General features: G+C 41.0%; 4 protein-coding genes and 2 non-coding genes across 13 annotated transcripts; 3 read left to right on the top strand and 3 right to left on the bottom strand.

Moving 5' to 3' along the window:
- The first annotated feature begins 9232 nt into the window (after nucleotides 1-9232).
- On the top strand, nucleotides 9233-16280 carry Slc25a3 (solute carrier family 25 member 3). Of its 6 annotated transcripts, none has more exons than XM_021626887.2 (8): nucleotides 9233-9369; nucleotides 9562-9710; nucleotides 10914-11038; nucleotides 13337-13516; nucleotides 14276-14457; nucleotides 14930-15102; nucleotides 15756-15866; nucleotides 15945-16280. In XM_021626887.2, the coding sequence occupies exons 2-8, from the start codon at nucleotides 9566-9568 to the stop codon at nucleotides 16103-16105; spliced, it is 1077 nt and encodes a 358-aa protein (XP_021482562.1). In that variant the 5' UTR covers nucleotides 9233-9369; nucleotides 9562-9565; the 3' UTR covers nucleotides 16106-16280. The 6 variants fall into 6 exon arrangements, with proteins under 6 accessions (XP_021482562.1, XP_060233901.1, XP_021482561.1 ...); XM_021626886.2 differs by having other exon boundaries at nucleotides 9236-9373; XM_021626888.2 differs by lacking the exon at nucleotides 10914-11038 and adding an exon at nucleotides 11207-11328 and having other exon boundaries at nucleotides 9267-9373.
- On the top strand, nucleotides 14616-14861 carry LOC132652665 (small nucleolar RNA SNORA53). Its single transcript, XR_009590243.1, has one exon. It is a non-coding gene; the product is annotated as a small nucleolar RNA SNORA53 (small nucleolar RNA).
- Nucleotides 16281-29616: 13336 nt separating the features above from the next.
- On the bottom strand, nucleotides 29617-50025 carry Ikbip (IKBKB interacting protein). Of its 2 annotated transcripts, none has more exons than XM_060377916.1 (3): nucleotides 49722-50023; nucleotides 40777-40894; nucleotides 29617-30479 (listed from the first exon to the last, which is right to left on the bottom strand). In XM_060377916.1, exons 1-3 carry the CDS (start codon nucleotides 49889-49891, stop codon nucleotides 29730-29732), a joined length of 1038 nt encoding a protein of 345 aa, XP_060233899.1. In that variant the 5' UTR covers nucleotides 49892-50023; the 3' UTR covers nucleotides 29617-29729. The 2 variants fall into 2 exon arrangements, with proteins under 2 accessions (XP_060233899.1, XP_021482559.2); XM_021626884.2 differs by lacking the exon at nucleotides 29617-30479 and adding an exon at nucleotides 35959-38187 and having other exon boundaries at nucleotides 49722-50025.
- Nucleotides 50026-50225: 200 nt separating this feature from the next.
- On the top strand, nucleotides 50226-131994 carry Apaf1 (apoptotic peptidase activating factor 1). Of its 2 annotated transcripts, XM_060377914.1 has the most exons (27): nucleotides 50230-50800; nucleotides 52525-52703; nucleotides 52832-53021; nucleotides 54159-54356; nucleotides 63612-63795; nucleotides 70816-70928; nucleotides 71056-71187; nucleotides 72672-72910; nucleotides 73221-73388; nucleotides 74329-74460; nucleotides 76246-76359; nucleotides 78503-78687; nucleotides 82717-82843; nucleotides 83948-84073; nucleotides 91033-91161; nucleotides 93737-93862; nucleotides 98569-98730; nucleotides 103694-103822; nucleotides 106748-106873; nucleotides 108547-108666; nucleotides 113774-113890; nucleotides 116099-116224; nucleotides 120798-120917; nucleotides 122102-122227; nucleotides 124274-124399; nucleotides 126180-126326; nucleotides 129743-131994. In XM_060377914.1, the coding sequence occupies exons 2-27, from the start codon at nucleotides 52566-52568 to the stop codon at nucleotides 129887-129889; spliced, it is 3747 nt and encodes a 1248-aa protein (XP_060233897.1). In that variant the 5' UTR covers nucleotides 50230-50800; nucleotides 52525-52565; the 3' UTR covers nucleotides 129890-131994. The 2 variants fall into 2 exon arrangements, with proteins under 2 accessions (XP_060233898.1, XP_060233897.1); XM_060377915.1 differs by lacking the exons at nucleotides 103694-103822; nucleotides 106748-106873; nucleotides 108547-108666; ... (5 more) ...; nucleotides 126180-126326; nucleotides 129743-131994 and adding an exon at nucleotides 103456-103650 and having other exon boundaries at nucleotides 50226-50800.
- On the bottom strand, nucleotides 76850-78336 carry LOC110541244 (ribosomal protein eL42-like). Its single transcript, XM_021628030.1, has 3 exons — nucleotides 78258-78336; nucleotides 77297-77382; nucleotides 76850-77074 (listed from the first exon to the last, which is right to left on the bottom strand). Exons 1-3 carry the CDS (start codon nucleotides 78334-78336, stop codon nucleotides 76850-76852), a joined length of 390 nt encoding a protein of 129 aa, XP_021483705.1.
- On the bottom strand, nucleotides 119264-119366 carry LOC132652547 (U6 spliceosomal RNA). The gene has a single exon (XR_009590157.1). It is a non-coding gene; the product is annotated as a U6 spliceosomal RNA (small nuclear RNA).
- Nucleotides 131995-142725: the final 10731 nt, after the last annotated feature.

The following is a 142725-nucleotide window of genomic DNA, read 5'->3' as shown; positions in this document are numbered from 1 at the left end:
TGGTTGGTAATCATGATCATGCTTAGTTCTCTCAGAGATGAGAAGAGGGTGTCAGATCCCTTGGAACTGGAGTTACAGATGGTTGTGAACCTCCATGTGGGTTCTGGGTCTCAAACCCAGATTCTCTGGGAAAAGCAGCCAGGGCTGTTAACCGCTGAGCCATTTCTCCAGCCCCTAAAAATTCCTAATAGTTAAGGCTGAGGCTTAGCCATCTACTCGGAAGGAGATTCACTTCTGTAATGGAGCATGAAAACACTAATACATAAAGACAGTACAGGCTGTACACAAGTTGCAAGAAACGGCTTTGTTCAAATGTCAGTATCAAAATTCGTACAAGTAATGCCACAGTTGTACAAGGACAGGGAATAATGAATCTGGGACTCCATCACTAGCTTTGGTCAGCTTGACACCAACTGGAGTCACCTGGCAAGAGGAGACCGGAACAGAAGAACTGCCTCCATTAGATCAGTCTGTAGGCATGTCTGTGGGGCATTTTCTTCATTAATTAGGACGGTCAAGGCTACACAGAGAAACACTGTCACAAAACAAAAAAAAAAGAGAGCAAGATGAGCCAGCCGGTAGGCAGCGCCTCTTCATGGCCTCTGCTTCAGTTCCTGCCTGGGCTGCTTCTCCCTTGATGATAAACTGTAAGCCAAATAACCCTTTCCAAACCCAAGCTGATTTTGGTTATCGTGTCTTTTAGTCACATTCTGTCGCTGTGATAAAATGCCATGATGCCATGACCAAGGAAGGGTTTATTTGGGCTTATGGTTCCAGAGGAATAAGTTTATCACAGTCGTGGTGGGGAGGCATGGAAGCAGGCTGAGAGCTCACAGCAAAGGGGGAAAGAACAGGAAATGGCACAAATCTTTAGAGTCTCAAGGCCTGCCTCAGTGACACACTTCCAGGCCAAACCTCCTGGACCTCCCCAGACAGCACCATCAAACGGGACCAAGGGGTCAAATACACAAGTGTATGGGGCACGTTCTCATTTAAGCTACCACATAGTGTTTATGGCAGCAACAGGGGAAGTAACTAGGACATCAAGGATTTTATAGCAACTTAGACCAGCCTGAGAGTAAATTATGTCTATGTCTTTCAGATGTTCAGCACACACATGCACACACACACACACACACACACACACACATTTTTATATTTTATTTGCAGCAGTGGGGATAAAACCCAGGACCCTACTCTTGCTCAGCAGATACTCTACCACAAAAACACATTCCCATACCTTTATTTTATTTTTGGATAGAGTCTAACTAGGTTGCCTAGGCAGTCCTCGAACTTGCAATCCTCATGCCTTAAACTCTGAGAGATCTAGGATTACAAGATGTCTCCATCAGGCCTGACTGATCATATTTTCTTAGAAATAGTAAGTTGGACTCCAGTATTTGGGAGGCCATCCTGGTCTCAAAAACAAACAAATAAATAATAAAATAGACAATTCATCCCTAAGTTTTGGCTGTACTATTTAAGTAATAAATCTAATACAACTTTGTTGATTTAATCCTGTGTCCAATCTGATCATTCTGACATGGAAAAATAAATTATCCAAATGTACAACTGGTCATGTTTATATATGTTGGATAACTGGTCTCCTTTGGTCTTTATGTTCCCCTATTTTGTAATTTAAATGAGTAATAATTTTGGTATTTTTTAAAATCTGAAATTCTCGAAATTAAACGGGAAAATACTGGAGATTTCTTCCCCCATAGTGTTTCAAAGCAGCACAAATTGTGGACGGTTAAGTAATTGCTGGTGGCATATAGGTTAATTGTAATTGTGCAACTGCCAGCAACATTCAGTTTCTCTCAAGAGTATAAAGCCTGTCAGTTCATTCAATAACATTTGAAGCCACTGTTCTCAAAAGAATATTTGGATTCTCTGAAGCTGGTCCACCCCAAATGCCTGCCTCCCAAGTACATTGACACAACAGCCATGGGAAGGGATTTCTCTCGAGGTTCTGTCATGTTGCAAATGGCTGGCTGCCACGGCTGGCTGCCACTATGGTGCATGCATCTTTAGGCAGATCCCTTAGAGTCGACAACAAAATGGCATCGTAAGTGGTCATGGCTTCAAATTATGACAAAAGAACGATATGTTTCATAGTGGCCAAGCTCATAAGTAGGTGTGAGCCTACCCTGCCCGCTGTGCCTATAGATGAACAACTATGTCTACTCTCGGGACAACTTTAATGCCTTATGTTATGTTCAGTATTCAACATTTTCTTCTATTTTTGCAAATTAAAAAAATGTGACTGTGACTAGAGACATGGCTCTGAGATTAAAAGCACTGGCTGCTCTTCCAGAGGACCCTAGATGAAGTCCCAGCACTTACATGACGGGTCACAGCTATCTGTCATTCCAGTGTCATGGGATCTGGCACCTTCGGTTCTCAGGCACCAGACATACATGCACGAAAAGCACTTATATACAAAGGTATCCAAAATTTTAGTGTGTGTTTGTGGGAGGAGGCATTCATGACAGTCAGAGGACAACTTTCAGAAGGCTTGTGCAGTAAGTGCTTTTACCCACGGAACCATCTTGCAAATGCAAATGCTGCCATTTTTCTACAAATAACCTCAAGGTTTTTCCCCAAGATTTCCTGTGTCCTACCAAATTTGTGTCTGCACCTATCCTGAAGCAGCTTGTCCAGCCTGTCCTCTTTACACCTTATTTACATGTCAAGGAGTTGCTGCAGTCTGTGTGGCGTACTGCGTAGCGTACACTGTAGCTGGCAAAACATTCATTGGAAACAGGGCTCCCTTTTTTGTTTTGTTTGTTTGTTTGCTTGCTTCTGAGGTGCTGGAGTTGGAACCCAGGGTGACTTCAAGCATGACAGGCAAATACTCTGCCATTTGTGCTGCATTCCAGCCCCAGGGACCTGGTTTTGGTAATTGAGTAATCTGGGATTACTCATTTGTAGAAGCTCAGGTCAGCTTCGACCCTAGGCCTTGCCTCTCATGCCAGTCTCCAGTCCCTGAAATGATCAGGTCCCAGGCACAGCTGATAATAAGAATTTCCAAGCTGGGCATGATGGTACATGCCTGTGATCCCAGCACTCAGCACTCGGGGAGGCAGAGGCAGGTGGATCTCTGTAAATTCATGCTCAGCCTGGTCTACAAACAGAGTCCAGGACAGCCCAGACTAACACAGAGAAACCTTGTCTCCAAACCTCTCCCACCACCTCCCAAAACAAGAATTTCTTTGGATCCTTTTTTTTTTTTTTAAAGATTTATTTGTATCGATGCTTTGTGAGAGAGTGTATGCACACTGTAGGTACCCAAATCCAAATCCAGAGGAAGCCATCAGCTCCCCTCGAGCTGGGTGAAAGCAGCTGTGAGCTACCTCACATGGGTGCTGGGAGCCAAATGCCAGTCTTCTGGAAGAGCAGCAAGTGCTCATAACCACTGAATTATCTTCCAGATCCTTATTAAAAAATATTTCAGATTAAAAAAATATTTGTGTGTGTGTGTGTGTGTGTGTGTGTGTGTGTGCCACATGTATGCAGTTGCCTGTGGAGGTCAGTAGAAGATGTCTGATGCCCTGGTGCTGGAGTTACAGGTGTTTGTGATCTGGCTGATGTAAGTTCATTATTTATTTATTTATTTATTCAATTTTTTTGTGGTTGGGGCATGGGGGAACACTCTTTTAATTCCAGCACTCCTAGAGGTAGAGACAGGTGAATCTCTGAGTTTGAGGCCAGCCTGGTCTACAGAGTAAATTCCAGGACAGCCAGGACTACACAGAGAAGCTCTGTCTCAAAAAATAAACAACAAAACAAAGGTCTTTAGAAATATGGCTCTGTGCTTAAGGGACATCTTCCAGAGGTCCTGAGTTGGATTCCCAGCAACCACATGGCAGCACACAACCACCTATAATGTGATCTGATGGCCCTTTCTCCAGATAGAGCACTCGTATACATTAAATACACAAATAAATCTTTTAAGAGATTGTGTGTGTGTCTCTGTGTGTATTTATATGTAAGAATGCAGGTATACCAGAAGGGTCAGATTCTGTGGAACTGGACTTCAAGCAGCTGCATTCTACTTCAGGCTTATGGAAGAGAGAGCTCTGAATTGGTACATTCCAGCACTCCTCATGAGAATAGCTGAGTTTTCTCAGGTGCTTTAGTACTAAGCCAGAAAGCCATGCTTTCAAAATGGCATCTTCTGGCAGAGCAATAAAGGCAAACAGGACAATGTAACCACCCCAAACCCTTTTACTAAGACACTGAATCTATTTCTGAGTCCTGCTCATTATACACGTGGATCAAAGATTAGAGGGCACCCAGTGAGATTTCCAGGTTCTTGTCCTAGAACAAAGGATTGGCTCGGGGCATGTGGGTAGTGACAGATAGAGATCATTTATTAAGAAAGAGAAAAAGACTCTCCTGAGAATGGAAGTGGGTCAGACAGCTCGGATGCTTAGAAGCTCAAATGTGCTGAGTCACAAGAGCTATGAGACCCTTCGTCTTAGTGAAGGCTTCCATGGCTGGGAAGAGACATCATGACAAGGCAACCCTTAAAAGGAAAATATTTAATTGGGGCTGGATTACAGTCTGAGGTTTAGTCCATTATCATCATGGCAGGAAGCAGGCAGACATGGTGCTGGAGGAGCCAAGAGTTCTACATCTTGATCTACTGGCAGCAGAAGGAGACTGGGTGCCACATTGGGTAGACCTCAAAGCCCACCCCCACAGTGTCACACTTCCTTCCACAAGGCCACACCTACTCCATCAGAGCCACACCTCTTAATCCCTCTCAAGTAGTTCCACTCCATAATGACCAAGCATTTAAATATATGAGCCTATGGGGGTCCTTCCTATTCAAAGCCCCACAGGTCTCCCTCTCCCCACCCCCACTCTGGCTTTTTGAGACAGAGTTTACTTGGCTGTCCTGGAACTCACTCTATAGAACAGGCTGGCCTCAAATTCACAAATTCCCACCTGCCTCCGCCTCCACAGTGCTGAGATTAAAGGCCATTTGAAAGACCATTGCCCAGCCCAGGTCTCCACTTCTTTCATTTACTAGTTTAGCTATGCAATGTAGAAGAGGGAAAAACAAACAAACAAACCTGCAAACATATTATTGGATGCTATCTCTGAACTGACATAAATTCCTAGAGACCCGAAACACCATGTAGATCTCGAGCAGAAAGGGAAAGTTGGCAAGTCTGGAAATCGGGAGTGTGTGGATGAAACCTGTCTCACTGGGTCTCACTCCAGTAACCTTGTGGTATTTCTCCAGTTTTGAAATGTGCATTTGGAATGTATGAGCTCAGCATTGGCAGAGTCCTCGCACTTGACCTCTGGTCTGTGAGATGAGATGAGGGCTGTTATCAAAGAAGGGTCAAGAAGAAGTTACTAGAAGTCCCAAAGTATTACCAAAGGAGTGCTGCATTCAGTTACTAAGACTGATGCCATGATCAAGGATGTTATAATTTATTTCACAATCAAGGATGTTATAATTTATGTATTTATTTCTGAAACAGAATTTCTCTGTGTTGCCTAGCTGTCCTGGAACTTGCTCTGTAGACCAGGCTGGCCTTGAACTCAAGAGATACTCCTTCCTCTGCCTCCCGAGTGCTGGGATCAAAGATGTGCACCACCACGCCAGGCAGATTTATTTATTTGTATTTTGTTTGTATAAGTGCTTCGCATACATGTATGTAAGTACACTTCATGCATGTCTGCTGCTCCCAAAGGCCAGAAGAGGGCAAGACCGTGGGAACTGAAGTTACAGGTGGTTGAAATGCCCCATGAGGGTGCTGGGAGCTGAACCCAGGCCCTTGCAAGAGCAGCAAGTGATTTTAACCACTGAGTGATCTCATCTGCCCACATCAGGGACTTTAAAGAAGCAGGGATAGCCAGGCACAGTGACACATGCCTTAACTCCCAGCATCCTAGGGGGAGAGGCAGGCAGATGAATCTCTGTTCAGGACCGCCTGGTCTACATAGTGAGTTCCAGGATACCCAATGCTACATAGTAAGGCCTTGTGTCAAAACGGAAAGCGAACAAACAGCAAAGATATGGGGATGGTGACTCCTAATGTCCTGATTCAGCTGGACTGTGTGGCCTGTGAATCATATTAATGTTAATAAGGGGACAAATTCTTTGGTTCCTGTTTGCAGATAGTGAAGTGGTGAATGACCTTTAAAAATGCTGTACTTTCACCTAGTAAAGCTAGCCATGCTTTATCACCATCTCTCCTCTGAGTAATCAGCTCTCCACCTCCATATCATAGTCCTCAGTGACCTTGATTGCCTCCTTGCGGTTGTGTGTGTGCACGTGTGATGTGATTGTGTGTGTGATGTGTGTGATTGTGTGTGTAAGACGCGTGTCTGTTTGTGATATGTGTGTGATGTGTATGTGTGGTTGTGTGTGTGTGTGTTTGAGTTTTTGTGTATGTGTGTGATGTGTGTGTATGATGTATGTGTGTTTGTGATGTGTGGATGACTTTGTAGAGCTGTTTCTTTCCTCCCATCTTTATGCGCGTTGTGGGAACTGAACTCAGGCTTGCACAGTAAACACCTTTACCTGCAGAGACACCTCACTAGCCCTGTGACTTCTTTCCTCATTGGTAAAGCTGCAATTGTATTTCCCAGAATTCCTTTCCCTACATGGTTTTGAGTTGAGGTTATGTATTAGAAAAATCTGTATAATACTTGGGAAGCAGGAGTGAAAAACAGCAGCCTTTACGGAATGAAGGTCACCTTGTTGAAGGACAGACGAGCACACAGTGCTTTCAGCTAGCCCTGGATCTCGTCCACCAGCTTCAGGGCCAGAGGCTTATGTAGCGCTGTGGTGAAGGGCGCCAGCTTTTTCCAACTGTAACAGTGTTATCTGGTGTTGGGGGACGGAGGTAGAGGCAGGAGTACTCATTACACTCTAAGAATCACTGTGTAAATGTTCAAGGCCTCCTTGTCTATACGAGATCAAATTATGCAAATGAACCAGTCAAGTGGCGGCCCCAAGGCAAACAGCTGTTTGGGTACTTTTACCATATCTATCACTCCTTTCCTTCCTGTACCCTCTACTCCTGAATCCGTCCTGAGACTTTTGCCAGTAGAGAAGGGAGTGTAATGGGGCGAGGGCGGGACAACGTTGCTGAGAGACAGCAGTGACACTGTGACTTTCTTTGGCCAACACAAGGTGCTTGTCTGTTAATTAACTCCATCTTCGTGGAAAGCCAGCTCTCACCATACACTTTCTGAATGTCTAAGTCCTGCCTGTGTGTCAGAACTTCGGTCAGGTTGCAGTCACGTCTGCAGAGGGCCTGAAGTCGCACTTCTGTTGGTGGGGGAAGGCTGCTGACAAGCAGTCCCCCACTCTCGAGGAGATAATTTCTTTCAGTGTTCCTCTGAGACCCTGTTAATAAGTAAATGAGCATTTCATCGGTGTCTTCCTAAGTTATCGTCCTCATTCTTGTGATTTTTGTATATGGTGTTGGGCTTTACTATACAAGGACGAACTTTCCCTTTATGTATACCTGCCTATAATATTTAGGTGGTGGCATGTTAAAGTAAAAGTATTTGCCTTTGACCAAGCTTTACAAACCTAAGTTTTATCCCCAGGATCCGAATGGTAAAAGGAGAAAACTAAGCAGAAATTGTTTGTTAAGCAGTATGTGTACACATGAGTACACATGCGTACACACACACTGATAATAAGTACAGTTTCAAGAAATGGGAGTTTTAATATCCTGCCTAGATAATAATTTGGAGTGGTGGAGGGAATGTTAGGTTTCCAGGCAGGATTTCTCTGTGTAGCCCTGGCTGTCCTAGAACTCACTCTGGTAGACCAGGCTGGCCTTGGACTCAGAGATCAGCCTGCCTCTGCCTCCTGAGTGCTGGGACTAAAGGCATGTGCCACTACACCAGGGCCCAGCTAGGTTGCACTTTTAAAATGTATTTTAAAACTTTATTTTGTTTCTGTGTGTATGTACATGTGAGCCATGACACTTGTGTAGAAGTCAGAGGACAACTTTTGGGAGTCTGTGGGTCTGGGGGAGCCAATCTGGCTTGTTAGGCTTCATGCACGCACCCATCTCTGAGCTATCAGGATACTCACCTCCTTTACATTTTGGGGGCTGGGACTGGAATTCATGGCCTCTTGAACCACTGGGCTGTGTCTCTAGCCCTGGTTGGTTTGTATGAGGAATGTCCCCCATAGTTAGTCTTTGGCACTTGGTCCCTTGGTAGCTCTGTTTTGGGAGGTTTACCAGCCTGGCTGGAAGCATTATGTACCTGGGGTGGGCTGTGAGATTAAAAAGCCTTGGCTGGGCAGTAATGGCACAGCTTTTGATCTTAGCACTGGGAGGCAGAGGCAGGAGGATCTCTGTGAGTTCGAGGCCAGCCTGGTCTAGAGAGTGAGTTCTAGGACAGCCAAAGCTACACAGAGAAACTGTCTCAAAAAACAAAAACAAAAATCCAAGAAGTCTTTCTCTGTGTAGCCTTGGTTGTCCTGGACTGACCTCAAACTCGCAGCGATCCGCCTGCCTGAGTGTTGGGATTACAGACATGCACCACTGTGCCCTGATAAATTCTAAGAAGCCTAACAGGTTTGATCTACTAAAGTCTCCCGCATGGATCTAGGCCCTGGCTTGTTGATTTGAAAGTAACGGTGATCTTCTAAATGTCTTAAGCACACACAACCTGTCAGTTATTTTCATTCCAGCGCATCCCCATGCCTCCAGGAAAGAAGCATTTATTGTTTTCATGTGGCATGGACGGTACTAGGATAGAGGCATTTTTATGTATCATATGAGTTCTTCCTGCACGTTTCCACCAGAACTTGGTGGAAAATTTAGACATGCCTATGTCTAAAGTCAGTGAGTGGAATTTTTTATGAAAAGTATGATGGCGGGAATTGCGACCTAAGATCTTGTAGTGATATACTAGCTTCAGTACCTAAATAACGTATCCCTTAAGCATTCCTGCTTTAAAAAGTTTATACCGGTCAATTAAAGGCATGTAAAAATTCCTGGTACCAAGAAGACACACCTGAAGGTGAAGGGACATAGTGGTCTCCTGCCAAGGCTAAGGCCAAGGCCAAGATTACACATTAAGAAAAAGGTGGGGGAAGCGGCCCTGGGAATGCGCGCCTGCGCACTACGAACACTCCTGCGCACTAGCCGGGCCGGAAGAGCCGGGGCGGGGGCGGGAATAAGGTTGCTAGGAGTACGGAATGACGCTCGGGCTCCGCGTTCTTCTCCGCCAATGGGCAGCGCGTGGCGCGGTGACGTAGCACGTGCGTCACGGTGACGCCGCGCGAAGGGCACGATCTTCGGGCGGGGAGGACATTCGGTCTCTGTGAGCCACAGCCTTGCCCAGCGAGCGGTTGGGTGTTCGCCATCTTAGGCAAGTGAGTGCGTCCTGGCCTTGCCGCGGAGGGTGCGGGGCGCGGAACCCCGAAGTCCCTTGTGGCTGCCGCCCTGGCCGTGGGCCCGGCCCGGCTCAGCGTCCCTGGGGGAGAAGCTGTGACCTCCTCAAGGGCGCGGAGCCCGGCGTGCCCGGCGCCGGGTCTCACTCCGTGCTCTGTCCCCCCCGCAGGAGGATGTTCTCGTCCGTGGCGCACCTGGCGCGGGCGAACCCCTTCAACGCGCCGCACCTGCAGCTGGTGCACGATGGCCTGTCGGGTCCCCGCAGCCCCCCGGGCCCGCCCCGGCGTTCCCGCCACCTGGCCGCCGCGGCCGTGGAAGGTGAGGTCACACCCTGCCCCTGTGCGAGCCCTGGTTCCATGGTCCCCCCTGCCCTGCCTCCGTGGCTTGGGCAGGGTCTGGAGGTCGGGGAAGGACGCGCCAGCCCTGGACCTGAGCACCGGTCTCTCTCTGGCCCTGGGACGTCAGCTCTGACGCCCTAGGCCGCTGTCGGATACTTGGCCCTCCCTCAAGGGCGTGGAAGGGCCCAGGTCCAGCGCCACTCAAGTGACCTCCGTGTCCCCGAGGGAGTAGAGGCAGAGAGGCGGTGACCCCTCTCTTTATCTTCCCCAGGAGCCCGCTTGGTCAGCCAAGTCTGTTGGGTAAAGGCTCATTTTCAACGACTAGCCAGCCACAGTTGCAGCTCCATAACCCTTTATTTGATTTGCCTCTCTTAAGTATTTTGATCATCTTTTTATTTGATCGTATATGAGGTAATGCGGTTGGGAGTCTGTTGCTATTGGTGCTACAGGTGGAAGAGGTGACTTGCAGATTATAAGGTGTGTGTACGCATCCATTTGAGTTTATAATTTTGGGTTCAAGGTGGTTTTCTGTAGCTTAGTTGTGGGTTTTACCTTGAAAACCGAGTTATAGGACTCCAGAATTAGCCACACTGAGAGAGTAAAACAATTGCCTCCCTTCCCCCAGTCATTCCTGTGCTTCTGTTGTGTGAATGGAAAAGCCCGTTCACTTTCCTATTTCCTATCATTGTCCTCTGATTTAAAAAGCTAAAGCAAATGTTTGTATATTTAATGTTTCTGACTGCAGGAATTAGGCATATGTGATTTCATAAGAGTTTATAAGTGGGTAGTTGGTTAATGGCTGGAGTAAACGTTAAAGTTAACAAGCTTTGTACCCATCAAGTGCTCGTTCTCAGTATGATTTTGTTCTTGGAAGGTGCTCTCTTAGTAGCTGCTTTGAGTTGATGTTACCAACGCAGGAAATTTTAGAAAACAGTCAAAATAAGTTTCAGTTGGTATCTCCCAGATACACATCCTAATAATTTTAAGGGATCTGCTTTGACAGTGACTTTCTTATAATTTACGCGGTAGGGAACTCATCTTTTTAAAATTAATTGTAGCCGGTGGCTAACACTGCATAGTAGTCATAGTACTATTTCAGAAAGAAATAGAATTTTCTTTAATTCCCCTGGACTTTCTCAGTCTCTGAAGAAATAATTGGTTTTTTTTTTCTTCAATCAAACAGAGCAGTATAGCTGTGAATATGGATCTGGCAGATTCTTTATCCTCTGTGGAGTTGGAGGGATTATTAGCTGTGGCACAACACATACAGCATTGGTTCCTCTAGATCTGGTTAAATGCAGAATGCAGGTTTGTTTTGCATGCTGGACTAAAACATTGTTGAAATGTGTTTCCTAAGTTGTGAGATACAGACTGCTACTAACAAGCTGTCTGGAAACCTAACTACCCAGGAGGTAAGTTGATGAGCACTAATACGAATTTATATTAAAATGCACGGTGTGTCTTGTCTTATTACAGAGTACAGTTGTGAATTTGGCACCATGAAGTATTATGCACTATGTGGCTTTGGTGGGGTCTTAAGTTGTGGGCTGACACACACTGCTGTTGTCCCCCTGGATTTAGTAAAATGCCGCATGCAGGTTTGTATTGGCATGAGTGTTATGTTATTATTTGCTGTATTTTATGGATGGGTGGGTGGGTGTGGAGGTAAGGGCCTGGGTTCTCTGCTGGAGCCACATGGAACTTAGGTTGTCATTGGGGGGCAGGTTTGGCAGGCAAGCACAGGCTCTTAAGTGTGTGTGCTAGGAGCAGCCTCTACCACTGAGCTACATTTCCAGCTTAGTCTATTTTTTTAAAACTATTTTTACTTTATGTGTATGGGTTACCTGCATGTATGTTTGTGTACCATATGTTTGCCTGGTGCCCTGGGTGGCCAGAAGATGGCATCTGATTCCCTGGAACGTGAGTTAATGGGTGGTTGTGAACCAGCATATAGGTGCTGGGACTTAAACCCAGATCCTCTGGAAGAGCAGCCTGACTTTAAAGAGCTTCACAAATGAGAAGTGAAAGTATCCGAACTGCTATAGAGTTCAGCAGAAATCAGTCCCAGCTCCAGTTATTTATTTGTAGCTATTTTTATTTTTTTTAAGTACGTGGGCATCCAGGGAAGCCAAAAGAGGGCCTCAGGTCACCTGGAGCTGTACAGGTGGTTGTGAGCTATACCACCTGGGTGCTGGGAGCTGAGCTCTTCTGGAGAGTACTGTGTCCTCTTCCACCAGCCTCTCCAGCTTTCTTCTAAGGTGCCTCTCACTGTGGGTAGATAGATGTTAGTTGTTCCTGCCCTTAATGTAAGTGCATCTTCAGTGCTACTGTTCAGTTCTGGCTAGTGGTGTTGTTTTTTTTTTTTCTTTTTCTTTTTTTTTTCTTCAAAGCTTAGTTCAAGATCCCAAGTAGTCATTGCAGCAGTATTTTACATATCAGAATGGGTGGTCAGTCTTCATGTGTTATGTGAAGTAAATTCCTGTCCCTAAATATTGAGGCAATGGACATGCTTATTTCTCAAAGAAGCTCTTATTGTCTTCATAGGAAAATATTGTGAGCATTGCTTCTTCTATTTTTCTCATAATTTGAGTTTTATAATTATTGAAACAAAAGTAATCAAACATTAAAAATTTATTTGTTTTAAACAGGGTTAGAGGTCTCTTTACCTAAAAGAGAAAGGAAGGTGAAATTTTAGGGAGAGAGGGGCAGGTGATGTATACCAACTCTTCTAGTACTGGCAGAAATACTGAGATAAGCACTCTTACTCCCATTGGTTATTAAATGATAGATACAGAGCAGAACTTCTGAAACATGCATGTCTCTTGGAGTGAACGTAATTCCCGAAATAGAAGAGACTGTAGATGCTGTACCTCTTAGAGTTGTGCTTAGTTTGGTTATCTAATGTTTACAGTGGTTCATGGCATAGTATGATCTACTTAGAGGGCTCTAATAGCAGTACTAGTATCTGAAGAACAATTTTATTTTTTACTTTTTGTTAACATTTTAGAGTTTCAACTATCCAAGTGATAAGTAAAACTTAACAGAAGCTAGACTTCGATGTAGATGTTGTTTATAAAAACAATCCTAAATAGAGCCTGAAAGTGGTGGCTCATTCCTGTCGTCCAGCACTTAGGAGGCAGAGGTTTGCTGAATTTGAGGCCAGCCTGGGATAGAGACCCTGTTTTGGCCACTTAGGTGATATCTCTAAGCACTTTAGTAAAATGTTGAACGTGATCACACACAGCGATAATCCCAGCGCTAGCAAGAAGGATAGAGGAGGATCCCTGAAGTTCCCTGGCCAGGAGAAGCTCCCACCATTGACCTCTGGCCTCCACACACATGCACACAGAAGCCCATATACATGATCACACCATACAAAAATTTAAAAAGGTGTTTAGCTTATATTAAGCTAAGAACTTGCATATACCTTTTTTTTTTTTTTAGTTACTTAAAATTTAAAAGCACAGTAGTAAAGTGTGACAGTGTTAGATATCTTTAAATTTTGTTTTCACAAAACTCATGGTAAAGAACTTGGCAAATAAAGAAACACCACACAGCTAAATTAACATAGCTCTTTGCATTTTATTAACATTTCCCTTTTTAAAGGTGGACCCTCAGAAGTACAAAGGAATATTTAATGGCTTCTCCATCACACTGAAAGAAGATGGTGTTCGTGGTTTGGCTAAAGGATGGGCCCCAACTTTCATTGGCTATTCCATGCAAGGGCTCTGCAAATTCGGCTTTTATGAAGTCTTCAAAGTCTTATACAGCAACATGCTTGGTGAGGTATGTGATTTAACTTTGACAGTAGAAGTTCCAAGTATTTGAGATTGAAAAGGATCTTATAGCCTGTAATCCCAGTGCTCAGGGAGGCAGGTAGGTTGAGTTGAGTTTAAGGCCAGCCTGGTCTACAAAGCTGAGTCCAAGACAGCCACGGCTACAGAGAGAAACCCTGTCTTGAAAAAAGAAAAAGAAAAAGGATCTTGTGCTTTTCTTGACTTTTCTTGCTTTGTGGCTAAAGAAATGGCTCCAGAAATAGTGAGCTTCGTGTCTCAAATCATAACAGATAGGATGAAAAACAAAGTATTCCATAAGATTTTTGTGCTTCTCTTAATGTAAGTATGGTTGGTGTGTGTTAGTGTAAGAGTCTGGGGTTCCTTTGTGTAGCATAGGATTACTTATATGTGCCCCATAGGTGTTCAGAACATGGACATCGTGTGGTAGTTAAACATTTGGTTCATGAGGCTGAGAGGCTGTACATTCATTCTGATACTGTGTGTGATTCATGGGCTGTAATAAGTTCAGACAAATCAGGCAGAGTCGTGTACATCTGTTAGCCTAGCATTCAGGAGGCAGAGGTATATTGTGACTTTGAAGCCAGCCTGTCCTATAAGGAAGGCTAAAATTGTATAGACTGAAGTTTGGTCTTAAGCCAAAAAAGGGAAGAGGAATATTTTAATAATATCTGCAGTTGCAGCATGTCATAGAAAGTTAGATTGAAACAGCTGGTGCAACAGCAATTCATGTCTGTGTTTTGATTTTTAGGAAAACACCTATCTGTGGCGCACATCACTGTACTTAGCTGCTTCTGCCAGTGCTGAATTCTTTGCCGACATTGCCCTGGCTCCTATGGAAGCTGCTAAAGTTCGAATTCAAACCCAGCCTGGCTATGCCAACACATTGAGGGAAGCTGTTCCCAAAATGTATAAAGAAGAAGGCTTAAATGCGTAAGTGAGCATTTTCCTAAAAGTACCATTGGGGAAAAAGTCAAGTCTGTCAGTCTGAAAATGATCTGATACTTGTCAACATATCTCTTGACTTGGGTGGGGAGGGCTTGTTAGGATATTCCTAATATATTTGTAGTTAGTTTGTATGTTAATGTGCCAACATGCTTCCTTAGATCCACCTTTGTGGATGAATCTTGAATTGAGTTCTACTTGTAAACATCTTGTTTCTTGTAGTTCCAGTCCAAGAAACATCCAGCAACTTTGTTGGTTGTATAGTCGAAGGTGCTTGAGTCATTGGCATGTGAGATTAATATACCTGCACGTTAGTCATAAGGTTCTGATGGAAATGACGTGCGTTATGCTGTCGTGTGTTACTGTCAGGACTCGACTGGCGTGCGGACACTTCTGTGGCTGATGAAACTCGGCTATATTAACTTAGGCACCTATGTAAGTTAGTGTTCTAACTTCCTAGGTTCTACAAGGGTGTTGCGCCTCTGTGGATGAGACAGATCCCATACACCATGATGAAGTTCGCCTGCTTTGAACGTACTGTTGAAGCTTTGTACAAATTTGTGGTTCCCAAGCCTCGAAGTGAATGTTCAAAGCCAGAGCAGCTGGTTGTGACATTTGTGGCAGGTTACATAGGTATGGTTTTGTCTGTGCCTGTCTGTCTGTCTGTCTGTCTGTCTGTCTGTCTGTCTTATCTATGTATCTATGTCACTATATGACCCTAGCTGCCCTGGAACTTACTATGTAGATCAGAGATCCATCTGCCTCTAACTCCTAAGTGCTGGGATTGAAGGTATGCACTACCATACCCTGGCTGGTATGAATTATTTAGAACATACTTGTTCATGAAATTAGGGACAATTTTTATCACTTCCATTATTGTTCCTTTGTGAAGAAGAGTGCCAAGGCTAAGAAACAGTTCTATACTTCTGTTTTTATGCTCTGTTGGTTCTCAATTCTGAAGAGTCTTGTTCTGTAGTTACCATTATTACTATGACATTCCGTTGTTATGTGCTTGAAAATGCATCTGTAACTCCATCTCCAGAGATACCCTTTTCTGATCTTTGTGGGCATACCAGACATGCATGTGGTACACACACACACACACACACATATAATGTACATACATACAGGGAAAACAGTCATACATATAAAATGAGTAAGTCTAACATTAAAAGATTTAAATAATAAAACTATGGAAGCCCAAGTGGTGACACCCTCCTGAAATCCTAGTACTTTGGAGGCAGAGGCAGGAATATTAGTTTGAGTTTATCTGTTTTCTCCCCCAGCTGGAGTCTTCTGTGCAATTGTTTCTCACCCTGCTGATTCTGTGGTCTCTGTGCTGAATAAAGAGAAAGGCAGCACTGCGTCTCAGGTCCTGCAGAGACTTGGCTTTAGAGGTAAGAAAGGCTCCCCCCTAAAGAAGGAGCACCACTTGGGTAGATGGTTCTCCCATTCACATTTCCTCTCTGAACCAGGTGTGTGGAAGGGCCTCTTTGCCAGAATCATCATGATTGGCACTCTGACTGCACTACAGTGGTTCATCTATGACTCCGTGAAGGTCTACTTCCGGCTCCCTCGCCCTCCTCCTCCCGAGATGCCAGAGTCCCTGAAGAAGAAGCTTGGCCTAACTGAATAGACGTCAGAGTCACACGGACTGAATCTGCTTGCTGATCAGTGTTGAAGAAAGTGCAAAGGAACTTTTATATATTTGAAAGTATAGGAAGTTGTCTGTTCCTGATATAATTACTGTAGTACCCTTGCTTAAAGCAAGAGTTTCAAACTTACTGCTAAATAAACCCATCTATTCGTGATGTTTTTGAGTTTGTTATTTTAAAAAATAGTGTTAAAAAAGATTTAGCTCAAAAATAGAATTAAAGATATACCTAGGAAAAAATGTAAACTTAACAATTGGTGCTATTCATAAATTGTCCCCTCAAGGAGGTCCTGGAATAGGAAGTAGTCTTAAGTTTTCAAAAACATGGTTCATTAAATATGGAAAAAACTGACTTGTGGTTTTATTTTGACCACCTAATTTTAGCAAAGCAGATTTGTCTCATGTTCAGTTTTTAATGCTAGTGAGTTTTGATCCTTATTTGTAAAAGGGTGTCCAAATTAGGCTATTCGTAGAATGATAGTTAAGGACCAAAACAAGATTGCTAAAAAAAAACCTCCTAAGGTAACCTGGTTTTCACAACCAGACTAAATTTACTGTCAGCTATTTCCAGTTTGATTTTTATGAGAAAGACTGCTAGACAATTGACTGAGGTGGATGAAGCTGGAGACACTCTTGAGGTTTGCCTAGAGGGGTCAGCCCACATGTTAATGCTACAGTGTGATGTGTTCTGAATCCAGTTTTCCACTTGTGTTATTAGAAATACACAGGCCCAATTTGTGTTCTCCTGATTTTTGCCTTGAAGTCCTTGGTTATTTGGAGAAGGCTGACAATCTAATAAAGTGTATATGATGTATGTGGTATACATATAGTAGAGGGGAGGGCCTCAGTCTGAGGATTTGTTTTGAGACCAGGTCTCGTTTGTATCCCTGGCCAGTCAAGTGACCCTCCTGCCTCAGCTTTCTGGGGTTACAAATAGCCACTATGGCTTGCTTCTGCAAGGATTCCAAGAGAGACAAAATATTAAAAAATATTAAATAACGAATATTAAAAAATTCATTACCAATCTGTTTTCTAAGAATATCGAACTAAATTTAGGAACTATGTGTCTAGTTAACTGTATGTTAAACTTAAACCCATACTGAAGAGAAAGGGAGGGTTATTAGGTGAGATGTGTGTGCTTACTGGGTCTAACCAGGTGGTTGCTGCGGTACTGAGCAGACGCAGTATGCATTTGTTACTGCTACATCACAAAACCTAAAAGTGGCTTTTTGAAGTATCTTTTGAGCTGTTCTGGCTCTGGGCCTTACAACTTTTCGGTTGCCTGGGCTAGAAAGGTTCCCTTCCAGAATGTTTTATTAGTGGCTGTCTTTAGTAAGGCAGCTCCAAGACAGCTGAGTCTGGGTGGCATACCAGTAAAAGGCTGACGCTGACTTAGGGCTTGACCATCAAAGTCTTCTAGAAAATGAGCACACTCTTCAAATAGCAGATACAGGGAAGAAGAAAATACTTATTTTTAGAGAGGTCCTCATAATGTAGTCTGTCTGGTCTTGAACTCAGAGATCTGTCTCCCTCCTAAGGGCTGTTCTTGAAGGTGTGCAAGAGCACACATTGCCAAAGACTTCTTGCTAGTTGCCAGAGTGTAGGAACAAGTGGGATTGGAAATAGATTGGTGCAGCCAACCGAAAATAGAGCAGGGACCTAAAACTATTCAGGGCACCTGTCACTGAGGCATTCTTACTGCCCAGTGCAGGATTCAAGTTTTGTTGTAGGTGTTGGTATGTTGTGCTTAAGCTGTTGAAAATTACTCTCAACAGGTAGAAAGTTCAAAGCAGTTTCTAAGTGCTGCACAGGCATTTGTTCCTCAAAATCCAAGTAAAATGTCCACTTAAAAATTTATTAATTTGGGGGCTGGAGAGATGGCTCAGAGGTTAAGAGCACTGGCTGTTCTTCAAAAGGCCCTGAGTTCAATTCCCAGCAACAACATGGTGGCTCACAGTCATCTATAATGTCCCATCTATAATGTGATCTCTTCTGGTATGTAGGCAGAATAATGTATAAATAATAAATATTAAAAAATTATTAATTCAGCCAGGCACATGCCTTTAATCCCAGCAGAGTCAGGTGGATTGCTGTGAGTTCGAAGCCAGCCTGGTCTACAAGCTGAGTCCAGGATAGCCAAGGCTATACAGAGAAATCCTGTCTCAGAAAAAAAAACAAAAAAACAAAAAAAAATAATTTATCCAGGAAGTGATAATGTACAGCTTTAATCCCAGCACTCAAGAGGAAGGACAGGTGGATCTCTTGAGATCCAGGCCAGCCTGGTCTACAGAGTGTGTTCCAGGGTATCTCTGTGAGTTCAAGGCAAGCCTGGTCTACAAAGTCAAGTGCAGAACAGCCCAGGCTACACAGAGAAACCCTGTCTTGGTGGGAGGGGACCAAAAAACTTTTTTTTCAATGGGTGTATGCCTGTAACCCCAGCACTTGTGAGATAAAGGCAGGAGGATTGCTAATGTGAGACCAGTCTGGACTACATAGAACTTCTGAGAGTTCACATGTACTAAGAAATAAATGTACTAATAAGTATTCAACTCTCATAGCTTAATACATATGTTGGTTTTTTTTTTTTTAAATTTTGACATTTAATTACATGTCTGATGTCAGGCAGAGCAGAACATCCATGAAAGAGGAGTAAATGAGATTGGCAGTGATACTACAGAAGGGTCCAAATTGTACTAATTAAGTCATGAAGTCTTTCTGTTAACTTGCGAGTTACACATTGTTTCCTTAGGAAAAGAAACTGTATAGTTTACACACAAACACACATTGGTCTTTTTGAGAAAGGGTTTCTCTGTGTAGCCTTGGCTGTTCTGCACTTGACTTTGTAGACCAGGCTGGCCTTGAACTCACAGAGATTGCTTGCCTGTGCCACTGCACTCAGCTTATAATTTTTTATTATGGCAAAAAGTCTTGAGTTTAAAACCTCAAGTACCACACGGTTAAGAACAGACAAGATAAACAGAAACCCTGTGTTAGATAACCAAAAATAAAATAAACTGATATTTTTTGTTTGTTTGTTTTGTTTTTGAGACAAAGATTCTACATTGGCTGTCCGGAAACTCACTATGTAGATCCAGGCTGGCCTTGAGCTTGAACAAAGATCCACCTGCCTCTGCCTCCTAAGTGCTGGGATTAAAGTCATATGCCACCACACCTGGTAAGAAATAAACTAATAAATTTAGAGGAATCTAGTTCACAGTGGAATGCTGTACCTTCTCTGAAATGTCAAATATATATTGATAAGTTAGGTTTCCTTAGATTAACTATTGAGTAAATTATCTCATAGAAGCCAGCCTGTTCTCAGACATATTGTGGAAGTCCTTGGATTGTTACCTTCACCATAGCATAGCTTATGACTCGAGCAGTAGTTCTCAACCTTTCTTAATACAGTTCCTCCTGTTGTGACCCCCAACCTCGATCTCAAAGATCCACCTGCCTCAGCCTCCAAGGCTGTGCTCCTAGACTGTCAAGTGCCGTACATGTAACAGTCACTATAAAGTCTTGTAAGTGACAATTGGGGTGCGTATATAAAATATAGTCCCTGCCTAATACTGTGGTCAGGATTTGGTGGAGAAATGAGGGGGCTTGCTTTGGGGAACGCAGAGATTTGAAGATGGAATATAATTGATGCAGAGGCGGAACTATTCCAGACCCAATCCTCTGTGCTAGGAAATTTGCTAACCAGTTAAGATTGGTCTGCGTCTGATCCAGCACTTACTCATGGATGAACCATTGTCGATTTCATTGGCTGTACATCTGGCTTGATTTGAGATGATGTATAAAAAAGACATGCTTCCCCGGGCAGAGGCAGGCAGATCTCAGTGAGTTCGAAGCCAGCCTGGTCTACAAAGAAAGTCTAGGACAGCCAAGGCTACACAGAGAAACCTTGTCTCGAAAAACAAAAACCAACAACCAAAAAATCAAACCCCAAACAAAAACAAAAAGGACATGCCACAGAAAGGCAAAGAATTATTCAAGACTATTTGCGGGAGGGTATTGGCGAATATAGCCAAGGTACGTGGTAATGTCTATGCCTTTTACTTTGTATTCTTTTTACTGTGTGTAGTGAATGTATACTAATAAAACTTAAAAATTCAACAAGTGGGAAAAAAAGACCATCTTTACAGTATTATTAAAGTGATATTTTCTACTGACAGAAACGAATCCAAAGGTTCTCATCGTCCCATATTTGTCACAAAAAATACTTGACATGATCATTAGCCCAGTGATTTCTGGATTATGAAGTTCCATCAAGAAAGTCCTGGCCTGGGGGGATGTAGATCAGTGGTAGGCCTCTGACCTAGCCTATATGAGGCCTGGGGTTCCATTGCCAACACAAGGCCGGTTCATTGTTATAACAGATAATCCTGATAGATTTGTGAACCATTCTTGTGGTTTATTCTTTGATTTTGTGTATGTGTGCATCTGTGTGTGTGAATGCAGGTACTTATAGGGGTCAGAGGCTTCGGATCCTCTGGAACTAGAGTCACAGGTGGTTGTGAGCTGCCTGATGTGGGTGCTGGAACCAGAACTTGGATGCCCTGTTATTATATGTCCTTAACTGCTGAGCCATCTCTCCAGGCTCCATTATTTCAATAGCTAGCAGCACTTACAGTATTATGAATTGTCACTTGTGCCACTATACTTAACTCTGAATTATAATCCCTCCCACCCTGTTCCTTTCATCCTTCCAAATCCTTTTTTTATACTTTGTCTTGCTCGCTCTCAAATTCATGCCCTCTGAATTATTTTAAATACTGACATTTTAAACATTTTTAAGTAACCTCTTCTAGTGTGTCTGATTAAAGTGTTTGCAGGAGCATAGTTTGCTTCATTTGGGTATCACTATGGACACAAATACCGTGTCAGGATGTGTCACAGTAATGTTTTCCCTATGACACATTCATTCTAAAGACATTAAAAAGTGCTAGACTGATTTTTTTTTCCAGAAAGCTTGTGTTGCTTACAGATTTACGTACCAGTCTCTAAAGAATAAAGGAAGGAAGGCTGCAGTGATGTCTTAGAGGTTAAGAGCACCAGAGGACCTGGGGTTCAGTTTTTGATATCCTTATGTTCAGGCAGAACACATAAGATTAAGGTCTGGTTGCTAAGAGCAGATGTTCTTGCAGAGGACCCAGGTTTGATTCCCAGCACCTCAGGGTGGCTCACAACCGTCTATAGTTCCAGTTGAAGGAAATTCAACTCTGTCTTCTGACTTCTGAGGACACCAGGCATGCATATAAGCAAAGCACTCAAAGAAATATATATATATATACATATATATATATATATATATTTAATGTATGAGTGTTCTGCCTGCAGAACACTTCTGGCATACACCTGCATGCCAGAAGAGGGCATCAGATCCCAGTAGAGGTGGTTGTAAACCAACATGTGGTTGCCAGGAATTGAACTCAGGACCTCTGGAAGAACAGGCAGTCCTTTTAACCTCTGAGCCATCTCTCCAACCCAAAAAGAAATCTTTTAAACCCATTTTTCCTTTATATTGAAAACGGATTCTTTTCTCATAGAATATGTCCTGATCATAGTTTCCCTGTCCTTTACTCCCGGTCTCCCCACTTTCCCTCCTTTCCTGATTCATTCTTTTTCTGTGTCTCATTAGAAAAGAACAGGCTTCTAAGAGATAACTACTGTTCTAGTGCTGTGAAGAGACACCATGACCATGGCAGCTCTTATAAAGGAAAACATTTAATTGGGGGCTGGTTTACAGTTCAGTGATTTAGTCCATTACTGTCATGTTGGGAAGCATGGTGGCAGGCAGGCAGACATGGTGCTGGAGAAGTAGCTGAGTGTTGTACATCTGGATTTGCAGGCAGTAGGAGGACAGTGAGACATTGGGCCTGGCTTGAGCATCTGAGATCTCCCAGTGACACACTTACTTCAACAAGACCATATCTCTTAATAGTTCCACTATCTATAGGCTTATGGGGACCATTTTCATTTACCACCACAACCAAACATGACAAAATATAGTAAAGCGGCTGAAGAGATGGCTTAGAGGTTAAGAGCACTGGCTGCTCTTCTAAAGGTTCTGAGTTTAATTCCCAGCAACCACATGGTGGCTCACAACCATCTATACAGATACAGTGTCCTCTTCTGTCATGCAGGCAGAACACTGTATACATAATAAATAAATCTTAAAAAAAACCCCATCATATCAAAGTTAGACAAGGCAAACCAACAGAAGGAAAAGAGTCCCAAGAGTAGGCACAAGAATCAGAGACCCACTTATTCTCATGCTCAGGAGTCCCTTAGAAATACTAAACTGGGGCTGGAGAAATAGCTTAGTGGTTAAGAGCACCGGCTGCTCTTCCAGAAGATGAGTTCAATTCCCAGTGACCACATGGTGGCTCACAACCATCTTTAATGAGATCTGGTGCCCTCTTCTGGCATGTAGGTGTACATGCAGGCATATACTGTATACATAAAAAATAAATCTTAAAAAAAAGAAATATTAAACTGAAAGCTACAATATATACCCTGAGGACCTGGTGCAGACCCATGCAGGCCCTGTGCTTGCTGCTTCAGTCTTTTGAGTTCTTATGCACCTTGCTCAGTTGATTCAGAGGTCCTTGCTCTTCTGACTCTTCTGTAAGACCCCTCTGGCTCTTACACTCTTTCTGCTTCCTCTTCTGAGGGGTCTCCTGGTCTCTGAGGGGAGAGATTTGATGCAGACATCCCATTACTCTCCAAGTAATGTCTGGCTGTATTTTCATCTGCTGCAGGAGAAAGCTTCTCTGATTATGACTGACTAAGGCACTGATCTATGACTATACAGGATATCATTAGAAGTCATTTTATTGATACTTAAAAAAAAGATCAGTAGTATTGGTTTTATCCTAGGCCTCTGGGCTACCTACTCTCTGGGTCTTGGTCACCCGGTAGTGTCCTATATGGGTTCCATCTCATGGAGTGGACCTCAAGTCAAACCAGACATTGGCTGCCTGTGCCGCCAGTGCCCAGCGTGTTCTGCAGGTAGAATGGATTGCATGTCAGAGGTTTTGGACTGGTTTGATGTTTATGTTTCTCTTTTGGTGGCCAGCTGAGTACCTTCCATGACCAGAGACACTACAATTAGAACGTAGGGTGACGGCTCCTCGTGGGCACCAGCTGGACTTCTTCACGTTCAGTGAGCTGTGTGGGTGTTGTTCTTGGCAGTTCACGGAGAGCAGCCCTGTGTTGCAGCAATAGCCGGGGGTTGCTGACCCTCTTGGCCAACAGCTCAACTGAGTGCAACCCAGTCCCACTACTGGAAGCCACGTTTGGTGACAAGAGATGGCCAGTTAGGATTCCATATCCCCCATTCTTAGGAGACCTCATCGGAACACCTCCACATACTCTAGGAAGTTTCCACAGCCTCTCCGAAATGCCCCTCAATTCCAGCTGCCTCTCTACATTCTCTACTGTGTCTTCCTTTCCTTTCCAGCTCTGCCATGCTAGCTGGGCTGTCGTGCAGACCTATTGCCCGGGCTGTTATTAGTTGTGTGTGTTTTCCCCAACACAGTATTTTCATTAATTGTTTGGGAGGTTCATACAATGCACCCTGATCATACTTGACTCCCGTTCTTCCCAGGTCCACCCTCCCACCTTTTGGCTCCTCTTCCCCAGAAAAAAAGAAAAACAAACAAACAAAAACCTCCCCCTAAGTTCAGTTTGTGTTGTCCATACACTCACTGGAGCAGTTTTTTCCGCGTGGCCAGCCCCTTAGAGAAAACTGAGTCCTTCTCCACACGACCTCCACCCCCCACCAGAAGCCATCAACTGTGAAAAGCTACACTTCAGCATCATTATCACAGTTTTTAAGGACTCTCTTCAAATATCTTCCTGTCTGGGCTGTTTCTTTTGGGGGTGGGGTGGGGTTGTCACAGAGCCTCCAATATCTCTCATTCTCATTTATGAGTCTTCAGTCAACAAGAGCACTGCAAGCCGGGTTCGGTGGCCCGAGCCTGTTATCCCAGCACTCTGGGAGGCAGAGTCAGGTGGATCTCTGTGAGTTCAAGGCCAGCCTGGTCTACAAAGTAAGTGCAGGACAGCCAAGACTGCACAGAGAAACCCTGTCTCAAAAACACCAAAGCAAACCAAACAGTACCACGGCAAAAGAAGTTTCCTTATCCACAGATCATGGACATTAACTTGGCTTGGGACAGCAGCACACGCTACGGAAGTCTTCGGAGACCTAATCCAGGAAATGAACCCTTCTTCATCTCCGATGTCTTGTTGCTCAGGGTGGAGAGCGTGTCCTGGGCAGGAGCTGCCTGCGCTCCAGGCTGCTGTACACCACCCTGGCCGCGGCCTGCGGCCCCCCTGGCGTGACCAGCCTGACTGCAGCCTGCAGGTTTGCGGCTGGCCCCTAGCACTCCTCCCCCTCAGGGAGGATGAGCAGTGTGAGCTGCGGCAGTGACTGCTCCATGCCGCGGGCCTGAGCTGCAAGCCGAACATGGCCTGGCCTAGCTGATGGGGCAAGGTGGGCCTGGCGGTGGCTGGAGCCTTTGTCCCATACTTGTCACTGGAGTGGCATCTCTAGTTCCACTCCTCTCCACCGTGAGCCATCTTTTTTTGCAATTCCATGACACCATTTTTTTTTTTTTTTTTTTGACACTGGTCAACTCTACTCTTTTTTCCCTCTTGTTTTTTAAAATTTTATTTATTTATTCACTTTACGTCCCTATTTCAGCCCCTGCCCTCCTCTCCTCCAGGTTCCACCTACCTACCCTCTTTCCCCTTTCCTCCCTCCCCTTCTCCCCAGAAAGGGGGAGCCGCTCCTCTGTACCATCCCGCTCTGGCACATCGAGTCCATCAGCACTAGGTGCATCCCCTTCCACTGAGGCCGGACGAGGCAGCCCAGCCAGCCGAAAGGGATCAGCAGGCAACAGAGTCAGAGACAGGCCCAAGAGCATTTTCCTTTAAGACCTGCCCTTTTTAGTTGTAAGGTAATACTGCGAGCTCTGCACACTCATCTGTAGCTGAGTCTCTCCCGGAAGCCTCCAAGGGTCTCTCTGAGTGATCCTCCAGGACCAGAGGCCACCACCACCTTAAATCTATTAAGTGTGTTCTTAAGCTGGTGTCTAGGCATCTGGGTCTGGCATGATTATAGATCTTGGTGCTGATTTCTGGATTTGTCTTTGTTCTGTGTTTTGTTCCTTGGTCTCTCTGGATTTGTGGAGAGTGTGATGGCTCTGTGTTGCCTGCTCAGCTGTTGTGTTTAAAGGGAATGCCTGTTGGTGTTGGAATCTAGGATACTGGGATGAGTTGGGGGAATGGAAGGTTGGAGGAGAAGGTTGGGGAGAAGAAAGGGAGACCACAGCAGATTTTCTGCTACAGGGGGGTTGGTTCTGGAGGAGCAAAAGAAGTGTGGATCTGCCTTCTATTTACCCATTGCCGTGGGAGGAGTAGCCCTTGGCTTAGCAGGGGTGCCTGCTTGGGGGAGGGGCTAGGACAGATCAATGAGTGTTGGGATCGAGGTTAGAGGGAGAAGATTTGTGGGATCTGCAGGGGAATTGGGAAGGCTGCCACAGATGTTCTACTGCAGAGCTGAGCATGAGCCTGGGCCATTAGCTCTGGGAGAACAGAGGGAGAAGAGAAGATTGCCAAATAAACCAATCTTTGGTCTTTTGTTTGTTTCTTTTTCTTTCTTTTCTTTTCTTTTTTTTTTTTTTTGAGACAGATTTTCTCTATGTAGCCTTGCCTGTCCTAGAACTTGCTCTGTAGACCAGGCTGGCCCCAGCTCCAAAATCTGCCTGCCTCTGCCTCCTGAGCGCTGGGATTAAAGGTGTGCACTACTACTGCCTGGCTTGAATAAATAAATTTTTTAAAATAACTTATTAAATTTTATTCTCTGTGCATTGGTATGAAGTGTCAGAATCCATGGAACTGGAGTTACAGACAGTTGTGAATTGCCATGTGGGTACTGGGAATTGAACCCAGGTTATTTGGAATAACAGACAGTGCTCTTAACCACAGAGCTATCTCTCCAGCCCTAAATAATTCTTAAAAAAAAAATAGAAGAAGCCAGGCCAAGTGGTATATGCCTGTAATCCCAGCACTCTGAGAGGCAGAGGCAAACAGAGCTCTTCGAGTTCAAGGCCAGCCTGGTCTACAAAGTGAGTCCAGGACAGCAAAGGCTACACAGAGAAACCCTGCTTGGAAATGCCAAACCAAACCCAAACCAAAAAAATAACACAATAATTTATGTTCATTGGTATTTTGCCTGCATGCCTGTGAAGGTGCCATATCCCCTGGAACTGGAGTTATAGACAGTTGTGAGCTGTCATGTGGGTGCTGGGAATTGAACCCAGGTCCTTCAAAAGGGTAGCCAGTGCTCCTAACTGCTGTACCATCTCCTAACCCTAACACATGCCTTTAATCCCAGCACTCAGGATGCAGATGGCAGGTAGATATCTGAGTTTGAGGCCAGCCTGCTCTACAAAGTGAGTTCCGGGACAGCCAGGGCTACACAGAGAAACCTTGTCTCAAAAAGCCAAAAAGCACCCCCCCCCAAAAAAAAAATAGGCCCAAACCCAAACTAAGCAAGCAAGCAAGCAAATGAACAATTACAACAAAAAGATAGCTGTGGTTTGGGGTTGTCTTTTTTATTATTTTTTTTTAGTATATTCTTGTGATTTTGTTTTTGTGAGACAGGGTTTCTCCATGTAGCCCTTGCTGTTTTGGAACCTTGAACTCACAGAGATCTATCTGCCTCTGTCTCTAAGTACTGGGATTGAAGGATGAGCCACCACCAACTGGGCATTTTTTGTTTGTTTGTTTGCTTTTGTTTTTGTTTTTATAAATTGTCAAATGTCTATTTGTTTTGTTTTTGTCGTTTTTTTTTTCTTTCTGTGCTGGGAACTGAGCCTAGAGCTTTATGCAGACTGAGTTCTGTTCTCAGATCTTTAAATAGCTGATTTATTCACTCATTTAAATGTATTTAATTTTATGAATTTTTGTTTGATGTGTGCGAGCATCACATGTGCGTGGACTTGTGCCTCAGCACATGTGTGGAAGTCAGAGGAAGACTTGTGGAGTTGGCTCTCCTACCCAGTGAGTCCTGGGGGTTGAACTCAGGTCGTCGGGGTTAGTGGCGGGTGCCTCATTATCTCTGTAGGAAAGAAAGTCTCCTACAACACAGGCTGCCCTGAAGACAGGCCTAGCGGGTTTGTTTGTTTTTGCTGTTCTTTGTTCTGCTTTGAGGCAGCCTCTCACTATGTATCCCAGGCTGGCCTTGAACTAGGGAGGATTCTGCAACCTCAGCCTGCCCTATGCTGGGACTACAAGCATGAGCCACCTGTTTGACTTCATAAATGCTTTTGAACAAATGAACGAAACAGCTAAAGATAAAATTCCTGACATAGACCAGCAGGCATGGACCCACGAATGGGAAACAAGTACTTAAAACAAGCTGAGGCAGAGAGAGGCAGAACACTGTCCAGCTGTCTCTCACTGTAGTGGAAACCCAAGGCTTGCTGAGGAAGGACAGAGACAGGTTAAACAGCATGGGCGCTATCCCACAGCCTTTTAAAAGCGAGGTAGGCTAGGCCGAGAGACGCTCGGTGGTTAAGAACTGCTGTACTTCAAAGTGGTTAACCCATTGCTGTACCTTTATCACTATAGAGTGCTTCAGAGTTTCTGTAATTAGAGTTGCTGATGCTATTTTTGTTAAATGGCATGCATGTCAGAGGACAGCTTGTGGGAGTCAGTTCTCACCTACCATGTGGATTCCAGGGACTCAGGTGATCAGGCTTGGTGTCCAGAGCCACTTCACTGCCTGCTCATGCCCTGTCAGGTTGTGTTGGCTGCTTCTGGTCATGTTGCCACAAAGCTGTGCTGTGCTGAGGCAGAGCCCCCGTAGCTTTGTGAGCCCGCTGTACAAGCTGGTTTATCTGTGCATCTGTGCAGCACTGCTCTAGAGCCACGTTCCCACTCTATCTTAGGTGACTCCCATGCCACGCCCATTCCTCTCCCCCAAATCCACATCTAATAATCATTGGGAGGCATTCGGGAAGCCACTAGGTCATCAAGCAGTAGTCCTCAGGATCAAGATTGGAGCATTCACAAAGAGGCCTAAATAGCTGAAATGTGAGGACACAGCAAGCCACTCTGAAGAAACCAAACATGTCTCACCAAACATGTCTACCTATGCCTTGATCCTGGACTTGCCAGCCTCTAGGACTGTGAGGAATAGATTTCTATTATTTGTAGGTTCCCATGATTATGTTATTTCTTTTTATTGTTTTTGTGTATAGGCAGTTTTGCCCGCATGCATGTCAGTATACTATGTGTGTGCTTGGTACCCGCAGAGGCTGGAAGAGAAAGTCAGATGCCCTGGGACTGGACTTACAGACATGTGGGCTGGGAATCAAAGTTGGAGTCCTGTGGAAGGGCGGCCAGTGCTCCTAACCACTGAACCATGTCTCCAGCCCCTGGGTGTTTCTTATATGGCGGCTCACACTAAGACACCATTGTTCCTTTCCTCATCAACTAAAACGAGGAAGGACCTACTGTCACCAGAGTGTTTCCCCTGGCTGTAACCCTTCTAGGTTCTTTCCTCCTGATTGGGTAACATCACAGCCGTGACCCCCGAGGGTAAGTCCACAGCACAGAGGCTTCCTGGCTGCCTTAGAGGCACGCAGAGATTCAGCGCTTACTCTGTCTAGAGTCCCATTGTGGCTTTTTTTGACCTATGAGATAAAACAGCTGACAAAAAGGGGAGACAAGTTTGTTTGGGCACAGGATTGGAGGGTGCACTCTATCCTGGCAGGGAACGCATAACTGGCAAAATCTGTGTGAGGTCCAGAAGCAGACAGAGGCAAGTGCTGCTGCTCTACTGCTGCTTTCTCTCTCTCTCTTTCCTTCTCTCTCCCCTCTCCCCTTCCTTCCTTCCTTCCTTCCTTCCTTCCTTCCTTCCTTCCTTCCTTCCTTCCTTTTCTTTCTTCTCTCTCTCTCTCTCTCTCTCTCTCTCTCTCTCTCTCTCTCTCTCTTTCTTTCTTTCTTTCCTTCTTTCTTCCTCACAGAAATCTGCCTGCCTCTGCCTCCTAAATGCTGGGATTAAAAACATGTATGCCACCCGGCTCACTGCCTTCTCTCTACTCAGTGTAGGATCCCAGCCCATGGGATGGCTTAGCTTCACAGTGTGCATTCTCACCTCATTCATTTATGACTCCCTGGAAATGGTCTCCTCAAAATTCTCAGCTGCTTATCTGCCAAGGGGAAGTAAAAAGTTTCACCATAATTACTTTGTAAGTTTGAATGTTCAATCTGTTTCAAGTTATTACTGGAGGTTGGAGAGACTGCTCGGCAGTTAGGACTGCCTGCTACTCATCCAGAGGACCCAAGTTCTGTTCCCAGCTCCCACATCAGATAGCTCGAAACTCTAGCTCCAGGGGATCCAATTCAGTCTGGCCCACACAGGCACACACCCACACATACATCAAAAAAATTAAAAAAATTACAGAGCAAAATATCATCAAACACAAAATGGCATTTATTCCAAAAATATCAGTATTTCTCATCAATCAATTCACAACAGCAATCTCATTTTTAAAAAGTTATCTCTAATCTGAATAATATCAAACTAATCTGAAATACGGGTTATCTCATCTTTAATGTCCTTAATCTCAGCTTGGACTACTGTTAAATTAGATATTTTTTCCTTTAGGAACGCAATTTCTTTCTCTCTTTGAATCAAGTCAGAACCTAGCCTCCCGATGCGGAGTGTTAAGTCATTTACCAGTGGCTCCAAACGCGCGAAGTCCTTCTTCAGGTGAGACACCTTTGGTTTTAGATCATTTGCGAAACTCACTGCCTTCAGGACTTTAGCCCTGTCACTTTCTAAGCCTAAAAATCTATCCGTGTGCTTGTCGAAATCATCCTGGAGCTCAGCAAGCCTCTTTGTGACTAAGTCAATTCTCCTTGAGTTCTCACTTGCGGTCTTGCGGAGTACAGCTGTTCGGTCAATGCTACTCGAGAGAAGATCACCTATACTTTCTACTGTAGCTGTGTCCACTTTTTTGACTTTATTTTCCAGTTCTTGCACAGCATCTGTTAACGAGGAGACTTCAGTTTCCAAACCAGAAATACGCCGTATATCTGTTTTCACACTTGTAATCTTGAGACCCACATCTTTGGCCATGGAGGTTGTACCTTGGTCTACTTTTATAATGTCGTGAGAAAGGTTTGTTAATGTGTTATTCAATATATGCTGTTTCTCAGTTATCCTGTTAGACCATGCTTTCATCTCATGAATTTCTTCCTGCAGGAGCTTTAGATGAGCCACTATCTGAGAAGCCTTCAGTTGTTCCAAGAGAGCTTCACATTTCTGATACTATAAGGAAATACAATTCCACAGTGATTATTACATTAGTCAAAACTTAACATTGAAAATTTAACTTTCAATTTCATGTTTTTTTAACCCCCTTATGATTTTACTGCTCTTTGGGAAAGCATAAGGTAGAAGACAGCATTGAAAGAGTGAGCCTCGGGCTGGGGGCTCTGGGTTTTGAATCCCAGCACTGAAAAAAAAAAAAAAACAAACCCACAAAAGGCATTAGAAAACAGGATTATAATAATTTAAGTGTATTGTTAATGAATCAGAAAAATACTCAGGATGTTTCATAAAACATTATTGGAAATCAGTTTTCTTGATAGTTCTTATACCATTGGTCCCTTATATAGTAACAAGAGTGAGCTAAAGGAGTCAGGAGTTGTGCTTTCCTTGTAGCTACAGGAGGGAAGAAGAAATCTCCAGATGCGCTTCGGTATTATCTAGGTCTGAGAACATAACTTCTTTGTCTTTGTACTTTTTATTTTTTTAGACAGGTCTGGCTATTTGCCCAGTCTGGTCTTGAACTTCTGGACTCAAATGATCTTTCTGTTTGTGTCTTAGCTTTCTGAATAGCTAGACAACAGATGACAGCCATCACTTCTGCCTTTTTCTTTCTTTCTTTCTTTTTTTTTTCTTGAGGTGTTGGAGATAGACCCAGAGCCACAGCTACATCACAAGCTTTTTAAAAAATGATTTAAAGATACTATTTTTAGTCTCTCCATGCAGTCCAGACTGCACATCCATCAGCATTGCTGACCCTTCATCATTAGAAAAGTTTTATCAAGATATTGCAGGCTTTTTAATTTTAACAAAGCTTTATTAAGATAACACTGGGAGGCTGGAGTAGTTGGCTCTGTAGCTGAGTGCTTGCTGCTCTACTAGAGGATCCGAGTTTAGTTCTCAGCACCCATATTAGGGGGTTCCAGGGGATCCCACACCATCTCCCAGCCTCCATAAGTACCTGCATGGATGTAGCAGACACTCACACAGATAAACACACATGCACATACAATTAAAAAAATCTGGGCTGGAGAGATGGCTCAGAAGTTAAGAAAACTTGCTGTTCTTCCAAAGGTCCTGAGTTCGGTTCCCAGCAACCACATGGTAGCTCACAACCATTTATAGTGAGATCTGGTATGCAGACATAGAATGCCTTATAAATAATAAATAAATCTTTAAAAAATGGCTGGCTAATTTTTCGGGGGGTACTAATGTTTTAAAAAAAAATCTTTAAAGAGGGTAATTGTCAGGGCTAGTGAGAAGCTTAGTGAGGAAAGGTGCTTATTGCCAAGCTGATGACCTGAGTTCATTCCCTGGGCCCACCTGCTGGAAGGAGAGAGCAGACTCCTCAGTGCTGACCTCTGACCTGTACGTGCTGTGGCTGTCTACTAACAGTGAAGCGGCTTGATTCAACAACTGTCCATGTCTATTATATGTAAGTAGGATTGGGGCAGTCTCTGCTCCTGGGGTGTTTGTTATTTTGTTTTGGAAGCAGATGTCAAGGAACTAGTTAAAACTCAGAAAAAAAAGTCATGGAACAGAAACAAGATATGAAGGCTGAAAGCATTTTTCATAAAATAAAGATCCACAGTTTAACCTACAGGCATCAGCTGTTTTTCTAGAATAACTATATATTTCTTCAGGGTTTTTGATGGCTCGTCATCATTCTTAGATTGTACTGGCTAACTCAGTTACCTTTTTGAGATTGTTTCGGCTAACATACATGTAGTTTATCTAAGGAAAAAATGTAATTTACTTAGAATGGTCTTTTTTAATGGTGTGTGTCTTTATTGCATATGTGTAGAAGTCAATGTTTGGCTCAAGTTACCTCTACTATTGCTCTCCCTTTTTTTTATTTTTATTTTTTGAGACAGGGTCTCACTATGTAACTATAGCCTCAAAGGTCCTATGTAGACCACAGTGGCCATGAACTCACAGAGACCCATCTACCTTTACTTCCTGAGAGCTGGGATCACAAGCCTGTGCCACCACACATGGCACCACCTTACTTTTTAAGTCCAGGTCTCTCTCTATAAACATGGAACTCACTGATTGACTAGACTGGCTGGCCAGTGAGCTCCTGGCTTCATCCTGTCGCCATCAAGAGCTGGAATTATAGGCACGTTCTCTATACCCAATATTTGAAAACATTAAATTTTTTTAACATGTGTTTGTATTATGTACCTGTGTGAGTGTACCGTATAGATCAGAAGGCCGTATGAGCCGGAAGAGGGCCTCAGATACCTTGGAAATGGTATCAGGCAGTTGTGAGCCTCTATGTGGGGCTGAGTCCACTGGAAGCACTCAACCACTGAGCCATCTACACCCCTCTACACCCAAATTTTATATGAGTGGTAAGGATCCAAACTCAAATTCTCAGCTTTACCCACTGATCTGTGTTCCTGGGCCCCAGAACAGAATTTTGAGTGCAGCTTTTAAGAGCAGGGACTGTAACAGAAACATTGCAACGATCTGCTGAAACGAGGCAGACTGGTTGATGGAACCTAGCAAGTCCCCTCTTAGTTCCATCACACATTTGGTTTCAGTGTATGTTTGAGGACTTTTCTCTTTATGCTACAGCAATAATTGGTGAAGTAGGAACGTGTTTCTGGTAGAGAAGTCAGCTTGTGATAAGGCTATGTGGAGAATGACATTAACTAGTAGCTACAAACAGTAAGGAAATTGGTAGCAATTGCAAAATATTTCATTTTTAGGGATCACATTTTGCAATGCACTTATTTGCTGAAATAGCTTTCCATGGGTGAGAGGAACAAAAGGCTTGCTTCTGTTTATTTTATCATTAGGCTGTCATTTGCTAATGTATCTACTTCTGTAGAGTGAGCACAACTTAATTATATTTCTCAATGAAGTCATCTTAGAGCTCATTCTTAGGAGGCAGGTCCCAGGAAGCTGTGTTGTTTCACTTGGTGGTCTGGAAGGAGGTTCATTATGAATGTAAAGAGTAAAGAATGGAAACTCAATACAACGTGCTAACAGACTAGAAATGAAGAAGTCCTTTTTCTCCCTCCACTCTCCTTCCCTTTCTTTTCAGTGCTGGAGATCAAGTTCAGGACCTTGTACATGACAGGTGGTCTTCCTGAGCTACATTCCTAGTAAACTGTTGATTTGTGTGTGTGTGTATGTGTGTGTGTATGTATGTATGTATGTATGTATGTATGTATATATGTGTATGTAGAGACAATCTCAAGTAGTCCATATTATGTATGTATATGTGTGTGTGTGTGTATATGCATGCACAGGTGTAGGTAGAGGCAGAGTCTCATGTAGCCCAGGCTGATTTTGAGCTCTCTCTATAGTTGTGGATGACCTTGAATTTATGCTCTTCTTCTTCCATCTCTGGAGCCTTAGATTGCAGCCTTGTGCCAGCAGGCCTGGTTTACGCAGTGCTGGGCACAGAGCCCCGCCAGGGCTTGAGGAATGCTCACCAACACTCCGCCAGCTGAGCTGTCTCCCAGCCCCGCTCCTGGAACTTTTAACAGGTTTGTATCTACAAGCACAGCAGCTCAGTTTCAGGAAATGATCTGTGGGCCAATCTGCTTCCCTGAAACTTTGTTGGAGGGTCTCACTCTGTAGCTGAGTGAGATCAGCTCTGAGCCTAGCCTGGAGCTCATTATGTAGCCCAGGTCACATACATGTACCCTTGAATTCCTGATTCTCTTTCCTCAGTTTCTCAAATACTAGGATCCATCCCTCTACATTTACTGATTCCTTCTTATGCTCAAACCCCAAAGGATTTTTGAGCACAGTTAGCAGATTTATAGAACTTATAGTTTAGCTTATTTATGATATAATTCACCTAGCTTATTTATGGTATAATTCACCTATAGCTGAATTATACATGTAGCCTTTTTGATTCTCAAGAAACCTACTGACAGCAGAGTCACAGGCAAGTTCTACTGACAGATTTCTGATGTTCCAGGGTGTAAGTAGCAGGCTATATCGGGGGTTGCAGGTTGGTGGTCATCAGCTCTGGAGTGGGACAGGTCTAGTAAAATTTTATTTAAAAATTTAGCCAGTTGTGGTGGCACACACCAGTAATGCCAGCACTCGGGAGGCAGAGGCAGGTGGATTTCTGTGAGTTTGAGGCCAGCCTGGTCTACAAAGTGAGTCCAGGACAGCCAAGGCTACACAGAAAAACTCTGTCATATATATATATATATATATATATATATATATATATATATATGTGTGTGTGTGTGTGTGTGTGTGTGTGCCTTGATGCCTGAAGAGATCAGATCCCCTGGAACTAGAGTTATGGATGGTTGTGAGCCACAATGTGGGTGCTGGGAACCAACTCAGGTCCTCTTTGAGAACAATAAGTGGTCTTAACTATAGAGCTACTCTCTAGCCTGTGATGTACCTATTGCTATAAATATATTTTAAAAGTTCACACCTAAAAAGCTTAAAAATGATTAGGTGCCTGTTTTGTGAAACTCATGTTAACATTTGTTTATTTTTTAGTATTATGTGTATTATTATTATTTTTTTTTACAGGTGAGGTTCTTTATTTTTTGTGCATCAGGCCATGAACTTGTATGGAATGGGCTCCAGCAGCTCAGCGTTTCTCTGGGGGGCGCAGGGTGGCACTTCAGCTGAACCCAGGTACCTTTCTTCAGCCTTCTTCTTGTGGTCGTTTCCCCTCACATGCTTCAAGAAGCTGTCCCTGCTCCTAGAGAGTTTCATGTGCTCAATGTGCATGGTGGTTCTCTTCATGAGGATCTTGCCTCTAACCTGCTTGTTCACAATGATGCCACAGCACACTGGGTAGCACTGTAGACTTTTCTGGTTTTGCCCATTCCCATTCCCTTGATGTCTATGATATCACCCTTTTTGTACATTCGCAGGTATGTGGCCAAAGGAATAACTCCATGCTTCTTAAAAGGCCTAGAGAGTGCCCTTCCTTTTTCCCTTTGTCTTACTGCAAGATGGCTGCCATGGTGGAACGGGATGTATATGTGTTTGTATCTGTGTGTGGGTTTGTGCATGTGAGTCCAGCCGTTCAGCAAGGCCAAAAGACGGCACAGAATCCCTTAGAGTTGGCATTTTACAGGTGATTGTAAACAAGCTTGTGTGGGTGCTGGGAACTAACTCTGATTCTCTACAAGAGCATGTACTCTTTTTTTTTTTTTTTCCCCGACAGGGTTTCTCTGTGTAGCCTTGGCTGTGCTGGACTTGCTTTGTAGAGCAGGCTGGCATCACAGAGATCCAGCTGCCTCTGCCTCCCAAGTGCTGGAGGTATGGGCCACCATGTCTGGCTCCAGCATGCACTCTTAACTCTCTCTTCAGCCCCTCATTTTACAAAACTTCTGTTGTTAGTCTCCTGCTAGGTAACCTCACTTGGCCATGAACCTAGACTCTTGCTGCTTCAACCTGGAGTTACAGACATGTACCACCATGCCTGACTGTAAAGCTGCTTTATGTTTGCTGAAACTGTTTAATAAATGAACAGTACTCTCTATAAGCTAACCAATATAAATTTTATTATCAATTACAGAATACAAAAGTGTGTGTTAGAATGTTTGTCTATTTCTGTAAAACACAATAAAATGAAGCTCTGTGCCATTACATAGGTCTGTAATCCCTGTTACCCAAAATGCAGAAGCAGGAAGATGGTGAGTTAAGACTGACCCGGGCTACACACTGAGACCCTGTCTCAAACAAAACAGAAACAAAGGAAGCTTATTAAATAGATCTAGATCTCTCCAATGACAATTTTGATAAGTAGGAAATTAAAAACATTTATTTTATGCACCATTTATTTTATGCACGAGTGTTTTGCCTGTATATATGTTAGTGTACCACACTCGTGCCATGCCTAGTGCCTACAGAAGTCAGAAAAGTGTGCCGATATCCTGGAAGCTGAGTTACAGGTGGCTGTGAGCCATCATGTGGGTGCTGGGAATCAAACCCAAGTCCTCTGCAAGAACAAACAGTGCTCCAGGGCAAATTTCTTAGTACAGGAATACATAGACACACATATTTAATGGTTTTCTCATGCAATATTTGCATTCTGTCTCTGTCTTCCAGTGCTGGTGGTACTAGAGCCAGCTTTTTAAGTCACTGTGTGTATCACACTCAGGACCTCATGCTTTCACAGCAAGCACATGCACTTCCCTTGCTGAGCTATCTCCTAGCCCTATTTCTTTCTTCTTTCTTTTTCAAGACAGTCTCACTATGTAGATCAGGGTGACCTTGAACTTAGAGATCTGCTTGCCTTGGCCTCTGCAGTGCTGGTATTAAAGGCATGCACCACCACACCTAGTTCCAGCCATATTTAAAAAAATAAAATAAAACAATGATATAAATATGTAATAATCACCACAATTTATGTTGTTTTTATCTTTAAAACAGGCCTATTGGCATATTTTTATTTTAGGCATCTATTATTTGTATTTAGTAAACTCTAGTGTCACACAGTTCAAACTTGAGAAATAGAAGTCCAGGTAACAAAGCTACTCTGTAAGCTCATACTTCAGAGCATAACCAGTTACTAGAAAAGGCCATTGATGAGGACAAAACAAGAACATATTTGCTCATATTTTAAACTTCTTCTAAGTAATTGCAACACAGTTTAGAACCTTTGCAAAAAGGAAAATACTTCTCAGGCACCATAGTTTTCAGAACATGGCGTTACCTCACAGAAGAGGCCCAGGTTCTTCTGCAGGCATTACCTTTTATTTTACATACAATTCCTAAGAACTTCCTATGAAGTTTTAGAGCTTAAAGAGATAAAAGTTTGATTATATGCATACTCCACTTATTCTTGAGTAAAGTGAGGCACAGCAAAACAATAAAAGCATGTAGACCTGACTGAGTTCCACTTAATAATACAGCCCATCAGATGTGAGTAAATTTAAGAGCCATCAGTTCCCTTATTTTCTAGGCTATATTTTCCTAGAGTCCCCTTTTCTCTTGCACTCGAATAGGCTATGAAATCGTGGACTTTTCCTTTTAGAGCCACCAGTTCATTCTGCATCTTTAATATGCTGTTGTCATACTGAATTCCCTCAAGAGCCTTCTGCATCTCCATGATTTCAGACACTGCCTTCAGCATATCATCTTCTATGTTAAACATTTGCATAGTCAGGTCTTCCATTTTCTTTTCTGTCCCTATGAGATCCTGAGAGACCCTGAGAACAGAGTGGATTGCATTTTCTATAGCTGGCAAGTGTGCCTTGCACTCTTCAACTTTGGGCTCGTAGTTGGAAAGTTTACTAGTGAGATCTTCATCCCTGGCTAGGAGTGTGTGCTGCTCTTCCTCTAGCTTCTCGACTGCTCTTGTAGCAGAGCCAAGCTGAGCCTCTACTCGCAGAAGATCTTCCTCTTCCTGCCTGCTCACTGTTCTGATGTTCCGTAGTGTGCTGTCTTCTAAATCTTTCAGTCGTTCAGTGAGCAATTTTATTTCTTGCTCAGCTGAATTAATTTCCATGGTAACTTGAGAATGTACATGCTTTGCTTCTGATTTAAAAATGGCTGTATTATCACTCATTTCTGCCAGTGTTCTCTCCCAGAAGACTGTAATGTTCTGGAATTTCTCATTAAGGTTTTGCATCTTTTGTGTGAGCATCTCTTCACTATTCTCAATGTCACGAATGGATCTTTGGAGGCCAGATACTTCCTGTTCAAACTGGGTCATCAAAGACATGGATGATGTAGCTTCCTGCAGGACACTTTCAGTAGACGCAAGCTGCATTCACAACACAAAACAACCCCCGAGCTACTTAATTATTTTCATATTAGAGAAACATAGCTTTAGCAATCAGGAGCATAATATATACAAGGTTCAAATTCTGAAGATACCTAAAATATCTAAGTATATTAGAATCACATTGAAAGAAACAGTCATTATTAATAGTTTAAATAACTTTCATAAAATAGCCTTATGTTAGGAAAATGTATTCCTGAACTCATAATCCCGGTTACATAACATACCTCTTACATGAGGGCATAGTCAAAAGAAATGATGTTAAAATTTTTTGAAGTATATGGTAGTTTCTTTTTTCATTACAGTGGCTTTTAGGATACTGCAACAATGTAAAATTTGAAACCTTCCCAAATCCTATGATTTTGGAAGTTTCTGGCTGAATTATTATTTTATTAACCTCTTGCTGAGAAAGAACTATAATTGGATTGTAAAAATACAAAAATGAACTTTTATAAAAATAGTTGTGAGTAGTCATGTCAAATGACAATGCGTTTATTTGCAGGTCATGATAAGCCTCTAGATCTCTTAGAACGGGCCTGGGATATTTGGAAGGGCCATGCCATGGATTTAGCTAGTCTCTAACCTCACATGGATAAAGGCTTTAGAGATTACAGAAAGCCCTAGAAGTGATTATTTTTTATTTTATTTTATTTTTAGATTTATTTATTATTTATACAGAACACCAGAAGAGGGCACCAGATCTCACTATAGATGGTTGTGAGGAATTCCTAGCAACCATGTGGTTGCTAGGAATTGAACTCAGGACCTTTGGAAGAACAGCCAATGTTCTTCACCTCTGAGCCATCTCTCTAGCCCCTCCACTGAAGTGATTATTAAGCTATCAAATGTATGCAGCACTGTCCTGAGACAGAACACTGAAATGACACAGTTCTGCCCTTTAGCAGCCAGTTGCAGGCACTCTGACAAGGGGAGACACATGGAAGCATGTGTGGTCAGGTGGAGTCCTGACCCACACTTCAGTAACCAAGCCAAGCACTCCAGAAGTACTACCTAGTATTCACATCCTCTGTACGTCGCCTTACACACTTCTTACAGACTAAGTTTTTAAAACTGCTAAGCGCATCATGGGACACCGTTAGAAAACCCGATGATTCCTAACTAGAAAAGACAAGTGCAGGGCCTTGCCCCAACTGTCGGTGCCTACTCTTAGTTGCCGAAGGCAGTTCCTCAAGTGTTCAGTTTTCGCCAGACCTTGTATCAGATGCTGATTATAAAATATCAACTTGATGGAGCAGACACTGCATCAGATCTTCTGTATTAGACATTTTAGGGCCCTGATAAGAGCTCTTGCTCACCCTCTATGAGCTACTTTCATTTTTAGGTATTAGAGAAATAGAGAGAAAAGATGCAGTGTTGCTCTAAAGGGGAGTATGGGAGACAAAAAAAAATTAATAACTAAAATACCCAGACTGGTGACATTAGTGTAATGGTGGACTCAACACAGGGCACAATGAATGTTTAGAGGAGAGATATGAAGTCAGGAGAGTTGGGGGGAAAGCTTAAAGTGACTGAAATCTGTCTCTGAACAGAAAAGAGCTGAAAGCTCCACATTCCTTCCAGGAAAAGATCATGTCTTATATTTTTGTTGTGGTTGTTTTTGTCTCAAAAGCAAGAGCTTAAAGAAAACACTTTTTTTTGACATTTAAAATTTTTAAATGTTAGGTGTATGAGTGTTTTGCCTCCATGTATGTATGTGTACCACATGTTACGCAGTGTTGCAGACATCAGAACAAGGCATGGGATCCCCTGGAGCTGGAGTTATGGACGGTTGTGAGACATATGTGGGTGCTGGGAACTGAACCTGGGTTCTCTGGTAGGGCATGCAGTGCTCTTAACGATGCACTGGGCCATCTCTCCTGGGGACACGTTTCTTGATGCTCACGGAAGATGCTATACTGATGCGCTATGTGAAACAATGGAGATGTAGAAAACCCTTGAGGGAATGCAGTATGACAATACTTTCTGGGACCATCTAATGATGGTCTTTGCAATAGGTGAAACAGTGTGATATACAGGTGATAGATGACACATGTGTAACATAACTAGTTAAAAAAGACCACTCTGAAATGTCTAAATCACTTTAATACACGCATGTAGCCACACCACAATTAGAAGTTCATTGGTTCACTGGATGGAGCTGAGTACATCAGTTTTGGCAACAAGAGCTTTTACCCACTGAGCCATTTTGCTGGTCTACATTATAATTTTATAACTAAAGATCAAAGATAACTTTTGTTTGTTTCTTGTTTTGTTTAGCTGATCTGGATCTTGATATAAGGACCAGGCCAGCCTTGAACTCATAGAGATTTGCCTGCCTCAATCTACAGAGTGCTGTTATTAAAGGTGTATATTATCATGCCCAGCTGGAGCCACCATACCTGCAGTCCTCTCTAGGAACTAAGTTGGATTACAGGGAGAAAAGAACCAGGAAGCCAATTTAGGATTTAAGACAGTAATAGTTTAAATGCAGAGAAAGCTTTGACCAGAAGTAGGAGACTGGTAGTAGGGAAGAGGGGAGCATCTCCCCACACAGGTTAATTAATGAATTACCTTATTTGAAATTAAACTGATTTTACTCTGTAGTCCTTGAAAGTCGCTGCTTTCTATTTGCAGTAACCGGTATTGGTTTTCCAGCTTCACAAACTTTTCTGATTGTTGAAATAGAAGCCTGGAAAAGAATAAATAATGACTGTCACTCACATCACCCTTGCATGGTGGCTGCAGTATTTGTTAGATGACATCAGGTGGCTATTGTGTGGGAGGAACTGCATTAACTATCTTGAAGATGAGTCAACACTGCCTCTCTTCAGGCTCATAGCTCAGGGAGGGAGGCAGAGTGGCGTCTCTTAAAGATGCATGAAAAAGAAGTACTGTGGAAGAAGCCAGGGTTGAACTATCTGGAATAAAAACTTTGATCTCTTCTGAGGATACAGGCCAGTAGTTCAGTCCCCAGCACCACTAAGCTATTGTCCCCAGACTGTTGTCCAGACTAGGGCATGCATACCTGTAATTGTATAACTCAGGAAGGCGGAGCCAGGGTGACCACAGGTTCAAGGTCATCCTCCATTACACAGTGAGCTGAAGGCTTACAGGCCAACTGAGGCTACATGAGACTCTGTCTCAAAAAAGTTATGAAGACATAGAAATACAAGAGAGCCATTGTCAAAGTGATAGAATATGTACACAAAGAAGAGCGTAAAAACTCTGTATTAATTACATTCAACAATATGCTCATAGGTATCCACACAGCAGATGTCATTCTAAAGTGAGGGCTTAGGGCGAAGGGAGATGGCCCAGGTATAAAGTGCATGCTATGTAAGCATGAGGACTTGAGTATGACCCTGGTATCCACATGAAAAGCTGGGCTGGGTACACGTGTGATCTCGGAGCTGGGGAAGCAGAGGCAAGAGGATTCCTAGGTTAGCTGGTCAGTCAGCCTCCTCAGGTAAGTGAGATCAGGATCTTAGCATGAGACCCTGTCTCAAAAAAACAAGATTGCTAGTTCCTGAGGTGACAGAGGTTGATGTCTGGCCCCATATACAAGCACATGCACCCACATGCACACTCACACACAAAGTAAAATTAGTGCTGAGGGTATAGCTCAGTGGTAGGAAGGGTGCTTACCTGACATGTCAAAGACATCAAGTTTGATCCCAGTACATAAGCAAACAAAATTGGAACACTCTCTTCATCTGGTAAATAGCAAAGTGTAGAAGAAGAAAAAAAGCTATCCTTGCACTAGAGAGATGGCTCAGTGGTTAGGAGCACTAGGCTGCTCTTTTTTTTTGTTTGTTGTTTGTTTGTTGGCTTGAGACAGGGTTTCTCTGTGTAGCCCTGATCATCCTAGAACTTACTCTGTAGACTAGGCTGGCCTCAAACTCAGAGATTTGCCCAACTCTGCTTCCTGGGTGCTAAGATTAAGGGTATGTACTACCTCCCCAACTCCGTAGGCTGCTCTTCTAGAGAACACAGGCTTTATTCTGAACACCCTCATAGCAGCTCACAACTGCCTGTAACTCCAGTTTCAGGGGATATGATGCCCTCTTCTTGCCTCCACTGGCAATGTACTCATGCACATACATGCAGGGAAAACAGTCACACACATTAAAAAAATAAAGCTATCCCAATCTTTAAGATGCTTTATTGATCCAGTTAGTCAGACACTTATCCTAATCTTTGAAACAATAAACGAACACATTTTTGTACATTTGAAATGACTAAGCAGAGGAAATCCCTTAGGTCTATTATCATTTTGCTCATCTACTTTATCTCAATTCTCTGGCTCAGGAATTATGTCACACATTTTGTACACTGAGTCATCAAGAAGCAATAGGGCAGAATCATGAGAAGGGCTGAAGTCATAGGATCTATATTAGTGATTACATATTCCTTACATACTGGAATCAATCACCAGACAGTTTAATACACCCATGTCTGGGTCCCCATTTACCAAGATTCTTATTTAATTAGTGATGGGGATGGCTTGAATATTGGCTATTCTAACAGCTTCCCAGTGAATCTGAGTAGGCAGCCAAGCTGAGGTTCACTTACTGATCATATTTATAATACTTTCCAAGTGAAAGACAAAAGACTCCAAGGCTCCACAGAGGCATGTGTCTGAGTGCAGCTGACTTGTGTTTTGAACTTACAATGGTCTCACTGGGCTAACGCCTGTAAGACTGTAAAGCTAAAACAGACACTTCTGCTAAACAAGTATTTTCAGTGTTGGGTGAAATAAGGATCTTTTGATGATACAGGTTAACAGCTACCATAGGAGACACTTATAACCCCAGGTTATAGAATTAGTAGAGCTCAACATCTTTTTTTTGTATATTAACTTTTAAATAAAACTCATGTTAAAAACATTATTTTCATAATATTTAAAGATAGGTGATGATTAGACAAATTTTCTTCTCCCCACTTTTTAAATCTTTTTTGTTATTGCTGGGAAAAACCTAAAACCTGAGGCATGCTGAGTGAGTACTCCACTACTGAGCTACATCCCCATAACTGCTTTTGTCTTATGAATTTACAGTTTTTTTCCTCTTGCATTGAATAGGCTTATCACCCATAAAAATGAGTTAATTTCTATGACTGGTTTTATCATCTGTTATTGCATAGCTATTTTATGAAGTTTATTCTCATAAATTTATCCTACAGAGGAGCAAATTTATTCAGAATAAAAATTTTACTATATAGAAGACTTTTAGTAAAAGTTGATCCATTATAAAAATACTTTACTGAGCCTGGAGAGATGGCTCAATTATTAAAAGCCCTTGCTGCTATTCCAGAAAACCTAAGACCCAAGTTCAGTTCCCAGCAACGATGTCCAGAGACTCACACACAGACACAAACAGACACACACATACGTAGACAGACAGATAAGAGAGTGAGCACACTGAGGGCTTTAGATTTTATTAGACATTTTAATATTATCTACTGGTATATTTTTCTTCAAATTCAAGCATTAAGCAATGTCAGGTTAGTGGAAATCCCTTTGATATTTTGTCTTTCCCCCCTTCTCCTTTAGGTTAGCTTTTCACCAAAGTAAGCATCACCCTTGCTACAAGCAGGTCATAGATACAAGAAGAGAACAGCATGCAGCCGTCTTAGTGCCAGTGATGGAAAACAAACAAACAATGCAGTCTACACAGTTCTGATGGGTTTATAATGCATTTTATTTTCCACCTGTATATATTTCATAAATATTAACTAATTTGAAATTAAGGAGGATAATGATTTATTTTCTAGAAATCACGAAAGTATACCAGAGAGGGCTGCCTGAGTCCTGAAGAATCATGTTCTTAAATTAGCATCAGATTTATGTCCAAGGTGTTTCACCCTGTTTAATGAATGAGAGGCATATTCTGACAGGAGCAAATTCCAGTCTTCCTGTTTAGACGACGTTGCCAAGGACCTGAACTTGGACTCTACTAAGGGGTATAGCTTCTAACAGAAGAAAGGACCAATTTAGGCCTAGGGGATCCTGTATTTCCAGAATATTTAAAATTAATTTTAAGATTCTATTTGTTTTTTTGTGTTTGCATGTTTAACTACATCTATGTATGTATATGTACATATATGTGAGCCTAGTATAAGAGGAGGCCAGAAGTGGGGTTCACATGTTATAGAGAGTTGTGAGTCATTATGTTGGTGCTGGGAATAGAACCTGCATCTTCTGCAAGAACAGTTTTTTTTTAATTAAAATTAAAATTTTCATTTATTCATTTTACATCCTGGTCCTAGTCCTGCCCTGTTCCACCTCCCTCCTGGTTTTCTCAATACTCCCTCCCCTACTCTTCAGGGAAGAGGAGCCCCCCACACTGCACACCCTACCTGAACATATCAAGTTGCATCAGGATGGCGTGCATCCTCTTTCCCTGGTGAGGTAGCCCCACCAGCGGAAACTGATTTAAAAGTAGTCAACAGAGTCCATGTCAGAGTCTGCCCCTGTTCCTCTTGTCAGCGGACCTATATGATGACCAAGCTGCCCATTAGCTACATTTGTGAAGGGGGCCTAGGTACAGTCCATGCATGGTCCTTAGTTGGTGCTTCAGTCTCCATAGGCCTCACCCTGGGCCCTGGCTAACTGGATATGTTGGTCTTCTTGTGGAGCTCCTGTCACCCCTGGGTCCTTCTATTCCCCCACTCTTCTACAAGACTACCTGAACTCTGCCCAATGTTTGGCTGTAAGTCTCTGCTTCTGTTTCCATCATCTGCTGGGTGGAGCAACTCAGAGGTCAGCTATGCTAGGCTCCTATCTGCAAACATAGTAGAGTATCGTTAATCATGTCAGGGAAGGCTGTCTCCCATGGGGTGAGTCTCAGGTTGGGCCAGTCATTGGTTGGACAGTCCCTCAATCTCTGCTTTATTTTTGTCCCTGTACATCTTGCAGGCAGGGCAAGTTTTGGGTTATAGTTTTGGTGGAGGGTGGGTTGGTGTTCCTCTCCCTCCACTAGGAGTCCTGTTTAGTTAGAGGGTGGCCTCCTCAGTGTCTATGACCCCTACTACCAGAAGTCACCCTCATAATGTCCCAGGAGACTACTCAGTCGTAGGTCTCCAGCTTGTCATAGAGAAGTCCCCGCCCAAGGTTTCTCTTCTCTCTGCAAGTCCTCTGTCTTCCTGCCCTGCCCCCAGCTCCCACTCTCCCCAGGTCTGATATCAGCCCTCACTTCTCTCCATGCTCCCTCTCTTACCCTGTTCCTTCTCTTCAACAACTTCTGCTGTCTATTCTATTTCCCCTTCTGAGAGGGAGTTAAGCATCCTCTCTTGTGGCCTCCTTGTTACCTATCTTCTTTGGGTCTGTGAATTGTAGTATGGTTATCCTATACTATATGGCTAAAATTCAATCTTAACCACTAAGCCATCTATCTCTCCAGCCCTTTATTCCTAGAATTTTTTTTTTTTCAAGATAGTGTCTCATTATGTAGCCCTGGCTGTCCTGGAACTTACTATGCAGACTAGGCTAGCCTCAAGCTCACAGAGATCTGCCTGTCTTTGCTCTGAGTGCAGGAATTAAAGGTGTGTGCCACTATGCCTGGCTTCAGAAATTGATCTTATTTTGGATTAATACTGAGGGAAGGCAACTATCACCCAGGTTAGGTTGTCAGACTATTTTGGCTCTGCAATTTATGAGCCATCTAAGCAACCACCTTGGATTAAACAATTTATCTTTGCTATTTGTTCCCTCATTTAGAAAGTAGGTATGACAATATCTCAAAGGGTTTTTGGAGAAATAAAACAGGTTCATATTTATAAAAGCACATAGAACATCACCAAGAGCAGTGGTTCTCAAACTACGGGTAACAATGCCTTTGGCAAACTTTTATCTCCAAAAAATATTTAATTACGATACATAATAGCAGCAACATTATGCCAGGTAGTAGTGGTGCAAGCCTTTAATCCCACCATTCAGGAGGCAGAGGCAGGCAGAGCTCTAAGAGTTTGAGACCAGCCTTGTCTTCAGAGCGAGTTCCAGGACAGCCAGGACGACACAGAGAAACCCTGTCTTGAAAAACAAAAACAAAACAACCAACCAACCAAAACCAAAAACAACATAGCAAAATTATAGTTATGAAGTAGTAATGAGATAATTTTATGGTTGGGGGTCACCACACAGGAGGACCTGTATTGAAGGGTTGCAGCATTAGGAAGGTTTCAAAATCCCCTGGCACTTCCCAGTTAGCACATTCTCTCTCTGCAGCTTATGCGTGGATCAGATCTAAGCACTCTACTACTGCTCCAGTACCATGCCTGCCTGCCTGCCTTTGTGCTCCCCTCCATGATGATCACGGACCAACCCTCTGCAACTATAAGCCCTCAATTAAATGCTGTTATAAGTTGCCTTTGTCATGGCAATAGAAACTACGTAAGAAAATTAATTCAGACTTTAGCAGAAAGAAGACATGATACATAATACATTTTTAGGTCTGTTAATACTTTGTACTTTCCAAACAAGCTTCCAAACATTAAATGGTTTCTGAAGACATACTATCATCAGTGGAACGGTTTGGCCTTTACCCCCTACCCAGCTTAATCATACAAAGTATGAGGTGGAAGAGCTGTTTACAATGATATACTTATTTTAGCTAACAGAACAGACTAAGTATAGTATTAATAAAGATTTGAGCCAGGCATGGTGGCGCATGCCTTTGGAAGGCAGGGGCAAATGGATTGAGTTCAAGGCCAACCTAGTCTAACAAAACAAGTCCAGGACAGCCAAGGCTACACAGAGAAACCCTGTCTCAAAAAACAAAAAAACCTTGGCTATCCTGGACTCGCTTTGTAGACCAGGCTGGCCTCAAACTCAGAGATCTGCCTGCCTCTGCCTCCCAGAGTGCTGGGATTACAGGCGTGCACCACTGCACCCGGCTTCCTGTGTGTTATGTAAAGAGATCAATGACTATTATAATTCTAGTGTGCCATTAGCAATTTTATGAGATAAGAAATATTTGAGAAATGCTTGCAAATATCTTGCTAGAGTAAAGCTTGTCCCCAATTTACCATAAATATTTTGTTACAAACAGCAACTAAAGTATATATATATATTCCATTCTAGGGCTAACATACTTCCCAAGAACAACTAACCAGCAATAGTTTTAGTAACAATTACAGGCTTCACCCATTAAAAATATGAACTTCATTTTTTATTTCTTGAGTATTGTTGGGACAGAATGCAAGGCCTCAAGCACATTAGCAAGTGCCTTGCCACTGAGCTACGCTCTAGTTTTTTATAATTTCGATTTGGCACTAAAAAAATCATTTTGCAGAGACAAAACTCAGCTTATACTAAAACCTTTCTACTTGTTGTAACATGCTTTGTCTTTCTATTCTGGAAGACTAAATCCCTGAGATGAAGTATGACTTTTCAAGATTTATTCTTTTAGTTTCCCTCTGAAGCTTGTTTGTGTGTATATGTGTGCGTCAGAGGCTGGAGTTGGCTGCCTTTCTCGATTGCTCTCTACCTTACTGCTATTTTTATTTGTGTGTGGGGTCACAGGTGTCCCACTGCGCATGTATGGAGGTCAGGACAACTTCTGGGGCCCAATTCTCTTCTTCCACTGTGTGGGTGCAGGGGATGGGATTCAGGCTGTCCTTTGGCTTTCCAGGGCAAGTGCTTTTCCCAGATGAGCCATCTTGCTAGCTCAGTTGAACCTTTTGTGAACTCTAATTGAATTACTGAAAAGCTCAACATTTGTGATATAGTTTACTTCATGAATTATGATGCTTTGTCTAATTAATGGGAACTACATTAATAAATTTAGCAACTAAAACCACTTGTATTAAGCCCTAGAGCAATGGTTCTCAGTGTTCTTAATGTTGTGACCCTTTAAATCAGTTCCTCATGTTGTGGTGACCCCCACCCATAAAACTGTTTTTGTTGCAACTCTGCTACTGTTATGAATCATAACATAAATATCTGATATGCAGGATACCTGCTATATGACACCTGTGGGAGTTTTGATCCAGTCTGAGAAATACTACCCTACAGAGAACCAACATTAATAACTCAGCAATATTCTTTCCCAATACAAAGTGTACCATGCCCCATTTACCTAAAAAAGGTCATGCATTTTAAGGTGTGAGCAGTTTATTTAAAACAGCAAACCCAACACATTTATTCTTTTTAGATCAAAATTAATATATTCCACAAACACCAATACCATCATTAAGTAAAGTTATTTTAAAAGAGATTAACGATCCACATTTCACTTTTACAAGTTTTATTAACGTAAAACAAAACAGTAGTCAAGCAGGGTATGGTGGCAAACGCCTGTAATCCTAGCGATTGGGAGGTGGAGGCAAGAGGATCAGGGGTTCAATGTCATGTTCAGCAACAAAGTAAGTTCCAGCCAAACCTAAGCTACCTAAGAGCCTGTCGCAAAAAACCAAACCAACCACCCAGCCTTCAAAGCCCCAGGACTTGGGGTGTTATCAGTAAACTAAAATGAAAATGTACTAGCATCAAAAATGTTCTAGCCTAGAGGATATCCAGAGTCTCTTCTGAATCCGACTAGCTCTCTTACTAAATAATTTATCAACGGTGAAAAAAACCTATTAACATATCAGGCTTGTTATGAAGATGAGAGAGGTTATTCCTAAGAATCATGGGAGAAAATAAAATTGATCTTACTTTAAGATTACTTCATATTACACTAATATATTATCAATACATGCTTGACTTCAAAACTATGAATGTTGAGCAAGGCGGTGGTGCCTAGCAAAAGCAGGGTCTTCAGTTTGATCCCCACTACTGCAAATAAAATAAAATGTAAAAATAAATGTATATAGCCCGGCTGTGGTGGCGCATGCCTTTAACCCCAGCACTCAGGAGGCAGAGGCAGGCGCATTCCTGAGTTTGAGGCCAGCCTGGTCTACAGTGTGAGTTTCAGGACAGCCAGGGCTACACAGAGAAAACCTGTCTTGAAAAACCAAAACAACAGCAACAAAACTATGAATGTTTAGTCTTAAGTGAAAGCCTCTATTCTTTAGAGTGTTACATACAGATCAACTTGTAATTTAGGAATAAGATTGGTTGGAGAGATGGCTTAGTTGTTAAGAGCATGCATGTCTGGTTGGCTTGCAACCATTTGTAACTCCAGCTCCTGGGATTCTGACATGCTCTTGTGGGATCCTTGCGCACGTGCACATACACACAGACACACTCACACACATAAGCAAAAACCAGTCTTAAAAAAGGACTACAGTTTTAATGTAGGCACACAGCTCTAAATAGCAGAAAGCCTCCTTAGCATTTGCTGGGGCAGCCTCATCGCTGCAAAGTGGACGGGAAGTAGCGGTTTTTTAGCTATGTGCAAACTTGTGACGCGGAGTAGGCGCTTCTTGGGTGACTCATGCCCAGGCTTCAGCGGGCAGCGACAGGGGCATGCTACTAGAACAGAGCTCAGTGAGCGCATTCAAGCAGAGGGGGATGGCTCGAGGTACGAGGCGTCCGCGCGAGGCCCGACCCACGGCCGGAGGCATCGCGCACTTACCAGGCCAGGCCCAGGCTGGTGGCCAGCGACAGCAGGCTGAGCCCCGTGCGGGGGTCCGCCCAGCCCGCGCCGCCCCGCGCCTCGAGGTTCTTCCCGCCGTCGCTCCGCTTCTCGGGCTCGGCGGCAGGCCCCTTGGGCCCCGGCTTCTTCCGGCTCTTCACCTCGGACATGTCCGCAGCCCTGAGGATCTCCCAGCCGGGGCGGCTTCCCGGGGAAGAGGGGGACCGTGGGACGTGGCCGCACCGCTGCTTCGGGAGGCCTCGCCCCCTCCCAGGCCATGCTCCGCCCGCGAGCGGCTCGCCCCGCCTCCGGGTTCCGCGGCGAAGCGGAGGGTAGGGAACGAAACTCAAACCCGCGGGCGCGCGCGGGCCGCCGGGCCGAGCGGGGCGGGGCCCAGAGCGCCACGTCAGCTGCGCGCGCGCCCGCGGCTTGGCCCCTCCCCGCGGCGCGTGCGCGGACGGTCCTCGCAGGGCTCGCGCGGGCACGGGCCGGGCGGGGCGCGCGCGCGGCGGCGGGCCCTCCGCGAATGTTGACTCGCGTGCGCGTGCGCGCGCTGCCTGGACTGGGCGGGCCCCGCGGCGTTTGAGTGCTCCGCGGTCCTGAAGCGGAGCCCGGGAGGCGGCGAGCGGACCGGACGGCTCTCGCGGAGCGCAGAGGGGTGGGAGAGGAGGGGTCGGCCGCGAGAGGCGTGCGCCCGTCAGCGACGGGAGCCGATCTGACACCGTCGCCCCAGCGTTCCGAGCGCCGTCCACTTGCCGCCCGGGCAGCTCCCGCCGGAGGGGAGAGCGGCGGCAGGAGTGGTTGTGCTTTTGTGCCCCAGGTCCAGGCACCCATCCCTGCTGCAAGCCCCGTGCGGTCAGCCCACCGCGGCGACCGCCCCTCGACGCCGTTCGCAGGTCCTGCATCCTCCTGCGCCCCGAGCGGCCCATACCCAGGTGAGCCACCTGCGGTCAGGACCTGCCCGGGGCGCGGGGTCGCCGGGATCCGGTCAAGGCCGGGCTGCCTTCGGGCGATCGATTATCAGCTTCTGACCCTCCCTGGGCCGCCCTTCCCAGCACAACTCCGGTGCAAAGGCTTGGGTAAGTTTACCGCCTCCCTCTCGCTCTCCCCTGCCCTCTCCGGGCAGGTTCTTTGCAAGTTCTTTGTAGCTCCCAGGGGCTGAAGATTAGGGGATATTTGGTATTCATCCTGCCCCTGTAACCAGGAAGAGAAATTATCTAAGGAGGAAATGGACCACTATTACTGTATTTCCTGTTTGCCTTTATTTTGTGGTCTGTATCTCCGAGGAGTTTGACTTTCTCTTTTGATGTGGACAGAGGTGTGGCACTGGGGATTTGCCCATAGTTTTTCAGTGTGTGCGAAGTTTGAAAAAAGTTGTTTAAGATTTATATATGTGAGTTTAATAAGGCTATAGAAAATTTGAACTTAGTTGCCAAAGAGTGTTTTTCGTTCATTATTAGACATAAGCTAAAAATTCTTTTTTTGTCAGAATGGATTTCACAACTGCCAGTTGAGAAACCTTTAGGAGACTAAAAACATTAACATTAAAAATGATAGTATTGTCTCTGATCATTTCTTTCTTTCTTTTCTTGTTTGCTTGTTTGATTTTTTTTCTTCTTCAGTTAGTTTCATTCCAGTCCTGGGCATTTTGTAAACTTTGACGCCCACAAAAAAATGCCTCCTTTATGTTCGCAGGTGCTACATATGATGACTTTGTAAAAAAATTGGATTTTTTTTTCTTTTGAAGTTGAATGATACCCTTCTGTGATCTCTAAATTACTCTGTGCCTGTCTCTGGTTTTGCATTTTGGACAGTCACATTCTGATTATCCCCCTTTTCATTTTAGTAGATTGTAAATTTCTTCAGGGATATGAGTTAATGTTCTCTAGTCTCAGGAGGGGCACAGTATGCATGAGGGCCCGGATTATGCAGCAGTAGGTAGATTGTCTGCCATGCATAACACGACAGTAGGTTCAAGCCCTGGCGCCCCTCCCTCCCCCACATATTGAAGGAAGGATTAAGCCTATTTAAGATAGTCACACTTTACTCCATTGGATGGAGTTCTATCAGTTTCGAACTTGCAAGCATTCAGAACCAGACTTTGTACCCATGGAATAACTTTCGTTATGTTATAGGGAAGTTACTAGGAAGTGAAACTATCTGTGGAGAATGTTATTTTTTTGTTTATTACCTTGGTTCAAGAAATGACATCAGCGGGGATTTCTGGTGGTAAGAGTATGTGCTTACTAATGAACATCTGGGGCTGACATCTACTTTGAGAACTCGGTATCAGCAATGCTACTTGGTTTTTGGTTGGATAAGGGAAGACAAGTCAAAACATTAGGACTTAAGTGTGATAACTCTTACAGAACCTCAACCTAAGAAAAGGAAGAATTTTTACTATAAAAAATGACAATGTGCATTCAAAAAAATGATAACACTTTATAAATTATAAAGAAAGAAAGCCAAAGTCTTGCTACATAGTCTCCCAAACACTTGGAGGAACGAACTTTTAAGCATGTTCTTATACATTTATGTGATACAACACATTTTGTGTTATTTGGGGCTTTATATTTTTCAAATCAGCAGTGTCAGAAACATCTTTTTTTTTTGTCAGATATTGTATGTACATATAAAGATATGTGCCAAATAATTTTAAATGTCTATGTAATGTTCCATTTTTTTATATATAAACCCTATTTAAAAAAATAAAAAATCTTGTTTTCCTTATATTTCTTAATTACCATTGAAGTTACACATCATGTTTCTTGTGATGACAAGTATCTTGGTGCTATGCCTGTAGCTCATGCTTGACAGCAAAGAGAGAAAAAAACCTGAACGACAATGGATGCAAAGGCCCGGAACTGTTTGCTTCAACATAGAGAAGCTCTGGAAAAGGACATCAAAACATCCTACATCATGGACCATATGATCAGTAATGGCGTTTTAACAGTAGGAGAGGAGGAAAAAGTGAAAATCCAGGTAAAGCCTCCTGAGGCACTGTGCTTCCTTAACATTTTTGAATACTTTCAGAATGTGCCCCAGCCTCTGCTAACTTGTGTTGCAAACATATTCACTGCTCTGTTCTTGCACTATCTGATATTTTTCAGGCCACTCAATCTCAGCGAGCAGCTACTTTAATTAAAATGATACTTAATAAAGATAACTGTGCCTACATTTCATTCTACAATGCTCTGCTACATGAGGGATATAAAGACCTTGCTGCGCTTCTTCACAGTGGCCTTCCTCTTGTTTCTTCTTCCAGTGGCAAAGACACAGACGGTGGAATAACCTCGTTTGGTTTGTATCCCTGATACCCAGTGTCTTATTGTCACACTCATGGCTGCAGTGCTTGCACGTCTGATTGTAGTTAAACGGCTGGAGAGTGTATTTCAGGTCATGGAAGGATGCGTGTGCAAAAATATTTTAAGTTCAAATTTAAATATTTATTTGTGTCCATGTTAATACATTTTCTTCTTGTCCTGTGAGCTACTTAATGCTGAGGTATTAGCCTGTGTACCCTAAACTTTAGAGTTAATAAGAACACTTGTAGGGCCTTCATTATTTTTATTTGTTGTTTATATAGAGGTTCTAGGACAGGAAAGGAATCTTCAGAAATTTACATTCTTTAAAAAATACCTTGCATTTTATGTGTCTGCATGTTTTACCTGTGAGTATGCCTGTGCGCCATGTATATGTCTGGTGTCCTCAGAGCCCAGAAGAGGGCATTGGATCAACTGGAACTAGAGTTACAGGCAGTTGTGAGCTCCTATCTGGGAATGAACCCAGGTCCTCTAGAAGCACAGTTAGGGCTCTTAACACTAAGCCATCTCTCCAGCCCAGAAACCTAGATTTTTGAAAGGAATTCCATAAACATTGTTCCCTTTACATTCTTCCCAGTCTTAATGTTGTTTTTTTTTTTTTTTTTTTTTTAAGCACGCCCATTTATAGTGTGTGCTATGGTGCACATGTGGAGTTCAGAGGACAGCTTACAGGGGACAACTTGGTCATCAGACTTGACAGCCTCCTTTACCTGTTGAGCCATTTTGTTGCCATCATGTCTTCTCTGTTTTCTTTTTCATGGTTCTTGGGAATCAAATCCATGACCTTGCACATACTAAGCAACTTCAGCCACCCTTAGTTCTTCCCATAATTTAACATAAGACAAAAGAGGCTAGAGGGTCAAGGAATAATAGTGGCTGTAAGGCAGGAATAGCTGGAGACTTCCGTTGTGGGGAGTGATTTTAAAGAATATATGCTTACTCTTTGTGTTCTGAGACACTGGAAGGGTGAAGTTCATAGTCTAGTAATATTTTGAATTTTGTTTTGAAAAATTTGAGGCTAAGACCTCAGCCTTGCTTGTTTGGGTTTGATGGGAGGATTCTCAAAAGTAGGCATCTCAAAGTTTTGTTCATTCATACTTGTTTTGGATTTCAGTAAGGACAGTGCTGTGTGAAGGTGGAGTCCCACAGAGGCCAGTTATTTTTGTTACTAGGAAGAAGCTGGTTAATGCAATTCAGCAGAAGCTGTGGAAACTGAATGGTGAACCAGGGTGGGTTACCATCTATGGAATGGCAGGCTGTGGGAAGTCGGTATTAGCTGCGGAAGCTGTTCGAGATCATTCCCTCTTGGAAGGTAAGTTTGATGTCGTCACTTGAACACTGCTTTTCAAGAGTTTGCTTTCACTTGAACACTGAAGTTCTTTTACTTATTTGCTTATTGTTGCTTTTAGGAATTCTAATAAACTAACCACAAATTTAGTGACTTTAAACAACATACATTTCTTGTCTTAGTGATTTTTTTTTTTCCAGCAGGGTTTTTCTGTGTAGCCTGTGTTTTTCTGTGTCCTGGACTCTCTTTGTAGATCAGGCTGGCCTCACTGTCTGCCTCTGTCTCCCTGAGTGCTAGGACCATAGTTGTTCACCGCTATGCCAGGTGTGTTTTTTTGTTTTTTAAAACTTATACGACTGAATTACTGTGGCAGTTCTTAGGGGAAATTCTGTACTTGCATGCATGTGGCGGCTTGAGGATTCTTTGTGGGAATTCATTCACTCCTTCTTCCATATGGGTTCCCAGGATCAAACTTAGATCCTCAGGTTGTTCCATTTCTATAAGAGTTCTTTTATTCTCTCTCTCTTTAATGCATTGTCCTAATTATGGTTCCTAGTGTTGTGATGAAACACCATGACCAAAAGCAAGTTGGGGAGGAAAAAAAGGGGTTATCTGCCGTATCCTTTCTGTTCATCATTGAAGGAAGCCAGGACAGGGACTCAAACAGTGCAGGAACCTGGAGACAAGAGCAGATGTAGAGGCCATGGAGGGAACCCTAACTAATACAGGGTACAAAGTTAGAAGGAAGGAATGTTTATTTTCTAGAGGAAGGGAATGGATAGGGTAGGTTTTCTGAATGAGATGACATGTAGTTGAATTTTAGAGAGAGAATAAAAGTTTGCTAGTCCGACTAGGGGTGGAAGAGTTGGGAAGTAGGAAGGATGGTGAATGGTTAATGGAGAGCTGAAAGACATACTTGGCAGAAGAGGGTTCAGATTAGCTTGGCAAGGTTCTCATGATATTTATTAGGAGTAAGTGTACAACTACCCCAATGTTTGGCTTTCTCTCTCTTCTATAATTTCTAAAAATATTTTTTACATGTGCGCACCTCTGTATGTTCACACGAGAATGCACATGTCATGCCACTTGTGTGAAGGACAGAGACACTTAGGGAGAGGTGGTTCTTTCTTTCCATCATGTAGGTTCTAGTGATCCAAACTCAGACTGTCAGGTTTGGTTGTAAATGCCTATATGTCTCACCAGCTCCTTCATTTTTTAGTGAGTCCTATTTGTTTAGCACTTGTAGGGAATTCTAAAACAGTTTCTGACTCCTAGTGATCATTTTAAAAATACAAGTCTTACCCAGCAATCAAGGGAGTTTATGACACATTAAGTGGACGAAGTAACAGGCCTATAAGAGACTGGAAAGATAGTCTAGGGCACATGTTTGTGCAAACAAGGATTTAGTTTACACCTTGTTAGCCTTTTTAGCAGTATTGATGGCAGGCTTGACAGGATGTCCAGTCCTTAGCTTTTAGTTGTTTTTTTTTTTCCTGTCATAAGAGGAGTTTCTTGGGATTTACTAGCTCCTTGAAAGTCTCTAGAGTCTTGGAAAGGTTTTTAAAATCTCCTTGGCTGCCTGGTAGTGGTGGTAGTGGTAGTGCATGCCACCGGTAGTCATTGCAACACATGGGAGGCAGAGGTAGGTAGATCTCTGAGTTCAAGACCAGCCTGATCTGCATAGTGAGTTCCTGGATAGCCAAGGCTATGCAGTGAGATTCTGTCTAAAGCAAAACAAACTACTACAGAATTGATTGCTAAAGCTATTTCAGGATAAAATGGCTTAAGTTCCTTTAAGGATTAAAGAATTAAGTTTTCATATCAGTTTCATGATGAACTTTCTTTAAAATATATATTTAAAATTTAAAGAATACTTCATTTAAGTTGTTCTGTATTATGATAATGTTAGGGATGAAAAGTGAATAAAAACCTAGAGGGTTAGTGGCTCAGGAAACATTGTATAATTTAACAGCTGTGTGTGTATGTGTGTGTGTGAACATGTGGGTACATATGTGCTTGTGGGGGCCAGAGGTCAACATAGGAGTCTTCCTCAATTGTTCTCCACTTTCTATTTTGAGTCAGGGTGTCTCACTGACCCTAGAGCTGAATGGCTGAGCTAGGCTAGCTGGCAGCCACTCACAGGGCTCTGCCTTTCTCCACATATTGTAGGCATGTCCTGTTCTCCCCTGCCACATCTGGCTTTTCACATTGGTGGTAGGGATTAAATTTAGGTCCTCTTGCTTGATGCAAGCACTGTACCAACAGAGCCATCTCCCCAGTTTCTGACCTCTTTGCTTTGAGAAAACTCCAAATGCGCTAGTAACTCTTTGGTACACGTGAGCTTAAGTCATATCCTCAGATACTTTTGTGAGATCCACCTGCCTTACAATTTTAGGTAACCTAGCTTTCTTTTCAAACTTTTTCAAACTCTTTGTTACACATATATAGAAAATGTCAGCATATCTTTAAACCAACTAAGGTCCTCTCTCTTTGTGAGTTGGGGGGGGGCATGGTGTGTCAGTTCTCTTTTTCCACCGTGTGGATTTCAGGGATTGAACTGAGGTTGTCAGGTTTGGTCCTTACTCCCTGAGCATTTTGCCAGCCCTATGCTGTTCTTTAAAACATGGAAGCTTTTTCTGTAGGCTGCCTACTTATTTGCTTCTGTCATCCCAAGATTTCCTTGATGCTATTAGATTATTAATTGCTAGCAGGAAAAACCTCATGTGAAAATAGAGTGGGATCTCCTTTGCTTTCCCCTCTGAATAGAGGCAGTTTTTCTTTGAAGAAATTTCTCTGAGTGAATATAAGTACAAGCCTCATTCAAGGCTAAATTGCTCCCTCTTGTGCCCATATTTAAGATGTTTAAATTCCTCCTAAAATATAGAAATAACAGTTCACTGATTAAATGTACTGTAGTGGTAGATCTGTAATCAGTTGATCACTTAATCTAATTGTTTACCTTTCCTTTTGAAATGAATGGTATTTATTTGGTTTATTCTTGCATATGTTTATAATGCCCCAATGTAGTTTTAAGCTCAGGATAGGAAGCATGTAACCTAGGAAAGTGGTATTTCAATGTGGAATAGTTTACCAGGTAGTTCCATTAAGGTATGTTACTTCTTTTTAATCCTGGGATAATTTTTTTTTTTAATTTTTTTTTAAAGATTTATTTATTATTTATACAACATTTTGCCTGCACAGCAGACCTTACTATAGATGGTTGCTAGCCACCATGTGGTTGCTGGGAATTGAACTCAGGACCTTTGGAAGAACAGCAAGTGTCCTTAACCTCTGAGCCATCTCTCCAGCCCCCTGGGATAATTTTTAAAAAATAATCTGGAAAGCATAATTTTTTAGAATTATAAATTTGTGTAAGTATTATAAAAGTAGTTTTTTGTTTGTTTGTTTGTTTTGTTTTTGAGACAAGGTTTCTTTGTGTAGCCTTGGCTGTCCTGTAGTCACTTTGTAGATTAGCTTGGCTTTGAACTCAAAGATCCACCTGCCTCTGCCTCCCCAAGTGCTAGGATTAAAGGCTTGTACAACCATGCCAGGCTACAAGGAAAATTTTTTGAGAAATGAAAAAAAATCATTTCCTTCCTTCCTTCCTTCCTTCCTTCCTTCCTTCCTTCCTTCCTTCCTTCCTTCCTTTCTCTCTCTCTCTCTTTCTTTTTCTGTGTAGCCCTGGCTGTCCTGGAACTCACTCTGTTGATCAGGCTAGCCTCAAACTCAGTGATTCACCTGCCTCTGCCTCCTGAGTGTTGGGGCTAAAGGCATTCATCACCACTGCTAGGAAAAATAGGATTTTTAATTAAAAAAAAAGTAAAAATAAGCTAAGTGTGAGTACAAAAGCAGGAGTCTGAGGCAAGAGAATTGGGAGGCTGAGGCTGACCTCGGCCATAGAAACACTGTAAGATGGTTGGACGAGCTCAGTGGGTAGAATGCATGATGTGTATGTTCAGTCACAAAACAGAGCGGTAGCGAAGGAAATGAAAGCTCTCTCCGTTCGTCAGTCTCCTAAATTCTAAATCTTGGTGATCAGCTTAGAGTGAATTTTTAAAAACATTTTTGGTGTGTTTCCAAATGTACGTAACAGAGCATAGTAGTAGGACCTACCGTTTCATCCTAGGCAAGAACTTCTGGAAGTTTCTGCGAGTAAAGTGTTAGGATTTCTTTTCTTCCTTCTTCTAACATACATAGTAATCTAACCGGAGTTTTCAGCTTTGTCTTTTTTTTTTTTTTTACCTATTTTTTTTTAGTTAGCACACAAAATAACGAACTTCTTTAAAAAATATTGGTAGTGAATTATTTGTTTATCTTGAGGTGGAGGCTCACTCTGTAGACCAGCCTGACAATGAAATCACCTGCCTGTGCTTCTTGGGTGCTGGGATTAAAGGTGTGCACCACCATGCCCAACAGTTTAAAAAAGATAATTTATTAGTGTGTGCTTGTGTGCTTGTGGACGTGCGTGTGCCACAGTCCAGATGTGGAGTCTGAATACAACTTTGTGGAGTCCATTCTCTCCTTCTGCCTTTCTGAGGCTCCAGGGATCAAACTCAGGTTGTCAGGCTTGTGTGGCAGCCACTTTTACCTGCTGCACCCTCCAGCCAGCTCAGAACAATGAGCTGCATTGTGTTTTCATATATACATAGTCTCATAGTTCGTCTTTGTTCTCACCCTTTCTTTGCCTTGCCCACCCTCTTTGCTGTCCTCTTCTCAGATAGTCCCCTTTCTTTTCTTTCACTTCACATATATGTTATTACTCTATTTTGTTCTTCCCTTTCCCTCTCTTTACATCTTTTTTCCTCTTTTAGTCCACTTTCGATTTTTCATACACAACACAAATAAACACATACACATACAAACACACAAATTAAAGGAATTGAAAAAATATTTTATTTATTTATGTTAGTGTGTAGATGTAGGTCTGAGGACAACTTTCAAAAGTTTATTCTCTTTCTACCTTTTGCCTGAGGGTTGAAGTCAGGTCATCAGATTTATGGCATGTGTCTTTATCTACTAGTCCATCGCATCATCCCTGTAAATTCAGATCGATTTTGTCCACGAGAGAAAATGTAGTGTTTATCTTTTTCAGTTTGGTTTATTTTGCTTTACATCTTGATCTCAGTTTCATTTATTTTCCTATAATAATAGTGTAATAATTCCATTGGCATCTACTAAGTAAGTCCAGGATAGCCAAGGCTATACAGAAGAACCCTGTCTTGAAACAACAGCAACAACAAATAATTCCACTGGCATGCATACGGCATTTTATTTACCCATTTGTGTTAATGATTCTCTGGGCTGGTTCCATATCTTGACTGTTGTGAATAGTGCATAAGCTGGGTGCAGTGGCGCACGCCTGTGAGCTCAGCACTCTGGGAGGTAGAGGCAGGCAGATTGCATTGCTGTGAGTTCAAGGCCAGCCTGGTCTACAAACTGAGTACAGGACAGCCAAGGCTACACAGAGAAACCCTGTCTTGAAAAGCAAAACAAAACAAAAAAAGTGAATAGTGCAACAATAAGCACGGATGTACAAGTATCTCTGTGGTATGGTAACGTAGAATCCTTTGGGTATACATCCAGATGTGGTATAGCTGAACCATATATGGTACAAAATTCCCTATTGATTTCCCCAGTGGGAGCATCCACTTACCTTTCTGCCTCTCCTGTATCCTCCTGTGTGTGTGTTGTTTCTCAGTGCTGGGATTATGTAACAGGTGTGAGCCAGCGCTCCAACTAGACTTTATTTATTTATTTATTTACCTATTTATTTATTTATTTTTGAGATAGAATCTTGAATAGAGTCTGTATTAGCCTTGAGCTTGTAATCCTCCTGCCTCAGCTTCCTGAGTATTGAAATTATAGGTATGAGTCACCATATCTGGCTTTTTTAGGTATATATGGGGAAAATTATTTCATTTAAAAATTGATGTAGTCATGTAAGTATATGCTATGAAGATTTAAGGCTTTTTGTTGTTCTGGGTATATAGAAATAAAAATACATATTATAAGACATGTTGTTTAATTAGTAATAATTGTAAGAGTAATGATAATAATGACATTTTGATAAGTACTAACTAGTTTAAAGCTTAATATTTATAGGGTGCTTCCAGAAGCATAACACTGATAGTCTTGTCTGATACCCTTTTACTTATTTATTTAGTTTTTTGAGACAGGGTTTTCTGAGTAGCCTTGACTGTCCTGGAACTTGCTCTGTAGTACAGGCTGGCCTTGAACTCACAGAGGTCTTTCTGCCTTTGGCCTCCTGAGTGCTGGAATTAAAGGCATGTGCCATTATACCTATTACATTTTATATTTTAAATTTCTCTTGGCAACTTTGCAGTCAGTAGAGTATTCTCATGCCAGCATAGCAGATGAGAATACCATGAGCTGATGTGCTACAAGTGTGTGTCGAGTGAGCATTGGAGCCACATTGAGAACGCTGAGAGAACCATAGTGACTTATGTGTTCATGGGTGTTTCTTCTTTTCAAAAAAATCATTATTTTTTTAAAATTTATTTATTGTTTTATTAATTACAGTTTATTCACTTTGTATCCCAGCTATAGTCCCCTCCCTTGTCATCTCCCAGTCCTACCCTTCCTCCCTTTTTTCCTCCCATGCCCCTCTCCCAGTCCACTGATATGGGAGGTCCTCCTTTCCTTCTGTCTGACCCTAGTCTATCAGTTCTCATCAGGACTACTGTCTGCATTGTTTTCCTCTGTGGCCTGGTAAGGCTGTACCCCCCTCAGGGGGAGGTGATCAAAGAGCCAGCCACTGAGTTCATGTCAGAGACAGTCCCTGTTCCCCTTACTAGCTGCCATGGGCTACATCTGAGCAGGGGTTCTAGATTATATCCATGAATGGTCCTTGGTTGGAATGTCAGTCTCAGAAAAGACCCCTGAGCTCAGATTTTTTTTTCTCTCCTTGTGGAGTTCCTATCCCCTCCAGATCTTTCTGTCTCTCCCTTCTTTCCTAAGATTCCTTGCACTCTGCCCAAAGTTTGGCTATGAGTCTCAGCATCTGCTTTGATACCCTGCTGGGTAGAGTCTTTCAGAGGCCCTCTGTGGTAGGCTCCTGTCCTGTTCCCTTTTTCTCCCTCTTCCGAGGTCCATCCCATTTGCCTCTCTGAATGAGGATTGAGCATCTTACCTGCAGTCCTCCTTCTTGCTTAGCTTCTTTAAGTGTACAGATTTTAGTATGTTTATCATATATCATATGTCTAATATTCACGTTTAAGTGAGTATTTACCATGTGTGTCTTTCTGCTTCTGGGATACCTCACTCAGGGTTCTCTTTTCTAGTTCCCACCATTTTCCTGCAAATTTCATGATTTCCTTGTTTTTAATTGCTGAGTAGTATTCCATATTGTAAATGTACCACAATTTCTGTATCCATTCCTCAACTGAGGGACATTTGGGTTGTTTCCAGCTTCTGGCTATTACAAATAAAGCTGCTTCGAACATGGTTGACCAAATGTCCTTGTTGTATACTTGAGCATCTTTTGAGCCTAGGAGTGGTATAGCTGGATCTTGAGGAAGCACTATTCCTAATTGTCTAAGAAAGTTCCAGATTGATTTCCAAAGTGGTTGTATAAGTTTACATTCCCACCAGCAATGGAGGAGGGTTCCCCTTTCTCCACAACCTCTCCAGCATGTGTCGTCACTTGAGTTTTTGATCTTAGCCATTCTGATGGGTGTAAGGTGAAATCTCAGGGTTGTTTTGATTTGCATTTCCCTGATAGCTAAGGATGTTAAGCATTTCTTTAAGTGTTTCCATGCCATTTGATATTCCTGTATTGAGAATTCTCTGTTTAGCTCTGTACCCCATTTTTTAATTGGATTACTTGATTTGTTGCTGTTTAACTTCTTGAGTTCTTCTATACTCTGGATATTAGCCCTTTGTCAGATAAAGAATTGGTGAAGATCCTTTGGCACAGGAGACAACTTCCTGAACAGAACACCAACAGCACAGGCTGTAAAATCAACAGGTTCAAAATTAATAAATGGGACCTCATGAAACTGAAAAGCTTCTGTAAAGCGAAGGACACTGTTGTCAGAACAAAACGAAAATAATTATTTTTATTCTATGTGTATGTGCACTGCGTCTGCCCCTTGAGAGGCCAGAAAAGGGCGTCGTATCCTCTGAAGTAGAGTTAAGGTTATGAACTGCCATGTGGGCACTGGGAACCAAATGTATTCAGGACTTTCGAACCCACCAGGGGTTCAAATAATGACACAGAAGCTTTTTAATATTTTAAAGCCTATGTGTTTTAGCTGGGCAGATTCCCAGCCAGCCTTCTAGCTGAATCTGGCTAATTTCTTGCCATGGAGCCAGCTTTACCTTTCTCTTTCCACCTCTTTCTTGCCCAGCTGGCGAATCTCCTAGAGACCTTTTTTTTTTTTTTTTTTAATTATTTTTTATGTATCATATTCTGTCTGCATGTACACCTACATGCCAGAAGAGGTCACCAGATCTCTTTATAGATGGTTGTGAGTCACCGTATGGTTGCTGGGAATTGAACTCAGGACCTCTGGAAGAGAACACAGTGTTCTTAACCTCTGAGCCTTCTCTCCAGCCCACCCTTTACTTTTTTTTATCCCAGAGACCCTCTCTTTCCTGGAAGGTCCACCTTCCACTGCCTGCCCAGCTATTGGGTGTCAGATCTTTATTACATCCAGTAGGCACATGAGAAAGGATGAATGTTTACAAAATATAAGACGGTTGATAGGCCATAGAAATAACAATACCAAGAACAGTTAAGCAATAATTGAATATACAGAGATATAACTTCACACATCTCAACATCCTATAGGGGTATTTCACAGTGTTTGAAGATATTTTTGGTTAATACTGATAGGGAGAATCCTACTAAGCATCCCAGAGTGGGGACCAGAGGCTGTTAATCATCCTAGTATACATGGATAGTCTCTCATAACAAACAGTAACTCAGCCCTCTCAGCCCCGTATTTCAAAAGCACTGATGATGAGAATGGCCATTATAAGGCAGAGGTCATTGGGAACAAAGATTGTGAAAATATGCCTGGCAAAGCAAAAATACTTCCCTGAAGGCCTCAGATACCGTCCTAACTTAAATCTTCAGTTTCAGTTATAGATTTAGGTTTGTAGTTCAGCAATAGACTCGTATCAAAATTTATAGCTTGACTCAAAAGAAGGCAAAGATACTAGATAGAAGATTGGCATACATTTGATTCTTAACAGTAAAGCAGTTCAGAGGGGGCTCTTGTTCGGAGGCCTCACATTTCTTCTTCTCCTTATTAGGTTGTTTCCCAGGGGGTGTACATTGGGTTTCAGTTGGAAAACAAGATAAATCTGGGCTTCTCATGAAACTGCAGAATCTTTGCTCACGGCTGGATCAAGAAGAGAGTTTTTCGCAGAGGCTTCCACTTAATATTGAAGAGGCGAAAGACCGTCTCCGTGTCCTGATGCTACGCAAACACCCAAGGTATCCATCAAACGGAGTTAGTGTGGGAGACTTTACTGACACCCTGAGACACCATGCCCTTCTAGAGCCATTGCCTTCCTGCTCTTCCCTCTTAGGATTTTAAAAAGCAAAGTGGCTACCGTTTGGTCTGAATTGTTCATTTTTGTAACTTATTTGTTGCATTGCTTCCTAGATGCCATTGTAGGGCTTTGTGAATTACAATTTATAGTTGGTTAGTGGTCTTTACTGCTTCCACTGGAAAAACAGAATGAGGAAAAAAAGTCTAAGTGACTAGATAAAGACTGAGAAAGGAAAGAAGGAAGGATATTTGTGGGGTTGGGGATTGGACCCAAGGCTCATCCATGTTAGACACATGTTCTATCACTGGGCCATATCCTTTGCTAAAAGGATTTATTTTATTTTAAAATTCATTGTGTGTGTGTGTGTGTGTGTGTGTGTGTGTGTCTATCTGTCTTTTTTTTAAGGCTTGTGTCTGGGTTAGAAGACAGCTTTCAGGAATTGGTTCTTTTCTTTCTGCTATGGATTCTGGGAATCGAACTCAGATCTAGGTCATCCCAGTGGCCTTGGAACTGTGTGTGGTGTGTGCATATGTTCCTATGTGCACCTGAGGAGATCAAAGACAATTGTTAGGTGTCTTTCTTTCTAGCTCTGCCGTATTACCATGATACAGGGTATTGTACAAAACTTGCAGCTCATAGTTTGTTTGGCTATGCTAGTGTTTAGCGTATCTCTTCTGCTGCATTTGAGCTGCTGGAGCAATTCTACAAACCCCTGGTCTTAGTTACTTCTCTGTTGCTGTGATAAAATTCCTTGACCAAGGCTATTTGTAGAAGAGTTTTTTTTTGCGCTTACAGTTTCAGAAAGTTAAGAGTCCATGATGACAGAGTAAAGTATGACAGCAGGAACAGCTGAGAGCTCAACTCTTGAACCCCAAACAGGAAACAGAGGTACAGTGGGATTTACAATTTGAAACCTCACAGGTGGTCTCCTCCATAAGGCCACACCTCCTAATCCTTCACAAACAGTTCCACTAACTGGAAATCAAGTATTCAAACATATGAGCCTTATGAAGGCCATTCTCATTCAAACCACCATGCCTTATAACTGTTGTTACAGAGATACCCACAAGGGTCCAGATTGTGTGTGTCTCTGTGTGTGTTTTCGAGAGAGAGTTTCTCCGAGTAGCCCTGGCTGTCTTGGAACTCACTCTGTAGACCAGGCTGGCCTCGAACTCACAAAAGATTCTTCTGCCTCTCTCTCCCGAGTACTGGGATTAAAGGCGTGTGTGTGCTGTTGCTCCCACCACGTGATTTTTGTTTTTGTTTTTTTTTTTAGATTTTGATAGCTGAAGTAATTGTATACACACTGAATTATTACACCCACATGGAACCAGAGTCAAGGTAGCCCACCTGGTTAGCCTTGGAAAACACACAGAAGGAAAAAAATCTATTGCAAAAGTTGCTAGAGGTAGCTTATCTACCAGAGGCATGAATACAAGTTTTGGGACACAAAAACCATGAAAAAGCATGGTAACATGATGCCTCCTAAGGGATATAACAGCCTTTTAGCAATGGACCCAGGAGAAAACGAAATTGACAAATTCCTGAAAATGAGTTAAAAATAATGATTGTAAGGAAACTCAATAAGATGGGAGAGAATACAAAGTAAAACTGAAAAATTAAGAAAATAGTACATGAGCTGAGTAAAAAAATTAACAAATGATAGGAGATGATAGTTTTGAACCCATTAATGTTAATAAAACAATTAAAAAATATAATTGAGAATCTCAGACTATTTCAAGCTGAAGAAAGACTTTCTGAGCTTGAAGCTCAGTCTTATGTGATAACTCTGCCTGGTCCAGGTGCTGTGATGTACACCTGTAATCATCCCAGGAGTCATGGGGCAGCGGAAGAGGAATGGGAGTTTGAGGAGAGCCTAGGTACATAGTGAGACTCTGTCTTAAAAGCAAAGACAAATGTAAAACAATCAGGAGTTTTGGCCCAGTGCCTAAGGGCCCTTGCTGCCCAGTTTGACACCCGGAGTTTGAGCCCCGTATCTCACATGGTGGAAGGAGAGAACTGACTCCTGCAAATTGTCCTCTGACTTTTATGTGCGTGCTATGACATATGTGTATACATATGTGCTATGACATATGTGCATAACATATAAATAGAAGAGAAAGTAAAAAAGCTGTGCTCAGACAAAAGAAATAAGTAAATATAAAAATAAAAGGACGAAATGATTTCAAAAAGCGTCAAGAAGCGGGCATGGTGGTGCATACCTTTATCCCAGTACTTGAGAGACAGGTAGATTTCTGCGAGTTCGAGGCTAGTCTGGTTTACATAGCAAGTTCCAGACCAGCTAAGGCTACATAGGGAGAAGCTATCTCAAGAGAAAAACAACCCCCAACCTCCAGACAGCAACAACAACAAACAAACAAACAAACAAAAAACCAAACAAATCCCAAGAGAAAAGCATCAACTCATTCACAAGGAAATCCCTACTAGACAGCAGAAGTCTCCACAGGCCAGGAGAGAATGGATAATACAGTTAAAGTCTGAAAAGCAAACAGTTTCCTACCAATTAAGAACACTTTAGGGGCTAGAGAGAGCTCAGCAGGAAAGAGCACTCTGCTCTTCTAGAGGACTCAGGCTCAGTTTCCAGTACCCACACAGCAGCTTACAACTGTGTAATAACAGTTTTAGGGGATCTGACACCCTCACACAGACATGCATGAAGGCAAAACACCAATGTACATAAATAAAAGTAAATAAATTATAAAACTATAAAAAAAAACCACTTTGCTAGCTGGGTGGTGGTCACATACACCTTTAATCCCAGCACTTGGGAGGGAGATGCAGGTGTCTCTCTTTGGGTTCAGGGCCAGCCTGCTCTACAGAGCAAGTTCCAGGGCATCTAAGGATACATAGAGAAACCCAATTTTGAAAACAAAACAAAACAGAAAACTCTAAAAAGCAAACAAAGAAAAAAAGAACTTTGCTTAGTAATGCTGTTCTTCAGAAATGAAGGACAAATAGAGCTTCTTAAGGCAATCCTACACTAGACGTGAAAGGATAACTGTCTCATGAAAATATGCAAAGCCCAACACTCACCGGTGGAGCATCCACTGGAAAGAAAATACTCCACAAAGGAGAACAAAGAGGAAGGTGGGAATATATAAACCCACGAGAAAAAAAGTCAGTGATTTTGAATGTAAACATTAAATTTCCAATTAAAAGATTCACACTGAGCTGGGTCTAGTGGTGCACACCTGTAATCCCAGCACTCAGGAAGACAGAGGCAGGCAGATATGTGTGAGTTTGATGTCAGGCTTCTCTACAAAGTGAGTCCAGGACAGCCAAGGCTATGCAGAGAGACCTGTCTCAAAAAAAAAAAAAAACAAAACACAGACACAGAGAGACACACACACATTCACTCATCAGATGTAAGGAGAGCAGGGGTGGGAGGCCAGGACTGTGAGAGAGAGGGGGAACCAAAGGTCCATCTTTGAGACAAGCTGGAGACCTGCAGCAGTGTAGGCTCCTGGGAGGACATGGGGATGACACTAGGTAAGACTGGTAGTAGCAGGTGTCATGGAGACTGAAGAGGACACCCTCTAACCAGACAGGACTCCTAGTGGAGGGAGGAGAACACCAACCCACCCAAACAACCTCAACCCAAAATTTACCCTGCCTACGAGATGTGCAGAAGTAAAGATAGAGCAGAGACTGCAGGAATCTTCAACCAGTGCCTGGCCCAACCTGAGACCCACCTCATGGGAGAGAGCAACCCCTGACACTATTAACAATACTCTGCTATGCTTGCTTTTTTTCTGTTTTTTGTTTTTTGTTTGTTTGTTTTTTTGTTTTTTTTTTAAAGTGTCATATAGTATTCAGGGCTAGTCTTGAACTTACTATGTAGTTGAAAATAACCTTAAACTTCTAATCTTCCTGCCTTCACCTCCTACATGGTGGGATAAGAGATGTGTGGCATGGTACCCAATTTATGTGGTGCTGAGAATTGAATCCGGAGCTTTGTGCATGCTAGGCAACTGAGACACATCCTTAGCCTCTTCATTATGTCCTAGAGGTCCTGATTGCTGGTTATGATTGCTTTTTTATTTGTTTTTCTTTATTGCTCTTCAAATGTAACCATTCCTCAACCTTGTATTCCATTTCTGATATTCTTTATTTCACCTGGTCTAGTCCATTGGTGAGTTTTTAGTTTTGACTGGCTGATTTCCCCCCTCAGAATTTCTCTTTGCTGGATTTGTTATTTAAGTTATAGAATTTTTTCATCTCATTTTGGAATTGACTTCTTTGTTTCATTATTTATTTGAATTCTCTCTGAGGTCACTGTTTTGAAAACTTAAATGATTTCAACCATTTCAGTATCTTTAGGTATAATTATTGAAAAGTTATAAGATTTTGGAGGAGTTATGTTACCTCACTTTTCTATGTTTTTGTGTTGAGATTTGCACATCTTTTTACAGGTTTTACAGGGTCTTTCTGAGTAGCTTTCTGGTAAGGACCACATCCTCCAGGAGAAGGGAAAAACAATCTGCTGTACCACCACCACCAAAACAAACTAGGTGCAAAAACACAGTACAAGTCCATCACAGATCACTTTTACACCCAATAACCAGAGAAAAGAGTACAAAAATAGAAAATAATGTAGAATAAACTTTAAAATTAAAAATTAGTAAAAATAAAAAGTAGACATGAAAGAATTAATAAAGGAGGGTTTAGTGAAAGGGGAAACAAGCTAATTTAAAGAAAAAGGAGAAAAAGAAATATGGAGAGAAGTAAAAGTTAAGCATACAAAATAATGTTTTATAAAAAATTAGATAAAACAAGAGGAATACTTTTCTGAGACAAAGGGGAGGGGAGATTGGGGGCAGGGTGGGTGTGAGGATGGGATTGGGAGGAGAGGAAGGCAGCTAAGAACAGTCTGTAATTCCAGTTCCAGAAAATCCTGCAATCAGGATGTAAAGTGAATAAATAAATAAATTAGTGGAAAAAGAGGGATAAAATATAAAATAGACTTTAGAGAATAAAACAATACTAGACTATGGTTCTGACAATGATGAAGATAGGGGCTGGAGAAGACCCTTTCAGGGTTGTGTAGCAGTGGAGTCTTTCAGGGCTTGAGATGGGTAGTGAGTCATATATGGGGTCTGTTGTGTTTTCCACAGTTTGGTTTGGTGCTGCATGTGGGGTAAGTTGTCAGCATTACAGCTATGTTCACTTTAGAAGCTTTCCTTCCTGGAGCACAGAATGCCACTGTGGCCCCAGCAAGCTTTGCAAGCCTGATGGCCAGGCAGGTTCCCACTTGCTCCAGAGGCCTCCTAGTTTGTTCACTGAGGAGTGGCAAACTTCCAAACAAAGCGTATCTTCTGAGTGTGTTAAAAGTAGAAAAAGGAAACAGTGTTGTGTTTTGCATTGGAGTAAGGGACAGAAAGGAACTGCACAATTCTGCCACAGGTGTTGGTGCTGCCTGGCAGCAAACCACAGGTGACAACGAGCCAGCTCTGGGTCCTTAGGCCATCTGTGACTGCTGCCTTGTACTCTCAGTCTCCCCAGTAGTCCACACCCAGTCCACAGATGGTGGGGCCACTGACCACCAACCTTTCCACAGTCAGAGCTCCCCACTGCTTAGATTTTCCATGGGGTTCCTGTCTGATCCTCTCTGTCTTCACAATTACCTCTTCTAGTCATCTCCATCCAGACCCTGTGGTGGGGCATCCCTTGACTTGCCTTTTGTTTCCAGATGCCCAGTAGCTCAGTATCTAACAATAGGTCCTCTCAAGATAGCACCTGGCTAGATGCACTCAAAGGCAGGAGGAGTGATAGGATTTCCTTCAGAGCTAGCCTGCATGATCCCTATACCCGTTTTCAGGCTTGGGAGAGCTGTGGGCTTTTCCTGAACTTCCAGTCTTTTGTCCAAAGGACCAGATGGCTTACCTGTGGTTTGTTTCCTTTCTTGCCTATGAAGCTATGTTGGAGTGTGACTGTTTTCTTTTTTTTCCTCTGTGTTAACCTTCTGTTTTTTGTTTTGTTTGTTTTGTTGTTGTTGTTTTAAGGAAACTTTATTGTTTTATGGGTATTAGTATTTTGCCTACATATATGTATGTGCAAGATATGTGTTCTTGGTGCCTGTGGAAGGCAGAACTGGGTTTTAGACTCTCTGGAACTGGAATTACAGACTGTTTTAGCTATCCTATAAATTCTGGGAGCCAAACCTGTATCCTCTGTAAGAGTGGCCAGTTCTTGGGGAGAAGGGAGGGGCTTATGGGGGGATGCAGAATGAATAAAGTGTAATTGATGAAAAACTAAAAAAAAAAAAAAAAAAGAGTGGCCAGTTCTTCCAACTGCTGAGCCATCTTTCCAGGCCTGGTTTTTTATGTTAAATTTATTTTGTGTATGTATATACATGTGTGCTTTTGTTTATTTATCTATTTTTGTATGGTTGCCAATCTTGACTTCTGTCTTAGTTACTACTATTCTGTTGCTGTGAAGAGACACCATGGCCAAGGCAGCTGTTATAAAAGAAACCACTTAATTGGAGGCTTCTTGACAGTTTCAGAGGGTTTGTCCATTGTCATCAAGGCAGGAAGCAGATGGGCATGGCACTGGAGGAATAAATGAGAGCTTTGCATCTGATCCACAGGCAGCAGTGGAGAACAAGACACTTGCCCCGGCGTGGGCTTTTGAAACCTCAACGTCTACTCCTAGTGACACACCTTTTCCAACAAGGCCACACCTCCTACTTCTTTCCAGACAGTTCATCAACTGGGGACTAAGTGTAAATTCATGAGTCCATGGAGGCATTTTTCTTCAAACCACCACAATTCTTCATGTTTTTCCTTTCTTTTTTTTCTTGGAATTATAATCTCTCCTTTGCTGCCCTGACTCTTTTTGTTCTTGGAGATACATGGAAGAAACTGTCTTACTCTTGTCTCAGGACTTTTATAAAGAAAGTGTAAAATAAGTGCAATTAGTCTCTTTTTTTTAAACTTAGGTCTCTGTTAATCTTGGATGATGTTTGGGATCCTTGGGTGTTAAAAGCTTTTGACAACCAGTGTCAGATTCTTCTTACAACCAGAGATAAGAGCATTACAGATTCAGTAATGGGTAAGGACTTTAAATTTACTTTTTAATACTGTAGTAAAGTTATTACATTAAAAGGCAGTGTTCCATTCAGTACATGTACACACGTGACAAAACAAATTACTTACTTTGTGTTATGATTTTCCTTCAGGTCCTAAGTATGTTGTCCCTATGGAGAGTAGTCTAGGGAGAAAGAAGGGACTTGAAATCTTGTCGCTTTTTGTTAACATGAAGAAAGAAGATCTGCCAGGAGAGGCTCACAGCATTATAAAGGAATGCAAAGGTGGGGCTACCTGTGTATGGGGGTGCTCTCTTTATAAAGTAAGCTGGATATGATAACTTAGCACATGAACACCAAAACCTGCCTTACGTGAATGCACTTGGTATTTATTAATTCTTTAAATAACGGGACATGTACTCACCATAGTTAAAGAGTACATTAATAAGAAAGTGAAATGAAGTGAAGACTTTATTTCAAAAAGTGAAAAATATTATGAGCATCATTTAAAAATTTCTTTGAGCTGGTCTTGGTGACATAGGCCTTTTAATCCCAGCACTGTGGGAGACAGAGGCAGGTGTATCTCTGTGAGTTTGAGGCCAGCCTCGTCTATAAAGTGAGTCCAGGATAGCCAAGGGTACACAGAGAAACCCTGTCTCAAAAAACAAAAAACAAAACAAACAAACAAAAAAAAACAAAAAAAAAACATTGTTTGAAATTTTATAAAATTCATGTTTTAGTTTGGTAAGTAAATGCTGTTGTCCTCCAAGTTGATGTTTTTATTTGTGAAGTAATACTTTTGACTTGTTCTGATGAAGTAGAGGAAAACAAACACTACAGTCTTAGACTTAGTTTCTCTCACTAAACGCAGACGGCACAGATCACTCTGACACCACATTTGTAGATATATTTACCAGACAGCATGTGAGTAATCAGTTCTGCAGTGTTCACTAGCTACCTGTCCCCTTAGCTAACTCTTAAATGGTTTACATGGAAAAGTGTCCATCCTGCAGGTTGAAGGATCAGTTTCCATGACGACCTCTCTCTACTTCCAACTTCAGATGCCAGTCAACATGCCCCATGCTGCACTAGGCTTCTGACTCAGCATCTAGAAACACCCTCCTCAATTTTGTTAATTTGACTGGGCGGTTCACAGAAATCAGGGAAACATACTGACTGCCTTATAAAGGGTAATACAAAGGTTCAGATAGGGGGTACATGGATAGGTTTCGGGAGGGAGTGTGGCTCCCTTCAGGAGCTCTTCCCTGTGCTCAGCCTGTGCAGTTCTCTCTGGACTTCGTTGCATAGGTGTGACCAAAATGTGGACAGCCATGTAACAGAGGGATTGGACAAAGAGAGTAATGCAATAGAGTGAGTGAATGATGTTGTCAGGACTGTCTGCTAGTGAAATCTTATTTCTTATGATTTCCTTACAAGGTATACCTTGAAGTAAAGCAAACCAGGAGCTAGGAATGTTGTAAGGCCTCGGATAACTTTATTAAAAATTGTTTCTTGTGCTGGTGTGATGGTAGCTGGGCAAAGATGCTTGCTGCTGAGCCTGATTGCCTGAGTTTCATTATCAGAGTTTGTGTGGAATGACAGAACTGACTCCCACAAATTGTTCTCTGACCTTCACACACTCACGCACACCTACTTCCTCCACACACCCACATACCGACTCCCCAGAGAGAGATTAAAAATTTTTAAATAAAATTGTTTAGTGATGATTTTAAAATAAGGTGGTATTAACATAATTACCTTCCCTGCAGGTTCTCCTCTTGTAGTGTCTTTAATTGGTGCACTTTTACGTGATTTTCCCAATCGCTGGGAATACTACCTTAGACAACTTCAGAATAAGCAGTTTAAGAGAATAAGGAAATCTTCATCTTATGCTTATGAGGCTCTGGATGAAGCCATGTCTATAAGTGTTGACATGCTCAGAGAAGATTTCAGACACTATTACACAGATCTTTCTATCCTTCAGAAGGATGTCAAAGTGCCCACGAAGGTAATGGACCAGCCAGCACTCCTTATTGGGGGTTTATGGTGTGTGAACTTTGATAATTGTACTGAGGTGATAGGGGAGGGTGCCAGAGTGCTCTTAGTTTCTGTCTATGTTGAGAGTGAGTTACTTAATTTTCAGTGGTTCTAGGGAAGTTAAAGAACCATCCAGTTTTTCTTTTTATCTTGAAAACTAATTGAACTTCTTGAGACATGGAAACATTCTTAAAGTAATGTATTGATCACGATACTTTGTCTATAGTACTTCCTACTCATTGTTCTTTTATGGTCTATTAAATGCTTAAAACGGTTCCTAGGTGTTTTGCATTCTCTGGGACTTGGAAACTGAAGAAGTTGAAGACATACTGCAGGTGTTTGTTAATAAGTCTCTATTATTCTGTGATCGGAATGGAAAGTCATTTTGTTATTATTTACATGATCTTCAAGTAGACTTTCTTACAGAGAAGAATAGAAGTCAGCTTCAGGTACTTAAATCTCCTCTCATGTGTTTTTGCTTTTTGTTTTGAAGCAGTTTTAGATTTGATATACAAAGATACACAAAATGTGTTACAGACTTTCTCTGTGTGGACCTTTGCCTTGTTTCCCTTATTGTTAATGTCTCACACAGCTGTGATACAATTATCAAAACAGAAAGTTACCATTGATGTGCTGTTACTAGCTAATCCACAGTTATTGAGTTTTTCTACCTTCACTATCAGTGTTCTTTCCGTGGTCCAGATCCAGTTCAGGATCTCATGAACCATCAAATAATGGCAGCATTTAATTTTTCTATTTGTCATCTCTCTAATGTCCTCAAATTTGTGAAAAAGCCTCAGTGTTTGTATTTAATGGGAATTAAACTCAAGGCCTCATGCCTATTAGGCTTTACACCAAGCTGTGTCTACAGCCCAGCTTTGCTAGTGCCAAAGAGCACTAACCGGCTAGTTTAAATAGGGTTTTCTAATTTCCTTTGTCTGATGTCTTCTCTTGAGGTTGTACCTATTTGGCAAGAATAACAAAGGGGCTGGAGAGATGGCTCAGTGGTTAAGAACACTGGCTGCTCCGTTCCCAGCACTCACATTAGGCAGCTTACAACTGCCTGTAATTCTAGTTTTAGATGATCTGACAGCCTGTTCTGGCCCCTCAGGCACCTGCATTCAGCGTGCACAAACTACACACACACACACATTATTTTTTAAAGAATTACACAGAAGTGATGCTGTGCCTTTATTACACCCTATCAGGGATTAAGGTTGGTATGTTATGGATAATGTAGTTGGTGTTTATTTGGTTGAAGAGGTACTTATTTGATTTCTGTAAAGCTCCTCCCTTTCCCATCTGTAACTAGCTTGTGGGGAGATACTCTATATCTGTTCAGGTTATCATACTGTCTGTGTCTTCTGACTTGCTTGGTGTGGGTTTCAGGATCTGCACAGGAAGATGGTCACGCAGTTTCAGAGGTATTACCAGCCGCATACACTGTCTCCAGATCAGGAGGACTGCATGTATTGGTACAACTTTCTAGCCTATCACATGGCCAGTGCCAATATGCACAAAGTAAGATGACACATTTGAAAATTATTTTATTTTCCTCTTTCCATATGTTGTAAATGCCCCCCCAGGATTATTTATTTATTGTTCTTAAAGATTTTGTTTATTTTTACTTTATGTGTATAAATGTTGTTGCTGTATGTATGTATGTGCACCACGTGTGTCTAGTACCCAAGGAGGCCAAAAGATGCGCCAGGCCCCTGGAATTGGAGTTACAGATGGTTGTGAGCTGCCTGATGTGGGTACTGGGAACAGAACCTGGGTCCTCACAAGAGCAACACCTGCTATTAACCACTGAGCCATCTCTCCAATTCTCTCTTGAGTTATTTATTAAATTTTATTGATTTTACTTTTTGTTTTACTGGATATTTGAGTTTTTACACAGTGAAATGCTATGTAAAGTTTTTCTTTGGTGTCATGCTTTATCCTATTAGAATTTTAAATAGGTTTAAGATATTCAAATAGGTTTAAGATATATATATCTTGAATATATATGTATATATATTTTTTCTCATAGCATGTATATATATAAATATAAATATATTTATATTTATATTTAAATGTATATATATATATATATATACATTTAATTCTGAGTTTATTGGTGGGAATGAGCAGAATAGAGATCATTTTCTTGCCATGACCTTTGATTTTAGTTAATTGCTTCTTTGCCCACTAAGAATACCGGTAGGACTGAAGTTTGAAAATTTGGGAAGAATAGTTTTCAGTGTTTTTTTTTTTCATATATATACATGCTATGAGAGAATTACATTACAAATCAATAAAAGAAAGATATTTAGAGCATCCACAACTCTTTAAAATAAATAAACCACAAATTGCATGAAAATCAAAAGAAAATTTCAGCATAGTTCAGGTAGCCAAAGAGCTTCTCAAATGTCTGGACTGAATAAAAATGAAGACAAAATTATTTATTGTTTTATCAAAAATAAAAAAAAAACAAGAATAGAAAAACAATATAAAAATGAGGCTTTATTGCCAACATTCTTAATCATTCCTTTATTCTTAGCAATCCAGCATTATAAAAGTGGTAAATCTTTCACTTGGATTACTCATGAAATTTTGATTATTGGCTATATATACATTTATTTTTATGAATTGCACTCATTATTTTTTATTTTTCAAAGATTTATTTATTTATTATTTATATAGAATTCTGCCTGCAGGTGGCCTGCATCCTGGAAGAGGGCGCTAGATCCCATTATAGATGGTTTTGAGCCACCATGTGGTTGCTGGAAATTGAACTCAGGACCTTTGGAAGAGCAGCCAGTGCTCTTAACCTCTGAGCCACCTCTCCAGCCCTTGTTATGATTTTCTATAAAGAATCACATTAAGTCCTACTCTGTTATGTGTCACAGTTATGTTTATACATGTATTTAAATGTGTGCATATATTGCTTTCTAATGTATAGAATATTTGGACTTTTATTTAGTTAAATGTGTATGTGTTTGTAAGTGTGTGTATGTTTACACATGTGAGCATATGCATGTGTGTTTGTTTTGGGTTTGTGTCATGATTACACAGATTTCCTTTAACTAATTTCTTACATTTTAAAAAAGTTTTCCGTTTTATATTTAAATTCTTTATACCACTTAAGTTTTATTTTGAATTTCTATTGAATTATGTCTTTATTTTACTACCTTTCTTCTGGTGTTAAATTTTAGATATCCATAAAGTGTTTTTCAGTAGTGTTAGGATAATGATGTTCTAGTTGAAATTCTTTCTTTTTTAAAATTTAGTATCCCCATCTTACTGTCTTTCTTTATTTTTGAGGAACTTTGTGCTTTAATGTTTTCCCTGGATTGGATTAAAGCAAAGACGGAACTTGTCGGCCCTGCCCATCTGATTCATGAGTTTGTGGAATATAGGCATATCTTGGATGAAAAGGTATCTATTAGTGTGAAGACAGTATTTAAAGGATACCTTGTTTTGATATTTAGTTCTGAGTTTATTGGTGGGAATGAGCAGAATAGAGATCATCTTCTTGCCATGACCTTTGATTTTAGTTAATTGCTTCTTTGCCCACTAAGAATACCGGTAGGACTGACGTTTGAAAATTTGGGAAGAATAGTTTTCAGTGTTTTTTTTTTTTTTTTTTTTTTTTTTCTTGAGAAATGTGGTTGATAATTCGATATATATTTTTGTTTACTAGATTTTTGTTTTTTGAGACAGGGTCTAACTATGTAGCTTTGGCTGTCCTGGAACTCAACTGTATAGACCAGGCTGGCTTCACACTCACAGGAATCTTCCCACTTTTGCTTCCCAAATGCTGGGATTAAAGGTGTGAGCCACCATATGTAGTGATAATGAGATTTTTTTTTTTGAGGTGAACAAAAGCTCATGATTTTATTGTCTTCATAACCAAATTGCCTTAGGACTAGATCACTTGGCCCTTTCTCTTCTTATCACTTCCCAGTTCAAAATGCTTCCATCTCTTAATAGTCAGCATTCTCTTAGATCTGCAGTTGGGCTCAGCACACTCAGGTCTCAGCACAATCTTTTTTGTAGTTTTAGCTCTTTTTTGGAAAACAGACTTAGTCTGCTTACCAGGGCCATTCTGTTTCCTGTCATAACACCACCTCCCCTGGGCATACAAAGAATCCTTGCCCTTCTTCTTTTTTTTTTTTTTTCCTTACTTTTTAATTTTTTTAAATATTAATTATACTTTATTCAGTTTGTATACCAGCTGTAGCCCCCCGTCATCCTCTCCCTACCCCACCCTTTCTCCCTTATCTCCTCCCATGTCCTTCTCCAAGTCCACTGATAGGGGAGGCCCTCCTCCCTTTCCCTCTGACGCTAGTCTATCAGATCTCATTAGGACTGCCTTGCCCTTCTTGTACTGTGTCACTTTGTGGGGCTGGTGCTTGCCACATTTCTTATAGAATGTCTGTCGGGTCTTAGGAATATTCACTATGTTCACGAGAGAGATAATGGCTCAGAAAGCAAAAATGAGATTTTTGTTCTGAGTCTAAAAGTCAATAGAGAATCATTGCATATTTATTTATTTATTTATTTTTGGATCCAGTATTTCTTTTTGCCCTGCTTTCTCTTGCAATCTCCTCTTTTATTAAAATTATTCCAGAACTTTTCAGTTTAGCCTCAGGCAGATTCATAGGACATGACCAAGAAACAGCTACATTCTTTGCCAAAATATCACAAAAATAGTCTCTAACCTAGTTGCTAATATTGTTCCATGTAGTGCTCGTTTTTAAACTGCATTTTATTTGGGGTTCCTTAAAGCCTTATCTCCCAACCCTCCAACCCTAGGTATGGGAGAGAAGGTTAGTCTGTCTCTGGTCTCTCCAAACTGCCACTTGCTACATGACACCACTGTATGCCACTTTCTCTGGGCTCTCCAGGTATATCCTCAGAGCCCTAGACCACGCCCCTCTCTGTGCTGCATGAGGCAGGCTGTTACCAGCTGTCAAAGGCCACACCCCACATGAGACAATTATCAGCTGTGAATAAACTAAAGCACAATTAAAATCCTACACTTGGGATTAAGAGAAAAACATATTTACATAACATAACGGAGTTTACAAAGAACACAACACAACACTTATTACAGTTACATCTGAAACCTCTTGAGTTGGGCCTCCATAGTCCACATTGCTTTCAGCACTTTGTCTGCCAAGCTCCTACTAGGATGACCTGTTGAGTCCCATTTACAGCATTCAGCTGCTTTTCTAGGTCAAAGTTCCAGTGTCTTCCACATTTCTCCAAAAGTAGTATGACAGGCCTATTCAGCACTACCTCAGTCCTAGTGCCAGCTTCTGCCTAGGTACTTGGTGTTGTTGAGACACCAAGGCCACTTATAAAGCACTTAATTGGGGGCTTGGTTACAGTTTCGGAGGATGAATCCATACTGTCATGGCAGGGAGCGGGATGGCATGCAGACAGGCAAGGCACTGAAGCGGTAACTATGGGCTTACATGTTGAGACAACAGCCAAAGGTGTCAAGATCACAGAAACTAAAAGATGTCAGGTTTTGCTCTGGCTATGTGTCTAACAGATTTCAGTTTATTCATAGGATTGTGCAGTCTGTGAGAATTTTCAAGAGTTTTTATCTTTAAATGGACACCTTCTTGGACGACAGCCATTTCCTAATATTGTCCAGTTGGGCCTCTGTGAACCAGAAACTTCCGAAGTTTATCAACAAGCAAAGCTTCGGGCCAAGCAGGAGGTGGACACTGGGCAGCTCTACCTGGAATGGATGTGAGTTGCTGGAGAGACCAGAGGGGCTCCATGATTAACTGTTTGTTTCCAGGTGATGAGTAAACTCACTCCATGAGATTTAACTACAGAAACTTAAGTATTCCTATTCAGTGCAGAGTTCCAGAGAAGGAAGCACAGGAGAAAATAATTGTATTGTCATAGTCCATAGAAACAGGTCATCGTAAATATTAATATCAAATGCTACTATATTCTAGTATGGCAGTGATGATCGTAGACTTGGGGGCCACAGACCTGGGTGTGAGTCTCCACACTAAAACTTCATTGTTTTATGATTGTTGAACATACTCTACTTTCTCATGTGTGAAATGGAGATAATAATCCTTTGAGGTAAATTTAAATGAGATAATATCTATGAAGTCATTTTTACTTTGCCTTGCCATAGAGATTTTATTTAATGCTACTGAAATTTTTAAAAGCATTTTTACTGTCTTTTTTGTCTTTTCATATTTATATGTGTATGGTGTGCATCTCTGTGTGTATGCATGTTTGTAAGTATGTGTGCATGGTGCATGCATGTGTGGGCATGTGGATGTGGAAGCCCTAGGCTAATATCAGAAATTACCTGTGATAGTTCTTCCTTCTGATTCTTTAAGCAGGGTCTCTCAGTCAAAGCAAGGCTTCTTAATATGGTTGATCTTGTTGGCCAGCTTGCTCTGGAAAATCTCCTGTATATCTCTGCCTTCTGAGGCATGAGTTATAGGTGAGCTGCCATGCCTGCCTAGCATTAGATTTTGCTTTAAGTCCTCTCATCTTGCAGCTGAGACATATCCCCCAGCCTGATTCTTTGTATTTTTCTTAAAAGACGTGTTATTTATTTCCGTTTATATATAGTGTGTGTCTGATTAAGTTTATGTGCACCACATGCATGGAGGTGCCCGGAGAGGTCAGAGAGCATCAGATCCTCGTACAGGTGGTTGTAAGCCATCTGATGTGGGTGCTCACAGTCAAACCTGAGCCCTCTGCAAGAGTAGTGAGTGCTCTTAATTGCTGACTCATCTCTCCAGCTCCAGTTCTTCTAGATCTTAAAAAAAAGCTGTTCACAGGGCAGGAGAGATGGCTCAGTCTTTAAAATCACGTTTACTTACTTACTTGGTGTCTGTGTGTTTGTGTATGTATGTTTTTGAGTGTAGGTGAATGTGCAGCAGAGCACCTGTGGAGGTCAGAGCACAGCATGTAGAAATCGGTTTCCTCTTCTGCTCTGTGGGTGCTAGGGTTTGAAGTCAGGTCGTCCTCAGGCTTGGATGTAAGTACCATTACCTGTTGAGCCATCTTGCCATCCTGTAACATGTTTCTTGATTAAAACAACAAGGGCTAAGAGTGCTTACTGCTCTTGTAGAGGACCATAGTTCAATTTTTAGTGAGTGGCTTAGAATTCCCCATGACTTTCTAGCATCGGGGGTTTGATGTCTTTGGCCTTCATGTGCACAGCACTCACATGTGCATACCCACCCATGACTCACATGTGCTTAAGTTTTTTTTTATTTAAAAAACTGAGGGATGTAAAATGAAAATTCATACTTCCTATTATCCCTTTCCTAGACTCAACCATCTTTTAGCATTTTCTTCAGAAGTGAAGTTTTCCTTCCACTAAGGCAAAGTGAAAGTTTGCTTCCATTCAGGGTAGCAGCCTTTCTAACCTGTGGAAGCTCCATTAGATCTGTTGATGTTCTGCAATACTCCCTGTTTTTTCTCTTACTGCTTCTCAGCCTTTATTATGTTTTCTTTTTACTTACTTTTCTTCTGTATTTGTTCATCTATTCTGCTCTGCAGAATAGTTTGGAGATTAGACTATTGCCTGGGCTTGAATTCCTGATCTCAGTTAGAGTTGTATATTATTTGGAAAAATTAATCAACTTATCTTGTCTAATCATACTAATTCATAGCATGGTCATAGCATAGCATACTGAGGATTAGAGGGCTATGTGTGTATATACCTACCTGCATATCCAATTCACAGAAAGTGCTTGGTAAATGTTAGCTGTTGTTACTAGAGAGAATATTTAACCTTTGCCTGCTTCTTATCATTGGTATTCAATAGCAATTTTTGGAAGTTTGAATAAACTGCTGTCTAATTAGCGATGAAATCCTTTTAAAAATGTGTTTGTGGTGTTTATGGATGCATGTTCAGATGTGTGTATGCTGTTTGCACCTGTGTTGGGTGTGTGTGTCAGTTTGTGTGTCTATATGTGTGTATGTGTAGGAGGCCTGAGGTGTCTCCACCTTACCTTTTGAGATGGGTCTCTGAGTCGATCTCAGAGCTGGTCAGTAGGGCTAGCTCTAAGGAAACCCTTGCCTTCAACTTGCCTCCTCTGAATGCAGGACCTGAACTTTGTGCTCGTGTGTTAAGCACTTTAACAGCAGAGCCATGTTTCCAGCTCTTAAATGGATTTTTAACACATGATCTGATGAAATAAATGGTCAGAGATTCAGTTCTTTCTTCTGTAGAATTATTGAGACATTTACTGTTTTGCTGCCTTTCCCCGTTCCAACAGCTACATTTCAGCAGTCAGCCATAGCTGTGTTTTTCCTTACCCAGCTTGGACCAGACCATACTCAAAGAACGCTTTATTTCAGTGCTAGAAACCTTCCCTTTTAGAAGTACAAAGGTTTACATTGATATAAGCTTAAATTTGAGTTTAAATTTTCAAAGAAGTAATTTGTTCACTCATCCATTTGTTATCTTTTTACTCTGTGTCTGTCACTGAGAAGATCACTGTCTTTGCTTTGAGGAATTTGAGTAGATGGTCAAAGGAAAGACATATTTAGAGACTCTCTAGATGTCCAGGCTGGGCTTGAACACTGGGTCCTTCTAGTGTAGGCCCCAAGATATCTGAGCTTCTGACTGCATTCAGTTGGAAAGATTACATTCTTAACTTTGTAAGTAACTGATATGTCCTTATGGGTTGTCATAATTTAATTCCTGTATTTTACTTACTTATCATTTCTGCTGAAGTATAGTTGTTTCCACACAGGCTCGTAATCTGGCTTTTCTCTGATACTAGGTCCTGTTTTAAGTGAACATGCGCGCATCTCTCTTGAGCCTGAGGGCAGTAATATAATGTTCTTACTAGTAGCATAGTTGGCATTCTGTAGAGTTAAGACAGAAAGAAAATGACATTGCTATTTCTGTCCCCACGTATCCCTCACCCCCATTCTGAGTAGAGTTAGAGGAAACATTTTTTAAAAAATTTATTATGTATACAGTATTCAGTCTGCATGTACACCTGGACACCAGAAGAGGGCACCAGATCTCATTATAGATGGTTTCAGTCACCCTGTGGTTGCTGGGAATTGAACTCAGGACCTTTGGAAGGGCAGCCAGTGCTCTTAACCTCTGAGCCATCTCTCTAGCCCTAGAGGAAATATTTTTAAAGTATATCATAATGGTGGGTGCAGTATCATATGTAGTGTGAGCTTCATTTTGCAGTAGTTTCTTTAGTTTTAAAGTAGTGTTTTTAAAAAGATATGCTTACATATATTATATTAATATATCAAAAGAAAATAAAGGGGTTTGAGGGATGGCTCAGTGGCTAAGAGCTCTTGCTGCTAAGGACTTGGTTTAGTTCCTAGCACTGACATGGTGGTTCACAACCATCTGTAACTCCAGTTCCAGGGGACATGATGCCATTTTCTGACCTTTGTGGTCACTGCATATACATGGTGCTCTTATATACATGCAGGCAAAATGCATAAAAAGAAAATATATATTTTTTTAAACAGGTAAAATAGAAGGTGGTATGGGTCTGATTAAGTTGATTTCTCTTAACTCAGTGACAGTTGTAACATATGCCAGGTGGTTTGCTGTAAGATAACATTTCTCTTAAAAATGTAATTTTTGTTGGGTTACTCTTTTTCTTTAGGTGTTATATATTGTTATTTGCATGTTAGTAATTCAAGAAGTTTTCTATTTGGGAGAACTAAAACAATGTTAAAGGACACTTATTGAAAGAAAATGTTACTTTTTATTCTCATTCATTGAATTTCTCTCCATCTTTCACTTGTATTTAGAAACAAAAAAACTATCAAGAATCTCTCCCGCCTAGTTGTCCGCCCCCATACAGATGCTGTTTACCACGCATGTTTTTCTCAGGACGGTCAGAGAATAGCCTCTTGTGGAGCTGATAAAACCTTACAGGTAAGGCGTATCTCTTGGAAAAAACTGGAAGAAGCCTGTGGCCTACTTGTGCAGATTAGAGTATTTTAAAATACTAAAATTTAGAAAAATGGCACCTTAGAAGATAAGAAATGTAAATCTCTTGAACACTTGTAGAAGCTTCTTTAGGATCTTAACGATGGAGCTGTTTTTAGTACTTCCAGACTTGCCCTGGTTGTCGAGGGGCTCTTTACCTTGGCAGTTATTGTCCATCCATTTGCCAGTGAGCAATGAGAAAACGACAGTTCTTAACAGGCTTGCAGGCTTTGTCAGCAAATAGAAAAGATGTTACTTTGTTTAACATTGGTTAAACAAATTGTCAAAGGCTAAAACAGATTTCTGACTGAAAATGGGAATTAGACTAGATTGTTTTCAAAGACTTTGTTTTTGGAAAGTATGAATGAGTGCTTATTTCCCACATTTGTTCTCTACCTGCATATTGAAGAAAATAGAATCTAATTAATGCAACTTTTATATTTAGAATAAACTGCATCTTTCCAAGATCATAACTGTATACTCATTTCTGTAGTACTTGATTGCTAATTGTGTTAATGTTGGCTTAAAAAAAAAAAATCCCCCAGTAATGCTAGGGATTGAGTGCAGTCTCTTGTGTATGTCGGCAAGCACTCAGCTACTAAACTATGTCTGCAGCCTTAATTTGGGTTTTTGACCCCCAAAAGAAAGCATATTTGATTGGTTAGAATTTGTCAATATAATCCCAAGAAATGAAGCTTTATTTCACTACTTCCTTTTAATGATACTTAGTAACAGTTAACAATGGATACTTCTCTGTTTATGCTTACACTTAGGAATTCTGACAAATTCAGGTTTTTTAGTTTTTTTGTTAAGTTTCATTTTTGTTTTGAAAATAATGGTGATCAGAAATTTTCAGAAGCCAGGTGTGGTGGCTTTAATTCTAGCACTCAGGGAAGCAGGGGCAGGTGGATCTCTGCGAGTTTGAGGCCAGCCTGGTCAATAAATTGAGTTCCAGGATAGCCAGGGCTGTTAAACAGAGAAACCTTATGATGCCCTATAGATAAATAGTTTGCAGTAAAAATTAAAATAAACCTTATTGTTGTTATGCAGGTGTTCAAAGCTGAGACAGGAGAGAAACTTCTTGACATCAAAGCTCACGACGATGAAGTGCTTTGCTGCGCATTCTCTTCAGATGACAGTCACATAGCAACCTGCTCAGTGGATAAGAAAGTTAAGGTATGGTGCTGGAGCATTGGCTCAGTGGTTAAGAGCAGCCACACGGCAGCTCAGAACCCCTGTAACTCCAATTCCGGGGATCTGACACACACCTCTGGCCTCTGTTGACAGTGTGTACCTGGTGCACATACAGTCAGGTAAAATACTCATATACATTAAGGAAAAATTAAGGGGGAAACATTTTCCTCTTGAGTTGAAGTGGCAGCAGTTCATTTTCTTTTCTGTAACAGAGGCAAGAATGAGTGGAGTCAAAGGACTCCTGCCTGGTGATCTACTGACTCAATGAATTATAAATTAGCACTATCTGGAAATTCTTATTTCTTTGCATTATTATTTTATAAAAGATTGTGTAGTCATATGTACGTGTGTGTCTGTGCAAGTATAAATGGATTGCATGCAGAATCTAGAACAGGGTATTGAGTCCTGTGGAGCTAGCCTTAATAAATGTTTATCAGCCTCCTAAAGTGGGTGCTGGGAACAGAACTTGTGTCTTCTAGGGGAGTATTATGTACTCTTAACCATTAAGCCTAAGTCAGTCAATCTAATCATCTATCTTTCTTTCATTCTTTCTTTCCTTCCTTCCTTTCTTCCTTCTTTCTTTTTTTCTCTCCTTAAATATTATTTAAAGAATATATTCCGTTTTATAAAAAAGCTTTATTTTTGATACAGTATATCCTGATCAAAATTTCCTCTCCCTCTACTCCACTCACTTTTTTCCCACCTTTTCTTCCATCAGGATCCACTCCTTTACTGTTTCTTATTAGATAAGACCAGGCTTCTAAGAGATAACAAAACATAACAAAATAAAATATAAGATAAAAGAAAAACCATCACTTCAAAGTTAGACAAGGCAAACCAGCAGAAGGAAAAGAGCCCCAAGAGCAGGCATAAAATCAGATACCCACTCTTTGTTGTTGTTTGAGACAAGGTTTGGTTTTTCTGTGTAACAGCTCTGGCTGTTCTAGAACTTGCTCTGTAGACCAGGCTGGCCTTGAACTCACAAAGATCCGACTGCCTCTGCCTCCTGAGTGCTGGGAGTAAAGGCATGTGTTACCACCACCTGGCTTCAGAGACCCACTCTTTCACACACTCAGGAGTCCCATAAAAACACTAAACTGAAAGCTATAATATATATATGCAGAGGCCCTGGTACAGACCTGTGTAGGCCCTGTGCTTGCTGCTTCAGTCTCTGTGAGTTCATAGAAGCTTTGCTCGGTTGATTTGGAGGGCTTTTTTTTCTGGTGTCTTCCATCTTCTTTGGTTCCCTGCTCTTTCCTCCTCTTCTTTTGTCGGCTTTCCTGAGGGTTGATTTGATGGCGACATCTCATTTAGAGCTTCCCTTTGTGGGTCTTTATATTTGTTCCTATCTGCTGCAGGAGGAAGCCTCTAGAAGTATAGCAGAATATCATTTGGAGTAATTTTATTGTTTCTTTTTTTTTTTTTTTTTTTAAGACTGGTAATATTTGGTTTTAACCTAGATTTCTGGGATATCTAGTCTCTGGTTATTGCTCAGCCAAGTATTGTCAGGTATGGGTTCCAGCTCATGAAATGGGACTTAAGGCAAATCAGACTTTGGTTGGTTACTCCGACAAACTTTGTGCCATCATATTTTGTGCCCTAGCGTATTTTACAGGTGGGATTGTAGATCAAAGGTTTTGTGGCTGGGTTGGTGTTTATGTTTCTCTTTTGGTAGCCTGCAGACTACCTTCGTGTACCAAAGACACTAGAACATGGGTTCTGTGTAGCACCAGCTTGACCTCTCCATGGTCAATGAGTTGTGTGGGTGCTGTCTTCAGCAGTGGGGCCTTGCTGTCAGACTGTGGAGAGCCACCTGTTGTCTTTGCAACAGACTGCTTTATTTGGGGATTTCCATGGGATCTCTTTGGCCAACAGCTTGATTAGATATAACCAAGTTCTAGCATGGAAGAAAGTTTGGTCACGAGATGGCGATGTGGGACTCCATCTCTCTCATTACTGGAGACTTTATTAGGATCACCTTTATATGTTTTAGAAAGTTTCCATTGCACTAGGTTTTCATACCTCCCCTGAAGTGTCCCTTCTGGGTGTCTCTCCCTGAATTCCATCCCTCAACCCTACCTCCCTTACCACATCTTTCTATTCCTAGCTCCCCTGGGCTACCCATAAAATCTATTCTATTTCTTCCTTCCCATGGAGATCCATGTGTCTCCCCTAGTCTCTTCTTCTATACCTAACCTCTCTAGGCCTATGTATTGTACCTTGGCTATAATTTACTTAATGGCTTATATCCACATATAAGCAAATACATATCATATTTATCTTGCTAGATCTGGGTTATATCAGAATGATATTTTTCTAGTTCCATTCATTTTCTTGAAAATTTCATGATGTCATTTTTTTTTTTTCAAAGAGCTGAATAATACTCTTTTGTGTAAATGTACCACTTTTTAAAGAATTCCATTATTCTGTTGAGGGACGTCTAGGTTGTTTTCAGTTTTTGGCTATTATGAATAAAACAGCATTGAATATGGTTGTACAAGTGTCCTTTTGGTAGGATGGAACATTTTTGGGTATATGACCAAGAGTGGTATAGCTGGATCTTGAGGTAGATCCATTCCCCAACTTCTGAGGAACTGCCACACTGATCTCTACCCACCAGCAATGGAGGAGTGTTCCTTCCCCTTGCTCCACATCCTCATCAGGGTGAGCCATCACTTGTGTTATTGATCTTAGTCATTCTGACAGGTATAAAATGTAATCTAAAAGTAGTTTTGATTTGCATTTTCCTGATGGATAAGGATACCAAATATTTCTTTGTTTCTTAGCCATTTGAGTTTTCTCTTTTGGGAATCTTCTGTTTAGAACTGTACCCCATGTTAAAAATTGGATTATTTGGTTGTTTTTTTTTTATAACTACTTTCTTGAGTTCTTTATTTCAGATTTAGATATTATGTATTTAGATATTAGATATTGGCTATAGAGTTGGTAAAAATCTTTTCCCAGTCTGTAAGTTGCTGTTTTGTCTGATTGACAGTGCCCATTCCCTTACAGAAGCTTTTCAGTTTCATGAGGTCCCATTTATTAATTGTTAGTCTTAGTGCCTGTGCTGTTGGTGTTGTGTTAATCTTCTCCTGTGCCAATGTGTTCAAGGCTATTCCCCACTTTCTCTTTTACCAGGTTCAGTGTATCTGGCTTTATGTTAAGGTCTTTGATCCATTTGGAGTTTTGCAGGTTGATAAGTATGAATTTTTGCATTTTTTAAAATATGCTGACATCTAGTTTAACCAGCACAGTTTGTTGAAGATTTTTTTTCCCTTCCCTAGTGTGTCTTTTTGGCTTCTTTATCAAGTCAGGTGTCCATATATGTGTGGATTTATGTCCGGGCCTTCAGTTTGATTCCATTGATCAACCTGTGTGTTTTTAATGCCAATACCATACTGCTTTTATTACTATAGATTTGTAGTACAACTTGAAATTGGGGATTGTGGTATGGCCATCATTTCTTTTATCATTCAGGATGTTTTAGCTCTTCTGGGTTTTTTGTTTTTCCATATGAAGTTGAGAATTTTCCTTTCAAGGTCTGTAAAGAATTGTGCTGGAATTTTGATAGAAATTGCATTGAATCTGTAGATTAGTTTTGGTAAAATGGCCAATTTTATTATGTTAATCTTACCAATCAGTCAACATAGGAGAACTTTCCATTTTCTCTTATCTTCAATTTTGTTCTTCAAAGACTTGAAGTTTTTATCATACATGTTTTTCACTTGCTTGAGTTACCCTGAGTTATATTATTTGAGGCTATAGTGAAAGGTATTGTTTTCCTGATTTCTTTCTTAGTCCATTTGTCATTTGTATCTAGGAAGACTACCAATTTTTTTGAAGTAATTTTGTATCCAGCTACTTTGCTGAAAATATTTATCAGCTGTAGGAGTTCACTGATAGAATTTTTAGGTCACTTATGTATACTGTCATATCATCTGTAAAAAGCAATGCTTTGACTTTTTCTTTTCCAATTTGTATCCCCTTGTCTTATTGCTCTGCTAAGACTTCAAGTACAATTTTGAATAGATATGGAGAGTTTTGTTCCTGATTTTAGTGGGATTGCTTTGAGTTTTCCTCTAGTCTCCATTTAAGTTGATGTTGGCTATGGGCTTGCTGTAAACTGCCTTTATTATGTTGAGGAATGTCCCTTGTATTCCTAATCTCACCAGAACTTTTATCATGAAGGGGTGTTGGATTTCATTAGAGTCTTTTCTGGGTCTAATGAGATAATCATATTTTTTTCCAGTTTGTTTATATGGTGGATTACGTTTATTGATTTTTGTATATTGAACTATCCCTGCATCTCTGGGATGGATAGTGGCTATTTGATCATGGTAGATGATATTTTTGATTTATTCTTAGATTCAGTTTGTAATTATTTTATTATTTTATTGAGTATTCTTGCATCTATATTCAAAAGGGAAATTGGTCTATAATTCTCCTTTGTTGTGTCTTTATGTGGTTTGGGTATCACGGTAACTAGGGATTCATGAAATGAATTGGGCAATGTTCTTTCTGTTTCTGTTTTGTGGAGCAGTTTGAGGAGCATTGATGTTAACTGTTCTTGTGGTCAGTTTTGGAGAATGTTCTGTGAGGTGCAGAAAAGAAGGGGTATATTCTTTTGTGTTTGGGTGAAATGTTCTGTGAATTTCCTGTTAGGTCCATTTGGTTTACGATGTCAGTTAACTCTAGCATTTCTCTGTTTAGTTTTTGTCTGGATGACCTGAACATTGGTGAAAGCGGGGTATTGAAGTCTCCCATTCTTAGTGTATAAGGGTCTATATGTGACTTAAGATGTAGCGGTGTTTCTTTCACAAACTTGGGTGCCCTTGTGTTTGGGGTGAGAAGTTAAAAATTGTGCATTTTTCCTTTGATGAGTATATAGTGCCCTTCCTTATCTCTCTTATTAGTTTTGGCTTGAAGTCTATTTTGTTAGATATTAAAATGGCTACACCAGCTTGCTTCATAGGTCCATTTGCTTGGAATATCTTTTTTCAATCCTTTATCCTTAGGTAATGCCTATCTTTGATTTTGAGTTGTGTTTCTTGAATGCAGCAGAAGGATGAATCCTGTTTTCACATCCATTCGTTTAGTCTGTGTCTTTTTACTGGGGAACTGAGACCACTGAAATCAGTGAAAGAAGGTTGGAGATCTTTGTTTTAAGTTGTGTGTGGTGTCAGAAATGAAAGGGAGACCACAGCAGGCATTCTGCTACAGAGACTGGGGGATTGGATTTGGGGGAACAGGGAGGTAAAGATCTGCAGTCAGCCTACCTGTTTTCCTGGCATGAGTCCCAAATCCTTATTTCTAAACATTGTTTAGGTTGATCAGCTTGAAGTATTTAGCTTGTGTTTAGTTAGTATTCCCAACAGTGAGGGAGAATTAGATAAGTTAGTGAATGGGCCTGCCATCAATAGGTAGATGCATGGGTTAAATATTACTTCACATCCTAGAAGCATTATTTTAAAAACGATTAAAATCTAATTCATATTGCAAAATATATAATTTATCAAAAATAGCTTGATTCTACTTTTAACTTTATAGGCTGATTTATATAATCAGTGCAAAATAGACATTGAACACACATTGCTTATAAAAATAAGCAAAGAAAAAGAAGAGGGTAATTTTACATTGTTAGTTATTATTTCTTGGGTCTAGCCTCTAAACTGGTTTTCATTTGAAATATTTATACTAATAAGGCATTTAAGAGAAACTGAAAACCAAAGAAATGTTTTGTCACTAATATAGAGAGAGGGAGGCCTCCCTTCAGGTGTGTCTCTGTGGGTTCACTTCAAGTGCTGAAACAGGGTCTGACGTAACCAGTGCTGGTGATGAACTCATGTAAATCTTGTTGCTTTAGCATCCTGAGTGCTGGGAGTAGTCATTGCTACCATGCCCTACTTCCCTGTAGGCTTTTCAACAGTTGTAGAGGAGAGAGTCTGGGTAAATGGAGTGGGGAAAAAAGGCTGGATTGGGTTGTTTTCAGGAGTTTTAGCCCCTGAAGTGGACTTTGTCTAGCCTAAAATTGAGGTGTTGATAACACCTTGTTTAAAAAAATTTTTATTAGAGTATATTAACTATATAATACTTGTTTCCATCATACATATCCATAATTCAATTTTCATACATGTCCATAATTTATTTTTACTCCTGCCTCCTACTGTCCATATTATATTTTTACTGTAATCCTCATTGCCTTCCTATCTCCACTTTCTAGTCCTCCTGATCCCCCTCCCCCGCCTTTGGTGGGCTCAGTGGTGTTCCAGTCAGCAGTTATTTACTCTGTAACCTCGACTTGAGTCAGATTTGAGACTGGCCTTGCTGGGCAGTTCAGACTTCTAAAGTCAGAGTGATGCAGAGTGAAAGAGAGTGGCACCAAGTTCCTGTTTCTCAGGACTGAAAACAAAGCAGGAAGCAGGAATACTCACCAAAGAGCTTTAAAAAGACAAAGTCTTTGAATTTCTTGGGGAATTCTCGTAATTCTCATAAGTTATCTGACAAAGGAAGAAGTGACATAAAAGAAAAACAGGGAACTAGACCTTAGAAGTTCCAAGTGTTCCCAGCAGCATGCAGAAATCTGACCTAGCTTCTGGGCACTACTCTTTGCTGCTGTCATTTATATATAAACATGGGAAATCTTGCGTTTAACTTTTTTTTTTTTTTTTAATACAGTATCCCACTATGTAGTTCTGACTGTCCTGGAGCTCACTGTATAGACCAGGCTGGCCTTGAACTCAAAGAAATCCACCTTCCTCTGCCTCCTGAGTTCCGGGATTACAGGTGTATGCCACTATGCCTTACTCTTTGCGTATTACTTTCTGAAGTGAGGCAGAATTTGGCTGTATTTAGAGAACAGGGAATGGATTCACATTTGCTTTCCTGTTTTCCCTTTGGAAATAATGAATGTTCATGTGCTTCATTTTCTTTGTTTTCTTCAGATTTGGGATTCTGTGACCGGGAAGCTAGTACACATTTATGACGAGCACTCAGAACAAGTCAATTGCTGCCATTTCACCAACAAGAGTAATCACCTCTTGGCTACTGGGTCAAGTGACTTCTTCCTCAAAGTAAGGGTGTATATTGAAAATTACACAGATAAATTTGTGATACACCAGAATATCTCTTGATTTTTTTCATGTGTGTTGTATTGTCATTTGCTGTTGTTCTGGTTTTTTTTTTTTTTGTTTGTTTGTTTGTTTTTGGAGCCAGGGTCTTACTGTGTAGGTCTGGCTGACCTGGAACTCACTATGTAGGCCAGGCTGACCTCAAACACAGAGATGCACCTGCCTCTGCTTCCCAAGTGCTGCGATTAAAGCCATGTGCCACCGCACCCGGCTGTCTATTTTATTTTAACCATACTGCTCGGGATTAACCCAGGGCCTCACATGTGCTAAGCTAGAGCGCGGTCACTGGGCTGCCTCTCCAGCTCCTTTCAGGTTTATTGTTGCAGTGACAGAAATGCTCACATGCCAGATTCCACATCCATAAGCAGAAAAGGAAAAAAGAAAGGTTATTACCAGCTTATGTAACTTCAGAGTTTACAGTGAGCCTGGACCCTGCTGTTGGTACTCCAGCCATGTCAGCTGTGCTCTCAGGTCCTCCCTTCCTCCCTGTCTTTGCTCTCTGCAAAGTTCCTTTCCTAGATCCCATAGGTCAAATTTTAGAGATGTTCCTACTTCACTCCATTTAGCTCAGGCTCACTGTTTTGTACCTGCAGTGCCAACAGGCTGGAATCCTTGGCTTGTGCACAGGTAGTCATGTAGAAGTGAGAAAGCAAGGTGGGCCTGATGTATTTGAGTTATAACTGCTTCAGAAGAAGGTACTCTTATCAGATGGAGAGGGAAGGAGGAAAAGGTATTGGTAGAAATATAAACAAAACAAAAGGTGTTGTAGGAATATAAACAGGAAAAGTATTCACTTCATGTATATTTGATAGTACTTATAATTAGGAATTATAAAAGATTTTATCTTGTATCCTCTAAATGGATGAATACAGGTAGATTGCATTTTCTGATGTACTAGAAAGATGTTATCTTCTTCTGGATTTTTAAAAAAAAATTAATTTTGTTTCAGGTCTTTGGCCCACAGTGTCACACAGTTTTTACAGTGGGATATCAGATTTTTAGGAGGTGTAAGTAAAACATTTTAGTAAAACTCAGGCTGTTGAGTATAGTGGTGCCCTCTTGTAATCCCAGCTCTTGGGAGGGTGAGGCAGGGGGAGTCTGGGTTCTATAGCCTCAGCTACAGAGTAAAAGTGTGTCTCAAACAAGTGCTATTACAACTTTCAGAAGGCATCACTGTGAGCCTTTGTGGTACAGGGCTACCCTGGCATATATTGGGCCCCAGGTTCAAGCCTCAGCACTGCAAAAAAGAAAAATTAAGATTTTTCCAGTCATATTTTATAAAAGCTTTATTTACATCCTACACTAGCCTTTTTTAAAAGAGCTATTTACAGAAAATCCCATGTATGTCATTTCACCCAAAATATTTCAGCTTCACTCCTAGAAATAGGTACCAGGCCGTGTCCACACCTAAGAGCAGTGAACTGTAGTTTGCTATGTGCCTGGCTGGTGTTAACTTTCCCATATGTGGTCTCAAACCCTACTTTCAACCATAGGTTTATTAGACTCATAACCCAAAATAACTTGGCTCTTGGCAGTTGTCTCTTTTATTCTCTTAAAAACTCTTTTTCTTCATTTTCCTTTTCATGGTGTTGGTTTACTAGACAAATGGAATTACTTGTCCTGTGGATTGTATCACTGATTTGTTGGGTGGCTTACTGCACTATTACTTGACTTGATCTGTAGTTCCTGTATTCTGGTATCAGTGAAGGTTTTGAAGTTTTTAGGCCATTAATAGCTTTTCCTCTAGTTAGTGATTTCAAGATTTGGGAAGTCTTAGAAAAATGTAAACATTGCTCAGACCATTTTGTAACCTAGCATTTAAAAATATGGAGATAATTTGCACATTACTTATTGATTTTGGTAACTAATTAAATACGAGGATTCTAAACTACTCAGTTAAAAATATGCAGCGATTGTTCAGTTAATTTAGTGTTCAGAAGAAAAGCCTAGTGAGGCCTGCAAGTCCCTTAGTGGATTGAGATGTTGATCGAAGGGTTGCTGTGTTATTAATCACAAGTGTCTCTTTGTATTTGACAACTTTATGTTACTATGAATTGAACATCATTCTGTAACCAAAAGCTCAAATGAAAAGGAAGAACTTAGTATGATTTTTACTTTTCTCCATTTAGCTTAGATTGATTTTTCTTTTTATAACTAATTTTTATTTATTGGAAGAGCAGTGAAAGCTCTCTAGCCCCTATTTAGTATAGATTTTAAAATATGTCTTTTGGCAGTTTGTTTCACATATACAGTGTATTTTGATCATATCCAACCTAGCTCTCCCCTCTCATTTCCCCTCTCATTTTCCACCTTTCCCAGTCTCCACTTCCTCTTCCACCTAATTATAGTTTTAAAGGGGCCAGATGCCTGGCCTGGTCCAGAGCCTTTGAGCTTCAGTGATCCTTCTGTTTCAGCCTTCCAAGTAGCTGAGTTACAGGTGTGTCCACTACACCTGTCCATACTGGTCTCCAGTACTGATTTTTTTTTTTAACTTACGTATTTTTTCCTTTCCAAATAGCTCTGGGACTTGAATCAGAAACAATGTCGAAATACCATGTTTGGTCACACAAACTCAGTCAATCACTGCAGATTTTCACCAGACGATGAGCTCTTGGCTAGTTGCTCAGCTGATGGGACATTAAAGGTAAGCCTTTGTGTGTCGTTCGTTAGAGGGAACCTTATGATATGGGATGGGTCTAAGTTTCTGTTGGTGTTAATAGTGTTTCAAAACTGTGACACAAGCCCAAGATAAACAACTTACTAAGGAGGGAAGAGCTATTTTTGTTTATAGTTTCAGAGGTTTTAATCCGCCCCTGTTGTCTCTGTGCTTGTGGCAAGGCAAGTGCCTTGCGGCAGGGGCTGTGTGGTGAAAGGAATGGCCCACCTAGTGCTGGAAGCGAAGCAGAAAACGTGAAGCAACTGGGACCCCACTGTCCCCTTCAGGGGTACCTGTCATAGCCCTCATCCTTCAGGCTCTAAAACTGGCTCTCAACCGGTCGTTGAAACCCTTTGGCAAACCTCTATCTCCAAAAATATTTACATGAGATTTATGACAGTAGCAAAATTACAGTTATGAAGTAGTAATGAAAATAACTTTATGGTTGGGGTCACTACAACTTGATGAACTGTATTAAAGGGTTGCAGGTTTAGGAAGGTTGAGAACCCACTGCTCTAGGCTCCTGATACAGTGCCACATACTGGGAACCACAGCTTCAGCTTGAAGGCCTTTTGCAGAGTTTCTAGATCTAGACCATAGCAGCATATTTTTTAAGTATTAGTAGAAAAGAGTCTTTTCCTTCAGCTTCTAAGAATCTCTGTTGTACTGTTGTTTTTGAATGGCTTATAACCTAGTGTTTAAATTCTCAACTTTAAGCATATCTTACATTTTAAACATATATGCATCTAGCAGTTTTAGGTCTGTAGAGTCAGGAGGCAGGTTAATCTGTGTCTGTTTTCTCCAAAGGGTATAAAATCCAGTTTTATTTTTAGTCTGGTTTTGTTGTTGTTGAAGAGTCTAGGGAACTGTAGATTGTGTGAAAAGTGGCATGTTCTGTATTTTATCTGTCACTTTTGGAGTCTTCTTGACTTGTTCAATTTCTTCTTCTGTATTTTCTTCTTCTAGAATATTTGTTTTTGAATTTTTAATTTTTTTCCTTGCCTTTCCTCATTTTGCCTTTCTGGAAATCTTTTCTTTTGCCTCAATTTTCCTAGTATTTAAAAATACAGTAGTAAAGGCTGCAGAGATGGCTCAGAGGTTAAGAACATTGGTTGTTCTTCCAAAGGTCCTGAGTTCAATTCCCAGGAACCACATGGTGGCTCATAACCATCTATAGTGAGATCTGGTGCCTTCTTCTGGTGCACAGACAAACATGCAGGCAGAATGCTGTATAAATAATAAATAAATCTTAAGAGAAAAAAAAAGGAAAAACAAAATGTGAGACTAGACATGGTGGCACATACCTTTAGAGAGGCTGGAGAGATGGCTCAGAGGTTAAGAGCACTAACAAAGGTCCCGAGTTCAATTCCCAGCAACCACATGGTGGCTCACAACCATCTATAATGAGATCTGGTGTCCTCTTCTATCATTCTGGTGTACATGCAGGCAGAACTCTGTATACATAATAAATAAAGAAATCTTTAAAAAATATATTAGTATTTTAAAACTTTGCTATCAGATTTTCAGTACCTGTTCATAGACTTACTTTTTAAATTTTATTTTAAATATTATACTGCTATTTCATGATTATACTTTTTTTCATTTTGTCAATATGACAAAAACAATATGAATAATTTTTTGGGCCTTAGATCTTATTATGATGGTTTTGAGCCATGTGGTTGCTGGGAATTTAACTTGGGGCCTTTAGAAGAACAGCCAGTGCTCTTAAACCTCTGAGCCATCTCTCCAGCCCCTGCTTTTTATTTTTTTATCTTGTGGGTTATGCCTAGGGAAAAAAAAATCCTTTTACTATTGTTTTACATGGTTTTGGGAGGGCATTCAGGTAAGTGTGTTTTTATCTATGTCTTTAAGCCAAGCTTTATTTCTTTTAGTAACACTTTCTATATATCTGTGCTTGAAACTTGAGTATAGTCTGTCTTTTCACTTAGCACTTTTTAAAAATCGTGCATTCAATATTCACTATGTGCTAGATACTGTGCTATGCCTTTGGGTTTAATAACTAGAAGAAAAAAAAGTATGCTCTTTAGTCTGGTTATTCAGAATAAAGTCAAGGTAGAAGGTAAGTGAATAAACTGAAAAGGACAAGATTATATGCAAGGTTGATTTCTCTTGTTTTCATTTTAAAGATTTGATTTTATTTTTTAAAGTTATGTGTATTTCTGTGTGTGGGTATGCTTGTGGATTGCTGGTGGTTACAAACCGAAGGCAGTGTTTCCTCCTCCTTCTGAGTCTGTCGTGTCAAATAGTTCAGCAGTGAGGGGTACACCCCCTGATTCTCTTCTCCATCCATGCCAGGCTGTTGCCAGGCCCCCTTTTTAAAGTAACGGCATTCATTCATTCATTTGCTCTCTTATTTATTTATTTATTTGTTGGTTTGTTTGTGTGTGTGTGTGCGGGCGTGTGCATATGGAGGCCAGAGGACAACTTGCAGGAGTTGGCTGTTTCTGCCATGGTGGGTTCCAGAGATTGAACTCAGGCCGTCAGGTTTGTGCTCTTACCTGAGAGCCGTTTTATCAGCCTGCAGGTCTGTTCTTGTGCAGATTCAGTGCAGCAGGTGTGAGTTTGAAGTTGATGGTTGCTGTAGCTTGCCCGGAAGATGGCACTGGCTGCCTTTTTTTCCTCTCTTCTGTCTGTTGAGTTCTTTCCACCCCCTCAGCTTCTATGTTCCCTGGACCTTAGAGGGAATGGTATGAATGTCTTGTTTAGGACCTACTCATCACTGTTATCAACTCTTTGTCAGTCATGAGTGAATACATCCTGCGTTTTTATTATCAGCCATCAGTGGATGGACACATAGGCTGATTCCATCTACTACCCAGCATCCCAGTCAGTGTACAGTCCTGAGCTAAGAAGTTTTTATGTCAAGTTGATCAGAGACATTTTAGTTTCTGTATTCATGTGTGAGTGCCACTAGCAGTGGGGACAGGCATCACTACACTCTTGGGGACAACTGCCTGTGTTGATGATGATGGCTTTCCTGCAGTGCTATTAAGCTGGTGTCACTGGCTGGCTTGCACAGTGACATGTGGAAAGCAGAGGTCCTGCAAAATAATGTTAGCTAACAGCATGTCAAGGTCAAAGCCTTGTAAAGCTTTTACCATCTGAGAGAAGATGAGCTGTAAAATTACTTTATGCCCCAAAGGCTCTGTGATTTTTTTAAGCTTGTTGTAGGGTAGCATGCAGACAAGCATGTTTTTTGTTTGTTTTTTATTTTTGTTTTTAGACCTAAATGAGAAATTATTTTAAAATGCTTTACTTAAGGATTGTTACTTAAAGCACACAAGAGCTTAGGGTGCACAGGGATCCTGGGTACAGGGGCGTGACCTCCTCAGAATGCAATAGTGTGGTTGAGAGTCTCTCCTGATGGATGAAACTTAATCACTGGCTGGCTAGGGGCTGGGATGGGTGTAGAAGCACATGCAGTTTTAGTAGGTGTAATGAAGTTAAGTTGTGTCAGCTTGCTTTTAGTTCCTAAACCTAAGTAATGGTTACCTTGTTTGTCCAACTGGCAGTATGATTTTTCATCACTGGATGATGTGACACTTGGTTTGTTTCCTTTGAAAACTTAGAAATTATTTTATGCAGCGTGTGTGTGTGTGTGTGTGTGTGTGTGTGTGTGTGTGTGTTAATGTTTGTGACCTGTTTGGAGGACAGAGGTCAAGTTGGGCAGTCAGTTCTCTCCCTTCATCACGTGGCTTGGTGGCAGGTGCTTTCACCTACCACTTACCCACTGTGCCTACCTTCTTTCTTTATCAGGGAAAACTTAACATGTTAAGTCCTATTGTCTGTTTTGTTTTATTTTATGCAGTGTAGACACAGTTGTCCCAAAGGGACACTTAGGGTTTGGCAGCTTAAAAAAAAATCTATCTATCTATCTATCTATCTATCTATCTATCTATCTATCATCCACCCATTTATTTATCTATTTCTGGCCAACCCTTGGTCCAGGACATGGTAGCCCTTATGAAGCCAGGACACTGCTCCAGGTCTGAGAGAGTAACTGTTTCCGGGGTCACTGCTTTTTGTACTTTCTGTGTGGCTACTTTAGAATAAGGCTGATTATTGCATACCCCATTCCTCAGGAGCTGGTTAGTTCTGCAGCACTGCAGAGCCCCACCAAGCACAGGGGAAGCCTTGCTTCCCCTCAGTAGAATGTTTCTCCCTTTGGGATCTCATTTTCACTGGATGCCCAGCAGGCACTGGGCCCAGGACAGTTTCCTGCTGTGCTTGACGTGTGCACCTCACGCTTGTCCCAGCAGAGGGCAGCAGCGGCCAGCTGTGAGTCTCGCCTGTGCTAGTTTTTACTGTCAGCCCGACATACTGCAAGACCCAGTTAACTTTTTTTTCCCCTTTTGAGATGAGGTCTCATGTTGTCCAGGCTGGCTTCAAACACACGATCCTCCTGCCTCAGCTGCAAAGTCCTAGCATTGTAGTGTGCCAGACTGTGCAAGTCAATTAACTTTTTCTCTAATTCTACAGGCTGTGGGTTTGTTCGCTTGTTTTTGTGAGATTGAACCTGGGCTTCTTAATTTAAAAATCTCATAAACAGTCAGACATATGTAAAAAAATTCATGAGGTAGCGTACATTTGTATGACATTCTAGTTGTAATTCTAGAGGTGTGTGTTGGGAGTAAAACAATTTTGTTTTTGTTGTGTGTTTTTTTTTTAAACAGCTTTGGGATGTGAGATCAGCAAACGAGAGGAAGAGCATTAATGTGAAGCAGTTCTTCCTGAGTTCAGAAGACCCTCAGGAGGAGGTGGAAGTCATCGTGCAGTGCTGCTCCTGGTCTGCAGATGGCGCCCAAATAATAGTGGCAGCGAAAAACAGAGTCCTCGTAAGTCCTGCCATCTGAGTCCACTCTGACATAGCTTCAACCCCTGCTACGTTTGCTCACTTTCGATGTAGCTCTGTGATTTGGGGCAGACTTCCTAATTGCTCACAATTCTTTGAAGCCATGTTCTCTGGGGGATATGGAAGGCCTGTGAGAACAGGTTATACATAGTCAGAAATACTTTATATTTTCCTAAGACACACAGTGTGAAACAGCATATTAAAGCCATACGCTACAAGAACAGATTGTAATGTAAAGTCCAATGTCCCCCAATCTATTATTAATTTTTTTATTTTATGTGATGGGTGCTTTGGCTACATGGATATCTTTGTTCAATGCCTGTGGAGGCCAGAAGAGGGTGTTGGAGCCCGTGGAACTGTAGACGCCTGTGAGCTGCCATTGGGTGCTTGGACTTGAACATAGGTCCTCAGGAAGAGCAGCCGTTGCTTTTCACTGCCGAGCCATGTTTCTAATCCCCTTCAGGTTATTTGAAGCAGAGTACTTTCTTTGTGGGGATTGTCAAAATACTTTTAAAAACAGATTTACTTTTAATTATGCGCTGGGTCTGTGTGCGGCTATGTGCTCGGAGTGAGTGGAGCGCTTGCTGAAGCCAGAGGCATTGGGTCTCCTGAAGAGGACTAACAGGTGACTGTGATCCTCTGGATATGGGTGTTGGGAACAGAACCTCTGTCCTTTCGAAGGGTGGTGTGTGCTCTAAACTGCTGAGTCATCACTCTCAGAATAATTTTTAAATCTCTTTTACAATTTGATGAAGTTGATGAGAGAACTATTCCTTAAGAACTGAATAATACTGTGAGATTTTCATAAAGCAAATAAAGATATATACAAAATAAATGGTAAAAAAATACCTTCCTTTTTTTTTTCCTCCAAGTCTCATACTAGCGTCATGTTCTGAATACTCATCAGAGTGTATAATTAAAAATATAAATACCCAATAGCTGTGGTAGATTGCTGTAGTGCCATGATGATAATGGGGGAACTGGGCTCCAGGCAGACACAGTGGTTTATGAAGACGGGTTGTGAGGAGAGCCAAATCTTGTGGTTCATGGATATTTTATCCTAATACTACCTTGAAAAGCACTGGCTGGTAGGTAGTAGAAACCAATGATACCATGTATTTAGATATAAACTCTTTGAGGGACTGGATGTGTGTTTGTTTACTGACCTAGTGATTGTGAATCTTGGTTACTTGTGGACTTAAATTCCCCTGTCAGGAAACTAAGAAGAAAAATATATCCTTTTGTCTTAAGTGTGTTAAAGTCTGTAAAAATAGAAAACAACCAATTGCTTTTGTAAAATTTGAAGATTAAAATTTTCATTTTTGTTGTGATAAAAATATATAATGTAAAATTTGCCATTTAAAACTGTTTTTTTGTTGTTGTTGTTGTTTTTGTTTTTTTCTGATAACTAGGATGTGAATGTAGGTCTTGCAGATATAGCCAAACACTTAATCATTGAGCTACAACCTCAGTTCTTTTTCATTTGTATTTTGAGATTGCCCTGGCTGGCCTTGAACACACTAGTAGTATAGCCTAGGCTTGCCCCAAATTTGCAATCTTCTTGCCTCAGCCTCCTTAGTAGATGGAGTTAAAGGTGTTCCCAAACCATTTTTATTTTTTATTTTTTTTTTTCAGATATTGAAAGGTCCAACTTTATTGTGGCTAATTAGCATCTTTTTATTTCAACAATGCAAAAGAGTTGACATTTTAAAATATTTAAGATAACTGTAGACTCACAAAAAATGCAAAGGAAGATATACAAAGGTCTACCTTTTCATTTATTCCCTTTCCTCCAGTGTTGGCCTATTTCATAGCCCAGAATAATATAAAAGTTGATCAACTAATATTTGCCCAAACCATTTTTAAATGTGTACCATTGGCATTATAATTATATTCCTAATGTAGTGCAGACATTACCACTGCATGTACCTTCCTTCCTTTGTTCCTTTGTATCTCTCTCTCTCCCTTCTTCCCTCCTTCCTTCCTCCCTTATCTGTTTGTCTCTGTGTGGTTCAGTAGACCAGGCTGGCCTTGAACTCAGGGGCCTGCCTGCCTCTGCCTCCAGAGTGCTGGGATTAAAGGCATGCACCACCAAAATCTGGCCACCACTATATATTTCTAAAAGTTCTTATCACTCAAACAGAAACTCCATTACGACGAATAATTCTCTACTCTCTGTCCCCACTCCCTGGTGACTAATAACATGACACATGAATTTGCCTGTTCTGGAAATTTTACAAGTGGAATTATATAATACTGGTTTCTTTATGCTTGACTCATTTCATTGAGCATAATGTTTTTACGGTTTATTTGTGTTACAGAATGTGTCAGAACTAAACAATCTTTCTCTTTCCCCCTCTCTGTGAGTGTGTGTGTGTGTTTGTACATTGTGTGTGTATGCACATAGTTGCTACATTTTTTTTTTTTTTAAACAAATGACTCTGTACAGGCACCTGGCATTTCCCCTCCTTTTGGCTGTTGTGAATGATGCTGCAATGAATGCTGGTGAATAAGTATCTGTTTTAGACCTTGCTTTTTTTAATTTATTTTTTATTTATTATAATTTATTCACTTTGTATCCCAGCTGTAGCCCCATCCCTTGTCCACTCCCAATCCTGCCCTCTCTCCCTCTTCTTCCATGCCCCTCCCCCAGTACACTGATAGGGGAGGTCCTCCTCCCCTTCCATCTGACCCTAGCCTATCAAGTCTCATCAGGACTGGCTGTATTGTCTTCCTTTGTGGCCTGGTAAGGCTGCTTCCCCGTCAGGGGGAGATGATCAAAGAGCAGGCCAATCAGGTCATGTCAGAGATAGCCCCTGTTCCCCTTACTAGGGAACCTACATGGAGACAGAGCTGCCATGGCAACATCTGTGCAGGGGTTCTAGGTTATCTCCATGAATGGTTCTTGGTTGTAGTATCAGTCTCAGAAAAGACCCCTGGGCCAGAATCTGGAAACACTTCAGATGTCCCTCAATTGAAGAATGGATACAGAAATTGTGGTACATTTGCAATATGGAATACTAGTCAACAATTAAAAACAAGCAAATCATGAAATTTGCAGGCAAATGGTGGGACCTAGTAAAGAGAATCCTGAGTGAGGTATTCTAGAAGCAGAAAGATACACATGGCATATACTCACTTAAAAGTGGATATTGGTCCTATGATAAGGATAATCATACTAAAATCTGTACATCTAAAGAAGCTAAGCAAGGAGGACCCTGGGTAAGATGCTCAATCTTCATTCAGAAAGACAAACGGGATAGACATTGGAAGAGGGGAAAAAACAAGGAACAAGACAGGAGCCTACCACAGAGGGCCTCTGAGAGACTCTACCCAGCAGGGTGTGCTGAGACCAAACTTTGGGCAGAGTGCAGGGAATCTTATAGAAGAAGAGGGAGATAGGAAGACTTGGAGGGGACAGGGGCTCCACAAGGAGAGTAACAAAACCAAAAAATCTGTGTCCGAGACCTTCTTTTAATAACATTTTGTATAGTTCTAATAGTGGAATTGCTTTTTTTCATTAAAAATTTATAGCCAATGAAGTAAGTATGAGGTGGTGGTTTCATTTACATTTTTCAGATGACCAGTGATGTTTAGGAAAAAAAGCCCTACTCCCCAGTGATGCCCAATGTTAGGCAAGGACTCTACCATTGAGGTAACTCCTGTACCCCAGGGAAAGATCATTTTAAAGCATTTAAAAGTCTGTTCTAGTGGAAAAGGATAAAGCACCTTGTTTTAAAGCCCTGTAGACCAGATCCCTATTTACCATGCTGAAATAGTTACCTTAGGATTACCCTTACCAATTTTTCACTCTTGTTTTCTCTTTCTCTCTCTACTTCTTTCAGACTCTTGTATTCTTCCATTCTTTTTTTCTTTCTTTCTTTTTTTTTTTTTTTTTTTGGTTTTTTGAGACAGGGTTTTTCTGTGTAGCCTTGGCTGTCCTGGACTTGCTTTGTAGACCAGGCTGGCCTCTAACTCACAGAGATCCACCTGCCTCTGCCTCCCTGAGGGCTGAGATTATACACCAGGCCTGGTGATAGACTTTTGTATTCTTAGTCTACCCCTGTTGTCAGGCCTTTTCTCTGTTGTCATTGGGACAATTTTCCATTTCGTATTTGCCAGTTTTTTTCCTCCCATGTCATTCTTAGCCACTCATTTTTAAGAATAGCCTGCCCTGGGAAACATGTAAGTGTGATCTCCTGTCCTTTGGTTTTGGCCTTCCACTCTGTGGTACCTTGGCATCTGTGCATGTCCCTGTGCTGTGTATTCACCAAACTTCTTTATGGCTCCCACTGGAAGTCTTTGTTTTCTTGTTGAGGACTGTCTATGCCTCGGTCTTAAATAACCAGACTGTATCAAGACACTATATGTGTGTATGAGGATACGTAGTCTTACCATTTGGCAAACATATTCAGTATTTGAAAATCTTTCAAGAATTGAAAGGAAGGTTGTATTACTAAAAAAATAGCCTTTTTGGTTCAAAAATGGGAAAATGATTAACTGTAATAGAGTAATTTGGTAGGTCTGGGGAGAAATAGAATTAATTGAGCTTATTTCATTTTTTTGCAGGGCTTTGCTCTGTTATTTTGGCCATCTTTGCTCATGAGTATACATCTTCTTTCTTGAGTCAGTAGCGTCAAGGAGAACTGCTCTGTGTGCTAACTTGACTGGCTTGTTCGTGTATTCACAGGGTTTTGTTTCTCTCTAGGCCAGCTTGAAAGAATGTCTGTGATGAATTTTCCTCTGCAGAAGATAGCTTTCAAGATGAGTTATCTTTTAAAATGATATATATACTGGTCTATGCCTTATTTATGGCCATCAGCATTTATGCCAGTCATCAGTAGATGTAGGTTTTCAGTACTTGTATCTTTTACAAATAAACTTAGATTCAAGATGGGTATAATTTAGGATGTTTTGTTTTTATAGATATCTCTTTATTTTGGCAGCTTTTTGATATTCATACTAGTGACCTGTTGGCAGAAATTCATACAGGACATCAGAGCACCATCCAATACTGTGACTTCTCCCCCTATGACCATTTGGCAGTGGTTGCCCTGTCCCAGTACTGTGTAGAGGTGAGTAGTTGAATTTATCTGATGGAATCTGGGTCTTCAGAGATCCAGTGATGACAAGAGTAGTGGCCTAAACCCTTAAGTGCTGAGGATGCTTTTTTGGAAAATTATGTTTTCTTCATAGCCTAGTAACATAGCTTTGGGGTATTCAATTATGTTAATAGCCTTATTATTTTAATGTGATTAAAGCCATGATTTTACAATGATGAGGTGACAGGATCATTTACCAAGTCCTTATTGAATATCCAGTGCTTGGGATTGGGGAAACAATGGAATGAGCATTGGTTTCTTAGGCATTTCTTTTTGCTTTAACCCACTTTTTAGGTGTGTACGTGTGTGTGTATTATACATGCATGTGAGTGTGTGCACCTGTGCAAGCACGTGAGCAGACCTTAATTTCTTATCACTGTATTTTTTTAAGGCAGGATCTCTCACTGGCTGGTGGCTGTACATGGAGCTTTGGGGTTTGCCTGTCTTCAACCCTAAATGTTAGGATAACAGGCACACACAGCCATGCTTGACTCTTCATGTAGGTGCTGTGTATTTGAATCCAAGTCCTTGTGCATGTGCAGAAAATGCTCTAACCCACTGAGCCCTCTCCCTGTCCCCTCTCCCCAATGTTCTAAAGTTAGCATATAAAAATAACAAGTATGTATTGTATAAAATAATAGAATTTGTTAATTTTTATATATAATATGATTTGATCACATAGGCAATTCTTAAACAGTATTGACATGTGGTATCTTGTAAGCAGTACAGACACAGGCTCTATTCTTGCAGGTGTGTGTGCGTGTGTTTGGTATATATGTGTGTGTGGTATACACATGTGACAGAGTGCACATGCAGAGACCAGGGGACACCTTGCTCACCGCCTCCTTTTTTACTGAGACAGTCTCTCACAGAGCAAAAGCTCACTGTTCTGACTATGTTGGCCTGTTGGAGAACTCTCTGGATGTGCCCATCTCTACCCGTCAGTGCTGGGTTCCACACATTTGTCTGGCTTTTAACATGGGTGCTGAGAACTCAGACTTGGATTCTGCTTGTAGAGCAAGCCTTCTTGCCCACCGAGCCATCTCCCAGCCCCAGGTGCTATTCTTTCTTAAAAGAAATGAGTTAGTTCAGATTCTTAGATAATTTGAGTAGGGTAAGATGGTAGTTATATATCTGATCAGTTAAGATAGCATTGTCATTGCCAAGCACAAATAAAATAATTCTTATAAATTACTTGTGTTTATCGTCAGCCCTTCATATCATTTCTGAGATCCTTACCCTCCATCATCCTTAGAAAGCCCCAGGAAACAATGCATGTCTTCCTTTTCGAAATGTAAGGGCTTTGTGGGGGAAGCTCAACGTGACAAATGAAGGAGAGCAAAGTTAAAGGAAAAAAAAAAGGAGGGATTCTTGAGGTTTTGTTGTTGTTGTTGTTGTGGGATTAATTTCTGTCCTTCACTGCTCCATTTCCCTGTTTAGACTCTAGAGATAGGGCAGGCCTTTCATGTAATCATTTTGTAACTGGAACTCAGCAAGTGAAAACCACTGGGCATGTGATGAAGTAATCGTTTTGTTCATGCTAATTCTGAAATCATAAAGTAGGTCTGTGATTCAAAGTGTAATGAGAGGAACTCAGGCACATATGGTACTTCATTAGACTGGAAGATATTTGAGGAATGTACAGCAGAACCCGGGACAAAGTACAGCCAGGATGGTGGCAGACTCCAGCGAATTGTGATAAGCGCGGATAAAAGGGGGATGTGTACATGGTACAAATTAGTGTGCTCATTTATTGTAGGGCTTTGTAGCCAGATCAAATGAAGGCTGGATGACCGTATTAGAGATAACCCTGATGTGGAAGCTGATTATGTTCGTTTTATTATATTTAGATTGATTAAAAGAAATGATAAAACATGTACGTGATTCTAGATTCAAAGCTTTATAATAAGTCATTTTCAGACAAATATCCTTTCCCTTCCATCATTTTCCATCTCATAGGCAGCATCTTTTTGCATATCTAAGCAGATCTCTCTACGCATGTACATGCATATCTATATCCATCTGTATGTCCCTATATATATATATATATATTTTTTTTTTTTTTTTTGAGACTGGCTCTCATATAGCCCAGGTTGGGCTCAAATTCACTATGTAGCCAAGGATGGCCCTGAGCTTCTGATTATTCTGCCACCATCTGGGTTTTCCCAATTATACCATATCCCTAGACTTTGTATTTTTTTTTAAGATTTATTTATTTATTTTATGTCTATGAGTGCTCTGTCTCCAGGTATCCCTGTGTACCAGAAGAGGGCATCAGATCTCAGTATAGATGGTTATGAGCCATTATGTGGTTGCTGGATTGAACTCAGGATCTGGAAGAGCAGATAGTGTTCTTAACCACTGAGCCATCTCTCCAGCCCCAACTTCGTAATTCTTAACAAAAAAATGCTTTTATTCATTCTTTGAGCATTTCATACATCTAATTCTTAAGTAAAATATAGTATATGTTCTTATTTTTTTCTGTTAACAGTGTATCATAGAGCTTAATTATTTTATAGGTGTTTTTCTCATCCCATTTGTTATAGTATTCCATTATGTGATTAATTATATTACCTAGCTTCCTGCTGCTTCAAGGTATTTTCTTATGTAAAATATATTCATGACTTTTGTGAGGAGTGTGTTGTGGAATGAGTCTGGGGCCATGTGTTCACTGAATGTGAGATGCACCAAAAGACCTACACCCACATGGCAATTTTTGTTACTTCTGTTTATTAAAAATACAATCGTATGAGAAATCATCTTATGTATAAGCCAGTTTTAAATTTTTGTAATGTGTATTTGTAAAAATAGTATTACCGGTCATTGTTATTTTCAGTATTCTTGTTACATTAAGCTGTTTATAATTGTGGTTTCCTGTGTTCTTTGTTCATCCTGTAGTTGTGGAATGTAGAGTCACGCTTAAAGGTAGCTGATTGCAGAGGACATTTGAGTTGGGTTCATGGTGTGATGTTTTCTCCTGATGGTTCATCATTTTTGACAGCTTCTGACGACCAAACAATAAGGGTGAGAAATACTGAGATTTTCATTTTAAACATTTATACTAAATTTATAGAGAAAGAAATTTTTGGGAAGTGTTAAGGGGGGGGTAAAATAAGAAGCTACTAGGTACATATTTATCCTGGGAAAGTAGTGTTGCATGGATTATATTAATCTCATTCATTCAGACATTTTATTGAATATTAACTGTGGGCCAGGTGCTGAGCAGTCCGTCCAGTGAGTAAATTTTGGACTCATCAGATTCTCAGGAAGACTTTTTACTTTTTCCTTTTGAATTCTCATATTTAATTATGTGATAATTCTCTTAGTTCATGTATTTTACCTTCTAATTCTATCATTATTTATTTCTACTGTCCATCTTCAGATCCTCATCATCTGTTGCTTTTCTGCATGAGAATAATATGTCTAATATGAGAGATATTAGACTCTCACGTTTTCTTTCTTAGTTTACTACATGATGTAGGATTTTTTTCTTAGATACAGTACAGTCTCACTGCTATTTTGATTTATTGGTATTGGGGAGTAAGCCCAGAGCCTCATGTTTCCACTGCTGAGAAACACCCACATTAGTGATTATGTCATTTTTGCTCAAAAACAGATAGTGGCTCTTTTGCTCATCAAAGTAAATACACACTTCTAAGTCTGCTGTTCAGCATTTCCACAGTATGATCGACTCTGGTCCCAGTCTGTCCTTCACTTTTTTCCTGTAGGTGACATTTCCCAAATACCCTGCTTGCTCTGTTCCTTTTTTTACGTAGATTCTCATGTTTCTAAAACCTTACTTTCCTGGCTCTCTGCTTGCAGGAATCTTCACCATCCTAATGTCTGCTCATGTCTTCTCTGTTCACGGGGATATCTGTCTCTTTTAGTGTTATATAATTCTGTGTCACTTTTGATTGATGCCTATCAAATTCTGACTATATAGACTTGATTTACTCTACACTTCCAGTGTTCCTCTGTCCCTTGCTTTATTTACATATTTTAGAATTACATCTAGCTGAGTCTAGGAATCCTAGTTGGTGCTTGTAACACCCAATACAATGTTTTATACGAATCATAGCTAAGATTTATTCACTACTTCATGTCAGACATTGTGCAAAGTACTTTGTATGTACTGCCTTAGTAATTCTCATAATAGGAAAAGAGCATGAAATAGGTACAAGAAAAGCCCAGTGCTACTGTATGTGCCATCTTACTAGCCTTGACCTAGAATATAAATCAACTCACTGCTTCCCTCATCAAGAAGGTCTTGTTTATAGAAAGAAAGAAAGAAAACTATGACAAAGCACAGGTTGTTTAGTGATCAACTGACTTGTGTTCTGCTGTCAGCTCTGTGTCTAATTGTAGGTGGGTATCAACCAGCCCTCACCTTCAGGGAACACTCGGCTAACCTCCCTAATGTCACAGTCTTTTGTTGTTGTTGTTATTAAAGTAGAATTCACAGACATTTGACTGCAGACCCCGCAACTCGTGTTAATAATAATAATTATTTCTTTCTAAAGGATATGCTAATGTGTTTATTGTTGTTTTATAGCCTAATAGGTGATTTTTTATAGCATAGGCATTCTAATGGTGAATCACAATTTGTTATCTTGCTTTAAGACCAAGTCGTCTATACAGTATCTCAGAGGGAAGACTGATAGTGTACAGTTATTTTAGTTTCTTTATCTCTTACTCAGGTCTGGGAGACAAAAAAGGTGTGCAAGAACTCTGCCACAGTGTTAAACCAGGAAATAGATGTTGTGTTTCAAGAAAATGAAATGATGGTCCTGGCAGTTGACAACATAAGAGGTCTACAAGTGAGTATATATTTTAAAAATTTATTTGAAACATTGTTTTGGTTAAGCTCATCCTTTTCCTATTTGTTTTTGGGTTCGGGATGAGGTATATGGTTCTAACAGGTGTCAACTAGGCATTAGTTGAATAACTAACTACACGGCTTTTGAGTCGAGGTTTGGATTTGCCAGCATCAGAGTTAAATTAGATGCCACTTCCCCTTTAACCTTGTTTCTCTCTTGTGGAAGTCTGTGTTTACGTCTCTTGATTTGAGACTACTACAAAGACAAACTTAAATTTGTTCACCATAGTGATTTGATGTGTCTGATAGGGTAAGCAAGGGGTGCACATACTGACTGAAGTTGTTGTTGTTGTTGTTTTCCCCTATTAGGAAAGGAATGTAGGGTCTTTAGGAATAAAAATCATCTTCAGTGGAGGAGGTTCAGTCATTAGAGCTGAGGTTGAGGGAGCTGGATTTCACATCCGGAAGCATTCCTGATCAATAATTCACTTCTTCACACATATGTTTGGTAATTTTTGAATACTTACTAGTCCCAGAGAAAGAAGGGATTGTGTTAATAATATTAGAATATTATTGCTTAGGGAGCCAAACAGTTCACCATCGGCTGATATCCCTGTGGCCACAAACAACAGTCCCAGAGGTTCACTGACAAATGAAAGGTATATTTGAGTTTCTGAGTGGTTGAAATAGAGTTAGCAGAAGACTGAAGGACCATTGTTATCTAGCGGGTCAGTGCCACTGAGTTGGGGCCAGAGTAAAGTGAACTCTGAACAGAAGTCCAGTGTGCTTGGCATCACCTTGGCAGAGAAGTCCTGGAAGTGGGGGTAATGCTCACGTCACACAAGAGGTTGTCTTCACGGTGGCCAGCCCATACAGAACAGTTGGATGGTAGACCTTTGTAGGAAATACCGTTGTGAGGCTCTGAGTGAGCTGTGGTTAAGCGGGGTGGTAAGGAAAAAATATGTCACTGGGACCAGTGTGGCTCTTAAATAAACTATCAAGTGATCTCCCCTTGCCCTTGAAAGCGGGTCCTGGAGAGGACAGAAACCCTATCATAGTTGGGATTAATGATCCTTGAAACGATTTATTTTATTTTAGAGCCTTTCATTAACTCTTAGATCAAAAACATAATCTGCATTGATCGCAATTATTTTTTCAGTGGTGGTCCTGGGGATTAGACCCAGGGTCTTGTACAGGTGAGGCTAGCTTTCTAACATTGAACTGTTGTTATAAAGAATGAAAAGTCCCAAATCATTCAATTTTTACCAATGGAGACTCAAGAGCCAGATGCTGAGATGAAAACTTGCTTGCTCAGAGGCAGAGAAAGCACCCAGGTGATCTTCCTACTCAGCTCTCATCCCAGAAGCAAAATAGCCAAAAGCTTGCTAGGTCACCAGACAGCCCAGGAGGAGAAGGCCAAAAGCCCAAGAGCTCCTTATTTTCCACAATGTCTTAAAAACTCTTCTCTCACAGTCCCTCCTTTCTACTTAATCCCTGTCAGCTGGTTTCTTGTTCTACTTCTTGACTTAGGGTTAATTTTATTAAATTCAGTGTACAGAAAGCTCTTGGATTAGAGGTGTGTGTTAGGGCTGAGCCACACCGAACAATAAACAAGCTTTTACAGTTCATAATCTCAGTGTTCACAATGGAATCAAATATCCTGGAACACCAGCCTTTGAAATACCTTGCTAGTTTCTAGGGAAGGCTTTAGTAGTGATAATCTGATCTCTCTTTCTTTTAAAACATTTTGTTTATTTTTACTATGTGTGTGTTACCTGAATACATGTGTTTATACCCTGTGTGTGCAGTGCTCACAGAGACCAGAATTATATCTCCTGTAGCTGGAGTTACAGACCAATTTTGAGTTAGCATGTAGGTACCGGGAACTATACCTGGTTTTCTGCTCTTAGCCACTGGGCCTTCTTTGCAGCTGCAAGTTTTATTTTTATATTTTTTGACTATTTATTTTTACTTAATATAGGGAGCAAGAGTTCATGTGAAAGAATAGGATGTGAAAGTGAGGTAGAACACATGGAGAGCTGGGGAAGGACTGCAGACCGCAGGCAGAGCTTAGAGTATTTAAGCTTGAGTACTCAGGTTGGTGCAGTGGAGACCCAGAGCACATTCAGACTAGTGCCAACTGGCTCTGTGCTGACCGAACTTTATTGCTTCTCATTTTGTCACCTTCCAGGCCCTTTTCATCTTGAGCAATCTGTGAGCTGGTTACAGGTTAAGGCAGACTCTAAGTTGAAGAGTTTCCTACCTGGGAATCCATAGTTCATGTCACATTGGCAATTTGTCTTCCACATTCTGGGTTTTAGAGTGAAATCGTAAAACATCTCTAAGTTTATCTTGATTAATATTTTATAAATTCACACACCATCCTCTCAATATGATGATTAGTGTTCTGCATTTATGGTATGAACTTGGATAGGAAATTGAATGTGAATTCTTTACGTACTTTTTTTTTCTTTATAATAGACTGAGCCTTTTGCTTGGGATATTTTTATTGTAGTTCTTTCTAAGGTCATTGTTCCCTTGCTTGTATATTTTTAAATCAAACCTATGCAACCTTTCAGTTACAGTTGTCATAACCAAAGGATGATGAATTTGCCTGATTAAAAATATTATTTTACTGTATATCATAGTTTTCAGGAGTTTAGAGGACAGTTTAACTGACAAATAGTTGTTCCATTAAAGTAAATGTAGAATTTTTAAATTATCAATTAAAAGAAGTGTTGAATTTGATTTTTGGAGGAAGATAATCACTTTTCAGTAGTTGAGTCTTAATATTGCTTGACAGTTTTATACATGTATGTGATGCATTGTGATCATATACACCCCGTTACCTTCTCTTATTGCTTTTCCACTTACTTTGAACCCCCCTTCCCCAACAAGTTGCTCATTTACTTTCTGGTATAGGTGGTGTGTGTGTCCTACTGAGTTTTACATAGATTCAGGGTTAGTTACTGGAACATGGCATCAGTCAGTGGTGACCCAGCTAAAGAAGTGACTTCTTCTCTCCCTGTAACCATTAACAGCTAATGAGTCCTCATGGAGGGGTGGTACCTCCCAAGCCCCTCACCATTAATAGTGAATTTGTTAAAGGGCCTAATCATGTAGAGAGATTATGAAGGTAACCATACTTATTGTAATTTCATAATGCAATGGTCATGTCATATCCAGGAGATAGCATTTTACAGCATACCTCTCCATTGTCCAGTTCTTACATTCTTGTAGTACCCTCTTCCATGATGTTCTTTGAGCCTTGGAGGAAGAGATACAGATGTCCTATATAGGACTAAACACTCAATAGTCACTTAATTCTCAGCACTGTTACTAGCTATGGGTCTCTGCATTAACTGCTGACCATTGCAAAAGAAGACTCTTTGACCAAGGTTGAAAGAAGCATGGATTATTCTGTGGGTATAAAAATAGGTAGTTAGACTGTTTGGGAGGCAGTTTGACAGCACATCTGTTTTCAAAATAAGAGTAGTAACTTCCTTGCCTAGAGCCTGTGACCTCCTCAGCCATGGGCTTTTGACCACCAGGTTTACAGTGCCAGGCATGAATTCCTTTTATGCAGCAATCCACAAATCCAACCAAAAAGAGGTTGGTTATCCCCATAGCAGTCATGCTACTGTTGCACAATCTTACTTAGCAGGTCTGTAGTGTAGCATGAAGTGGCCACAGTTAGGTAAGAGCATTGATGAATTTTCTTCCCCAGCAGCCTGGAGTAATTTGGTCTTGACTTTAAATATCTAACAGAGCAAAGCATTTTTGGCAAACTGTTACAAAGGTAAAGCTATGTATTATTAATTAATCTTACTTATAATCAGTGTAGCTGAAACAATTTCATTGCATGTGTCATGCTGAGAAATAATTCAGATTTTTTTGGTCATAAAACAGAGTTAGAAATGCATATAATAATTTATTTAAGCTTGAGAAATACTTCCTGAGGTCATATCTGTCAGTCAGTCTGTCTGTCTATCTATCTATCTATTACAATTTATTCATGTTGTATCACAGCTGCAGCCCACTTCCTCGTCTCCTCCCAGTCCCACCCATCCTTACTTTTCTCCTCATATGCCCTTTCCCTAGTCCCCTGATAGGAACTCCACAAGGAGAACAACATAGCCAAAAAACCTGGGCCCAGGGGGTCCTGCAGAGACCAATACTCCAACCAGAGACCATGCATGGAGAGGACCTAGACTCCCTGTTCGGAGGAAGCCCATAGGCTGCTCATTGTCCAAGTGGGTTCAGGAGCTATCTCTGACATAAACTCAGTGGTTGGCTCTTTGATCACCTCCCCATGTGGGGGATGCAACTTTGCCAGGCCACAGAGGAAGATGATGCAGCCAGCCTTCATGAGACCTGATAGGCTAGGATCAGATAGAAGGGGAGGAGGTTATATCTTTTAATTGAGGTGCTAAGGCACTCAGTTTTTAATTTTTATTATTTATTTATTTATTTATGATTTAAAAAAAAATCATTAGTATTAGGTAGAGGTTATAAAGTTGGATAATCTTAGTTTAAGAATTACAAGGTCAGTGACAGAAATTATGTTTTCAAGTTTCTTCCGTAAGATCTATCTCCACACCCTCAAAGAAGGAAAGAATCTTAATTTATCTTGTTTTGTGAGTGATTCAGAGTATATAAATTTCAATTTTGGGTTATCATTGTGTGTAATGTCTGTCTCAGTCCTGTTTCACAGCTCCTTTGAAGATTTCAGAAAGGTATATTATAACAAATGATAACCCTATTAAAACAGGCTCTGAGAAGAAATAAAAGACAGGATGTGGGGCTGGCTGTGAGACTGCATTATCAGACAGCTGTGTCTCAGGTGGTGGGCACAGCAGCTACTTTTCAAACCCTTTTAAAGCTTGTTTTATTTTATGAAAATGGATTTGAGCCATATAAGTGAAGTAAAATGAAAGCATAAAGTGCTAAATACAGCTACTGAGTTTAGGATCAGGCTTTGTTGTTTCCCTGAGAACTCTTGGTTATTGTCTGTGCTTTCTTTTACTTTTCAACCGAAGCCTCTCTTTGGAAGAATAACAACAGAAAAATGCACATACAGCCTAATAACTTGCCTTCTTTTTCATTAGCTCATTGCTGGGAAGACAGGCCAGATTGATTACCTGCCTGAAGCTCAAGTCAGCTGTTGCTGCCTGAGTCCACATCTTGAGTATGTTGCATTTGGAGATGAGGATGGAGCCATTAAGGTATTCAGTTCTAGTCTTCAGAGCTGTGACTAGAGTTATTTATTTAAAACTAATCTTATGCTTGCCATTGCACACCTGTATACTAAACAGATCTCTCTGTGATCTAGTGGTCATATTCCATAGATTCTACATCTACCTGGTTACTATCTCTTTACATCACTCCTGCTTCTCGAGCTTCCTGTGTTTCTCATTCTGTAGGTGTCCTGCTGTTTTATACATATTAAAAAGTTAAACATGTTTAGCCAACTGTACAAAAAGCTTTACCCTCTCTTAGAAATAGCCATGTGTTGTCATTTTCCAGACTTTTGAGAATGTCTGCACAGGGCCTTCTGTGCCCACTCTTCCACCAGTTCTTGATTTTTACATTTGATGTCAGGTGTGTTCACCACCCACAATCCTGAGCATACCCAGCAAGACCAGTAAATGAAAAGAATCAGGTTCTGATGCAGAAAAGGTATTACAATGAAAATCATTTTGTATGAAAATATTCTGACCTTTATCACCTTGCTGAGTTCATCACGAAAGTACCTGTTGTCCAGCTACAGGACTTAGTGAGCACTGGTTTTTCTTACCTAGGCTTTTGGGCGTTAATTTATTTATTGCCAGTGGCATTAGCCCCCTTTATTTTACCATGGGTTGCTTTTCAGAAGGGATTACACAAATATTCTCTAGGTCAAATTACCCCACCAGAGGAGACTAATGACTCACACACAGTGAAGAGGCAGTGATGTCAGAGCTGCTAGGTCTCCCTTGGCAGCTGTAGCCGTGTGCATTCAGTTAAGACTGGGCAGTGCTGTGAGCAAGTCTCTGACAGCTGTTTGTTGGACACAGGGTTATTGAATGACTACAGGTTTTCTTAGTTTTCTCTCAGCCTCATTTTTTGTATTGCTGTGTAGTATTCATTTGGAATACTGGTCTCCCTTTGCTGGTCCCCAGCACCCACATGATAATGATGAACAACCACCTGTAACTCCATTCCCAGGGATCTAAGGCTGTTTTCTGACCTCCACAGGCATGAAGCACACACGTGGTACACTTAACAAGCATGTAGGCAAACACTCATATATGTAAAAAAACCACAAAAACATCTTTTTACTACATTCTTAACTTCCTCACAGTTCTCACATAATATAAATATGCAGTGAACCATGTGAAAATGCCCATATCTGGATATTTTAATTGATTTTTAACATTTAAAAATGGCAATTGGTTACTGTTGACTGTTCCATCGGATACTGTGATTCCTGTTTTGCATATGTCTGGTCTCCTAATTCCCACGGCTTCCATAAGCGCCAGAGCTTAGTAGTCCATTGCAAGTCTCGGAATGAATTGCCCAGCAACCAGTGCCACTTTGCTTCCCCTCTAGGAATATCGAATGTTCCACTCTTTTTTGAAGGTCCCAGTCACACTTTTTGCTTTGAAGTCACAGTCTTTGCTTTTTGAAGGCCCATTTTTCCTAAAACACCTGGATTAGATTTCTAGAATCTTCTTTTATAGCACCATCTTGTATGTTATTTTAACTTGGGTAAATAACAGTCCACATGTACATACCCACCCACCACCCACCCATATGAGCTCTTTTGAAACCATTTTTGCTATAGTCATCATGTGGTGAGTTTGTGTTCCATCTTAAACATTTTTTTATGTGTACATTAGGCCATAGTACTGGTTTGGGGACTTGAGGCAGGCTTTTTTTGGGGGTCAGTTCTTTCCTTCCCCATGTAGTCCTAGGAGCAAACTCAGGTTCTCCTGCTTATGCACAAGCACTTTCCTCACTCCTCCATCCCACCAGGCCCATCACTACTTTCTGAAGCTCTGTGTTTGGCCTTCTAAAGCTTGTTATCATTGCACTGTTCTCCAGCCTTCTCTTAGCCCTATACCTTGTCAGCCTTTATATCTCCTTATTTCTGTCGCCCCTGAAGAGCTTGCCTTGTGTGAAGCAGGATTTTTATCCTTTTCTCTTTCTCACTCTTCATAAATTGCCATTTTTATTTTGGAGACTGAGCCCAGACTGTCGCTTCTTTTGATGACTTGGGTAGTTGAGCACTGAAAAGAGTCACTGGTTCCTCCTGCCATTTGGCCATTTCAGTGGTTACTCGGTTGGGGCTGGGGGTCAGGCGCGCATATACATGTGAACGTTGTTGGGGGTGTGGTGCCTGAGTATTGCTTCACCCCGCACTGATTGTTTGTGGTTTTTCTGTTTGGAAGGTTATAGAACTTCCAAACAACAGAGTTTTCGGCTCTAAGATTGGCCACAGGAAGGCTGTGCGGCACATCCAGTTCACGGCTGACGGGAAGACACTCATTTCAAGCTCTGAGGACTCTGTGATCCAGGTGAGAGGGAGAGGGACGGAAGGGCACTTCATACTAATGCTGTGCTAAAACTTGGGCACTTAAACTATTTTGGGTGTATATTCTGACTGTACATACAGGCTTTATAGAGTCTATAGTTCATATTTTTCTGTGGGTGTGGCATGGTAGGCAGTGCACAGAGAATGTTATTTATTTTGAGTTAAGTATTTAAATTCTTCCTGTCTTGGTATTGATACTTATATGTATACTTATATTTTTGCCACTTTATTCTATTTATTATTTGTTTTACTTTATTTATAAAGAAATAAAATAATTTTTTACTTTCATGACTAAATTTTGTCTTAAATTTTTTGTTTTTGTTTTGTTTTTTTGTTTGGTCATTATTATTTTCTGAGTCAAGGCCTTGCCGTGTAGACCTAGATGGCCTAGAACTTGCTTTGTGCAGACCAGGCTTTCTTTGAACTTTTGGCAATCTTCGTGTCTCAACCACATGAATGCTGGGATTACAGCCACGTACCACCATGCCAGCTCCAATTTACATGATTTATCCTGTCTTATTAAGAATAACATTTATTGTGGTATTAAAGTTCTACCAAAAAAATTAAAATCAGTTTCCATAATTATGTATAGTGAGACTTTGAGCTCACCCTATATTTTCTTAAAATTCATTTAATTTTTATTAAGTTCTAATACATATACTTCAAAACCATATGATGTTTATTACACTGGTAGCTTATAGATATTTAGGTATTTTTAGATCTTTGTGATCTTGTCTTTTGATGTTTACCTTCATGCCTCCATATGGCATGCTTGTAGTGCTATTTTAAATTTTCCACCTGGAGAATTGCTGACGTTTCAATGGTGGGGATTTAACATTTGTTCTCCCACCTCTCCTGGCCAACATGTGTGCATGCATACATGCACTCAGAGCCATTTGTCAGACCCGCCATCACAAGAGTGTTGACCAAATTGTGCTTAGATCCTAAATATCACAACTATGACCAAGCAGGCTGTGTACTAAAGGGTATTGTGAATTCAGTTCCTGTCTTTTTATTTTTTGCTTATTTTTAATTTTTAGATAGGCTCTTACTATGTAGTTAGGCTGTCTTGGACCTCTCTATGTAGCATAGGCTTCTTGGTCTTAAACACAATATTCTCTTGCCTCAACATCTTAAATGCTGAGATTACAGGCATGCACCACACCTCATGGTTTCAATTCCTATGGTAACAGAAAAATTCAGTCTTTGATTACATGTGGCTGCAGATTTTACTTTAAAACTTTAAAGGCTCATTTTTCCCTCTAATTTCTAAAATTTATATTATTAAGTCTAAAGTTGTTCTGACTTTTTGTTTTGTTTTGTTATTGAGATAGAATCTCACTGTGTAGCTCTGCCTGGCCTGGGTCTCACTGTGTAGACCGGGCTGGCCTTGAGCTCATAGAGCTCCTCCTGCTTCTGCCTCCCATGCCGGGACTAAAGACATGTGCCACCATTCTAAGTCTTTAAATCCTTGTGGGAGATTTTGGAATCTTCCCTGTAGTTGCACAATTGTGGAATGTCATGATAATGTACCTTGGTGTGCACTAGTTGCCTTCTCTTTTGTTTATTTTGGTAGTTTCTTTTAAGGAAATTTACTCTTAAATTCAGACTTCACTTATTTATTTCTTCTTTTCTCTTTTCCTCTTCTGGTCCAATCTGATTATCTTTTTATAAAGCCCATTATTCATTTATTGGCCAGTTCTCTTGTCCTCATTTTTGGTTTAGTGTTTGAGCAGGGTCCTTTATAGCCAGGCTGGCTTTGAACTTACCATGTAGCTGAACATGACCTTTTGATTCTTCTGCCTCCGTTTCCTGGGGCTAGACATGTACCACAGCACTTGCAGTCTCTCCCCTGCATTTACACTTTTTATACTGTCCTGTACATTCTGAATTTTTTTTTTTTTAGGTTTTATATTTTTACCCCTCTTACTGATTTTTTTCCTCGTTCTGTCATATTTTTAATGTCCAAAAACGTCTTTCTTTTCTTTTCTTTTCTTTTCTTTTTTGAGATAGGGCTCACTCTGTAGCTCAGGTTTACTTCAATCTTGTTAATGTAACGTAGGCTGGCCTTGACCTCAGAAAGATCCACCTGCCTCTGCCTCTAGAGTGCTGGGATTACATTCATGTGTCACCACTCCCACCCTAGCAAGTCTTCTACACCTTGGCTAGACTCCTAGTTTGTTTGTTTTTTTTTCACTTGAGGCAGGGTTTCTCTGTGTAGCCTTGGTTGTCCTAGACTCGTTTTGTAGAACAGGCTAGCCTAAAACTCACAGAGATTCAGGTGCCTCTGCCTCCGACTCCTAGTTTTATTTAGTGCATATTTCTTATGCTGGCAACATTTAACTATCTCATTAAAAACTGTCTTGGAAAATCACTTTTGCTGTATTGTGTCCTTGTGAAGGTGTGGGATTGGAAAGAAATTTGGTTTTAATACAGAAACTTTATTATTAGGCTCCCATGATTCATATAACAGTCACATTTCTTCCTCTCCAGATGCCTTTGAAATGGAGGAAATTTAACTACATCAGATAAATCCTGTTGGGACATTATATGCGGTGTGAACTTAAATTCATAAGGTTTTATGACCTGTTTCGAGATATTCTCAGCCAGAGGGAGAAATAATTTTTAGAAATATTTTTAGAATAGGAGCTATTTTTAAGAATACAAGTTGTATTTTATCTTCTCTTTTTGGACTGCTCAGAATGATTTTTATGTATAATGCTTTTAAAATATGCTTATTTTATGTGAGCACTCACACATAGGCACACCTTGGACTCAAGCGAGCTCATGTGGAGGTCAGAGTACAATGTGCAGGAAATGGTTCTCTTCTGCCATGTGAATTCCAGGGATCCAGCTCAGGCTGTGAGGCTTAAAAAGTATGGGCTTGCTGGGTGTGGTGGTGCTTGCCTTTAATCCAAGCACTTGGGAATCAGAGGCAGCTGGATCTGAGGCCAGCCTTGTCTATATGGTGAGTTCCAAGACAACCAGGACTATGTGAAGATAGTTTCTCTTAAAAAAAAAAAAAAAAAAGGACCGCTTCATAAATTTTCATGTCATTTTTGCACAGGGTCTGTGCCAATCTTTTCTGTGTAGTTCCAATTTTACTGTGTGTGTTGCCAAAGCAAGTGCAAGTTACAGCGTTTTAATGCTCTATGTAAAGAAACTCTTGGCAGGTATTTCTGAGAAATGATGGATTGATTTTTTTTCTTTTTTAATATATTGTGTGTGTGTTTTAAGTCTGGATCTCATGCAGCTCAGATTGGTCTTGAACTGACTTTATAACCAAGGCTGGCTTGAACTCCTGATCCTTCTGCCTCTTTTGCCCAAGTGCTGGAATTGTAGGTGGGTGCTGTCGTACCTAGCTTTATTTTAGTAAATGATTGAACGAAGGTTTGTTTTAATCCTTTTGCATCCCCAGCCTGAGACATAGGTTTAGTGAATCTCTGTCAAGTTAAAGTTGTTAGTAGAATTAGAATTACCCGCCTGATGATAGCACTCAACCTTGTGAAAACTGGTTTGTTTTTATAGATTTTTGACTCTCTACCTTGAGGTAAATGAAGTTCATGTATCATCTATACTTACCTGATGATAAAAATATATTAGTTTTTAAGGTATAAGAAATCTTCTTCTTCAGCCTCCCCAGTGCTGGGACTATAGGCATGTCCAGTCAGCTATCTATCTATCTATCTATCTATCTATCTATCTATCTATCTATCTATCCATTCATTTATTTATAATTGAATTGTATTTACAGAGCTGGAAAAATTCTATAGTATGTATACTCATAAAAATTCTTGTTAATGATAGGCACCCCCAAGTTCAACTTCAATGCATTTGATTAAGGCTGGTAGAACTTTATTATGCTGAGATGATTTAGTAATGGACTAGTTCTGCATATTGACACGACATAGAAATTTCTGTTCACTGCTGTGCCTCAGATGTTCTTGTTTGCTGATTTGTCCTGGTTGCTGGAACTGCTTCAATTCTTCCTTGTCTGTTTGTGGCTAAGAACCTCTTCCCTAAGCTGTTGTAAAATAAGAGTGCCTATTGCTGCTTCTTTTCTTCTGAGAATTGCATGGAGGGCTATCTAAGTCTTTTGGAGCTTGGAAACTCCACGACCTGTTTCTACACTCCTGGCTCCCTGACCCTTAGGGCGGTAGAGCAGCTTCCCTGGTGGCTGTCTGCAGCTTCACCCGACGTGCAGCCTTGCAAATCTGCACATACATAATTGAGATAATTTTCTCTGGAAAATTTAATCAGATGGTGAGCTCACTGGCATATTGTAGGTTTTTTTCTATCTGGTGGTTTAATTAACTACTCTCCAAGCAACTGTAGAAAACAAATTTATTTAGGAGGAAAGTGTTTTACTTTGCCCCCCCCCAGTCAAGCTAATTAACTTCAACTTTTTCTCTTTGTAAAACACAGAGACAATATTCTCTGTTACTTCCCTGTTTGAGATACTATGAAGATAAAGGACTAGATAAGAGAATATTTACCCTCTTTTCAGTGGGATGTAATTGGGGAAGGTGTATAACAGATGTCTCTTTGATATCCAGGTATGGAATTGGCAGTCAGAGGACTTTGTCTTTTTGGAAGCCCATCAGGAAACAGTGAAGGACTTCAGGCTCTTAAAAGATTCAAGATTACTTTCTTGGTCATTTGATGGAACAGTGAAGGTAATTTGAATCCCAGATCTTTTTAAAATGTTTTTTTTTTTAATTATTTTGAAAATATTCTCTTTATTTTACTATGTGTATGGGTGTTTGGCTTACATGTATGTCTGATCCATGTGTGTGCTTGGCATTCTCAGAGACTAGAAGAGTACAAGGAACATCCGATTCTCTAGAACTAGAGTTGCAGCTGCTTGTGTGCTGGGTGCTGAAATTGAACCCAGGTTTTCTGGAAGAGCAGTTAGTGATCTTTAGCCATCTTTCCAGACCCAAACGCCAGATTTTAAAATATTATATATGTATGTATGTATGTATTTTGAAACAAGCTCTCACTATGTAACTCTAGTTGGTCTGGAACTTGAATGTAGACCAGGCTGGCCTTGAACTCACAGAGATACACCTGCCTCCTGAGTATCTGGGACTAAAGGCATGTGTACTACCATACCCAGACCTGGACTGTTCTTTTAATGAAAACATTCTGGTGTTGCTGTAATTATAGTGTGGCAGCATTTAAAGCACATGAATGTTAAGTCATTAAGTGAAAAACTTTCAGTATTATGCCCATTTTCTATTCAGTGCAGTCACCTACATCTGTTGTATGCTTGTAAGCATTTATGTTAAAGGAAGCATAAGGGATCAGAACAGCTACAGTTCTAAAACTTGTTTTTTGGTATGTTTTGTGTTCTTTAAAATTTTTTTATTTGTATGGGTGTTTTGCTTGCATGTATGTCTGTGTACCGCACACATACAGTACCCATGGAGGCTGACCCACAGAGGCCAAAAGCATTGACTCTCTTGGAACTGGAGTTAGATGGTTGTGAGCCATCTTGTAGGTGCTGGAAACCTGGATCCTTTGGGAAAGCAGCCAGTGCTCTTGACCACTGAGCCTTTCCAGTCCCCTCTCATCAAACCTCCTCATCTCAAGGCGTCTTTCCTTCCTTTCTCCTCTCCTTGTTTTTCGATTCTAGGAATCAAACCTGGGCTTTGCACATGCCAAGCAAGCATTCTGCCAGTAACCTACATTCCCTTCCCTTGTTTTCTTGAACTGTGCTACGTAGCCCAAGTTGGCCTCGAACCTGTTGTCCTCCTGCTTCTGTTCCCCCTTACCTTGGGGTTACCATTGTGCTTCATCATGCATGACAAAAATGTTCTTAAGAGTGTTACCTAATCTTTTTCTTTCCCCTCTTAAGGTATGGAATATCATTACTGGAAGAATAGAAAAAGACTTCATTTGTCACCAGGGTACAGTACTTTCTTGTGATATTTCTTCTGATGCTGCCAAGTTTTCATCTACCTCTGCTGATAAGACTGCAAAGGTCAGTTATCATGTAAAGTGTCCATGTATAAAACTTTTGGTATTGATTATCATGAGTCCAAATAATATATAAGGCAGGGTAGTGACAGATTTTATTTACATATTTATATCATAGGTAATAATTTATTTGTGTATTTGTGTGTGTGTGTATGTATGTGACAGAGAGAAGGAGCCTACCTGAGTCGTAGTGCTATGTGTAGGTGAGAGGACAATGCTGGGTGTGCGTGCTTTCCTCCCTCCTTGTTGAGGCAGGTCTCATTGTTTCTACTGCTTTTGCTTGTTGTGATTCCAGACCCAGTCTCCCAGGTGATTTTCCTGTTTCCATCTTCCACCCTGCCACAGGAATGCTGTAGCTAACAGATACAGGCTGCTGCATCCAGTTTTTTACAGAGTCAGGTTGTCGGGCTAATGAGGCCAGTGCACTGGCTGAGCCATCTCTCTGACCCCTGTCTCATATTTTAGGACATGTACTGCTAGAACTTTCACTCCCTCTAATCTTATTTGATCTTCATATCATGGGAGTCATCATTCCAATTCTGCATATACAGAAACTAAAGCTAGAGGATTATGTGATCTGCCTGAGGTCACGCTTTTTGAGGATGCCCGTTAGCATTCATTTAGTGCTGGATAATCTAAGTGAATAACATTTAATAATTCTGATTCTCCTTTATTGCTGTATATTATGTACAATAAAACTAATTGAAAGGGTTGTAAGTAGACACAATTTTATTCACTTGGTGTAAGCAGATACTGAAGTTTTGTGATTGTGCTTCTAGCTTGGGGACTGTCAGCACGACATTCTCTTCTCTGTTCCTCCATCTTTGTTAATGGCATCACTATCTAGCTGTCTCTGGGGCTTTTGTTTATTGCTGTGTTTTAGTTCCATCTGCTCTTCCTTGTTTCTAGAGACCATGCCTTCTTCCCTAGTGACTGGTGTGCAGCCTCTTGGGCGCCTCCTTCACTCTATCCTTCTTGCTGCCTCTCAAGGCTTGCTGAAACACCTATCGTGTTGCTTTCCAGGCAAGCTCTTTGATCCGTCACGGCCTTTCTTTTCAGCCACTTCCTCTGTTTCTGCCTATCCCCACCTCCATCTTGGTGTAAGTTGTGGCACATCATTTTAGACCCACGTTTCCTGTTAGCTCTTCAGTGAAGCCCTTTCTGACTATCAGGCAGCATTAGCTGCACTACCTTCAGAGTTCCTATCATGTTTTACTTGTGCTCCTTGGGGCATTTCAGCTGTTCACAAAAATATTCCTGAGCCCGCTTTCTTGATTAAACTGTAAACTTCAAGGAAAGGGATTATGTCTACTTCATCTCATACCACAAGTTTTTGGTAGTGCCTGGAACATGGCAACTTTCAGTAGGTTCTGGATAAATGGTAATAATAGAATCACAGGGAGAATATTGGAAGGAAAAGGACAGCATGCTGGATCTGATGTTACACAGCTTTAGAGGCAGGAGGGTCTCTGTGAGTTCAAAGCCAGCCTGGGCCCCTGTCTCAAAAAAAAAAAAAAAAAAGACATTTGCCCAGCAGTGATATTGTAGGCAGTATGGTGGCTAATCTTTAAAGAGCTTTAATGGTGTGTAATGTCCTATGCCAGACATTTGGTTCTCTGTAATCCCATTTCATCATCACACTGCAGGAATCATTGTCCTCATTTTATGAGCGCAGAAACTGAAGCTAGAGAAACCGTGAGTTGTCACAGGTCACAAACATTTAGTAGAGTGGACCTTCTGCCTCACCCTGTGAACTGTTCTTAACTGATTCTCTGTTTTTCCTTGTAAGCATCAACACAAAGGTAAGAAAGCTGACTGGTTCTTGAGCTACATTTAACTTGAGTAATTAATTAAAGGGAAGTCCCCCAAAACTGACAAGGTTGCAGTTTGGAGTCTGGGCATCGTGTGAAAGCTGATGCACCACCAAGTGTCTTCATTTGCATGTGATTGACCTTTGACCGTGTAGCAGTAGGGCAGGCCTTATAGATGCTGAGAGATGCTGAGCCTTATAGATGCTCACTATTCCTAAACAGTCCCAATTGCCTTCCAGATATGGAGTTTTGAATTCCTTTCACCCCTTCATGAGTTGAAGGGCCATAATGGCTGTGTCCGATGCTCTGCCTTCTCACTGGATGGCATCCTGCTGGCAACTGGAGATGACAATGGAGAAGTCAGGGTAAGGCTGTGTGCTGCTCGAAGTACATTTCCCCTTTGGGTTGGGTGCCATTCTTCCCCACACTGAAGTTGTTTGCTTGATGTTTTTTGAAAGAGAGTCTTGCAATACAGCTTAGGGTGGCTTCAATCCACAATTCAATTTTACCTGGTCTGACTCCAGATCTTCCTGTTTTAGCCTTCCAAATTCTGGGATTACAGCAGCTTGGAAACCTCTTTTAATGGGACAGGAACGCACAGGCCCTGGGGTTTTGGTTGGATGAAGCACTTTCTGCTGTCTTTCTTGTGGACACTACAGTCATAGCCACTTTCACCCCAGGAAGGAATGTATTTTAGAATTAGATAAGTCAGGTGTCCTGTTGGTATACACCTTTAATCCCAACTGTCAGAGACAGGCATATCTCTGAATTCAAAGCCAGCCTGGTCTATATGAAATGAGTTCCAGGCCAGCTGGGGCTACGTAATAAGATGTTGTCTTAAAAATATTTTTAAATCAATCAATCAATCAATCAATCAATCAATAAGTGTTACCCAGACATTTTCTACCTATGTAAGTAGGTATTTTTATTTGGTTCTCTGATGTTAGTTTGTGAATGATTTGTCTTAATAATTTTGTAAACCATTGGGCATAAATGAATTGCAAAATCAGTTTTTTCTCATTGTGTAAAGTAGAGATCTTTTTAGACCTCTACCCATTAGTCAGCATTTCTTTTTGGGTTTGCTGCAGTCCTCTTTGGACTGTCTGTCTTTGTTAAGGAAGCTGTACTGAGGCTCACATTGCCATCATGGAGTCCAAACGAACAGCCAGTTTTCATCACTCTGAAGTTCCAAAGTTACACGTCAACTTTGCCTGCTTCATGTGGGAAACAGTTTCAAGAGTTATGGCATGCTATGCTTTCGTGTCTGTGGAAAGGCCAGTATTGAAAGTACCGCATGCTAGAGATCAGAAACCATGGAAAAGCAGCCAGATTATGTGTGGTGTTAGAACAATTGTACAGAAAGTGAAAACTTGGACACTGGGATAGCTGTTTTGGTTACCATTTTTTGTTGTTGTTTTTAATTTTTATTTTCTTATGTGTTTGGCCTGCATTTATCTGTACACCACATGCATGCTTGGTGACTGAGGAGGTCAGAAGAAGTGTCTGATCTGGCACTGGACTTATGGATGTTGTGAGCCATTGTGTGGGTGCTTGGTCTTGAACTTGGGTCCTCTGAAAGAGTAGCCAGTACTTTTAATTGCTGAGCGATCTCTGCAGCTTTGATTACCAGTATATTTGAGGAGAATGCATTTATTTCTGGTGGTGGGCTTGCTGTTTTTGTTTGTTTGTTTTTAAGACAAGGCATTAAAAGTCAGGAGGTGTAGGTATAATGCAGAGAAATAGGGGAGTTTGCCCTTGCAGGAGTAGAGACTCTGTTGGGCTTTCCAAGAAAGTTATTATAATTCCTCATCTGTCTTATTCACACATTGTCTAGAATTTCAATGATAAAATCCTCCTTTATTTTTTTAGTTTTGGGACACAGGGCCTCATCATGTTGCCCTGTGTTTGAACTCAAAGTTTTCCTGCCTCTGGTTCCTGAGCAGCTAGAAGTAGAGGTGTATGCCACCATGCCTGCTTTGCTCTCCTAATTCAGTGGCAATTGATAGCATTCTCATCCAGCACACTATTGTTTTTGTTTTTAAAGAAAGAGGTCCAGATATATCATAGATGCTGTATATATATACTTTGAAACTGGTAAACCTTCAAGGTTGCACTGTTAATGAATTATGTATCATGTTTCTGTAGATCTGGAATGTCTCCAGTGGCCAGCTTCTTCATTTATGTGCTCCGATTTCAGTAGAAGAAGGAACTGCTACCCATGGAGGCTGGGTGACCGATCTTTGCTTCTCTCCTGACAGTAAAATACTTGTCTCTGCGGGAGGATATCTTAAGGTAAGTGTTAATCAAGGATGCGAAAGGAAGCAGTCTGTGTCATGTCTTGGTGGTTTTCACTTGCGTTTCCTATAACACAGAGGAGAGGAAGGGAGGTTGTTATGCCCACTTTATAGTAGTAAGACCCACATCTGCAAGTCTACTTTCTCCATGTCTCTCAGGGTCTTTGGTGATGGCAGTAGCAATGTGAGAGCTTTTATCTCCCCGTCTGAACCTACATGGCCCTGATTCATCTCCCATGACACTTAATAGTAAATATTTTGGTTGGAATTATTTAAAAATGTATTTGTGAATTTTTTCTTGATGATAATAGTAGCAGCATATTGATTAACTTATAATAAATATTTATTTCTGTCAGCCCACTAATCACTTTATGATGCTGAAGTTTTCCTGCCTTTGGGTTATAGATGAGCAAAAATGATTTTCATGGTGGTTATAACTTTCCTAAAATGTTGTAGTTACAAGTACCAAATCTCCTAGCAGGTCTTCTGCATCTTCAGTTGTCTGTAACAAGATGTCTTCTGCATACTCCATAGCGACTATGGAGGCCAAGGCTTACCATGTTATAGGGCTGCAAGGTCATTTATTGGCCCATTTATTCATTCAGTAGACGGTGTTTAGTGCCTGCTGTGTGCTGTGGCACATACTGTAGGCTTCTCCCTTCCCAGAGGTGGCTAATGTTCCATACAGGAAGCAAGTGAGAAATAAAGCCCCTGCAGTATAGCAGGGGCCTGAGAGACTTTTGCAAGAGGGAAGTGGAGGCACAAAGGAGAGGAATGGACAGTTTGTTTGTAAAAGGGGTAGAAAAGGATACTATACATTATGACGACCACTTGGTCATTCTGTAAGCTTTGTCATTTACAACTGATCCCATAAGATTTTGTGAGATGGCTGATGCTTACTGAAAGCTGCCAGGTGGAGATGATTCTTGTTACCTCACAATACAGAGGTTCAGATGTATTTGAATGAAGTATTTGATTGTAAGGGTCTCACCTTATTGCAGCTTTACTAAACATAAATATCTAGCTTATACGAGATAAATGAGGGGCTGTTTTCAGTTGTGAAATGATACCTCTACAGCCTGCATTAGAAATAAAAGTCTCTTAATGTTGTATTAATGCATACCTTTTGGGTACACCTTCATTTAGTCATCAAGAGCTCCTGGGCTGTTCATGCCACTTGTCCCCTTTAGTGTAAGGATAAAAACTGAGCTCTGAGGATGGTGCTTATAGGAGAGCTGTTGCTGTCTTTGTGTTGGAAGTGGAACTGTTACTGCTCAGCTTTCACACCAAGCTTCTCGATTCTCTGGACTCCATAGACAGCTGCCACATAACTGTGTCTGGCTTTTAGGATGTTAAAAGATCAATGAGCAGATTTTCAGTGTTCTTGGCAAGCCTTGAAATAAAGTAGCAGGATGGATGTGCTACTCTATTGCAAAGGTTATGTCTTGGGTTGGAAGAAGCTGTAGCCTGCATGTGTAGTCTATGTACTGAAGTGACAATCAGTGCTTTGCCTTCTGCTTTGATTACTAGCATATTTAAACTAATTATGTTATAACACAGCCTGCATCTACCCAGCATGGTAATGAGACCATCCAAAGGCACAGAACAAATTAGGAGGAAGAAGAAACAGCTGCTGGAGTGGCCAAGAAATTAGGCCTTTTGGGTCTGTTTACTTTCAAATCTAAGCAGTATAAGTTGAATGCCAGTAAGATAAAATAGGCATCTAGTAGCTAAAATGTCCTTACTTTTCAAAATTACTATAAATGAAAATGTAGTATCACTTAGACTGCTAGAATGACGAGTTCGTAATAATTCAGACACCTGAAGGCAAAGGCTGATTTAAAGTGTGGAACACATGGTTGTAAATGAAGACTTTTATACTCAGAGGCAGAAGAGGATTGTCATGATTAAAGAGTGGGTCTGGGGACAGACGGCCTGAGTTCAGATCCCAGCTCTGCCACTCATGAATTTTACCTCTGTTTGCCTCATTGTTTAGTTTATAAGATAGGTGCAATGATAATTTGTATCATATTAAAGATATTTCTCATATGCCTTTTGCTTCTGTACATACTTGGGCTTCTTCCACTATCAGCATCAGAGATAATCATGTTTGTTACAACTGATAGACTTACCCGGATACATCATTATATGAAGTGCATACTTTCTGTGAGGATCAAACTTGGTGTTGCACATTTTGTGAGTTTGGATAAATCTCTGATGACATGTATCTACAGCTATAGAATCATATTGAGTAATTCATTACCCTGAAAATCCTGTGGTAGCTGCTGTTATGAAATCTTGTATTTTCAGTTCATATTAACCAGTGGCTGGTTAATGGTGTGTGTGTCAAGGGGGAAGACTGCATTTGGAAGTCAGAAACTGTTCCACCTCTCCTGGCCACTTCTACTATCCCCTGCGTCGTGATTCTCTTAGGAGCCCAGGTTCCTTATTTTTAAAGTGAGGCAGTTGGATCTAGGGTATAAACTCCACAAGCCTTAGTCACTGAAAACGAGTGAGTCTTTTTTCGAGCTGGACTGTATTCTTTGTGTTTTCAGTTATGGTGATGTTTCAGGAAGTGCATGCAGCTTTAGTGAACTTCACCAGCCTCCGTGGTATACATGTTTTATCAGGTATACTATAAAGGGTAAAGACGAATACTCAACCTAGTTTCATGAGCGAGATGGAATGCTAGGCTCTGTCCTGAGCACATAGGTGAGCTCACTGTTCTGTGTTTGTGATGCTCTTGGTGCACTGCAAGCATTTCTAAAACACATTTGTGTGCATTGTCTCTTGCCCTCAAGTTGAGCTCTGAGATAGGACAGCGAGTTTTATGAACACCACTTGATAAAGTAGTGTTACACTTGTCATGAATTCAGTGAAGGAAGGGAAAGGAAAGGATGTGGTCAGAGCACCTACTTCATGTGATGTGATCAGTATTCAGCATAGATTGTCACATAAACAGCCTATATCCTGGTGAAAGGATTTTTTAGAAAGACAGTTCTGCTTTTCTCCTTCCTTGTCTGTAGTAGTCTGGGTGTCTGTTGGAGTAGTCTCTGACTATACAAGATGTCTTAGAGAAGAGAATTAGTCATATGCCTAGTCCATGGAGGAGACTCTCACAATGCACTCTGTGTTACCAGATCTCTAGTAGCTGTTGTTTCTCTTGAATGCCTTGCAGCAGTCTTGGGTGCAGTGGCCCTGGGTACAGACATGGCTGTGAGACCATCACCAGAGCTAATCAACAAGGCTTGAACCATTGGTAAAGTTGTCAGCAGTAAACCTCAGTTGCCATTCCTGAAGCTTGTTGCATGGCTTTGGAGTCAGGAGTAGTTGGGTAAAGGATAAGGCTGGCACCACAAATTACCATGCATTGGAATTAACAATCTAACAAAAGTTTTGTTTTTCTCTGAACAGTGGTGGAATGTTGTCACCGGGGAGTCCTCACAGACCTTCTACACAAATGGAACAAACCTCAAGAAAATACATGTGTCCCCTGACTTCAGAACATATGTGACTGTTGATAATCTTGGTATTTTATACATTTTACAGGTTTTAGAGTAAAATGGCTAAGCATTAATGTAGTTCAGCTTCTTAATTTTGAATTGGAAAAAAATTGAAGCTCTGTACATCAACCTTTTCTAAAGCTGTGAAATGTACTGCAGTATTGCATCCATTGCCACGTGTTTATGGCTGTATAGATAATGTTAGTATAGGTGGACGAATAATAGTGTGTCTTCACAAGTGAACACACCTTTACCCTAGTTTTTTTATAGTCACCATTGTTACTAACAACTTGTCCTTAACATGCAAATGAAATGTAAATATATACTTTGTTACGCTATTGGTAATCTTCCTTGATGCATTCAAATTGGTTGGCAAAATGAATGAGAATCATTTGAAGGAATTCTATATGTTGATGCTATTGTCAGGCAGGCTGTGCCTCAAGGAACTGGTGCCAGTTTTCTGAACCACACTTGCCCCCAGGGGGTATGGTTTTCCAGACACAGTCATGTTGCTTATTTGCACACTTTGGATTTGCTTTAAAATATTGTGGTTTTGTGCACAGTCTGCAACATCTGTTTTGATAACTCAGTGAGTGTTGGATTTCAACAGTTCTTTCTATGAGCTAAAGTCATGTGCTAGAGAGATTTCTCTCTGTCGCCGATGACAGCCCTGTGTGTAGCTGGATTCTGGTTGTCAGTGTCTGAACTGGGCACCACACTGCACTCTTTCAGTTTTGTTTTTTTTTTTTTTAAGACAGGGTTTCTCTGTGTAGCCCAGGCTGTCCTGGAACTTGCTGTGTAGACCAGGCTGGCCTCAACTCAGAGATTCACCTGCCTCTGCTTCCCAAGTGCTGGGATTGAAGGCGTGCACCACCACTGCCTGGCTCTCTCAGTTTTTTACTTGATTAAGCTTGACCCCATTTTAGCCTCTGCTCCACAGTCAGGTGTTAGTAAGTCAGAGGTGGAGAAATAGTAATACATACCTCTCCTTCAAATTGTTTACTTTCAGGTAAGTGTTCATCAGTGACTTTCTAGAGTCATAAAGAGCACCCTGTCCCAAGGCCCCCAACCCACATTTCCTTGAGAAACAGTGATTATGATCCTCCTGCATCAGACTCCTAAGTATCCAAGAGAGATGGCTTTTGATGCAGAAAACACTTTGCAACATCAGTAATTCATTTGATTTTAACCTCCTTTTAGGATCTTTAGTTGAAACTTAAATTTAATCACTTTCCCCTGAAATATTATTAAGGACAATAGAGACAAATTAGTAGATGTAGTTTTCATATAAAAAATAAAATGTCTTCATTTTTGCAGTAGGAATTATTGAGTGTTGGCATTAATAGCCGATAGTCAGCGAGCGCTGTTTTTGTTGCCGGTGCATATTGCTAGCAGTAGTGGGCAGAGGGAGTAAACCACTCATTTGTTTTAGTTTGCATTTCTTTATGGTGCTGAATGGTGACCCAGGCCCTTGCACAGGCTGCACTGTGCCGCTGGGCTGCTTTCCCGGCCTTAGCTGGACTTTAGATTAGATGCTCCTCCACGGCATCTGTCGGAGCTACACAGTGAGCAAAGTCTTGTATAGTGTTAAGGAAGTTTTATTTTTTTAACTTTTTTTTTTTGTTAGGTTGAGGAACATAGTTTACATACTGTGATTTAAGCAAATGTGATGAAGTGAAAAATCTTAATTTTTTAAGAATAAATATTTGAATACTATGTCTTGCTTAAAAAGTTGCTGAGAACAAACTGTTTTTTTCAGATAACATTAGTGGCTTATCAGTTCTGTAGCTGGGATATGAAGTAACACAGTAAACATCAGTTTTAAAAAGTCTTGGTTTTGTCTCACAAATAAAGTGGAGGAAAAGACAAAGTCACGTGATGGAAGAGATGGCTGTAGCTTTTATCACAGCTCCTGGGGCTGACAGAGAAGCCTCAGCTTGTGCCTGCGCATGAGCGCTTTCCTTTGCTGTCCTTTTCATGTGAGAAATTACAGTGGATTTTATATATGTGAAGGTTTTGTATCATGTGTTTTATGTGTTCTGAAGACTTTTTGTATTTGTAACTTACATATGCTTTTATTTTATTTTTTATTTTTGCCTTGGAATACTGTTTAAACATGAATTTTAACAACAATAAAATTCCTGAAAAATTTTTTGAAACACATTTTGGTTTCAGACTTCTTGCTTGCCTTTTTTTTTTTTCTTCCTGTTGTTAGGGGACTGGTAAAACAGCCTTCATGAGTGGGCTGGGGAGATGAGCTCAGCCATTTAAACATGAGGAGTTGTGTTTGACTCTCAGTTCCCACACAGAAAAGCCTCTCATCTCAGCACTGGGGAGGCAAAGAAAGGAAGATACCTAGAACTTCTGATTAACCAGTGCAGCTGACTTGATACCTTCCAGGCTGACAGACACTGTCTCCAAAAAGCCTGAAAGCAATCAAGAACAACACCTGATACTGGTCTCAGGCTTCCACACACTCACGACATACCTACATATACACCTGCGCGCGCACACACGCATGCACGCACGTCCTGCTTGATGTAAATTGCTTAAGTGTGCTTTTCTTGAAATGTCTCTATTTTTCCATCAATTTTAAAAGACAGCTCTACTGGATACTGCAGTCTTGGTTGGAAGTATTTTTCTTCCATGCCAGCCTGGCTTTTCAGAGTTGTTTGCTTGCTTTGAGAGGTGATCTTATTCTGACCTGGTTTCCTGTGGGAGTTGTTTTCTCTCATGGCAGTTCATATTCGTTTTTTGTTCTCTTAGCATCTTTAATGTGCCGAGGAGAGGTTCTTCTGTGGTCATATCTTTTTAGAGTTCTGAATGTCTTTTGAGCTTGAATATAATTTCTTTCCTTAGATTTGTGGCATTTTCTATATATAAAATATGTTTTAAATACATTACTTTGTTTGCTTTTATTTATTTATTTTTAAAATTATTTTATTTTTATCAATTACAGTTTATTCACTTCGTAGCCCAGCTGTAACATCCTCCTCCATCCCCTCACAATCTCACCCTCCCTCTCTCTTCTTCTCCCATGCCCCTCCCCCAGTCCAATGATAGGGGAGGTCCTCTTCCCCTTCCATCTGACTCTAGTCTATCAGGTCTCATCAGGACTGGCTGCATTGTCTTCCTCTGTGGCCTGGTAAGGCTGCTCCCCCCTCAGGAGGAGGTGATCAAAGAACCAGCCCATGAGTTCATGTCAGAGACCGTCCCTGCTCCTACTATTGGGAAACCCTCTTAGACACTGAGCTGCCATGGTTATTTTATTATGTATACAGTGTTCTGCCTGCATGTATGCCTGCAAGCCAGAAGAGGGCATCAGATATCATTATTGATGGTTATAGGTCACCATGTGGTTGCTGGGAAATTGAACTTAGGACTTCTAGAAGAACAGCCAGTGCTCTTAACCTCTGAGCCATCTCTTCAGCTTTTAATTTCAACTTTTAAAATTTGCTTTTAATTTCAACTTTTACTCCATGTATTTTTGGGGTAGTCTCTTGGTCTTATTCTAGAATTGTTGGAAATTGTGGTCATATTTGTTTATTATATTGTACATAACACTGTGTTTTATAAGGACATTTTCATACAAGTATTCAATGTATGTTGAGCATATTTAGTCCAAACTGCTTGCCCTACCCTTTCGTACTTCTGTTCTCTCATGTTGGTCCCCTTTATTCTCTTACAAAGTTTCTCTTATAGAACTTCTGTGCCATCTATAGATTTACTACATACATGATTTGTATATGTGCATTTACATATATTCACATAGCAACTATATCATACTTACATACATAGATATGTAAAACCACATATACATCCATATGTATATGTGTGTGTATGTATGTATATATGTGTATGTAGGTATGTATGTATGTATGTATGTATGTATGTATGTTTGTACCAAAATGAGAGAAAACGTCCATTTGTCCTGAGACTGACTGAATTAACTTAGTGTGATTATTTCCTGGTGCATAGGTTTTTCTATAAACATAATTTTCTTCTTTGGTACTGAGAAGAATTCCATTGTGTATGCATATCAGCATTTTCTTTATCCACTCTGTTTTTGGACACCTAGGTTGGGTCCATCACTTACCTACTACTTCAGTTTTTTGAGAAACTTCCATAGTGGCTGGTGTACTTTGTGTGCCCTTCAGCTGTGTATGAAGTTTCCATTTGCCCACATTCTCAGCAGCATGTGTTTGTTTGTTTTGTTTGAGGCTAGGGTCTCACTAGGTAGCCCTGGAATTAGCTGTGTAGTCTAGGCTGATCTTAAACTCATGAAGATTTACCTGCCTCTGCCTCCCAGGCGCTGGAACTAAAGGTGTGTGCCACCACACCTGGTGTGCTGTTTGTAGAATTTCTTTATAACTCGTTCTGTCTGGGATGAGATGGAATCTCATTGTAGTTTGAATTCTAACTTCTCTGATGGCTAGTGAGGCTGTGTCCCTGATCTGAAGGTGGTAATTCCTGGGAGAACAGAGTTGATAAATGAGGCTGACTGAAGTTTTCAGAGCATCAGACGATTTGTACTTCGAGGGTTAAGAAGAGTCACATGAGTAAACTGTATAATCACCAGCCACACGTGGCAAAAACAGGAGCCGAATAAACAAAAACAATAGCTGTTGTAAACTTCGTCATATCAGCTACACCTGGGCGGGGCATGAGAACACACTTCAAGAACAATTCTGTGTTTTTGAGGAAACTGAGGTCACAAGAACTTGTTTTCTTGGATCTTTCTCCTAAGCACTCAGAATTCTCACACGACTCTATTCTTGGACTGTGTTCTGACAAGTTGGAACATTTTTGTATGTTTATTGGTTGCATTTCATCCTCTGAAAACTTCCTTTCATTAGACTATTTACTCTCTTTGAATGGGAATTATTCCATGATTTCTTTCTCATGTTCACTTCTCATGAATGTTTGTTATTTGTGTAGAGGAAGGCTACTGATCTTTGTGTTAATCTTGTATTCTTTCATTTTGCTGAAGATGTTTATTAGATACAAGAATTTTCTGGTGAGCATTGAGGCGTATGCATGTGAATCCAGCACTGAGGGAGCTGAGGGAGGCAGAGGCAGGCACATCCTTGTGAATTTGAGGCCAGCCTGGTCTACAAAGTGAGCTCAGGACAGCCAGGGTTACACAAAGAAACCCTGTCTTGAAAACCAAACCAAAACAAACATACAAAAAAACAACACAAAAATTTTCTTCTAGTGAAATTATTTCATCTCCAAATATGAGTGCTTTGACTTCTTTTTCCATTTATATCCCTTTTATTTCATTTTCTTGTCTTATTGCTCCAGCTAAGACTTCAAGCACCACAATGAATAAGAATGGAGAGAGTGGACACCCTTGTTTTGTTTCTGATTTTATTAGATATACTTTGGGTATTTTTCTCATTCAATGTAATATCATTAACATGTTTTACTATGTTGAGATCTGGTCCCTCTACTCCTACCCAGGGCATTTAGCATGAAGAAAGATTTTTGGTTTGTGTGGTGTATATGCAAGATTAGAGTCTCAAAACAGCGTAATGCAGCCATGATCATTCAGGCCTTTACAGCCATTGAAGCAGGACAGTCTCCCCAAGCATGGTTGGCTACCATAAAAAGCTAAAATGTTACGCTCAGGATGCGAAGCTAAGCACTGCACTCAGGGTCAGCTGCTTTGGACCCAGAGAAGAGCATGTCTGATTGCATGCGGGTTGATGCCCCAGGTCCCGCCTCTTAGAAAAAGGTATCGGATGGGTCTGATGCTCTTTGGGTGGATGACACCTAAATGAACATTGGTACAAAGTCCCAGTTTATTTCTAATATCAGAGATCAGACCTCTACTCTTGCCTGATGCGTCTAAAACAAAAAGGGGGAACTGTAGAGAGCTGCGTAATGCCGCGCCTTAAAGATGGAGCTGGTTTCTGCCTTCCACCTTCCTGATGGTGAGTGCTCTCTGTCACAAACAACTTCATATTTGGCTAAGGCTGAGGATCTGGCTTGCTTCTGTGTATGTGGACCTATCTGCATTGCCCATGTGGCACGCTGGGGTTGGCTACCCAGAGGCTATTTAAGCTGTGGGCTGGCTTTCCCCAGGGTCAGAAGATTGTTCAGGGTTCCTGAATAAACTGCATTGAGAAGAAAAAAAAAAGATCAGAAAGAAGTAGAGGAGGACCTCCCCTATCAGTGGACTTGGGGAGAGGCATGCATGCAGAAAGGGGGGGAGGGTGGGACCGGAAGGGGAGGAGGGAGGGGCTTATGGGGGGATACAAAAGGAATAAAGTGTAATTAATAAAAGTTAAATAAAAAATTAAAAAAAAAAGATTTTGGGTTTCACCAAATGCCTGTCCTGAATGTATTGAAGTGATTGTATGAGTTTTGTCTCTCTTACCCCACTTTGTGTTTTCTTTAAAAATAATTTCAGTATTATTTTGACTTACGTTTTTTATTAAGTAAGTTTGTTCTTTGTTGATTTCAAATGTGTATATATGCATTCTGAATTCTGATCTCATTCTCCACTTTTTCTGTATTTTTTCTTCTTCCTTCCTTCCTTCCTTCCTTCCTTTTCCTTCCTTCCTTCCTTCCTTCCTTCCTTCCTTCCTTCCTTCCTTCCTTCCTTCCTTCCTATCTTTTTCTTTTTTTCAGACAGGGTTTCCCTGTGTAGCCCTGGCTGTTCTGGAACTTGCTCTGTAGACCAGACTGCCGCTGAACTCATAGATTCGCCTGCTGCCGCCTCGTGAGCACGGGGATTAAAGGCGCCCGCTGCCACCACGGCACAGTCCCAGCACCACCATGCTCCTCCACCTTTTCTTATCTCCCTCCCTCCCCCTCTCTTACCTAACCCTTAGAAATACCTTTCTCAGATTTTTGTCTTTTTATAAAATTTTGTGACCAGGCCCATCTGTTAACTTATTTTTAAAATGCTATGTTTTCATTTTCCTTACATTTATTTAGTTTACACATGTTTCTTATTGTGCAACCTGTTTTTAATTCTCTCTTGCATTTTTCTTTTGTAATATTATTCTTTTCTTATCCTCTCTTTTTCTGTGGTATTTGACCCTGTTAGCTCTTCTTCCATCTTGAATTGTTTTCTGATTTTCTCCATGGTGGATACTTCTTACTCAGTTTCCCCATAAACAATGATATTATTAAGTATGTTTCTATTGTATGAGTTTTCCTTTTGTAGTTTCATATGATTTCTGAGATTTCTGTTAGGGCAATGATGTGTATTTTATTGGCATTCCTATTGCTGGGGACCTAGACGGCAACTGAAACTGATTTTAGATAAATAATTTATGCAGTTAAAAAACAGTCCATGAGAGCTGGGTGATCTCTGAGTTCAAGGTCAACCTGTTCTACAGAGCAGAGTTCTAGTACAGCCAAGGCTACATAGAGAAACTCTGTCTTAAAAAGTAAAAAAAAAAAAAAGTTTTAAATCATGTCTTAAAAAAAAATCTAAGGAGAATCACTGTCTTTGCTTGGTCATATGAATGAATTATGAAACTTTTTCTTTATTAATTGAAATGTCTTTAATAATTCATGAACTATATAAACCAACAAAATTACCTTAGTAAAAATAGAATACAGCTCTGGGAACAATTATAATTTACACTTAGCTAACAAAAAGTTACAGTACTACATTTTCTTATGCCAACAGGAAAGTCAAGTCGGAGGTTTACAGAACCCTAAATATCCTAATCCTCTGTGAGCATGCTCAAGGTACTTTAAAATGTAAAACAAACAAAAAATTCTTTGAAAATTTCAGGCAAACATACAGTGTTTTATTTAATTTCACTTCTACTCTCTCCCATTCCACTCCTACCAGAACCACCCTACCGCGTCCCTGTCCTAGCTTAATCTACACTTTTTTTCTTTTTGAGACATGGTCTCACTGTAGTCCTGGCTACTTTGGATCCTGCTCTGTAGACCAGGCTGGCCTTGAATTCACAGAGATCTGCCTGTTTCTGCCTCCCAAGTTCTAAGATTTAAGGCATGTGCCATGATGACCGGCTTTATGTATTTTTTTTTTTTTAAAGCCCACCAAGCCTGGCCAGTGCTGCTAGTATGTGCATGGGTGTAGGGCTATGCTCTGGATCATAGGCAAATTGCCAGGGGCTGCATTCCATAAAAAAACAGACTTTCCCCACCCCCGTCAGCAATCAGTTGCCAATAGCACTTCAGCAAGGGCGGAGTGTTGTGAGCCCAACTTTTAGCCATGCTAGGATTTTGACTGGCTGGATCTTGTGTGAGTCTTGTACGTGCAACTGTGGCTGTTGGTAATTCATATGTCCTGTCATGGCCAGGAATTCTCTTCAGCCTCTGATTCTTACAGTTTTCCACCACTTTTCAATAATCCCTGAGTCTTCTGGGTAGTGAGTATGTATGTATGTCCCAGTCACTTATATTTTCTGTACTTTGACCAGTTGTCTTTATATTAACCGCCAACCACTGCAAGAAGAAGCTTCTCTGATGAGGGTTGAGAGTGGCACTACTTTGTGGATATAAAGATAAGTCTTTAGAAGACGGTCTGATGCATTTAAATAGTACGTTCTCTTCCTAGGGCTCGTGATCTACCGAGCCAAGGGTTCTTGACAGTGCCGTGCATGAATTCGGTTTTATGAAGTAGACCTTAAACCCAATGAGAAAGAAGGTGGCTACCCGCACAGCATTCACATCACTCTTGCATCTATGTCTGGTACATCCTGGCCAGTTATGACGTGCCCTTATAGCTTGTAGTCCACAATTTGGCCAGACTGTTGATGACTTTTCTCCCCCTGCAACCTGTGTAGCACATCTCGGTACTATGAACACTTACCAACAGGGAGGAAACGTCCCAGTCAGTGCCAGGTTGATATTTTCATGTCCTGTGACGTAAGTATGTGGTCTTAGCATAAAGCTCTGACAGGTTCCCGAGAACAGTGTTTACAGCCTGTACTGTGTGGGATCTATGGAATGCCCTTGACCAGCAACTCCAGGGGAAGCTGGGCTTTTTGGTTGATAACACATGACATTCGAAAGAGGCCTTATCCCCACCATAAATCTCTTCCCGTCTCCCATCCCCTGTCCTTTCAAAGCTGGGACCCACACATGAGAGAAAACATGTGGTGTTTGTCTTTATGGGTCTGGGTTATCTGGCTCAAAGGGATTATTTCCAGCTCTATCCATGTACCTGTGGGTAATAATTTCATTTTTCTTTATACTGAGTAACATTGCCTTGTGCACATGAAAAGGTGGCTCAGTGGTTATGAGCCCCTGTTGATCTCACAGAAAGCCCCTGTTTGATTCCCAGCATTTACGGTTCAGGGGATCCAGTTCTCTCCTGACCTCCATGGGCACCAGGCACACGTGGGATAGACTTACATGCAGAGAAAACACTCCTACACACAAAAAAGTGAAAATTTAAAATACAAAAATGAAAAAAGAATTCCAGTGTGTGTATGTATGAACTTCGTTTTCACGATCCATTTATTAGTTGATGGATATCTGTGCTGTTCCTATTTCCTAACTGTTGTGAACAGAGCAGCAATGAACATGGATTAGCAAGTACCTCTGTAGCAGGATATAGAGTCTTTGCCCAGATGTGGTAAATCTGGGTCACATAGTAGTTCTAGTTATACTTTTTTGAGACACTCCACATTGACTTCCTTAGTGGCTGTATCAGTTAGCACCCTCACCAACGTGAACTCCCCTCTCCCGCATTCCTCACTGGCATGTGTTCCTCTTTTGTTTTTTTGAACTTAGCTCTTCTGGCTGAGGTACAATGAGGTCTCAATCTAGTTTAAATTCGAATTTTCCTGATGTCTAAGGATGGTTGGTGAACATTTCAAAAACGTTATTTTAGCCATTTTTCTGTTCTGAAGGTTGTTGAGACACATTTGAGGACAAGGGATTCTCACATCACTCCCAGCAGAGACATAAATGCAAAATTCCTTAAGAAGTAAAAAACAAAACAAAACAAAACAAAAAAAAAACAAAGACCAAAACAAAGACCAAACTTATGTCTGAGAGAGCTGTGCCTAAGAATGTGAAAGCTGAGGCGTTTCTGTTGTTTGAATGGTCAGTCAAAGGAAGTTCTCAAAAAGTTTAGCAATTGTAGGAGCCTAGAGGGGACATTTGTGCAAGGGTTATACCATAGAAGTTTGTTTTGTAAATTCAAGAAGTCATTGCACATAGTTTAGAATTTTGGGCTCTTGGCTGTTAAAACACTGTGACTTAAAGAAAACAAAACATTGTGACTTTGTAAAAGTTTCACATACATGTGAAAATATATTTTTTTCATCTGGGTCTTCTTTAACCCTAGGATTTCCCCTTCGTGTGTGTGTGTTATCTCCCATTTCCTGCTTAGCTTTCTGTGTTCATATGGTGCATTGAACTCTGATTATTCATCTGTTCTCAGCCCCCTCTCAGTACGTCTGTATGCGTGAGGTGGTCTATTAGCTTCATCAACCTGAGAACTCTGTCTGGGAGCCTCTGCCTACCACCAGCAATGCACTGCCCACAGCCTCTGCCGGTGCAAGCTTTCATCCAGAAATCTGTTTTTTGTTCTTGAGATTCCTTTCACTCCTTCTTGACTTGAACCTTTTCTTACTGAATCTAGTTAGTATTGGTTTCTTTTCCTGCTTCTGTGATAAAACAGTGACAAAAGCAATTTAAGGGAGAGAGTGTTTATTTTTGCTCCCAGGTCAGGGTACAGTCCACCATGGTGGGGAAGTCGAGGCAGCAGGAGCTTGAAGAAGCTGGTCACATATGTCCACAGTGAGAAGAGAACCGGGAATGCCTGCTGCTTGTAAGCTCTCCTCCACTTACACAGGACAGAGTAGAGTGCTCTCTGTGGACCTGTCCATCATGGATGCTGGGAACCGAGCTCAAGATTGTCTGGTAGAGCAGTATTCACTCTTAACTGCTGAGCCATCTCTCCCAGCCCCACTGGAGCTTTCTTTTAATGGGATTTCCTAATTCTAATTTGAACATCTCTGTGTAAATTTAATCTGTGTGCCCTGGACCTGTGTGCTGAGTGCTCTCTTGTTTCAGTGGCTTTGTGTGAGCTGTTCTCTTCTCTACTACCATCCAATCCCCTAATTTTGTTTGTTTGTTTGGTTGGTTTTTCCTTACATCATCTTTCATAATATTTTTTGAAACAACCTGCAAAGGTTTATGGTCTATCCTGCCTCTTATTTTTTCTTTAAGGTCTATTTATCTATTTATTTATTTATTTATTTATTTATTTATTTTCCATATATGAGTGCTCTATCTTTATGTACGCCGGCATGCCAAAAGAGGGCATCAGATCCCAGCATAGATGGTTGTGAGGTGCCATTTGGTTGCTGAGAATTGAAATCAGGGCCTCTGGAGGAACAGACAGTGCTCTTAACCACAGAGCTATCTCTCCAGCCTGCCTCTGTTGTTTTAAAGCAATAAAATCCCAATCGTTTGATTTTACCAAAGAAGACTCAGGAGCCAGATGCTGTGGTGAAAACCTACTAGCTCAGAGAGGCAGAGAAAGCACACAGCTGACTTTTCTACTCAGCTATTTCCAAGAAAGAAAAAGCTTTTCTACTCAGCTCACGTTCTAGATGGAAAAAGCCAATAGCTCAGGAGTCAAAAGCTCTTTCTTCTTCTCCATACTGACTTAAATACTTTCCTCCCAATGTCCTTCCTTTCTGTTTAGTCCCTGTCAGCTGGTTTCTTGTTCCACTTCTTGAGCTAATCCTGTGTACAGAAAACTCTTGGATTAAAGGTGTGTGCTAGGGTACCTGTTTACAATAAACAGAAATTTTTTGGATTAAAGGTGTGTGGTAGGGCTGAGCCACTCCATAACTAGAAACAGGGTTTTACAGTTCATAATCTCAGTGTTCACAATGGGATCAGATATCCTGCAGCGCACTTCTCTTGACATCCTTTTTTTCTGTTGACACTTTTATTTCTTTATACTGACATTGCTTATTTGACTATTGTGTCCCCTGTTTGATTTCACACCCTTGAAAGGTGGGTGGGCTTTAGTACCAGAGTCTAAAGTAGCTTGCCCTGTAATTACAGCCTCAGTGACTGTTGAATGATTGACGTTCCCCCGTGCCTGAATGTGCATGCGATTCTCTGCGTTCCCCCATCTGTGAGGTTATTGCAAAGGTGCTACAGAATCATGTTGTAATCTATCACTAGAGTTTTCTTTATGGTCCTGTTTTTATCATTTTCCTGGGAAACATCATTAGAGGAATGTAAAACTTCCCTTGGATAAAAGAGGTTTGCTACTAAATTATAGGGAATGAATAAACATATCTCCAGAGTGTTGAAGTCTGCAGGCGAGGCCGTCTATTATTCAACAAATGCTTTATATTATAATTTTCTTACTGACCTTTAGAGAAGGAGAACTGACTTTCTAATACTTTCTAGTCTCTGAAGATTGTCACTGGAAAAAGATTCCTTGCTCACGTCTCCTCCCTGCAGGTCTGTGGATGTGCTAAGCAGCTATTAAGATGCCTGAATGAGAACCTCAGTTACTCTTGGGCTATAAGGTTAACTGCAGAAGAAATATTCTTCCAGGCATCTGTGCACATGGAAGGGGCTGAAGAATTGGATCAAATGTGGTGCCCTTCAGAGACCAGGCCTTTGAAATCACTTAGCATTGGATGATAGTTTGCTCCTGGGTCTCCTGATAGTATGAGGAGACTAAAACTTGGAGGATTTTTATTTAGGATCCTAGAAAGTGAGTCGCCAATATTCACTGTAAATTCATTCTGAGGTCAGAACTTCAGGAATGGGAATACCGCTGATCAGGCAAAGTGCATAGGCGAATAGACAATGCGCTCCTGTCGTTTTCCATCACCGTGGACTAGGTGCTTCTAAGGCCCAAGTCTGGAAGTGTAGTCTGAGCTGCTGAGCAGATTTCAGGCCACTGGGTGATGA

Source organism: Meriones unguiculatus, chromosome 2 (genome assembly GCF_030254825.1).
Source record: "Meriones unguiculatus strain TT.TT164.6M chromosome 2, Bangor_MerUng_6.1, whole genome shotgun sequence".
Classification (NCBI taxonomy): Eukaryota; Metazoa; Chordata; class Mammalia; order Rodentia; family Muridae; genus Meriones; species Meriones unguiculatus.
This window is presented reverse-complemented; position numbering and strand designations above follow the sequence as displayed.

What these genes read in the sequence shown, in the direction of transcription:
- Apaf1 (XM_060377914.1), top strand. Translation starts at nt 52,566, where the DNA reads ATGGATGCAAAGGCCCGGAACTGTTTGCTTCAACATAGAGAAGCTCTG. An exon ending in ATGCTACGCAAACACCCAAG is followed by an intron (nt 63,796 to 70,815) that starts GTATCCATCAAA and finishes TTTTAAACTTAG; the next exon opens with GTCTCTGTTAATCTTGGATG. An exon ending in CTGCGGGAGGATATCTTAAG is followed by an intron (nt 126,327 to 129,742) that starts GTAAGTGTTAAT and finishes TTCTCTGAACAG; the next exon opens with TGGTGGAATGTTGTCACCGG.
- Slc25a3 (XM_021626887.2), top strand. Translation starts at nt 9,566, where the DNA reads ATGTTCTCGTCCGTGGCGCACCTGGCGCGGGCGAACCCCTTCAACGCG. An exon ending in TGGTTAAATGCAGAATGCAG is followed by an intron (nt 11,039 to 13,336) that starts GTTTGTTTTGCA and finishes CCCTTTTTAAAG; the next exon opens with GTGGACCCTCAGAAGTACAA. An exon ending in ATTTGTGGCAGGTTACATAG is followed by an intron (nt 15,103 to 15,755) that starts GTATGGTTTTGT and finishes TTTCTCCCCCAG; the next exon opens with CTGGAGTCTTCTGTGCAATT.
- LOC110541244 (XM_021628030.1), bottom strand. Translation starts at nt 78,336, where the DNA reads ATGGATTCATCCTCCGAAACTGTAACCAAGCCCCCAATTAAGTGCTTT. An exon ending in TGGTGTCTCAACAACACCAA is followed by an intron (nt 77,383 to 78,257) that starts GTACCTAGGCAG and finishes TCGTGAACATAG; the next exon opens with TGAATATTCCTAAGACCCGA. An exon ending in CACAGTACAAGAAGGGCAAG is followed by an intron (nt 77,075 to 77,296) that starts GCAGTCCTAATG and finishes AAGAAGGGCAAG; the next exon opens with GATTCTTTGTATGCCCAGGG.
- Ikbip (XM_021626884.2), bottom strand. Translation starts at nt 49,891, where the DNA reads ATGTCCGAGGTGAAGAGCCGGAAGAAGCCGGGGCCCAAGGGGCCTGCC. An exon ending in ACCAGCCTGGGCCTGGCCTG is followed by an intron (nt 40,895 to 49,721) that starts GTAAGTGCGCGA and finishes ATTCTTTTCCAG; the next exon opens with GCTTCTATTTCAACAATCAG. An exon ending in TCAGTTTAATTTCAAATAAG is followed by an intron (nt 38,188 to 40,776) that starts GTAATTCATTAA and finishes TTGTGAATGCAG; the next exon opens with CTTGCGTCTACTGAAAGTGT.